The sequence below is a fragment of the Danaus plexippus genome, chromosome 19 (genome assembly GCF_018135715.1).
Source record: "Danaus plexippus chromosome 19, MEX_DaPlex, whole genome shotgun sequence".
Lineage (NCBI taxonomy): Eukaryota > Metazoa > Arthropoda > Insecta > Lepidoptera > Nymphalidae > Danaus > Danaus plexippus.
The window spans coordinates 3,717,712-3,861,890 of NC_083549.1; the positions used below are offsets into that span (position 1 = coordinate 3,717,712).

The window sequence follows — 144,179 nt, forward strand, 5'->3', positions numbered from 1 at the left end:
ATCAATTGTAATGTATATCTTTGATAAGGATCTGAAGAATAGTCTATAGATGGCATATCGATCAAGTAATGTGAGTTCAAATAAATAGAATTCTCAATATAATGTCTGTCTGTGTGCGTTACTGAGACTCTTAAAAACTCAATTGACATAGCAACTGAAATAAAATATCTACTCATAAGTAGCAGCTGTACTAAGTAGGTTCGTGCTAACGAAATTTACTTTTGTTATTTATAGAAATTTCATCAAGAAGTAATAATTATTAAATATGCTACTTACAGTTTTTAAGACCATTTCGTAATGAATCAATATAAATCGTTCCCATTTAGAGAAGACAATTCGCACTGTACCAAGTCATTTTGGTTAGTTATGCTTTAATTTGGCATCATTTAGTTTAATATTGTGAATTATTAAAAAAAAAATATATATACATAATATTAATATTTATGATAAAAATCTGTTTTAATATGTGAATTTGATAAAATATCATAAACTTAAAATGCTAGAAAGATGTGTTCCCTTGGTAGAAAATAAACTTAACAAATAATATTCCTGTGGTTATCATAAAGTTCAAAGGGAATTTAATTTCACATACTCTGCCGGTCGTACAGTAGAGGACCTAGTGCGTCTGACATGTGTCAGGTGTATATTTTACATTATTATTTACCTTTTACATTATAATTATCATTAATATATATTTTTTACCGGATTTAATTAACATTCTAATAGTGAACCGAACATAAATTAGATTTTCAATATTATGAACGGAATAAGTTTTCGGATACAAATGAAATTGGCTCCAAACAAACTAATCTTGTATTTTACTTGACTTTGCCAACAAACAGATGTAGACAGATTTATTATTATTTTTTTCTTTTTGATATTTACAACATGTTAAACTGATAATTTTATGGTAAATTATACTTAGGTGTGTTTCACAATCACCATAATTTGTTGCCACTTTCACTTTACAAGTAAATTTTCATTGCTTAAAATTAGCAATAATTATATATTTTCTCCAGCTATTATGATATTTGTTGTGTAATTCTTTTAAACAATTTTCTTTAGAAACAATATTACAAATCATGTTTAAAACATTTTTTTTAAATTTCTAATGAAATGAAATATCTTAAAATTTTCCCGATTTTTTGCATGGCACGATTATATTGCTCGGGGATTTACCAAGGTATTAGAATGAGTGGAAAAGATATGTTAGAAAAGCTTACTAAAATAAAATCCACATTATAACTGTATTTAAAGTAGTTGTATTACCTAAAAATGAATATTAATTATGTGTTTAAGGAAAGGTTGTAGTCAAGACCTGTTCAATCCATATTATGTCACTATATTCACGGTTTTTCTTTTTACTCATATAAAATATATTTAAAAGACTTTGTATTTTTGCCTACTGCCTCGATTTATATTATTAATACATAAGTAATAGGATATTATTTAATTGCTCACTCCTTATTTCCTGTTAGATTTTAAACTAAGTCTTATGAATAAAGCGTTATATACCCAATAAAATATTATTATAGTTATCTATTTAATTTAAAAGAATAATATATAATGTAATAATAACAATAAAATGAGACAAGAAACAAGTAAAGTAAACAAGTAAATCTGACAGTAAAAATACTTTTATATATAAAATGTAATTTTCTCTTGTAACAAAAAAGTAAACATGATTGCTCTTGCAATTTGAAACGATTCTTTTAAAATATCAGCCATTTTTCGAAAAATACTACTTCCTTATAGCGGAATCAAGTTAACTCAATGCTGACGTTAACGACTTTTATAAATATGTGAAACATAAAGTTTTCAATTAAATGAAATGTACTTAAGTTATGGTTAATGGGGTTGAAAATAAAACGAACCGGTTAATTATTTAATAAATATCAACTACGAAAGCAAAACAATATGCAGTAGAAAATATAATTATAAATGTTAGTTATGATAATAATACATTATAGTTACAAAAAATAATACAAATTATTATGTCATTAAGAAATTTTTTATCATTTAAAAAAAAAAATAGGAAACATACTACTTTGATGCTTTATAATAATTAAGAGAGCTCTCGAGAAAAACGTAAGAAGTCAAATATATTCAATAGTTTCAAATAATGAATGTGATAGGTAAAAAAGACCGTTACGTATATGCAAATTTTGGACTGCGTTTGAAAAAACCGTGATCTTGACAATAAGCTCAATAGTTTTTCTTAGATAGAACAATAACCATTGTATAGTCAACATAACATCAAACAGAGCTTACTTAATACATTATATTCTTAAAAGTCTTTAAGTCAGAAAGAACCACAACGACTGCGCTCTGTTTCACTTTCACTTTTGTCCTTTTCAGTTGTTACTGCAAGAGAAGTTTTTCTTTTAAGGAGTTCATGTAAAAATTTACATACACAATTACTTTGTGCACATTACTAGAATTAGTAATTAATACAGATAAAATCAATCATCAGCTTACTAATTATGTGTGCGATGTCGGTGACTTCGATTCTATGGTATATTATGATTCTATTTAGAACTCGGTATCTCGCTGGATGACCTCAAATTTACAGACCGCAATTACTGTAGGTGTCCGTGTTTCAGATTTATAGACTATGACTGGTAGGTAAAACTGATTAAAAATCGGTCTCTATGTAGCTTCACAAACTCCACTCACTTTAAAATTATTATTCTGATGCTTCCTTTTAAAAATTGTGCGGGCCAAGATAGCTCATTTAGCCAAGACCGATGTACTATTCCACATGTTGATTTGAATATTGTCGGACCTCAGGCCACATTTTTTTATCACAGCATTAGTCTTGTCAAGGTTCATCCCAGAACCCCTTTTGATAAAAAGCTCAGAGGATTAAGTATAACTTTTAACAACCGTAGACAGTGATAAATAATATATAAATCATAAAATCTGTAACAAAAAACGCAAATTTGGATTGCTGCCTTGTAGAATGTATATGCTATCAGTCCAACACGGGGAATCCAAATCAACCACCGTCTTCCACAGAGTCAAAGAAGGTTTTTTCATAGTCATAATAGGCGTCAAAAAACTATTTCACTTCTATTTTCTGGGACAAGTTGGTATTCGGCCAATATTATTGATGAATATATAACCTGTATAAGCTTCAATAACACAAATCCTTTATAACCTTCAATAACAAAAGTACCACCTGGTTTTACTACTTATGCAATGGCCTATTCTTACAATTGACACCGAAATTTGTAATTCATCATGATGCAAAGGATTTTGATTCAAGGTATAAAAAAGAGGTAAAAATGCAAGCGTAAAAATATCTTATGAATATGATAAAGGAGAAGATATTTTGTCATCAACATCGTACTCGATTTACTCAGTTTTCAATTTCCGAGCTGTCACACAAACGCTGTAGTGTAATAAAGATCACGTTTCTATAAATATAAAATTCAAGTACAATTTTTAAAATAAAATATATATAAGTATCTGAAAATATCATTACTTTAATGAAGTGTGTAATTTACAAATACGCGTATTTTCAAAGTAAGCCCTCTAAATCGATTTCATATATTTCTAATAATCGTTGATATTATTTTAAAAAGAATTAAGTTTCACATTTTATTCATAAATATTCCGTGCGCGTATTAGACTTACATTGTAATCTTATTTTCCTCCCATAGTTTAATTGTAATAAAGTAATTTATAGAAAATATAAAATTTATATTTTAGTAAAAATAACGTTATAACCTAAACAACTATGAATTTGTTTTAAGTTCTTGCCGACCAAATGTAACTTACGAATTATAATTTTTTAAGAGGATCATTAATGATATAGAACTTTGGCAAACTTATTTCGTTGAACTTAAAAATGACGTGATGGATCTTTAATTTGTTATTTTATATTCATATGCATGTTTATTGGTTGTAAGTAATTGTTTTAAAAGTACGTAATCGGACATAATTTTTTTAAACACACTAGTTTTAGTTACATAGACATTATCAGTTATTAATATGAAATCTCTTTTACCTTTTAACTCCTTTGTATGTTTAATGACAAAGTTATTAGAAATCATAGAGTAATGCAATATCATTTATATTCCTTACACCGCTATTTCAAAAGGTGCTAAGATTTGAGAAAGTGGTTACTTTTGGTTTTGGTGATACGTAACTTTGCATTTTATATTGCATTGTCCTTTAACAGCATCTACCTTTATGTTTTTTTTTATAAAGTCGCTTTGTTTGTTTGAAGAAGATATAATAAAACTATTTCAGTAATATTATCAGTAGATAGCATATTCCCAGGTAATAATAATATTACCTGGGAACATGCTACCTACTGAACGTATAAACGAGGTCTCAACTTATAATGAGTCTTTCTATGTCTCTATATTATATATCTGCGTCTGTAAAACTTTGTAAAGAAAAAAGTTGATGAATCTTTTCCTGTAATAACTTTCTACTTGTGGGTGTAACTTTATTCATTCGGGATTTGATGTTCCGGGTATGGTTTGTAAGTTATTTCACCTAATTAACGAAGTTTATGAAAGCAAACTGTTACTTTAATCAAAATATGCCACTCACGCGGTTTTTTAATTCCTTTTTAATATTTTCACACAGAAATAAGATTTCCATCATAAGCACATTTGTTATTGCTTACATCTACTCCTTACTTTCCTTCATGATAATATTTAGTAATAGTTAGATATACTGGCTTATGTTTTAAATATTATTATAATCTTTTCCCTCGTTAAAAATTATATGTTATAAATCAGTTACAACAGTTCTTTGTTTCTGAAAACTCATCAAGTTGGTGACACTTCAAAGTTTGTGTTTCTCATAATCAACATGAGATTGTCAGTCCATTGTGTTGAAGGGCAATCAATCCTATAGATATAACTTAAACAAAAAATATTTCTTGACTAGTTACTTATAACTTAGTTAATTTAAGCTTAATTTTCACATAGATGGTATCGTTTATGTTGATACATTAGAGTAATAAGGTACTAATATTTATATGTATAGCTAAAATGATTTTATTAATAGATTAATTTTATTGCATGAAAAGTATAGAAAGCGAAAAAAAAATATTTTGTCCTAAATATATTTAAATACTTATATCTAGAAGAAAATAACATTTTGGAATTTTAAAGGCACAGTAGTAAGAAAATTAAAATTTAAACAGAATTTTTAAAGCAATTCTGTTATATTAAAACTTAACATCATATTTATTTAACCCCTGAAATGCTGAGGGATCTATAATGAAAATTTCATTTACTTTTTGTAGTTACAAAGTCTGTTGCTTTCGATTAATATCCCTTTGATATATTTGTAGAATTCTTTAAAATGATACTTTTGATAACGCTCTATTTTTTTATTTGCCTCATCAAAATCCCACTTTCATCGTGTTTATAAATATCAACATACTGGAGTGTTAACGTTGACATTCATTGTGTTATAAAATGTTGTGTCCATCATAGTCGTAACATTTAACGACAGTGATCATTTAAATCATTTTTAGTAAAACAAAAAAAATGTAATGACATATTCACAAAGTATTTTTTGGTTACCAATTTACTATAAAAATATCAATTCTTATGCTGTGTGAATTATTCTAGTTTAAATAATAGTAGTTAGTGTCTTTGAACAATGTAAAAGAAATATAACATATTACGGATATAAAAATGTACGAATACATACCGATGTATATTTATATATCTTAAACATGTCTTAAGGAAATCAAAAAAAAAACATTTGAGAAAAAGTAAGTGACTTTACAAATACTATAGTAGAAATATTTTAAATAAAAGTGATGAGAATTAAAGCATTACAATTTTAACGAATTTAACGAACTACTGAAAAATCTGATTCATTGGGTCACAGTAAGCCTGCCAAATCCACTACAAATTACTGACGAATTTCAAATGAAGGCGATCCCTGTATTAATGGATTTAACTTGAACACTATATTCAATTTAAATTGAACTGGACGCGAGCCCAATGTTGTAGTGCTCACTCAAATTAAGGAATATGTTAATCAGTTATTTGATTCGGATACAATTTGGTTAGTTCATAATATTATAACACATCATAAACTTAAGTAAATCAAACTGCAGGCTACAAAACAATTCTCATGGTTTTTTTTTTGTTCTAATCAAAGTCAAGTATATATTTAGAGTTAATTATATAGAGAAATATTATATTAATTAATGACTATTGCGTTAATTTGTACTACTCTGGTGGCAATTTCATAAATCTTTGGTTTTTTTTTTATAAAATTATACCGCATGAAAATTTCTTAACTAGGTTCACTACAGTTTTTAAAATGTCTTATTAATGAAGTTTTATTTTTGATTCTCGAGCGAAATTAACCGTTATTCAGACGACGTATATATTTCATTTTCTAAACAGAATTTTCGTTACGTAAAGGAATGAAGCTAAAAAACCACATACAATATATATCCACTTACAGAACTAGAAAATAACTCTCCTTTTGGGTTTTGGTTAACTGAAACAAAAAAGTCAAGTCAAGCAAAATCGCTTGAAAAGGACTCGGCATATCAAATTCGGACAGGAGTGAGTACAGGCAACTTTATAAAAGTGCGAAAAGCTTATAATAATAACTAAAAAACCGAGGAATCAAAGCTTTATTGTTTGCTTCATGAACATTATCCAACATCCTGCTCTAACAAATATTTTGATATTTCTTTCACGATTTACAGTAACGTTCTTTCATTGTCTAATTGAAAACAATTTTTTTTTAATCGAACTGAGTGCTTCTAGGGCAGAAATAGGAAAATAAGTAAAAGCGTTGATTGCAATGTAATAACTCAATAATGAGTCAACTAACAATAAAAAAAAATTGACTAATAAAAAAAATATGAACATGTCTGACAGTGTGAATTTGTAATCAGGTCCAGGCAAACGGAAAGATATGGCCTAGTGTAAAATATTGGGATATGGTCTAAAAAACAAGTTGTATTTGTTGTGTTGCAAAACCAAAAATCAGCGCAATTGTCAATATGGATTCTGGGAAAACTAGCAAAAGATAAATAAATATAAATATGCTTAAATACGATGGCAAATAAGAAAAGTAAATCAGCAATTGAGTTATATTGACACTGATTTTGAACGATTGCTATCACACATTTGTAACCCTGACAGTTGACGTTAAAAAATAATTTGGACATAAGTAAAATATTCCACTATTTCCGTTTGAATAAAATCCTTAATATAATACAACACACTGAGAGTGAAAAATTCATATTATAGCTCCAATTTTCAGTATATTTGACATTAATAACTTCTTGCTTCAGTTAGTGACCAGGTAAACTTTCTCGACAGTCTATTATAATCTTCTTTTATAATATAATATAGCAAACATTCACAACTAAAAAAAATAAATATTATTGCTCTAATAAATTAGGAGGTAAAATGAAATGTTCTATAGGAATAGTGATATAACAAAAAAATTATTATTATATAAATTGCTGATTATGCAGTTCTCAGGTCTTACAAACCTCCAGATTTTTTTAGGTTATATATAAATCGAGACAATTTCCTTTCTTTAAATTTGGGTTTAAGTATGCATGGAATTGTTTTGGTCTCTTCTTATTTTACTTTTCTTTTTTCTTGTCCCTAAATCCAGTTTTCCTTTGAGTTGACCATAGAAAAAGTACGTAACTGTGTTTTGGCCTGTTAAGTGCAGGGGTGTGTCGGTCTGACTACGAATATGGCTGAGAACCAAGCGGACAGCAAGGGTGCGTTGTTTGGTGTACGAGAAGTAAACATACACCAGACAGTTCTTGAGTTATGAGACGTCATACCGATTTTTACGTAATATCAATAGAAGGTAAGACAAAACTCAATCACTTGTATCCATATAAATTCAGTTAAAGTTTCTATTTCACTTACGGAGTTTGCAACGTCAGAATCCTGATCATCTAAACTTGTCATTTTTGCAGTAATTGTCCTTGATTTTTATTGTGAGATAATACAATACTCTCACTTACCTGTAAAATATTCACTTAATAACTTTTTTAAGAAAATATTCATTTCGTTAAATTAATATATTTAAGTGTGTTAATTTTCCCGTTACTTCTTCTCAAACTAGTTCAACGGACTGAGGTCTGTGTTAGGGAGGAGAACACATCATTTCATGTCTGTTTCTTTTCAATACTGTCGAGATACTTTTCCTGTGACTCTACTCTTGCACCCCTGTACTCTAAAAGGTGAGGAGTGATTTACGTTGTTAATATATACAGCTCATAATTCTATCGACAGCGTCAATGAGGATGATTGGCAGTCCGTTTGGGAGTTATTATTTAAATTTGAGCATTTAAGAATGGAAATTATGGCTACATCCCTCCCAGGGATACCTCTAACAGACTGGACTCAAATAGTCTTAGGGAGGATGTCATCTTGGTATATGAAAATATCTCATCGTTTACGGCAGAACGCTGGGGCGATGTGTATGAAATGCGGCTCTTCTTAGTGGGTGTATGGTATGTATTTGAGATATTTATTTCTGTTTTATGTGCCGTTATTATAACGTCTGGGTTCTTTAGAATCTCTTTTGATTAACGGGAAATTGAGGTGGCAGGGAGTATTTGCCGCTTTAACTACGTGCGGGTTTAGATGCGATATTACGTTTTCAAGAAGATTTTTTGAGGTCTTCCCGAAACTCGCGGCTATTTGTAAGTATAGTAAACTGAAATTGTCGATATATATATATATCGACAACTTCAGTTTATATATATATATATATATATATATATATGTATATTATAATGATAGCATGTTATATATAAACTGTAAATAAAACAAATTTATTCATAAAATATTATGGTGTTTAAGTTAAATTGCAGTAAGTGCAGTAGAATAAAAGAATTGTGCAATACATCGTGAACCTTCCTTCTTTGCAATTAATTAAAGGAAGCGTCCGATAGATTTACGTTCCTAAAAGCCGGTTGTGATCTTAACTAACTGTTCAGTTCAGTTCCATAACTCACAAAGTTTACCTGCACCATTGGGCTGAATATACGGAACAACGGGATTTATTTTAAAGTATGGTATACATTGGAAATATGTCTACCAAACATTTATATTTATTATCAATGAATGTGATTAATATAAAACTTAATAAATAAATCAGAATTTACTGCTCAATGTTCAACCTTTCTGTTTATACAATGCGTGATTAATTATGCGTCGTCTAATTATTTTTCTGGAGGGATTTTAGTTTCGAATGAACTATTTTAGTTTTCATACATTGCTAATATTTTACCTTAATTTTTAAAATGCCAGTAACATGAGTGATTCTTTATTACCCGTCAGTTAAATAATGATTACGATAACAGAATGCTCACTTTGTTACTATATGTTTATTTATGAATTGTTTACGAACCGTACGCATAATATGTATACAAGTTACAAGTATACGGAAATTTTATGGATATTTAAATATTGGGAATATCCATTTTAATCTTATAAGATATCGGATTACCAAAAGTGACTTCTTTTCACATTGTGGTATGAGTAGTAATAACATTACATTGTAACTTTGTTTACAACAAGGACCGACTGACAGACATTCATATCTCGTCTGCCCGTGATCACGGTTGCTGAAAAGTAACCGAAACGTCGGGATTATGTAGTTTTAAAATAATAAATTCCGCGTAGTATATCCGAAAATATATTAGTTTCATTTAAATGAATAAAACTCGCGAAAGTCTTAGATCTCATTAACTTTGCTTATTATGTAATAATACGTGTTTGGAAAAATAATATTGACACATAAATTGGCAACAACTAGTACATACTTTAATTGGATTTTTATTTCTTCAGCAAAAAAATCGTTTCTGCCTACTAGACTTTAAAATGAACTTTGTATTAATTTTAGGAATAGGAATGTTTATATCTTCCATTAACAATGTAGCCTTGTTTTAATAATATAACATCAAGAGGAAAAATAAAAGATTAGGTTTATTAAATCTGTTTTGGTTTAACTTCCATTGGAGTTGTCTGTTTAAAAGTGGCTGTTTTACTCAATGAATATTCAAAGTGATTTCCATAACCCGGTTTTATTCAGCAAAGTTTCTTTGCATTTTAACTACTCAAAAGCCTTTGGTACACAGGCTAATTTTATATAAAATTTTTAATGAATAATGTTATACAACTGAAATCAATTTCCTTTTTTTACATTAAAATCAAAAAGTTTGTATTGTTTGCATATTTATTGACAAGTTAATTGTTTTTTATTAATTGTGAAATCGGTCATGATTATTAAATTAAATAAAGAGGAAAATTTTATACGAACTTGTTACAAAAGTATAAGTAGATTTTATTATTCTAAAAGATGAACATTTTATAGTGTTTCCATAGGCAAAAAATCTATCACTGATTTTGTAATCTTATTGCTGGCAATATAATGAGCGTTTAAGCTTATTTAAAAGAGCTATCTAAAACAGATAGAATTTTGACAAGCTGTACTTATGATATAACATAGTTAGTCATTAAGTTTTATTTAGAACTTTTTATATATTTTATCTATATAGTTCGGCTTAACTTTACGAGTGCTTTGCATGAAAGATTCTAAGTTATTTCTCTTTTCAAAGATTTAAATAAGCCTGATGTTAAGAATTACCGTCCAATAGCAAAGCCATGTCCTAAAATAGTTAAAATAAAATAATACTTGTCTAATAAGACCTTTAAATACAGTCTCTCGGCACTATTTTAATTCTAAGAAAATAAGAAAATCAATTTATACGAGGATTGATTTCATCGCTTCTGGTTGCAAGATACCAGTACGATGTAGTGCACACGGACAGAATCTATTACGAACCATACTATTTTCTGCTCACTTTAGATTCGCCAGTGTACTTGATGTCTTTTTTGCATGGTTTAAATCAACTTTGGACTATCGAGCAAGCTGTTTTTAAAATTTTTAAATCTTCCGTTAAACTTTCTCTCAAGAATTTTTTCACTGTATTTAAGAGTAGGTAATAAGGTACTGTTTATATCGATTTTTAAATTTTAATCATCTAAGTCACTGAGTGAGCGCAAGTGTTCAAATATCTTAGAAAAAAAATTAGACAATACAAAATTAAATTATTATACTAGATTTAACATGAAGAATAATATGGGACAAGTAATAGTTTTTATGTTAAATCGATCAATATTTCAGTACCACGTTGTGTTTTTTTTTGATTATCTTGTCTTGAATTTCTCTATACAACTGTACAACAATTATTATTTCACTATTATTTTTTTTTACAAACCAGATACTTTAACTACAAAAGAAAATGTGAAGTAAATATTTTTTGTAGATATTGGGCATAACTATTTCGTTTTTGTTAGAATAATTCACATTAGACTTAATTAATTTAAGTAGCGAAACAGTGATTTTTTCGATTATAATATATTTTTAATAAAATTATATCCGTAAATATATTAGTCATTTAAATTAATTATTGTTGTCAAAATCTAATTTTGAGTTATTATTTTTTTAATTCAAGTGAAATGATCAATTTTTTTATTTATGTTAGAATTGATACATTGTTATTTTTTTTTGCTATAAAAATGACTACGTGTACGACGCGACTAAAAGTTTTAAAATAAAAGTTATAGTATAAAAATAACAATGTATAAAAATATGAATAAAACTTAACGAAATGGAAAGAGTTAACAAATATCTACATTTATAAGATAAAATCATTGCTAAAATGTATAAAGACGTGGTATAAATGTAGCGGAAACATGAAACCGATTAGCCAAAAATAAAAGAGAGTTAAATGGGGTGAAATACACATGCTATAATTTGTCTCAGTTTCTACTGTTACAGGAATTAATAAGCTGAATACATGCTTTTATGAATCAACGAACAAAAGCATAAGTATGTACATAGGAGTGCAAGTATCTAGTTAACAAGAGGGGGCTGAGATCACATTGTGTGTCAGCTTTAATAAGGATATTGTTGGAGGAATCACAAGGGTTGAGGGATCTTATCAATTCTGCACTTTTCCGCTACCACGTTGCATAAATACTGATTGGCCTAAGATATCGGATTATCGATGATAAATTATTAGTTTTATTGTAATAATATGAAGTAAAATTAAATTAATCACAATGTTTTATTTCAAAAAATTAAAAAATTGTAAGAGGCGCTTAAAAAAAACAAATATAATAAAATCATTTTAATACATATTTACAGAATTAATTCCTATTTATTTTGTTGTACAAGTTTTCATCTTAAATTAAACCACAAATAAGACACTTGAAATTTAAAATGTTTATTTTTATCATGGTATATGCTTTGGAACATAATAATATTGGTTATTACATTGGAATAATAACTATTTATTTTTATATTGCTTAACTATTTATAATATATAATGTTTTACTTTCACGAATTTTAATAGAATTTATATACTCCTCTAAACAACTAGTTTTACTTAATAACAATACTGATAAATGTATTTGAAATGCATTTAATATTTTTGTTAACTTTTATATTGTTTTAAATGCTTTATATATTTTTTTTAATTAAGTGTAAATATATGTCGTCATTAATACTATCTAATTATTTAATTTTTTTTTCATCAATGTAAATAACTCCTTTAAAATCAGAACATAATAGTATTTTTTTCTCCGGCAATGATCCAATCTCTTCCTGCTATGTACCGTTTATTATACAGTAACGTGTATTTTTGTATATTCTGTAGGAATTGCAGCGAAAAACGAAATGGTATTTCCCCTAAGACCATTCCGCGCGGACAATAAATATTGTTACTTTCATTTCAGACGTGTGACACTTATCGGATTTGTTTCCGTCATAGCGATTTAGGGTCGTGAGTGCCAAGCCAAATAAATATTTATAATTTTTTTTAAACAAATTGTTTTAATTCATTATTTGCTTTCTAAATAAAAAAAAAACACAAGATCGGTGATTTTATTACAGGAGGACATGTGTTTGTATGTCATGCATGCATAACATATTGTGTTATTTTTTAATTTATGAATGTCAGAGATATGTTACAATGCAGATAGTTGATATTTGTATAGAAGCTACCACAAATTAGTTGTTTTTTTTTATGATAAAGGGGTGAAAAACGAGCAGACGGCCTACCTGATGGAGGTAGTAACGTCACCCAGCGACATCCCCAAAATATGTTTGCGGATGCGTTACCACCCTTGTTTGAGGAAGAGAGAGAGGAAAGGTTGAGAAATGGGAAAGAGTGCGAAAAAGGAAAGGACAACCGGCTCTCTGATTCATCGGACGAAGGCAGCCATTAAAGACTGCTTCACGCCGACCTTCTGTGAGAGGGTGGTACTTTCCCCGTTGAGCCAGCCCACGTCGAGCTGCAGCAATTTGACCACAGATAGGTAGAGCCCACCTCATAGTTGTATAGGTAATTTAAACTTTTAATGTTATAAGTATGATTATAGTCGTGCATAAAGGAGCAGTGGTATCCAGGATAGAATAGTTAGCTATTTAAGAGGCCGTGACCGAATAAAGTGGCAGTTGCTGTGAACTATAATTTCACCTGTGAACTCAATCCACCCGTGTCTACATAGCGATATATAAATAATACTTATAATAATGTGTTTCTTATAATGCAAATAAATTTTCTTATTATTAAATTATTAACTAGCTATTTATTGTGGTAGCTCTTTCCTTGATAAGCAATTGTATAAAGTAATATTTTTGCCTATTCTTTAGCTACTTTCTTTAAGCTACAAAATACTGTTGAAAAGCAAATTGAACTCCTGTACATTGAGTGCTGTTATTTATAAGAAAATAAAGACTTGTTTTAAAAACTGAGGGGTCTATAAAACTTTCTGAAAAAAAGTAATTGAAAAATTAAGTAATTGAAAAAAAAAACATACGTGAGTAACCAAGAACTAGAGTAAACAAAAACAGAAATGTGCTAGAAAGTCTAGGCTACCCGGAGTTACACAGGTTCTAGAGATATAATTAGTAACAGAAAGACTGGCAGTCTAAAAAGAAGAGTGATTAAATTTGTTTTGCCTTATTAAGGCAAGAATAATAAATTAAAATTTTATACTTACATACATAATTTTTTTTTATACCTTTAGAATACAAATATAATATATACATATTTATTATGTAGGAGATGGTTACAGTGCAAGCAATCAACTTAATAATTACATTCATCCCACAGTTTAGAGCTTATTACGTCCTGTCTTTACCTCTTAAATCTCAATTGTGGTTTAAGATATCGTCAATAGATTCGTTTTAAGTTTCCTAAAAGAGAAATGACTTACTAATTAAATAAATACTAATTTTATCTTGCGAATAAACCTTTTGACTTTAATTAGTCTACTAGTCAAATCGTTTTGAGCTAGGTGAACCCAGCTGCAATGAAGATTTGACTAGTCAAGAATACCAAAACTTATAAATAACCTAGAGCCCTGAGACTTACATAAACACGCAAATTCACTCTGAGTGCTCTATTTTCTATACAATAGGGAATGTCCAAAAAATTATTCGACAGACTTACATCATCTCTGTTTTACTACCGCACTTTTTTGCGCAAGGTTGGATGTGATCCACGTAAAAAAGCTCGTAAAAACATTCTTAATTCAGGTTATTTTATATAACTATATATCTCAGTTTATGTAAGTACCCAGGGTCGACATATGCCACTTAATATCAGGTGGATAGTTTACTAGTTTGCTACTTGATAAATAAAAAATCATTACTAAATAAATATGACTACTTCAGCAGAAGTATTATGTTAGCAAACTTCTTCGACCGTTAGCATTCTTAATATTTTAGTAACATGATATACTGATAAATCAGTTTTGATAAAATGTAAAAATTATACGCTTTTATTGCCCTAAGAAATGAAAGAAAGTTTTGTTTACAAACAAATGAATATTCATGATCATAGCTCTTATACCCGCTCTTTTCGTAATTTGCATAATGCTTAGTAGTTATGACTTGGTTTATTGTAAAACGTCTGTATTTTACTTTTTGTCAAGTTTTTATAAAAGGTTTGTAGGAAAAAATTTATAGTTTTAAAGAAAATGAACTTAAAAATATCACATTATTACAACAAAAATATTAATAATTGGGCCATAATAAACACCAACGTTGATATTAGACTTTGATGGAATGAATGTTATATAAAATTTTAAGAAAATTACAACAATAAAATTAATTTTTATCATATAACACATGGACAGGAACATTTCCTAAATATAATATTTTAAATAATACCTTTCAATATTCAAAGCTTTTGCCATCCTTATAAATACGTAATAAAAATCTTGACTACCTAATTACAATTTCAAAGAGCTTTTTGCTTTGCTCCCAAAAGATTTACATTTGTATTATGTCTAATAAAAAATATCTTAAATTTAATGCAACGGTAATCTTTCTGTACATTTAAGAATAGTCTACAAACATTCAATTTTCCTACGACGTAAAAGAAATTTACAAATTTAGATGAATTGTTAACCAATTGTGAAGGTTTATCTACTATATCAGATATTTAACACAATTTACCATCTAAAAGGATATACATACACAAACAAAATTATGTATTTATACTTAAACAGCCAATAGCCAGTTACTACATAATAATTTAAGTAGTAATGTCGGAGACACTAAGAGCCAATAACTACTTTTATTTTACATGGACTGTCGTAAAGTTGGAATGCTATTTATGCTAAATCTGCCTCTCAAATTATATGTTTTTTCTCTACGTATTCAAAAACTAAATCTACGTATACTAAAAATATGATAAACTTTAACAAGAAGTGTGCAATATCTCACTATGGTTAGAAATTCATAAAAAATTATATACTTAAATTATTTTGAACTTTTATTTAGTTAAAAAACACTTACGTCTGCAAAAATTATTTCTCTCAATAAATACTAGTTAAATTTCATTTTTAGCTTGGTAATAGATGAACTTATTTTTAGGCCACCTTGAGGTTTGATTTCATTAAATTTTCGAGCATCGATTGAAATTATAAAAAAAGAACAGTGTTATAAACCAATACATATTAGCTTCCTGTCCCTGTCAAAACCCAACTCTTGCCTTAAAGCTCGTCAGCCTTTCTAATTATTTATCTATAATATAGCATAATTTTTTTTTCTAATACAAGTCTACATTTGATCTTATCGGATCATTCGGAGAGCAGGATTGCTGAACTACTCTTGTGATTCAAAGGGACTTCTGAAAAATACATTTTAGTTCTTTTTCGGTTTAAAATCCAGCTATCGTGAATAGCAACATTGGAAGCCATACCTCGAATATATTTTGAATATTTTTTTATTTATTTAACGTATGTTCATAAACAAAAATGTACAAAAAATAATTCGTTATTTTTCAAAGAACAAAACAATGCGCTGTTCATTTATTCCTTGTTCATAATTCTAAAATATTCAGGTGTATTTATTTAAAATTTATTTAAGCAGTTACTTGAACCAATTCACGGTAAACATTTGTAATGTAAATTTTCTCAGAATCTCTTTTATTCTGTTTGATGATTATTTATTATTAATGAGAAAGCATTCTGGAAATGAAAGAAAACAAGTTATTCGACATCTGTATTACTAAGAATTTTCGCATAACTGTATATAATTGTAAGTATCAGAAAAAATATTCTACCTATGCAATATAAGTTTTCTATGATTTTTTTAATTATGATTTTTATATAATTTTTGATGTAATCCTAATTTTAAATTAACTAGATTTCAACTTTAATGTAGTCTAGTAATTTTTTTGTAAGTAAACAATATATTCGTTATTTTTATTTATCTACAAATAGCTATTTTGTAAGATATTTGAATATAGTACAGATCCTTCATAAAGAAGTGACAAATGACATGACAAATTCATCATCCAAAATGATATCACATTGAATGGAAGTTTCCAAAAATATATTGCTTCTCTCCACTCTATTGTGGGTCAATAAAAGCGATCATAAATCTTTTTTTTTTGTTGTAATATATTCAGTTTATTTTGAAGTTATTTTGCTCTTAATTTACACTTTTATTATAAGACTCCAGCGTTTAAAAATCTCAGTCTACAATATATCACAGTATTAATTTCATATGTATCCTAGCAAAAGGCAAACTAAGGTTTTTATATAAAGGTAGGTAGTGTTTAATGTAAAATAATTAATTATTATTTCCAAAACATTTTTCAAATACAACTCTGTTACATTTAACTACAAAACATTATTTTCGTCAACATAAATCTGCATCACACATAAACGACTTCAATAACAATTTGATATAATCTAGAATTTAAATATCACAATTTGTAAAAGTCAAATTAATTAAACAGAAAGAAACTGTCAACCTTTTTTTTTTTTTGAGTGGGAAAATGGTTTATGCATACTCTCTTGCTTGGGGAGGAAGAAAACAAGGAGAGTTATGTCGGACTCTCGTCCTGTAAAAGACGCACTACTGACCATAACCCCATGGATTTCAAACGCAACTTACTTCTGCTAAGCTACAAGGCCCGCAAGGCGATTCTGCTGTGGTCTAGAAACGGCTGCCCCACAAAAAGGCTCTCTTCAGTTGTGCTATTCATTTCTAATCAGTGGTACACTATATTTTCGCGGGGCCTCAGACCATAAGGTGGCAGACGTCCCCACATCCACCACCCGAAAGCCCCTCAAGGCGGAAGACGGCGCTCATGCGCTGTCCGCACTCGTCCCGGACGACGTCGTCTTATTGAGTCAGAGAAGGTGCCTTTCCCTGTTCTCCTCCGTCAGCCTCTTTCAGTGACATGATTCTCTCACAGAAGGAAGCCAGCGCCTCCCACGCTACCCTGTTACGAACTATCATTTGCATAATGGTCGGCAGCGAGAGGTTAGTACGAACGACATTGCGGAGCTCTCTCCACTTTGTGTGTTGCGCTGTATCGTCTTCGCAAACGCGACAATTTTTTGACGGTTTCCCCCAAATTGCAAACAGATAGTGACCACAACATCAGTGTCGGGTCAATCCCTGCTCCATTCGAAACGTCAAATTTCGATTCCGAGAACAAACCCATTCGCCTAGGATTGGTTTTATGGCTTCAACCACTCTGTGTTCAGCTGTGGGTTTTATCAGTCGTTGTTTCCTGGTGTGCATCAAGATGATACGACCACCGTTGTGGTCTCCACCGTTCCATCTACCCTTTTAATGAGTTATCGCCGCGTCGCTTAATATCAGCTACCAAGAAAACTGATTATAAAAAACGCTTTTTATTGATGTATTTTTTGTCAGGTCTTTTTTAAAGGAAAATATCGATCTTGCTCAGATGTTTATTTCAATTGATTTTTTGTACTCGAAAACATTACTAAATTCAAAATTTTCAAAGATATTTTTTTTATATGTCATTCCGTTTCCTCATTTTCCTTGGATTATAAACAGTAGTATAAAATGTAATCAATTATAAAGCATATAAACTTTTAGTCAAATGTTGTCATATTATTTAGTTTCATACATCAATTTTGTTCTTATGTATGTAGAGTGTAAGTAGGAACATAATTAGTAATATATGTTTAAGTTTTTAATTATTACAGCACGTTATAAAAAAATAAAATACTTTTATCCTACAACAACTATATGTGAGAAATTCATAAAGAAAGATAATTTAACAAACACTGCTATGATACTAAGCGCTGTGTTTTTCTGTCCCTCGACTTGTATTATGGTTTTGGCCTATTTTTATTTTCTTGCCTTGACAAAAACTACTTACTGACAAAAATTTATCTAAAGACGACATATCTATTTTATTAAATTAATGACTAAATGTAGCAAGAGCATATCAATATTTTCATCACTGAACGATGTCATCTTTTATATTCTAGTAATTATGCAACAATACCAATATATGTTCTCTATTATTACTAAGTCTAAGATTGCTAAGACTGGTGGACATGACTGCACTAAAGTAGTAAAATTTGTTCGAGGGAACATTGATAGTTTATAGTAACAAAAGAAGTCAAATACCTGTAATATTTTTAAAGATTTTGTAGTATAGAATAGTCGCAATTCATTTTCTACTAGATATTAAAATATTTGTCTTATTTTAAATTATAAAAAAAAAACAACAACCATATAAATAATATAAAAATAATAATGAACAATGCTGTATTCATTTTAAATAATTCTGGGACTTGACTCCATTTGCTAAGAAACAAAAGCATCATCAAAACCAAAAGCATTTATCTTATCTTTTTTACACTCCATTACATCTATTCAATGAGAAATAATCTTATTATGTATGTAGGCGTATATAGAAAGACATTCATTTTTTCTTTCATATGAGTACTTTATGTTATTTATAATAACAAAAACTTTTTAGAGTATTGATTAACTTTTAAATATTTTTGTAATGATTTTATGGTAAATCTTTAACAAAATATTGTTTTTAATTGGGTCTTACTCAGCGCAAATTAAGAAGAAAGTTTAAAACTAACTACAATTAGAAGAAATGAGAAAACCATTAAGCTATCGATGGTGTAGCGTCTGTTTATTGTTACGATATCACGGTTACGTTTTATATAGTATGATTTATTATATTTCATGTTATTTTTTTTTATTCTATATGTTTTTAGTCTCTTTTCAAGTAAATGTATTGAATCTGCTAACATTATAAATTAATCTGCTAACATTATATATCTCTTAAGTATTCTATTCTTATACAATACTAAGTGACTGTTTAATGTTTTTTAATGTTTTGGTTTAGTTTTCTGACAGGTCCATTTTCTATTTTATGCTTATTGAGGTAATGAGGTAACTAATATCATAATTTTTTGTACTCAATTATGATTGTTTTTCGTGAGTCAAATTTATGCAATGTTGCACACAGAAATGAGAAGACATAACAAAGAGCGCTGACTTAATCTCTTCAACATAAAGGATTGATGCAATTTATTCCTCTTTATAAGTTGAAAGCTAATTAAATACTTTCTTCTCTTAATATTACATACAAGCCTTCATGTGGTTACTGCAAGGTACAATGTAGTCAGCTACTTTCCTTTGTTGTAAGATAATTTTCGTATTCTAAATATCATATGCAATTACCGTAAGAATGTTTAACTTATATATTATATAAGATTTCCTTTTATTTTACTTTCTTGGAAATTATATTAATAAATCATTGTGTCTTCGTCATTCCATGGATTCAACGTGAAGTTGCCAGGTTAATTGCGTTGCAGAGAGAGGAGCTTCAACAGGGCCGAGGACTTGCAACCCAGGTGTGGATTTAAGGGGCTCCTATCTAACGCGCGTTAAGCGTTCACCTCCACCGTCCAAGCTCATCTCTCTACCTAACCAATTTTGAAACGAACTTATTACTAATACTACGAATCTTTGTCGGCCCTGGCTGCCTAACTATAATCTCGGATCGTATGAGGTATATCAAGATATACCATACTATATATATATATATATATATATATGCCCTCCTGCCCGTCTGCCTGTCTGTCTGTCTCTAATCTATCTAAGAAACTGTACTTTGCTTCTCGCTCTTCCTAAAATCTTTTAAGCTCTCCAACAACAGAATGTTTGTCACCTCGTCTGCCCGCGATCACGGTTGCTGCAAAGTAACCGAAACGTCGGGATTATGTAGTTTTTTAAATAATAAAATCCGCGTAGTAAATCCGAATAATACTAGTTTCATTTAGAATGTTTGTTTTCTAGGTATACAGAAGTTTAGGTATTTGGGTAAGAAAATAAAAAAGATTGTCTGAATTGGAGGAGTGAAAAACTGGACACTGTTATGTAAATTTATAATATAAATAGACATAATAATGAGAAAGTTCCCACGAAATTACTTGTGTTAAAAAATTTTTACTGCATGGAAATTGTAAATGCTAGCGGAAATTTTTTAAAGTTTCAAATGTTTGAAAAATGTGTCGGTCAATATTTGCTGGACCAATACTGATGTCATGCATTACTGATTTCTAATACGATAAGACAGCTACGATAAATCTACAGTGCAATACAGAAGTTTTGTGATCGTGATGGGCAAATTTTTTGCTATACCACCGAGATCAATTAATCGTTCCATTTAGTTTGGCATCGGTATTATGCTTGGGGTTTGATTTTTTTTACAGTAAAACAATCCGATAGGAAAGTTAAAACCAGTTGTAAATATTTTATTTATTTTAAACTCCCAAAGTACAAGAGGCCATTATATACATTAGATACATAGTGCCTAGATAAGAATGTTACATAATTTGATTTAATAAATTAATTGCAAAAACATTTATTTTTAAATATAAAAACAAAAAAACCTTTATTTCAATATTATTGATATATGTTTTAAATAATATATAAGGCTATATCACTATTTTTTTATAAAGAAATATATACGCATAATGTAAACTTTATCTATGTTCGCACATTTTTTTATATTGGAGGTTAGAAATTAAAGTATGAATATGTTTTAGTATATAAAACTAGAAATTATAAAATAATAAAAGCATTTTGTTTTAATATAACTTAAACTCTTTTAGTACTTCTATGTTATCAAAAGTAATTATTTGGAAATGCAATTTTAAGAGGATTTTGCATCTTGTTATGAACATTTTTAATTTGCCCTATTTCTCTTTTGATTTTAGATGCAACTTTATTTTTCTCTTTTTATTTTTCATTCCATTGCATTCTGTACTTTTCTTCTCACTTTATTGCATTCCAACATTGCTACATCCAGTCTTCAGGCTATTAAATACGATGAGTTTTAAAAAATAACGGAATAATTTACCGAATACAAAAAATGTACATAAGAAAAGCTCATTCGAGATTAAATGTAATTTATGTTATTAAACAAATTCTACAATTTAAAAGTGTTTGGGTCATATATTTACTTTTTCCAAATATTCTTAAGTTACTTTATTATAATTAAACAGTGCTATTGCTATTATTACTAATTTAAATGTTATAAATTACTTATATACTTAGAATCATTTACTGCATTTGCTAAAAAGTAGTTTTGTTCCAGTCAGTTCCTTCTTTTATCCATTTAACGGACAACTAATACAAAACTATTATAACTCTGAAAAGTCCAGGTATATAAATATAGCGTCAATACATTGAGTATATTACCCAATATACTCATTAGTGGAGTAAATGCCAACATCATAATTTTCACAAAATTTTATTTTTGTATTTTTTAATAAAATCCTAGGGATCGAATTTCTGTAACACTATACTATACTACTATACTTTGAAGTGAGTGAAGTGAAGTGAAGTGAATACATAAATCAATTACTTTACACTTTTGATTTCCGACTAATCAAATATTTTTATTAACATTATGCATGAAGTTATATTGTCATGTTATACTAAAAAATATATCACGTATTCAAACTCTCGTATAATTTAATATATTTAAACACATACCTTGCTTATTTAAAAAATTGAAATCAAAATAATATTTATTCAATATTTACAACAATATTAATATTTTATTTATTCTTTAATCATATAATATATTATATAAAGTAATATTTTGTTTTAAGGTAAAATATACATAATGCATACATAAGATACATCCTTATTTTTAGGGTTTATATTATTATCAGGTTATTTTTAAATGTAGAATTCTAACGGGGAACCCTTGAAAGTTACTCAACTAAAAATGTCTTATAAAGTGTTTCCGTTCAGTTCATTTCCGTACCTCGAGGCAACCGCAAAATCAAGCTTAATATCTTTCGTTTTCACCTCTATAACAAAACATTTTAAGTTCATTGAATCTCAAACCAAATCTCGACGCGAATAACTACATAAGGATTTAATAATAACAGCAATACTGTGACTCGACCCATATTTATAAACTCAAAATACATCTCTCTGCGGCAAGTACAAACTTCTAAGAACATTCTATCTCCAATTTGCCCTTATTTTCGTGTCACTAAAAGGTTTTGAATATAAACTAAACATGAAATACAAATAGGATTCTGTTAAAATTTTTCACGTTAAGAGTTAAAGTTTCATCTTATTTTTAGATTTTTAAAAATTATCTACAAGAATAATGTTTCTTAAAATCTTTTACTAAAAATTACAATCCTTTGTTTGTTTTACGTTACGTTTGTTTTATATATAACTAAATAACTATAAGCCACAAGCTTTTAAGTTTTGCTTTACTAAATAATTTGGAAAACCAAATGTTTATTTTTGTCTGACATACTGTTTGGGGTTGTTTGTATATATTTTGTTTTGATGGTAAACTCACATGTTCGAATTAATCTCAAAAACGAGTAAACTGATTCGGATACTATTTTTTGTTTGTTTAAAAACTTAGTCGTTGGCATAGTTTCTAATTAAATTTAAGCTTAAAAAGAAATCATTTAGCCTTTTTAAGCCGACAAGATCTTTTTCTGATTGATGCACGAAAATTTAATTCAGATACAAATTGATTGATAGAATTAGGTATCAAAAATCTCATAACTTACCTGATTTACAGTAACAATATATAAGCCGTCTATCAAACCTTTCAACCCTGTTTGGGTTTAGTTTTTGTTTTTGTGATATTTTGTTAATCTTATGATTCATCCAACATTACAATTTATTACAATACTATTTATTTAGAATTTAGACTCTTAAACTTCTTACACTGCAAGGAATTGTGAACGTTATCCCAGAAAGCATTTTACTTTTATTTGGTTCTTTTAACCATTTTACTTTTATTTGGTTCTTTTAACCATTTTACTTTTAATAAAAATTAAGACTCTTCTATTATTTTTGATGATCGATTTTATATCTCTAATGATAAATACAATGTTTCTTTAGTGAAAATTAAACTATTTTTATTAATTTTATGTTATTTCTTATTTTTTTTTTTTATGAATGAGTGTATTTAAGCTGAAATAATCATGGCGACATTTATATTTTTAAAGCCAAATTAATAACTTGAAAGAAATTGTTTTCAAATATAAATATAATATATATTTTTAATTTTCATATCAATCATTAGAAATACGAGTTTTAAAATGAAAATAATTTCAAATTACTTATTACAGCTGCTGTTAATTATATACAACTAAATACATAAAGTAAATTCTGTAGTCAATATGAAAGTACTAATTAAATCGACTCAAAGCCTTCACTTTGCTATACTACATTATAGCTTATGCTCTTTGCTCGCAGACAAATGGAGACTATTTTAATGGGAAGTTGTTTTACCTGTCTCCAGTTTGAAATTAAATGTCAAAATTGTAAACAAAATTAGCAATTACATTTTACAATGTAATGATATTCGAAATTAGATATTTACTTTAACCTCATAATTTTTTATCACGGAATAATGATATGAGATTTTGTGTATTAATACGTTTTAGAATAAATTTTTGTTGGTTTACGCTTCTTTTTACACTTACGTTTCAATGCGAAACTTTGATAACATATTGACATCAGTCAGCTGTTCTTCCCGGTGACGCTGTCAAAGACAATAGGGCTAACAGATACATTCAAGTCTATATATTAGTCAACTTCTACAAGTCCAACGGTGTGATTGGAATTCATTTTACCTCTTTATCCGGTAAAAGTTTACGTAAAATATAAAGTTAGGTTTTCTATTTATTATTATATCCTTCATAAGATTGTTGTTTTAAAATTTATAATTGTTTCCTATGTTCGAAATTATTTCTCTTAATTATTCTCTCTAAATTAGATCTCTTAATTATTTCTCTTTGTTAATTATTTCTCAAACATGTTATATGGGATTTTAAGATTATTAGTTAAACATTCGACTGAATACATTTTTCTCAACATACTTCCTTTGTTTTACAAGAAATTCTTAATTATAATAACCAATACCCGTATTAATACTCATTGTATTACTATGGTTATGGGTTATACACAAATTTGACAAAGTTATTTTTAAGACATTACATAGATTTGCGTAATAAATGCATTTGGAATAATTTTAAGTTTTTGGGTCACTTTCTGATATTTTACATTTGTTGTGCTCAATGTTAAATAAAAGGATCAGTTATTTTTTACATAAACAATTAAACTTCATAGGCATGTATTAAATAAATTTCCGGAATTTTGAATAACTGATGATTATAGTTATTTAATTGTTGCGTAAAAACGGCGATATGTAATATTTCCGGCATATAAGAAGTATGCGACGGTGGTTGTATTTAGTTAAATAAATTTTGACATTCGATTACTTACAGCGGAATATATGAAAAAGTAAAGAAAAATTAAATAAAATGAACTTAACACTTCAACCTTCCGAAGGATAGTATAAATATAAGGCTCCCCCCATACGAACGCAAATGGACTCATGCAACTTTATGCAGCTCAATCCCCTTTCCAAACTAACATCTGCAAATGCTTACGTATAGGACTGCGTGGGATTGTATAAAAGGTTCGTAAGAGACTTCAAACATTTTATAAGATTAATGAAGTAAGTGCTGTTGAGATTTGAATATTTTACGTAAATAATGTGGTTATGGATTTTCCAGTATAAGTATTCTAGTCTACATATAATCTCAGATAATTGTAAAAGACGATATGCAGGCTTTGTGTTTAACTTTATTATTTACAATATTTTTTTATTGATAACACATATTTTACATCATAACAGCGGTTTCAATCAGAAAACAACTATAACAATCGTACCTAAGCAAAATTTAAAAGAAATTCACATTGAAGCCAAGCCTTAAGTCAACAAGCATAACTAGTTATCTTACGTGATTAATATCAATTTCTCTCTCTCTCTCTGAAGTACCTGAGGGATTTTCTCTATGTATACATGATCCCGTAACTAAGCTATAATTACTTTGTGATTATAACTAGCAGAAACGTTTCGATTTGTTTTTTGGAGCGTAAGAAAGATGAAACACAACAGTTTGTTTTTATAAAAATTACTTTTGTTGGCCTACATAACGCTTTAACACCAGGTGACTATGCTGTGTGACCATAATTCAAAATTAGAAATATTAAGGTTTTATAAATTTAAAAAACTATTTAACATGTAGTGGATGTTCTTTTAAGTTCCACATCAAACATCTAGCAAAGTATAGAAAAATATATCGGACCTTTTGCCTTCCCATCTGTTCTTTATATTAAAAATGAAATGGAAATATTTGTTTTTTATTCCCTTAAAATATAATCATAATTTTTACTTTGATTTGAAATTTCAAAAATATTTTCCAGTTATCCATTCAGTACATTTGTACATGGTATCTGATATAAATATTCAACAGTCGTAAACAACAAATAACTAAATTTCATCATTTCAACGTCAGAATTTAATCAGAATTAATTATTTCAGATTCTGTCTGATTCGGTAAATTTTTTCGATTTATTGAGATAATCTCTCGACTGACCTCTGGGAAATAATTCTAAGAATATAAAAAAAATAAATTTAGATATTTAAAAAAATAGCGTCGCTCGAAAAATAATATTTCTTATGTTTAAGCAATGATTGTTATATAAAACACCGATTTATGCGAGTAATAAATTTTACCAAATGAAATTTAAAAGTGTCCACGAATATTACGATTAATATAAATGGTAACTAATGAGCGCTTACTCGTAATAGGTAACATGACCCCGAGATGTTTTTGTTAGCCAAACATTAATTTATTTGTATCAAAATAATTTTATCAAATCCTAATTGTATTTTTTTATATATTTTTTTTTAAAGCTAAGAAAGTACCATAGACATATAGAATCTGGTTTATAAAGCTATGTAATGTTCAAATGTTTCATTTGACCTCTACCATTCCCGTGTTAAATTACTTTTTTGGCAGCTAAAATTAAAGTTCTTAAATGACTTGCCAATGAATATTCATAGACGTCGCTCACACACCCAGCTTTTCGTCATTTGCATAAACTAAATCTTGGCTATTTCGTTCGTTTGGACTTGTAATCTCTTAAGATACGGCTAATTAATATAACATTATCTCTGTATACATACTCAAATCATTAAATCCTCAAACCTGTGCATTTTATAAATAAAAAGATTTATTAATTAAAAAGACGTAGCTTATAATTTTTCTCATTTCGTCTGAACATTAACAAAAAACAACGATTCCAATTTACATTTTAAAAGAACTTAGAATTATATTTATAATCCTGAATTATGGTTATAATTGATTTCTAATTTTCACAAATAAATAATAAATAGAGTTTAAATATTATCTACAACCTATTCTCAAGATAGTCTCAAAATGTCACAAAAATCTTTTGATTTTTTGACAAAAGTATCCAACGTACATTAAAATCGTTTCTTGGTTTTCCATCCATTAATAACCAAATTTTATGCCGACCTTAGGTTTTAACACAAAAATAAGAAAAAAAAAGACACAAAGAAATTTATAAAATAAGTGAAATTTTATTGATATCTGGATATATCCTCCGTACTCCGAAGACTTATTTGGATGACCAGAGAAACGGAAAAAAAGTTAAGTAACTAAAAAAATTGTTCTTCTGTTATTCATTGAAACATGGCTAGGTAGGGATTTTTTAACATAATTTTTTTAATTGAACATCACATTTGAGTCACAATGATAAAACATTCATCTTTACATGTTTTGATAAAATAATTAGTTTTACGGCATAGATTATTTCTGATAATTAAATCTGTGACTTTCGAGAGTTTTATTCATTTAAATGAAACAAATATTATTCGGATATACTAATCGTGTTTTATTTTTGTAAAACACTACATACTCCCGACGTTTCAGTTACTTTTCAGCAACCGTGATCACGGGCATCTCGTCTGTCGAAACGTCGGGAGTATGTAGTTTTTAACAAAAATAAAACACGCTTAGTTTACCCGCAAAATATTAGTTTCATTTAAATATATTATTTTTCTAGTACCTTATATAATACTTTTCATTATCATTCGACAAGTTGATTAAAATTAAAATTGTTGTTTGTTGTTGATTAAAATTTTAAATAACATAAAAAGGCTTATAACCATTCCCGAAAGTTATACAATTTTTGATAAGTCCTTTATATTTTAAAGAACTATTTGTATCTCGTTTCAGGTACTGGTTTAGTAGTATATAATAATATTGTTATATGGGTTTAGTACATAATAGCAATGTCATTTGTAGATAATGTATATGTCTGTAAAAAATGAAATAAAAACTTATGTGTAATTTGAAATAATCGACATTTACAAATATTTTGTCGAACTGTGACGTTTATATTTGCTTTTTTTGAATTCCTATGAATGTAAATTAATTGTTTGTTTAAATTAAAATTTCACGAAAAAAACAATAAATCTAATTAATTTTAATGTTATTTTATTACTCTAATATTAAAATAGAAGAAACCTTCCATATTATAATACCAGTTGACTTTGAATTTTATAAATATTAAAGATACAATGTGGATGGTGTAGTTAAGTCAGGGGTCAATGGTCTAAAATTAAGTTATGACAACATAACATAAGATTAAGTTACTATTTAGAAGATTTAAGAAAAATAAAAATGTGTGTGGAAGCATCTCGTCAATATTTTATTAAACAATGGACATGTGCCAAACAAATTATATTAATTGATTTCTTATATCAGTTGGTATTGTACATTAAGAAAACTAAAACAAGTAATTTAAGTTTGTTCAATATATTCACCGTCAATTACTTCCAATTTATACACGAACTCGCTAGTAACTTTTAAAATATGTAATTCGTTCGGTCGTATACATCCTTTTGAAGCTTATTTAATATAAAAGTTAATTGTAAATGCCGTTTGCCAACAATCTAACTCGTGTTATAAACTACAGAAACGTACTTACTGCCACGAGTAAGATCTCAATGGATTAAACACTACCCTAGAGTTATTTACTATATTAAAATACCGTTTTCAATTCTAAATGACGTGTACATTTTATGTAACAATAAAATATCAAACATATTACCTAGGGGAATTAAGTTTTACGTTTTATATCAAAAAAGTTCGAGATAATTTCTGTGTGTTAAAAGTTAGTTGAGAATATTAGGATTATTAGAATAATATGAATAAAAATACATTACGCTATAGACAGTGGTAACCACATTAAATCTGATAACATCAGTGATATTTCCCTTATCGATTCACAGCTAAACCATTTACGGAAATGTTTTCTGCTAGGGTAACAAATATGTAAAAATGACAACGAATTAAATATTGTTTTATAAAAATTGTATTATATATGTAATTTAATATATTTACTAATTTTAATTCAATCCATGAAATTAAAATTCGTCAGTTGAATCTAAAAACATAAAAACTGGTTTAAAATATCTAATGCATCTTTATTTTATAAATAATTTTAGTAAGCGCACCACTTCTTAAATTATTCAGCGTAAAATTCACCGTAATCGAAAATCTTCATTCAAGCGAGAGCGTTTCCGTTCAATTCGTTTCCGCGGCTCGGAGCGACCGCGATTTAAGCGACACACACAAGTTTTATTCTTTACGGGATAAGCTTTATGTATTGTGCCCTTGGGTTTAAATTTAATTGATAGCTGAGTAAAAATAACTAAATCAGTTAATAAAAATGTTGACTAAAATTTTAAATAAATTAACATTTTATTATTATTATACTCAAAATATGCAGATCAAACATATGATGATAAAATAACTCACGTCTGTTGCTTTTATTTTGTATGTCGATTGTAAAATGTATGGTTTTTACAAAAATAAATAGATATTTGTAAACCATATTTGATCTTTTATAAGTAGTCCATTCTTTTATGCAAACTTTAGTTACCATTTAATATAAGTTTTGCGTGAGTATTTGTCCAATTACATTCATTATCTATCTGAATTATTAAACAGTTGTCTTGGACCAATAAAAAAAAAATCAACAACTAATTAGTGATATTATTTTAGGTTCTATTAGATAGATTGGTAGATCAATTCAGAGGCAATAATAATATAGCATTTCTTAAATTTTTTTTAAATAACTTGTAAAAAAAAAATTCATAACAATTATCTTCACATTGCGTTTCTATTTGGATAAAGAAATAGACGTCTATACTTTTTTACTTATTCTTTTATTTATTCTATGTAGGTTCGACATCTTCGACTATTGTACGTTACAATAATATTTTCAATATGTATTATTATATAGGGTTTTCCATTAAGGGCGCTTGATCTTTGAAATGCAAAAAAAAATACATGTAGGAAAGATATTTGCGAAATTTTTTTTTTATTTGGAAGGTCTATCGACCCCATTATGTATGAAATATGACATCATTCAAATGACCGCCACGGCTTCGGTTGGTGGCGCGCACACGAAAGGTCCAATTTTCGATGACTCTGGCGCACAAATCGGGCTGTATTTGATCGATGGCGTGGCGTATGTTGACTTTGAGGGCATCGGTGGTTTGCGGCTTGTTGGCATAGACCTGCGACTTAAGAAAACCCCACAAGAAAAAGTCCAGCGGGGTCAAATCGCACGATCTCGGTGGCCAGTTCACGTCGCCTCCGCGCGAGATGACCATGTCCAGAAATTGCTCGTGCAGAACTTCCATCGTAGCGTGTGCTGTGTGGCACGTAGCGCCGTCCTGTTGAAACCACATGTTGTCCAGATCCATATTCTCGATTTCAGGCCAAAAGAAGTTGGTTATCATCGACCGGTATCGCTCACCATTGACGGTGACGGCCACACCATTATCGTTTTCGAAAAAATACGGACCAATCACGCTTCCGGCCCAAAATCCGCACCAAACAGTCACTTTCTGCGGGTGCATTGCCACTTGGTGAACCTCGTGTGGATTGATCTCGTCCCAAATACGGCAATTTTGCTTGTTGACATAGCCATTCATCCAAAAATGCGCCTCGTCGCTGAAGATGATTTTTTTGCCAAAATCGGCGTCAACTTCCAACTGCTCTAATGCCCAGTCAGCGAACACACGGCGCTGTCTATGGTCATTAACCTTGAGCTCTTGGGTCAGCTGGATCTTGTACGGGTGCAGGCTCAAGTCACAACGCAAAATTCGCCAAGTTGTCGTCTGCGAAAGGCCGAGTTCCTGTGCGCGACGCGGAATTGACTGCCGCGGGTTTTCGAGGACACTGTCGCGCACAGCGGCGATATTCTCGGCAGATCTCGCGTTACGTTGACGCACGGGAACCGGCTGATTGTTAACTGACCCGGTTGACTCGAATTTGTCCACCAATCGACGGATAGTCGACTCGGCAGGACGATCATCGCGACCGTAAAACGGGCGAAGTGCGCGGAACGTTGCTCGAACTGAAGACCCATTTTCATAAAACAATTTTATGATTTGCACGTGCTGCTCGACACTGTAACCTGCCATGGTGGTTTGGGAGGACGGAATGAATATAACACACTGCATTTGACAGCTGTCACTCAAACAACATGGCCGTAATCAGCTGTCAAAGTTTAAGCGTCCCTATTAGAAAACCCCATAGTAATGTTATTTATTTGTTACTACTTAAGAATTTTCACTGCCCATCGGATAAACTGGAAATAATCATTTGAGCGTTAAATTTATAACCAGCTATCGTTTTGATTTAACCATATTATGTGTACATAAATGTTTATAGATCATATTCCTAGAAGTAAAGCAACTGAAAGTATAATCTTATCTAAAAATCAAAAATATTAACAGTTTTAATGGGAACACTTATACGTTAACGCATAGTCTTCGGGTCGTCACCTTGTTGTGTTAAGAAAAGCTACAGCTTTTGCTGGTATATTCTGACATACCAGCGGTCGAGGGTAAGTCCAAACAAAGAACGGGACACCGCAAAGACAGTAAGAGGCGGACTTCTCTTCTATGAGAGTGTCAGAATACTAGGTCGTCACTGGCACGGTTTTACCAAAAAAACAATAAAAATAGAAACACAAGGTAGTATGTAGGGAAAACCCAGTTCTCAATTGACTAGGGAATCCTTTAGAGTTCTGGCACTGTTTTACGTATTCGGGGAGGAAGGAAGGGGGCGACAACCGATCCATAGTTTGGTCCGCCTTCGTGATCACAACAAGAAAGAAACTAAAAGGACGGTTGAAATTTCACACGAAAGGGATAAATTTTAAATGAGCTTCTTCTGTTCATGTTCATGTCATCAGACAAATTATTAAATCATTTTTATTACAATAGAAATCTGGTATAGACCTGTTAATTAATTATAAATTATCATATCGTAAACTTTTTATTCGTCTATGTTTTTTCTATGGCCTATGATTTATGTGAGTTATGATCATTTACCCTTATTTTAAGGTATTATTTTGGTTATTTCTCTTTCATATCAGTATTGCAGTGATTATTATCATATCTCATAGACATACACTTAAAAATATCCACAATATACCTCGCGGAGTAATTTGTAACTTGGCATCGTAACCTTTAGAGTAAGCTAACAATGGCTTAGTAGAAAGCATCAGATAGATTTAAGAATATACTAGAAAGTTTCTAAGAAATTATACTAGTTAAGTTTAATAAGCAAAATTTAATAGAAAACAGAGACAGCTTTGAATATAAATGAATATAACAAGATCTGCTTTGGAAGCTGTATCTCTTTTTTTATTTTAAATTATTCGGTGCCAATCGATCCTTATTTAACCTCTATTATAATTAGTAAAGTTCGATGACTTTTGAACTCAATAAGGCTTCAGTTTAGATGAAAAGAAAAAAGCAATATATTTTAAAAGATATCTTTTAGTCTGAATGTGTAAATAAGATTTCAATGAGAATAAGAACATAAATGACTGAAAGGCACCCACAATAATGTTACAACGCAGCTAAACAATTTTTTTTTTTTTATAGAGAAGATAGTAAATAGACAATCCATTATTATAAATATTTTTATATAAAAAGAACTGACTTTTATCTCACCAATGATGTTATTACAAAGTTTTTTTATGCCTCTTAGAGAAAATGGGTAGAAATAGTAATACAACGCAACAGAGTTATGCTTTCATAGCGACCATTCTTCTTTATATAGCGTAAAAATACATCTGCTAACTTAAGTTATTTTATATCTTTTTACTAGTTTCTATAAATACTTACTGGTAATGTCAATGATTAAGAAACGATAAAATAAATAGAAAAGAATTCCTAAATAACCTTTATTGCATACAAGAACATGATAGGTACATACATACATACAAATACACAGAAAAACATAAAATTGGTGTCATTATAAATTAAATTTATTAATCCTTTATAAAAGTAAATATATAAAATAAACAGGCAACTATTTAATTGATACATTTTCATAAATCTTTATTCATATGTATTTTATAAATAAAAAGAAATCAAAGAACTATACGATATCAGTATAAAAACTTTTCTTGGATCAACTGATTTTATACGGTAAAAAACCATATCGATGTCATTTCCACTTTCATTTGTTTTTATCGGAAGGAAGATTGAATATGATAAAACTTTTAATTGCGCATAAATAACAACTATTTAGGTGGTTCCTTTTACAACTTAGTTGGTAGCAACAGCAATTTTGTAATGAACGTTTCTTGAACAAAACTAAATCAAGTTATAGCAGATTTTATATTGAACTTAATATTTTTCCTATAATTTTCTAATAATTAACTTTTATTTTATTTTTTAATATTATAATTTATTGTTTTATATTATGTTTAATTGTAAATAAATAAATATTTTCATAAAAGGTAAATGTATTCATAAGTTTCAATCCTTAAGTATCTATATATCATCATCAGCCTATCGGAGCCCACTTTTGAGCAAAGGTCTCTTCTCACATGGAGAAGGTTAGAGCTTTAATCACAACGCTTGCTCAAGACGGGTTGGCGATTTCAATCTTATAATTTGGAATTATAAGACTAGGTTTCCTCACGATGTGTTCCTTCACCGTCCGTCAGTGGTGTCTAAATACTCTTAGAAAGTACATATGACTCGGAAAAAATCACATTGGTACTTGCCAGGTTTTGGAACCCACGCTCTCACGTATGAGAGGCGGGCCTTTAACCTCCAGGCCACCACGACTGTTATCTATATATATCTATATTTTATTTATTAATATAACAAATAGGAGGAACTGTCCCTAAGTTTATCCCTATTTACTAGATAAAATTTTCAGTTGAAATATAAATTTTATACATAATCTGATCAAGTAGGATTTCTAGGATTTGAAATGTAGTTTCAATTATCTTAAATTGTCTTTATCAAGGACTGTTTGATTGCGTGGTAACAGTCCCTCTTAATGACTTGCACTTTATGCCACCGCTCTTATTCCAAATGACTTATACTGTGACCCGATCGTGATATTAAAATTTCTGAAACGATGTCGGGTTTAATTATAAAAGAAATGTTAAAATAGATATCAAAAATGAAAGCAAGTAGCGACATCTATAAATGGTTTATGAATAATTAATTCACATTAATTATTATTGTATATGTATATCTTATACTATTAAAGACAATACAAAGATATTGTTTATATTCACATTGATTTTTTTGAAATAACATAGTGGTTGATTAGAATAGAAGTTGTTGTGTTTTATATTAATAAGTTAATGGGTCCAGTTTTACATTGTTGAAAAAATTCAAATATTAGGAGTGTTTTCTTGTTCTTCGGCAAGATGACCAACTACTTTACTAAAGTGCCAAAGTTCAAAGGAGAAAAGAATTTCTACGATTGGACACTCGAAATGTTAGACTTGCTGGAAGGGGCGGATAAGAATCTAAAGGAAGAGAAACACGAAATGTAGTGGTACTACTAGCAAACATGGTGGAAATCAAACTGCAATTTAAATAGTAAAAAACTAATACAAAAAGCAATAACATACCACAAATGGAAAAAACGGTTCACTTTCGTCATCAATATCCGAATTTGAAAGAGCAAACTGATTACAAAAACTAGTAATGCTTTCAGTGTTGTTTTTCTTAGTGAGACATGTGGCAAAAGTAAATTTTACATCGACTCTTTTTCAAGCATGAATACGGAACCGTCTGAAAATTGGTTGATAAATCCCACACGCTCAACCAATGTATTAAAACAATAGTCGCTAATAAGATAAAAGATCCGGTATTGCGTTTAGGAGATATGGGAATAAGAAAGAGTAGCAATAAAGGCATTACCGTGAACAATGTGTTATGTGTATTATGCCCCGCGTCTTACGACAAATCTGATGTCAGTTAGTAAGTTAGCAAAGAATGGAAACAGTGTTGTTTTAGAGTTTGATAAATGCGCAATAGGAAACAATTTGTTGAACTTTGGTTGCAGAATCAGAGCTTATGGATGGTGCTTACAATTGGAATTATAATCATGGAACTGTTTATCATCATCAATATAGTCAACGCAAATACATGGCACAGGTAACTAGGACATATAAAATATCGACGACATGAACAATTTTATTGTATATTTATTGGCTTTTTTTCACTAAAGGGCTAATTACCTTTAAAATGGGTTACGAAAATCACTAAATAAATTTTAATTATAAACAATACTTAATAACGAAAGCAGGTGTAAATTTTATTATGGTTTATTGATTCCTTTTATTTACATAACATAAGAAAAACGTATATAAAAAGTATAGAATAAAAGACAACATAGAAAATAAGAAATAAAATGTAAATTTATCTTAATGCAGTCTTTATTTTTAATAAAGGCCGAGAATATAATTTTAGTTTTCGTTATTATTTTGATGTTAATTATGTAGCATGTGGGTAACTGCCATTCAGAGGTTGAAGAATATTAAGAAAATATTCAGACTTTTATATATTACATATAATAAAAATTACATTTCTAAAACTTGAGTTTGATACTATTTCTTTTGTGCTAAACCTCTTTTTCCCACGATCGCTGTTTCGTCCGCGGCGTCAACAGAGTGGCTCACTCTATAATATTTTATCCATGCAAAGGTGTCGCACCAACGGTGTTCATTACTTTTTGTATATAGCAGGTTATTGAAAAAACATTCGGAATATATTTCGGTAGATAAATTTATTTAAGGTATGGCTTACAAATTTTGTATCTTATTAACCATTATTAAATTTATTCAGTTTTGGATAGAATGTTTTCATACGAGATCGAAGTTAAAATTTTTTTTTCAAATAAAATTTCGGGGAAATGATTTGTGAATTCCTGAAATTGGAAATGCTGAAAAAAGCTTAAAAGTAAACGTAATAGTTCGGGTATTCAAGATTTTTTTTATTGTGTTGGTAAATGTTAAACCGTACTTTCGTTTAATAAGGGAGAAACCGTACTTAACTGCTTACTAATGCCACTACAAAGACTTTAATATTATTAAACGATAAGTATACGCTGTGCCGTATGAATTCAAATTCTACTACCTAATGCAATAAAAACAAATTAAAACATCATAAAATATTTTTGCCGTGAGCGGACGTAATTAAGAACATTTGTCATCAGTTAACATAACTATTCTTGCGACCCTTTGGAACCTTTACTAGCCCAAGTAAGAAAGTGCTATAATCATAACTTTGTAACTAAGCTCCGCATTCTTGGAAAATCTTTAAACCGCTCAACATTCCTTTTGTAAAACATTTTACACAAAGCTGAAGTTTTAAGTGGATGAGTGTAAGATAAATTTTATATAAATATATGTGAAAAAGTCACAAGCAAAACAGAAACCTATAAGAAAATAGTTTAAAGCGATTCAACGTCAATTATTAACGCAAACTGGTGAGATATCCTTGAACAATTATATCACTTTAATATATAATTTTCTTACTTAATTTTCAAAAAATTCTCCAAGAATTTACTGTATATTGTGATACAGAGATTCCTAATCTACTAGTCCAAGGCTATTTAGTTCTTATTAAAACAGATACGCAATTTACAACTAAAAAAGGGGCGCTATAAAACGGACAAAACCTATCAAAAATTGTGATAAATCACTGTAAAAAGCTATAAAGCTACTACCCCAAAAAAATAAACCTGGTTTCAACCAGGCTGTCGATCCTTCTTTTGTTTAAAAGTTTTTACAAGTCTTATTAAAATATTCCCCTTCCCACCCCTAAATCAAATATTTAAACAATTCTTCAGTTATAAACGCTCAAAAGATATTCCGAGAAAGAAAGTCTAATTATTCAACTCCTTCACTTTATAACAAAAATAAGAAATTTTTCTTAAAGTTGACTGACATAGTTATCTCTTCGTATGGTCTTACATAACAATCATATAGGTACATGTATTTTATAAAAAAATATTATGAGACCAAAATTATACATATCATAAAACCAAAATATACACATATTTTATAAAAAAATATTCATTTTATTATTAAATCAAATACATACCAATGACAATTACCATTTTTAATGAAACAAATAATATATCAGTTGGATCCTGTAATTTACTACACCATTAATTTTGGAAGCAAATAAAGAGTGATTTAATATTAAATGCATTCAAAGAATATCAACCGTATTCCCAAATAAGCATATGGGAAAATATATAGATATTTTTCCACGAATAAGTATTTCACGTCTTGTATATTCAAAAGATTGAAGAATATACTATATAAAGAAGAATATACTATAATTATAGATATTAATTACACAAATAACTTCACAAACGAGATATTAACATCAAAGTTATAACACCGGATTGTTTGTAATTTCTAATTAACAGCTTTTGCAGTATAAGTATAAATAAAAAAGTAAGTAGCTAATTATTTTATAGGGAACTTTATTTATAAAATGGACATATACTGTGTATAATCTATTAGTTTCTTTAATATCAAGTGAACAAATTGGTTGCTTATTTTTTTTAAAAATCCAATAAAGAAAGCTTCAAAAGTGTATATCTAAACGTAACAAAAAAGTGCCGACCTAAACTTAAAATTTTTTTTTTTTTTTTTTGATACTTACATTTTGAGTGAATTAATCACGTTGTTTTTAAAATATTATTTCTGTTTGTATTATTAATATTGTACGTTATAACGTTATTACTTCAGTGACCTCTTTTAAATAAATTTATTGACGAGTCCTTAAGCAACCCAGCTTAAGTTGTCTAATACATAAAGGATAGTACATATTTGTTGTCGTTACGACATTTTTATTAATTTAGTTTACAGCCGCATTTTATATTAATCTGTTAAAAGAAAATGCTTATATTACTTCCGATTCATATTATCTGTGACTTTTTAAAAGATATGAAATGAAATATTAAATAAGCTCAACTTAATCCTTTAAATAATTTCATGCAATTTATTATTCACTGGTTTATTTTTAAGCAAAGAAACAAAACAAATTCAAATATAAAAGCAAAATATTAATTATTTGAAATGCGAGAAATGTTTAATTTTCGCGAATTGTTTAACTGTAATAAATAAACTGTCCACGTCCTGAAGGATGTGTGAAATTATTTTTTTATTTTAAAATCCCAGGAGATAATTTTCAGTTTCTATGAATTCCCATTTCAAAATCATTGTACATAAAATAATTATGAAAATAGAGTTTCAAAAGATAAAAGGTTCTTAATATAATATATTTCTCAGATTATTTGACAGTAGGACTTATTGCGATAGTGCTGCAGAAAATTCGACAACAGTATCAAATGTAAAAAAATGGTTTATTAACCAAAAATATCGTTTTATAAGTAAGGTTTTTTAATAAAACATATTACACGTTTCAAAAGGCACACGATTATATTCTTATGAGACTAGATTAGTTGACGAAACATTTACTAGGTTAATTCATACCGTTTTTTAGCACTTCCTTACAAGTTGCAGTACATACTTCAGTTGTGGCGGGACGAATTGAACACTCTAGGTACTTAAATGTTTAAAAAAATAAAATAGCGTATGTTCTGAAATATTTAAGTATTGTCTAGCCATATAGCGAGAACAAGTAGTTGGTTACAATTTTTGTTTCCATTTATGACTTTTGAAAAGTGACGAAAAAATGGCACCTTTAAATAAAAAGAAACAGGTAAGAACTTAAAGATGAGCCCTGATGTAAGCCACATTGAACTTAACAGTTTCGCTGGCTGCGGGCCATGTGTACGTACATGCATGGTTGTACATAGGTCTAATAAGCTGATTTTACCTCCCTGGGGGAGAGCGAGTCCGACCACCGCATGGTGCAGACGTGTTGTACAGTGTCCCGATGTGAAATAAAAGTGACAAAAGTGAAAAAAGTGATAGAAGAGGTTCGAAGATCAACGGGTCCGGCGTTGATCAGCAGACTCCGAAGAGGGTAGCACCCACCGTCGCTTAGTCGCCGTTGTTCTGCCGCTCGGTATTCAGAGTCGATAAGGAAGTACACCCCTGTTACCTGATAGCAGAGACATAGTTTACGTACTTTCTAACAGTTCATACACCTCCCTGTCAAGGCAGGGAGGACACTCCCCGTATCGTCGTCCATCATGGGCGACAGCTACAAAATCCGATTCGAGGAACTATTACAGTTCCTCGAAGATCACGCCCCCAAAATATACCATGCTTACTCCGACCTTTGCAAGCTATTGCGGGGTGCTACGTTCGACACAGACAGCCCGGCTTCACCGGGCTGCCCACAACGCCGCATTTTATCCGATATGGAATGCTCCGAATACGAGTCGTCATCGGAAACTTCTTCGTCGACCTCTGATGCCGAGAAGGATAACGACGGGTTCAGGCCCATTGTATCTAAATTGGGAAAGAGGAAGGCGGCGAAGTCGCTGAAGGCGCCCATCAAGAAAGTAGTGACGTCACCCGCGTCATTTCATTATTCCACCGCTGCGTTTCTTAACAATCATATTTTCCTTTTTTTTCCTCGTCTTAATACATACTCCGCTGAACTCGTATCAATTTCAAACATGGCCTTCGAGCACTCGTTCACACTTTTCCGTCTAAACTATTGACATCTTTCATTTTATCTACCACTCGTTTACAAAAAAAATTATCAGACTTTGTTTTTTCAATCTGTTATTTGATTTTGGGGATCAGCTTTGGTTTTGTTCTATTTGTCCTATAGGCTACATACCTTGCTTTTTACTTCTAGTGAAACATGCTGTGGCACTTTAGTTTCTTCCAAAATTATTATGCAGTCTTTAATTGAATTAATTTTATCCGTACATATCAGGAAATAATCAACCTGTATTGTGGAGCGTTGTTCACATTTGTATGTTATCAGATGTTCATAATTTGTTTCTAAATGTGTTAGCAAATGAAGTAGCAGCTTCACCCTTTAAATTATGATTCCCAAAACTTCAACCCCTATGAACCTTTTCATATCTCTCATTCATTCTTACCACATTTCCAGTACAATCACTTCCTAAATACAGTTCTTCCGTCCCCTATGTATCTATCAGAATCATATAAAATTCTTTCAGAACTTTTCTTTATTGTTTTCATCACATCCAGGATTGGGAGTGTATGCGCTCATTATATTTAACACTACATCTTCTTGCATTACCTTTTGAACCATCATTTCCTCTCTTAATACAGCCATTTGTTTATTATAGTAAAAATTGGCAAAAGCGAAAATTATTTATTTTTTCAGTTGAAAAAACGATATTCTATTTCACAAAATCTACTTTAGTCCACTGCAACGCGATTGTCCTGGCACCCACCCCGTGAATCCATTGAATGCTAAGAGGTTTCGTCTCTGTATGTTCAATAAGATTAAAAATATAAACCTACTTTACAGACATCCCCAAGGTAATGAAAGACGTCATATCGTTGTTTCTCTGGGACTGAGGTTTTCACTTTGTTTTTGCGTACTTAAATTAGCCTAAATGTTTTAATTAAGCCACCAACATGTTTTAATAGTTAATAAGTCTTATGGTTCTGACGTTCAAAAACTGACTTGAGTTGATTGGTGTGTATTAAATAAGATCAAATAGCATTTCTGATTATTACATAAAATTCTCAGTTCAGCGGATTGTATTTTGGATCACACGAAAAATTTCTATTTAATTTTTCAATATAACAAGTTTATGAAAATAGACCCCAATACAAACGTAACTTAGTTATTTATTGCAATAAAGTCACACAAACGGAATGTCATTAATATTTTACTTTTCTAATTACAATTATTATAGACAGGTTGATGTCTAATTAATAGGGTGTTCAAAAGCGTTAAAGTAAAATTGGAACTTCTAAATTCAAATCTAATTTCAAAAGGTTCGTGAGTCAACCCTTCAAAATCGGAACTCTCAGTGAAAGGACCTTAAGGGAATAACTTTACTCTATTTTTAATTATCCTTTATATAATGGTTTGACTTTTATAAAACAATGAACGAAACGAAACACAAAATATTGATTTATATATATAAAATAATGCTGTTTCAATTATTGAGTCAGATATTTTCTGTTTTTGCACCTTTTAAGATATTGAAAAAAAAACAAAGTTGTAAATAATTTTAAAAATACATTTAAAGTTGTCTACGTTTCATTAAATAAGATAAATATTTCGAATAAATTGAGATGAAGTCTAGTAAGTTACAAAGTTCTATTTCAATTGAAATAAACAGCGAGTCGTGACGTATTAGCTTTATATCCAGCGCTAAACCCGGGGCTTAAGGAAACGAATAAAACGACAATACTTTCAGAAAAGGGACTTTAGTTTTTATAAACTTTGTTACTTTCATACCGTGTGAGTTTAGTTTGAGCTTACATAGTAAATGTGGTTGATGAATCCAAAATTATTTTATTTATACAAAATGTAATATATAATCACAAAATAAAAAGTCTAAGATTACAATATGTCACAAATTATCCGGAAATTTTTCTCACTGTGATAGGAGGAAAGGGAAAAGGAAAAATAAAGGTTTTATTTGTTTATTAGAACATAATATAGAGACGAAATCTCTTAGCATTAAATGGATACACCGTGCGGGTGCCGGGTCCATCGCGTTACAGGGAGAGGAGCTTCAATAGTGCCTGGGACTTGCGACCCAGGTGTAGTTTTAAGGGGTATTAGTATTTAAGGGTATAAGTATTTAACGCACGTTAAACGCTCACCTCCATCGTCCAAAATCCTCTTTCTACCTAACTAAATTTGAAAAGAACCTACTAGGGCTCCCTTCGAAGTACGTTTCAAGAATGAATTGAAATTAGTTCCGGACAGGTCCAAGTCTTTTAGTAATTTGTAAAGAGATTTTGCCGTTATAGCTCTCGCTCCCACTTCTACCGCTTACAAATCCATGACGAACCTAGTGCTAGTGAGTTTGTTTGTGAGCTGGTAATATATATAACGAGCAGCAGTGTTTGAGAAGTTTTAATGTGTTTCTATATTAGTGACTACGTATAACTACACTTACGTAAAAATATGTGTCTATCTTAACAGATCAAGAAGAACGTTATTAAAGTCAAAAAAAAATTTAAGGTTTCTTTGCCTTATTTTATTTTTACCAGACCACAACAAAAGTCCTGATATTTATTTTTAAAAGCAGTATTTTAATTTCGATCAGTAGTTTATGTTTTCAAACATATTAACTGTGAGTACTTTTAATTAATAATACGATTTATATCAACGTTTTAATGACAGTTACCCGATTGCAGCACCATTACTTTCAGAACTCATTTTTTTTCCCAACAGAGTAGGAGTAATTTCCCGTGGGTGTAATGGAAAATCCAGTATACACCATAAAGATGGGCACCAGCATCTATCTGGAATTTATCACCAATGCTGCGCTAGCCAATCCGTCTGCCAAGCGTAGCGAGTATTGGCAACTTCCCCTTATGATGACCAAATGCACCAAACGGCCCCGAGTCTGCAGCAGCCCCAATAGCCAGGACTACGGTAGCGATTGCGGTAGACGCCCGGCTATCAATTTAATTGACCACTGGCCTTGGCAACACACAACATAAGCAATTTGAGGTATGAATTCCGTAGAGAAGGCCAGGATACGATAACCTTGAAATCTGGTAATCTGCTCTTCTACCGGGAGGGTGACCAACAACCTCAAGGTGGTGTCGGATATCTCATCCACAAATCTCTCGTAAACAACATCCTAACCATCAACAGTGTGTGGAGCAGGGTTGCATACCTAACAATCAAAGTATCTAAAAGCTATTCGTTGAAAGTCGTTCAGGTATATGAGCAGACTTTGTCACTCCCAGATGAGGAAGTAGAGCTATGTACGATGACATTCTTAGTGCTATACATACTAACAAATCTACTAATAAATCCCTTCAATGTTGTAATGGGAGGCGTTAATGCGAAGCTAAGCCATAGATGCTTTAACGAGTTGAAGGCGGAGACATCGGTTATGGGCAACGGAGTCGTAGGGGACTTTTCATGATGAATTCTTTCTTCCAGAAGCACCCTCACCGAAAATGGACATGGAGTAGCCCCAATGGTTTCATGAGAAATGAGATAGACTTTATTATGACCGACAAGAAACGAATATTCAATGATGGCTCAGTTATTCACAAGGTCGAAGTGGCAGTGATCACCGACTTTTAAGATTTACATTCAATATAATCGTTAAACTGGAACAGTCCCGTTTAATGAAGCCCACGCTCCGCCCTACTCGCGCTTAGATTGAAAATCCCAAGGACTTTAAACTCAAACTGTCAAATAGCTTTGATTGCTTGGAACATCACGGGTCGGGAGATGACTTCAACACCGGGTTCATAGAAATAGTCTATACGGATGGGTCTCAGTTTTTCAAGACTGACAATACCAGCAGAACTCGATTGCACTTAACCTTACGGCTGAATTATTGCTTAAACTGCAGTCACAAGATGATGCTAGCCAGCTTAATAGACGTATCTGAAAATTCTGGCGATATGATATTTGTAACTAATTAACTTTAATACTGATTGTATTAAAGATATAATTGAGCGAAATAAAGGCTCCAAAGTGCTCGCAAGAGATATGTCTATTGGAAAAAGCCAAATAACTAAGCTAAACCGTTGTGATGGCAGTGTAGTGTCTACAAAAGCGGAAGTCTTAAGGGAAGTTGAGAACTTCTATGGATGGCTCTACGATTCGTTCGCAAAGCCTATTTCTAGTGCGGCTATGAACCTCAGAGCCAAACTGACCCGACACTTTACCGAGGATATCACGGACATCAGCTTTTACGAGTTTGAGATGGCCCTAAAACAGCTATTAGAACAACAAAAGACACCGGGCGATGTAGGAATTACTTCTAAAGTTTTGAAGGTTGGTTGATCACCTCTACTTAAACTCCTTCAGAAGCTCTTTAATTCTTTCTTGTTCGAAATTACCCTTTGGTAATTTACGCCAACGCCTTTGCGTAGTGGTGTCGGTGATAAAGGTGATAGCACCGTCCTGGAAAACTACAGACCTATTTGAGTCTTGAGCCACGTTTACAAGCTGCTGTTTTGAGGTCATTGCAAATATTCCCTAGCGTAGGTTAGATGACTGCCAGCCCCCCGAACAAGCCAGGTTCCCGAAAGTCTATAGAACCGCAGACCACATACATATGGAAAACGCAGCTTGGGACGTCCAACAACGTGATTGACGACCAAACCAGGCATTTTTTAATTATTGATTATTATATTCATGGATATATAAAGTACTTAATAATTCTAGGGATTGTCGTGTATAGTGAGAGTTGTTATAAATATATATCACTATGGTTTTAGGTGCACTAGTGTAAACGTAGGAGACGGATGTATATTAGAAAGTTTTATTCACTGAATTGAAACAATAAAGTAATATTGAATAATGTTCCCGTTACTGTCTAAAACTTTTTACGTTTTAATTCTCATTAGTATTATTTGATATACTAATAGAAAATTTGATATGTGTTTACAGCCAAACTGTTATTGTCCCAATAAAGCCACTTACTTATTAATTGTTGATTTAATCATACTTATAACTCTCACTATTAATTTCATAACAAAAAGAAACCGGACGTATATATTATTTATATATATTCATTAGACACATATACAAACTCTCATTTAAAAGAGATTTATATTCTTCGATTTTTATAAACTTTTCCTCATAAATGTAAATACTTAAAATGAATACTGATTCTTGGAAATATCTTCCTCTAAAATCTTATACGTACCATTCGTGGAACAGTTTTTTAAAAGACAAATGATATGTCTATTCTTCCAGCAATTCTCAGTAAATAAAGAACGTTAATTTTGATTCTGGATTCTCTAAGAGAGCATTTATTATTTATGAAAATACATTACTGAAATCAGCAAACACAATTTGTTCAACGTTGAAGCTTTCTCGGAATTTCACATATAATTAGGCAAATGTACGTTACAAGAAAAATAAAAAGTCCTGCGGGTGAACAAGTAAATATAAAATTGCCATTCATAACGGACTTTGTGCCAGTAGCCTCATTTAAATTCCTATTCAATACTTAGTTCTCAGTATTTGTTATGTTATGATAGTAATTTTTTTAAGGAAGTTTTGCATTACGTATAACATGTTAAAATGATGAATAATTTATAAAGTAAATATTTGTTTGAGGATGATACTTTCAATTTTTTTATAAGGTGGAGATTATTGAATACCTTCATTATAAAATAACGCGGGGTGGACTTATGACACGGCAAGCTGTATTTTTTTTGTAGTATTTATTAACCTCATGTTTTTGCTAATTATTTGACCAAGCCTATTCAAAAATAAATGTTGTAACTGAAGTTGTAAAACCCAATATTAGTTTATTTGCCTTTCATTTTACTTCTACTCCGAGTTCGCCTGTAATGCCATATGCTAGCCATGGACAAAAATCATATGATATTTATTTTTTTCAGTTTATTAAAATAGTATCCTTTATTTCTTCACTTATTATACATACATAGACGTTTAATTTACAGCAAATGCGTCTGTGTAGTTTGTGTTTATTGTTATAAATAAGTAGTATAAACATGAAACCCTCATGGTCTGCTAAATTAATATATTTGTAGCGCACCCTTTTCACGTCTGAGAGTTGGGGATTTTTTATTTAGGACCTAGAAGCAATCATATAAAGAATTAGTGGTTGGAGGCATAATTTTTTGCTTGTCTCTTTTATATAAATACGCCTTTGACTACCCAATAGGACTTTTAGTTACTCTTGTAATAACATTTATAATGTTTTGTAAGACACTTCTTTCAGTCTTATACGTATTTCAGAACGTAAAGTGATAATATCCTCGGTTGTTTTGAAAATTTAAAAATAAATTATGACCTTTTTTAATATCCTCTAACGCTGTTAACCCACTTTTTCTATTATGTTACCCACTTTTTTCTATTATGTTAATACATCCACTTATGTTATTATTGTTAAGCTTTGTTTTTATAATAATTAACCTTTTGATTTTACACAACTTTTTAGTTGTACTTTAGAAACGTCATTGAAATATATCTATTTAGTAATCAATTCAGTTAGATATAATAATTGAACCTAGCAGGTTAGATCACGTCAATACTTAATGAGCAAAAACAAAACTTTTATAAAAAAAATGGATAAGAAATCTCAAAACAATTTATGAATTGAAAGTCGAAGTCCGCATCGAAGTTCTGCTCCATTAACAAAAAAATAATAATAATGAAAAGGTGCATTTTTAATATTCCCTATTTTTTTTAAATATTTTATAAGTTCCCCTTAAAATATTTTTACATTTGACCTTTGGTTTACTTCAGCACACGTCAAAGACAGGTTAATATATAAATCACTGTCCAGATTTTCATGCTTTTACTAAATTGTTTTTCTCAATGTACTTTTGGAAACTTATCAAATTTTTAAATATGTTAATTCACTGACACTGTGACATCAAGTTTCTATATAAAAAAATATAGTTGGAATGCGTTGGGAAACAAAAATTATTATAAGGCACTTTAATTTAATATACTTTCAGATAATTTATAGTTTTAAGCTACACTTATTAGTAAATCTAATAGTTCTGTGTAATTAGCCTGAAATAACACTGAGATTCTTAAAATTAGAGCATTAATCGTTGCAGTGGCAATTTTAAGTAATGGAGTTTCATTCGTCAATAGAACATTGAAGTTCAGTTCAAGCTTGAACCAACAAAATGATTGTAATTGATGTTAAAGCTGAGGTTTCATTCTGATTTAAGTGTTCAGCCGGAGCATGAAAAAGCACTGCTATTACTCTAACTTTCCATTGATTTTCTTTAATACATTTCTGTCTCACAATGCTAAGTATCGCTTACTTGAGATATTACCTAAAATTTACAAACTAAATAACAAAAAAAAAATACCCATGAATATGTATTTTTTTAATATAAATATAAACTGCAAACTAGCCACCATAATAACACAAATAAATTATTGAGAGACGATTCAGTTATATTTCTCAGTAATCAAAAGTAAAACTCGAAGATGCTTTTAATTTTAACAAACTGAACAGAGATTTTTTTTTATTTTTAGTTACAATAATTGCCAAAGCAATAATTATTAAATGGAGAAAATATCAAATGTGACCGTCGCTGACTAAGTATTAATAGTTGACTTTTCTTTGACTTTGAATATCTATACAAATCAATGTAAAGTAAAACTATGATATAGATATTTTACTTTGCGATTTTTATAATTTTAAATTCTACCCTCGTTTTTACAATCTTGCAGTAATAGTGATGTAATTATTTTGCTTGGTCACTGCTGTTGACTTAGACGGACGTCTAATTTTAATACATTAAATATTATGTTTTTTAACCCTTCGTCTGATGGTTGTCTTCGTTTATCTAATGTATGACAAGCCAAACCCACAATATTTTTTAACACCTACATGTTGGAAAGGTATAATTATTCTCTTGGTGTCAAGAATTTTTTAAGCTTTTACTTGGTTTATTTAACGTTTTCATTGAAACCTTTTAAAAATGTTATGTCTACTTTGTCAGCAACTTTACATATTATTATGAGGTTTTCGCTAAACAGAGGTAGGTTAATTACAATTATTTTTAGTGTCAAAGAAAAATATCTAAAAATATATTTTGAGTTCAAAATAATTGATTTATATTCTTTGGTCAATTTATTTTATACCAAATAATATTTTTAAAATATAAAATGCTAATATTTATTAAAAAAAACCTCCTCATTATTATTGCTCAACTTATTTATAGACTTTTCAATAAATCCAGGAACCAAGTAATAACAATAGTACTTAGTGTAATAGAGGCTAACAGTAGATATTTGAAGTGAATCTGATTTTAAATAGAACGTACAGTAAATGAAGACACTTAAGTGTTATTAAATATAAAAGAAATATTTAACAAAGAAACGTCAAACACGAGAGCAACATTTAAGTTCCTGGAAAACATACTACTAGTGAAAGTGCTACTTTTGGGATATAAAAATTAATATAATAAGAAAACGAGGCTGAATCGCACTATTTAAATGATAAAATAACATTATACAACATGTGATATTGCTGAGATTGGGCTAAAACCGTTTAACTGTGGGTACCAATAATGATCCCAATACTAATATAAAAATATAACTTGTGACAAAAACTATGTTGATTTCTTCCTTGGACTTTGTTCGTTGTAATATCCAGTTTTATATGTATATGGCTATAAAAAATGGCAAAAGGACGTTATTGTTATGACTAATTATTCTACCTAATCTTAAATCCTTTATTTATCAATTTTCAAAACTTCTGCAATGTGAGTTTAAAATGAGGAATATAAAAGTTTAAAGGAAAATTAGTATACAACCAAACCAGAAATCATAAGACAACCTATCCAAAAGAAGATAATGAGACTACTAAGAGTTTCGTTTGCACACATTTAAATATAAGAAGAAGATTTATAACCACAGGAGCTCCCCGTAAACATAATTTTTAATTTATGTATCCGGAACTATAAGGTTTAGAAATTAAAAGGTAATATATATATGTAATAAAATAATTTAAGTAAAAAAAAACAAGGTCTATAGACGTTTTTGTAATAATAAAATGTCAAAAAAAGTCTAATCACTACATAGAGAACAGTGTTCTTAATTTAAAATATGAGACATATTGAAGAGTCAAATTTTTGAACAACCTTTTAAATTTTGGCCTTTTTTATTGTTTTCCATTTTTAAATTACAATTGGAACTTTAAGTGCGATTTTCATGAAACTAGTAATTTAAAATACAACGATAAAAAAGGGAATAGTGTTTCAAGTTGCTAATAAATAATTTTCATGTAGTAATGTAAAACCGAAAAACTTAAGCATATATTATATGTTAATTGTGAGAAATATAGTGCGCTTAAAATTGATACATAAAATATAGTTTTATAACATCGACGTCTTACATTAATTTAATTTTAGGTGTCCAACAACTTTTCATTACAAACACATTATTAAACAGGTTATTATTATTCAAGGCGTTGAACGAACGAATTCCCGTCCTAAACTCACGATAAGATTATAAAGGTCTTAATACATCCATTACCTTACTATTAATTAATGTGACAGACATGTAAAAGTAATTACTATTTCTTACAAAATAAGAGTTTCTGCTGAACATAAAACTATTTTAAGTGCTGTTTAATTAATATTATGTTATATATTTTTTTATAATTCTTTGCATATTTCTTAGTAATAAATGTGTATATATTATAAGATAGTCTACATAACTTTTAATTGAAGTCATCCATTTTTGTAACGATTTTTCATACTTTCCTAACAGATAACAGAATTTTATCGAGTCTATTCAAATAATTATAATTTTTTTAATGAAATTTATTTACGGATTAATTCAGGACTCCCTAAAAATCATTAATCGTTTAAATAAACAAAACGTAATTATCTGTATTATTTTAGTATTAAATTTCACAAAACAATTTTAAAATCAAAGATCGCTTCATCTGTCAATAACTTAGAAGAGATTGCATACAATAAAATAAATAATTTATACTATTAAAATTTGTTTTATTAGTAACAAACATTATTTGTTTGATATTTATCAATTGCTATTTGCATAAATTAGTTTTAAAGTTATATTCCTCAACAAAATTCATTAGAACTTGTGTTATAAGGGGATATTCTCTTTGTTATATTATATCTGACACTTTAAGAAAGGAAATTGGTTTACATAACTGAATCCTAATCATTTGTAATTTAAATTACAAGATATTAACCTTAGTCTAGAAATGTATATACTTAAAATATTTAATTGTGTGGAGATTTAGAAAAATATTTAAAATTTTTAAAGTCGAATTTAACTTTGAATATCTAAGATATAGAATAATTATTGTTGGTGCAATTTCCTCATATTCTTTCATAATGCCACACAACACGTCCTGTTCCAATTGTCCAGTTTAATTGAATAGTTGTTTAGTATCATTGGAAAAATTGTTGAAAACTTAAATAAAAATTGTACATTTTAATTTTTATACATTTTCTTTATTAAGATATGCTTTTAAAAATCATAAATACATTATTAAAACAGAATGCCATTTCATTTTTATACACATATAAGATATGATAAAATTATTAATAAGGTCAACATTATTTTTATCAGTCTATTTTTTTGACACAGACCTCACCAGTGCATAATACTGAGGCTATCTTCAGCTGTTCTTCAATCTTGCCCCGCTACTTTATGTATATGGTCGTCTTAAAGAATATTTCAAATTGATCGTAGTAAAAAAGCTAAAATTTATTTGAAATTCATTCAAATAAATGCATTTCAATAATTAAAAGCACCGGTATCGTGTTTCAAAAGCAAAGTGAACTTTAACGTAAATTTAACCAAAATATCTTAGAGCAATATTATATTTATAAAAAAGAAATTTTATAATATTATATTTGAAAGGATGGAATGCATAATTATATGTGTATTTTGTTAATAAATATCAACATGTTATGTAAAAAAGACTATTTGAAAAAATAGAAGGTCTACATATTCTATCGAAACTTCTCTTTCCTAAAGCGCTTCCGCTCAGTTCGTTTCCGCTACCCGAGGCTACCACGATATTAAGCGCACCCAGGTATTGTTTTATGAATCAAATGATTTTTGAAATTGTCTTTTTTATAAAATTGAACATAATTGCATTCATAGTATATAAACATATCATAAAACATTATGAATTGTGAGACCCCCAGTACATTTTTAATTAATATGTAAGTTACATGTTATAATCGCATTATAAGTTGTTTATACTTATAAATAATTATCCACTCGTTTTCAACTGTGTAACATTTTTCTTATCATGTATATATAACCATAAAAATAAAAAAATAAAACAAAAAAAACTTCGAAATACATATTTTACTAAAAGATAGTTGACAATCATGATGAATATATTAAAAAATATGTGCCACTCACTGACAAAAAAAATATATAAATAAATAAAATTTTTGAAATTTGTATGTCGTAAAATCTGTTTCACTAATTCTTACTCTTTGACTCTCATATTGATAGCTAAGCCCTTCTTGTGAGCTAAGTGTGTACTGGCAAGTTACCGACAGGACAGGTCTTGGAGCTCCTTCTGAAAAACATGAGTTCATATTCCAATGTTTGACTGTTGAATAAAATTGAAAGCAATATTTTCATTGCAATTTCTTTTCTGGTTTCTATGGCTATAAATAGATGGGAGTGATGCGAATCTTCACTTCTCTATATATTATTACTATATTTTGTAATACAATTGTAATGTGTAGATTAACAATTCCTTTTAATTGCAAACAATTCGATGTACGAAATCGTAAATAATCGCTCAGCTTTTAACGTATGACCTTAGATCCTCTTAAGCGAAATGTGACATGTATGCTCTCTGCATACTTGTTCGGTTTGGACAAATATTTAACAATGTATATACATGTCCTACTTGTTAATGTTTATATCGATATTGGCAAATTTTTTTTATTATTTTTTTTTTTTTTATTCGTTTGTATTTGTTTTTTTGTCTGAGCTAAACATTAAAATGACTTATTTTCGTATTGTACTAAATCTTTTTTTAAATATTTGTAAAGAATTTAAAATATTATAAAAATACTCCTAAAAAGTTTGACATTTATGATAGTGAGTGACACTATCCTTATCACTATAGGTATTTTTCGGAAGCATACTTTTCTAAATATATATACGTACTTATTTTTGCGCTTCATTTAATTCAATCGAAGCAGAATAAAAGGAAATTGCTCTTTATAAAACATACATATATACAATATGTACTTATCCTAATTTATATGATGTTGCTTATTTTTATTATCGAAAATATGAAGAAATCGCTGTCTTAATGATAAAGCATTCTCTATCAGTTAACCTTAAAAGAAATAAAAGTTGTACAAAACAATTAGACAAAATAAGAGAACTTCTTTAAATTATTAACCCAATTAAATATGACTTAATTATATTAACTTTATACAGATATCCTTTATAAAATAAAACATACATTACTAATGTAAATTTAAAAGAGAAAATACAAATCCCTTAATAAAACGAGAAAATAAATAATATATAATAGTACCCTTAAGAAGTTTAGGATTGTTCCAACAAATATACTGTTAAACATCTCTTGAAGATCCATTTGTTGTAAGAACGCCTGATGTGTTCTGGTTAACCATTCCAGAGTTGGACTACGTAAATCGTGAAAAAATTCAAGAGATAAGCAGTACGATGGGAAGGGGTGAAAAGCGTGCCTTGCTGAAGTAAGATTTTGTTTTCAAGTACTGAGAAGAAAGTGAATCATTTACGATAGATAACAATAAACACAAATATATATACTTAATGAATGAAGAGATTTGTGGTTGTAATATATTTTTTTGAGGATCAAATCCGTAAAAAAATGCAAGTGTCGGTATAAAAGACAAAGCAACACCGTGACCTTGTTGCACACCCCTTCAGTATGAACCTCTCAGATCGTACTTATCCCGTATCATTGTCAATATAGAATCAGCAAACGATGCGAAAGTCACCACGCTAATATTACCAGATTCTTCACTAAAGCGGCAGAAAACTCGACGGGTGATACCACGGCATCTCAAAGGGATCATCGAGAGCTCCAATCCAAAATAAGAGAATTAATGTTAAAAAAAATAACACCAATAAAACTCACAATGCAACACCGAACGATTTAAACCGCAGAGCTCTACGTGGTCTCCAAATAAAAGCGAGAGCAGCTTTCTTTGCCTTCAAAATAGGGTAGAAAGCTTTCATCTCTCTCTCCAAAGCTACTGTCATTCTAGATGTTGCAGAGAGTAATGAAGAACGTAACTTAGTGTTGGAAAGACGGAACCGACCATCCGCTTTTAATGACAGAGAGAATTCGAAATGCATAGTGGATGTTCTGGATAGCTAATGCGGTCGAAACTTTGTACTCGAAGACTCGAAGACTTTCACAAAAATTAGTGCACACCGTTGTTAAATTAAAGTTACAAAGGGATGTGATAGGTATAATCCTTGAATTGAACGCCTGGAAAGCACAGACCAGACGCATATTTCAAGAGTAGGCCCTAATGGACTATCTAACCTCCTCGGTGTCACTGTCAACGCTAATAGAGCTAACAGCTACAATCAAGTCGAAAGTTAAAAATCTCTAACTTATTTTCTCCTGATTGTGAAGTTTTTAATATGATTAAGAATGATCATTTGCAACTTATTATATTTGTAAAATTTGTTCCAAGTAAAGGCACATTATTGTTTCATAAAAAATACCAATTTTACCGAAATTGGCCTAGATACCAATTATTATCTGAATGCAGTGACCCGTAAAGAAAACAATAAAGGAATAATCAAAAACTTTTGCAATGCAGAATGTGTAAGGTGCAAAGATATTTTGGAATTTATATATAAGTAAAATAGAAGAAATAACTTGATATATTGTTACAATGGACATCTTTTTTGTGGAGGAATATGACAAAAAGTCGTACCTATGTTAAATATGCATGAGCGTGTATACGTAAATACATATATTATTTTTAACATGTTTACTAAACTATATTTCCAACATTTTGAACGAAAAGATTTTATCATTACTTAACCATTACTAAATGATTATTTTGAAATCGATTTCTAATACATTTCATTAATATCAGATGAAGGTATATGAAATACAATCATTCGTTTAGCATTTCCGTATAAGACGTGAAACGTTTACAATACGTAAGTTATAACAATCAAATTAGAATTTCTTTTCAAATCTTAAAAGATAAGAAATACTTTAAATATTAATCTTTTTCATATTTCATATATATACATTATCTATGTATGACGTGAAGAATGATTTCTTTTTCCAATAATGCATTTATTAAATTTTTCCTTTATAGGAATATTCGTTTATTAGAAACTCATTCCCTCTTGTTTCCAAACTTTTTATATTAAAAACACGTACTCATTTGTATTGTATTACTCTTCCTTGTGCTCTTCATTAAGCAGTTAAATAATTCGAAACCACGATTTAATGCTAATTGAATCGGTCTCTATTATAATATTTCATTCTTAATGATCTGTATTTGATCAATAAATTATAATTATCTCGATTTGGCTCTTTGCCTATCACATGCCGTATACTGTAATAAAATAATTAAATTACAATTAACATGTGTTACAAAATTCGCTCTAATTAAATTAAATACTATTGTTTACATAATGTTTAGTATATTATATAATATTGCACTCGATTATTATTATTACTGAGACAATAAAAAATAAAATTCTTAAGAATTCTTAAGTTATTCCATAGATCATTTAATGATAAGATAAGATAAGAACGTATAATGTAAATATGCATGAATTAATTTCAAAAATATAATTATATTATTCTGAAAAGGAACAAAACTTTGTTTAATTTTTCAAATACAATCCATTTAAACGTTTTACAGACCTTCACTTGAATCTTGGTGATGAGGCAAGATGACACGTCCACGTTGAAGTGTCTTCTTTAATTAGGGTACGGCGATAGCAATCAGAAAAGTAGCGAGAAAATCCGATGGCTTAAGATGTTGAAAAACCATTTTATTTTTGTAATTACTTGCAACAAACTAATTAATAACTATTGAATAAAACGAATTAAATAGTAGAAAATATGTATATAAATGTCTTTTGCAACGGCATGCCTTCAACTCACGGAAAATTTTTAATTAATTGAAAACATACAAAGATAAAATATACCCAATACTAATAATGTAAGCTTTATGCATACTTACATACACATTACAACATTAAGTTTGGTATTAAAAATTTACTTTACAAGTTAGCTTTGAATATTTATAACTCAACCGGTTAGTTAAAAAAAAAAAAATTAAATAACGTACGATGATGATGAACGTACTGGTTTTTGGTTGGTTTAAATTCTAGAAAATCTATTTCACAATAGTTGTTATTATTATTGATTTCATATTATAAAAAAATATTAATGAATTATGGAGACTGAAATGGACTCATCCAATTAATCTTTATTTGTTAATATTTTATCCATATATCAAATATCATTTAAATCCGCTAAGTTAAGAGTTCTTTATCCTTTACAATATTCAATTCTTTACAAATTTACTTATGCTAACACTAGTTTTAATGAAGCTATTGAAATTGAGTGTGACAAGAATTTTCACAAAATCCAAATATATTTACACTCGTAGTTATGTATAAAATATTAATTTTATTTTGAGCTAATACAGTATTTTAAATTAAATTTAAATAGAAAATAAAGAATAAAAATTCATCCACATGACAGGGCTTATCTATGAATTTCTATTAGAAATTTATTTAAAACATTTATTTTTTGTTCTGTATATTTTATTGGACTTCTAATAAAAATACTTCCTGATTGAATATATTATTATTTACAGCAACCTAATAATTTCTCAAAAGGAAGCTTTTTTAAGTCACTTCAGAGTTCTTACTTAAAACTTTGGTAACACAAGAGATAATGCAGATGTCAATTTAAATATTGTAACCAATTATTTTCTTAGATGGGCACATCTTGAATAGTTCAGTGGTATATCTCTAGAACTTTAAAAATTCGTGTAAGTTATAGTTCTTATTTCAAATGTGTCATATACAAAAAGGAAATAAAATGAAAGGCGTCCAGAAAGAGTTTTCATGAAATTCATTTGCCTTGGATCCAGGCTATGGTCAATGAACTTTTCTGCTAGATACTGTAAATAAAACTTAAAAATATCCATTCTTTAGAGAAGTTTATTGTATTTCTTTTATTTAACTTATAATGTATTAATTTTTGTCTGGGTTAAATAATTTTAGGTCCAACATAGAGCATATCCAAGTTGACGGATTAGTTATTGTTTCCTATAAAATGGGCATCACATTAAAGGGCTTGTTAAAAATAACTCTAAAAATACATTACCGTCAGTCTAAATGCCATATGGCGAATTTCTAATCGTTAAAACACAATTTTGAAGAAATTAATCTTAAATTGTATAATTGTGTAACTCGTTTAAAGAGTGGTTACTTTGTGATGGCATTCATATTTAACATTGCTGTACACCCAACATTTTGAACTAGTTATGTTTCATATACTCTTACAATGTATGCATCGAAGAAAAGGAATCGCATAGGATAAATAATAAATACAGTCATGTCACCCAAAATTCAGTATGGTGAACTAAGTAATTTTTGAACTAAGTAAATTTAGAAAATAGTCATCAAAAGAAAGGATTTACTAAAGTTACAAATACTCATATTATGAGTTAAGAAGTTGTATGCTTAGTTTACAGAAAAGACAAATTTAAGGACAATTTCTCCTCATTCATCCCAATAGTGTGCAATTTGCAAAATATAGTCACGTTATTGGAAAACGAAAAAGGCTGTCAATTATATTAGGTTGGGCTTGCACAGTACCCAAATCGAGGTAGGGTTTTGGAGGTTTTTGGTTTAATCTTATTTTAATGAGTTAATCTTGCTTTAGTTAACTTATATTTGCTTTTTATTCAATTTTACATTCCGTATCTCATTTCATTGATCTATAGTCATGTAATTCAAATATATTTTCATAGACTTAGTATCTCTAGGTAATTAAATTAATTATTTTCCTAATGAAACATTGAAATTGATTCGAAATCGTCGAAAGACAAGTATTTTTAATATGTATATTTACATGAAAATTTAAAAACATATGTAGTTGAACATATTCTCTTGGTTATTCACATAGGCTTAATCCTTCATCTGAATTATGTCCTTTCAAGCAATATGTGGACTTTTCTTTATATCAAAGGTGACAAAGGAGCTGACAGCCTACTTGATGAAAGGTAGGCGACGCTCATGAACATCTGCAACATAAGAGATGTTGCGGATGCTTTGCTGACCTTAATTATGGAAGAGAGAGTAAAGATAGTGGGAAAAGAGAAAGAGCAAACATCTCTCTCACTCATCAGACGAAAAACAGCCATTAAAGTTTCCTTTTCTCCTATCTTCTATGAGAGAGCGGTACTTCCCCGATCGAGCTTATTCATGTCCGAGCTTTAATAATTTGACCACAGTTAGGCTTTTCTACCACCTTTTACCACCACTAATACTTTTACATTTGAAATAGACGACATACATTAATCTAGAATGTAACGAGTCTCGTTTAAAGAAATACAAAAAAAAAAATAGGCAAACTATTCGGGTCAACAATTATAAAGCGTGTAGATTTTAGCCTACAATTTTCAAAGGTTTTCTCGTAGTTTCTTTAATTATAAAAACTAAATATCACTGGAATTATATTACAATTTAGTAAGAGGAAAAGTTTAATAACCACATACCAGAGTAAAAACGCAATGAAAAGATAGCGTTTAAATGCTTTTTTTCAACTTAATTATGTTACGTTAAAACCGTTCATTTAAACATTTTACCTCTTTTACTACATGATTCTGGTGGCTGCATTTAACTTTAATGAATGTAAAAATTATGTTTTATTTATTGAAGTAGTTGTAAATTCATTTACTTTAATTGTATTTGACATTATCATTAATATTAATTTCATTCCATATTGTAGAAGTTAATTTTTATATAGATTTTTATTTAATATAAATTTAAAGCACTTTGTAACAAAGACTTTTTAAAGCAATAAAACCTCCAGCGCCTAATAATAATTACAATTTCGTCGCTTCAGCCTCGTGACTACTTGTAATATATAACAATGAAAAAGGCCCCCTTTCGTGCCCTGCAATTGAGTGATCGCGTGCATTATTCACTAGCCCTTTGACCTTAGTCCGATATCAGATACGCTTGACTGATTGCCTTACGTAGGCTATGAAGACACTTTTATGGCCCATTAGTGCGATGCAATCTTAAATTATAAGATTGTCTCTATTAATACATAGTAATAACAATATTTTAATAAATATCTTTATTTATTTTTATTTTTATTTTTTGGGTTATCTTGTTTTTAGTTTAATATATCAAAAAAATTGCCTTAAGAGTTACCCTTGAAGTAACTTTAACTGTGTATTAAAAGTAACATATTTATGAAAGCACTGAGTTACTATTGCAAATTACACGTGGTATTGCAATAGCGCTGCAGCAATTGTACTTTGTATTTATGACGGCTTTAAAGCCACAAATTGAATTGTCGGGACGCAATATGTCATGTCGGCGACAGCACTCGTTGCCTAATTTGTTACAACTTATGTCAGATATTTAATACAGTTTTAAGGCGTTTTTTTTTATGTTAGAGTCATTTAATAGTTAACAAGTTGTCAGATAACGTTTATCCTAATTTTTTTAATATTAGAATCGATGTTTTATATGAATTAGGTCATTCAGTAAATTTTATGTGTCAAGAATGTTCAAAATTATTGGGCAAAAATTGTAATATTCAGAGAATCAGCACTATTTTGTTGAATAATTCGAAGGAGAACAAATAAAAGCAAGTGCATTTTCTTCTTTTATTTATCAGCCAACGTAAATTAGAACATGCTTAAAAACCTAAAGATCGTCACTTACTCTAAATATTTTTAAAGGGGGCCAACCGCTCGTTTAAACATAAAAATATTAAATTTAAGAGAAACTTTCTTAAATTAAAGGAGGTAGAAAATATATTTTTAAAGTCAAAAAGTTGAAATGAACAAACACGAGCTATTTTGCCGTGAAAAACAAATATGTATTATTTAATACATATTTGTTATTTATTATTTCATACATTTCTTACAATATTTACACATTATTTAGAATACTCAACAATAAATGGAACTACAATAATAAATAGAAGCTATATAGTTGAAACTAAATTCTATTGATACTAAATAGTTTCAGAAAAACAACACGTAACAATATCTTTGAAGTTTAATTGTGTGGCTCTATCTAGTGTCATATACCCATGTGTATTTTATGGAGAAATGTATGACAAGATTGTAAGTTAAAGAATTTTTAATTCTAAATATGACTTTTCGAAACATTTATACTAAAAAAACAAAATCTCAAGAAAAATAAATGATAAATCAGATTTTTTTTTCCAGCTATCAGTACTTGAATTTCATTGAAAAAGCTTTAAAGTTAATACTTAAAGTCTCTAATCAAATCTCGTAAGTAAATAATATTGTCAAGGGAAGATATTATTTTAAAACATAAGAATTCCATTCGTTATCAATATAATCACGTTCCTGAAGGTTGATTAGTTTTTCATAAGAAATTGTTAATATGGATAAAAGTGCATTTTATTAATATATATTAAAAATAACTTTAAATGCATTTTAAGATATTAATAGATTACTTCAGCTGCCTGTTCTTGAGTTTTAAACAGCCAGAGACAAGTGCCAAACTTTTGCTCATTAATTTTACTTACATCTTTCGCAGCGAAGACGACGTTCAGATAATTTGTAACGATTAACACACTTAGCAAATCTCTTTTATAAAAAATGTGCTAGGATATGGTTTTTATTTAAAATTTCAATAAATTTTAATATTGACAAATATAAAAAACTTGTATTTTGTAATTAAAATATTCAAAGTATTTGTGTGTCTTACGTGTATTTACGCCGAAAACAAACCTAGTTACACAGTTGCAAGATATTTTGGCTAGTAACGGTAAAGTAGTAAAAACGATATTGGTAACTCAGGATGAAAAAATCTTCTGCGCGAAGGGTCAGAAAATATTTTTAATATTTAGTCTCACATCCAGTCAGGATCTGCTTCACTAACACCCCTGATAAGACTTTGATAGACAAAAACATACTGACCTCTAAGATTTTTCGAGTATACAGTTAAAAAAACTAGGTTAAAGTAAACTCTCTGTATTCTATAGACATATAGAAGACAGAGAGTATTCTTCTGTATCCTTTAACTTTCTTTCTACAATCTTAAACTAATATATATATATATATATATATGAAAATGACCATAATATCCTCGTTTAATAAATTTAGATGTTAAATATCATTAACGAACTGATACGAATCCTTAAAACATTATTTTATATATCCCCAGAGTAATAAAGTATGGTAGAAATCAGGTTGGTCAGTTTTATAGGTTATTGAATCCATCTGGTCAAGCAACTTGTTATTTATCGTTAATTTAAGTAACCCATACAAACTTTGTGGATTAGCAGACGATGTAATGAGTACTAAAATTAATGCAAACTATATTTATTAATGAAGATTTTTGTTCTTATAGCTACTTTACTTGTCAGGTCTTGTTAACTCTTTTATAAGGGGAACTATCATCTAAACTTTCTATTATTTTGATATAATAATCACTATTATTTAGTATTAGGATCGCGTTCCCGTTATTTACACGGAGTAGAGTAAGGCCTTCATTGTAGCGAAGTTTTTTAAGGACATTCAATTCCTTACAAGATATGTTTTTATAACACAGTTTGGTCCGGTACAGAACATAATATTATATAATTTTTCATACTGCCGGATTGCTTCAGCTTATTATTTGGTTATAGTTATTATAAAGACTTTCCTAAATATTCCAGAAAAATGGTAATAGTGTAAATGATACAAGTAGATAAAACAAAATCATTCTAACTAGCAGACACATTTATATCATTTACCTTTGATCACGGTTCTTACAAAGTAGTTGAAAAGTCGAGTACAACGTAGTGTAAAAAATCCCTGACCCACCTTTTTATTTCAAAAATATGCTATTGATAATATTTTATATATATATTTTTTCGATAATAAAACCGTTTTTTTGATTGATAACGCATTTGATAGTGAGTCCCTTATTCGATTCGACAGACAGTGGATTTTTCCTACGAAGTCAGGGATATGGAAGCGAAGCAAGAGGGTTAAATAAATATTATAACAGAAATCAACTTCAACCCCAATACTCAATAGAACAATAGACATCGTAAGATACTCATTTATTTTAAGGAAGTGGTACCTTACGATGCTTAGCGTTAGATATAATGTAAGAGAAATACATACATTCTATCCAATAAGTGTATTGAATAAGGACGGACGATGATTTTCTTAGAGAGTTACGCAAAAAAGCAAAAATATTACTAACCTCACGTTCCTAACCACCCTTTCTATGAATATTATTGAAATACGTCGACAAGTCATAAATGACTTAGACTAGTAGAGCATTATTTAAGAAGGGAATTAAGGAAAAAATCCATCTGGATTATGAAAATCTTCATAAGAAATGCAGATATCAATGCTGATTATCATTATCGAATTAATATAATCATTCAATAAAATAATGAAGTGAGTCAAAATCCTTATCTGACATCCTATTGAAGATCAGTGGAACTTTTTTCCCGACACTTAATTTTCCTTCCTGATCTAATACAAATCCACCACTAACTAATTAGTATGCAACTTTAAGTAGGTCAGAAGATCGAAAAGAGCTGGCAATTGTGCTCATTTTTGTCGGGAAAGTTTTCTGTACGAAATCATAAAGGAACATCTATTTTGGTACTACCAGCTGCGAATTCAAAATTATTTAATTAATTTTTTTATTTGTTTTAGGTTTTCTCTGAAAATTATTTTGTACATTTTAAATCAAAATTTAAGCAACTGTGTTTTGGATTTATACGAGTAACATATTTTTAATTCGAATTAAAACCTAAACAGATAATTGAACCAAAGACATGACGAGGTTGTTCTTCGGATGGTAAATAAACTTCTTAGTATGAAATATAAAATACTATAAAACTCAGTCACAATTATTTCAGGAGCATTTTTAAGTTCATAAAAAGTATTCTTGACTGTAATATGGACATGATTGTGGTTTAATATACACTTTTAAAGATCACGTTTTGCAGAAATTTGAATATTCATTAAGCTATAAAGTTTTACAAAATTATTTTGTGCTTTGAAAATCTAAAGAAGTTTCAGAGATGCATGTATTCATTGCAGTACTCATGTAATGTCAATCAGATACACAAAAGCCGAATTTATGTAGCCTAAAGAATACAAGTTTTCATAACATTGACGAGTAATATTTATTTTATTGTTGTAATTGCAGACATTACGAAAAAGATTGTGTGTATTCTGGCATATAATTTTCCTGTTTGTATGAGAAAATGTCAAGAGTCGGAGGTCAGATAATAGTAATTTTTATCGTGTCCACCGTAATAAGTTGATGAAAACGACGTAAACAGTTGATATCTATGGGTTAATAACCATGTTTGCATTAATGTATTTCTTTTTGCGTTTTTAATAAGTGGTATACCTAAGAAATTTTTAAAAGTGATTATTATTTTTTTCTATAAGTCCTCCTAGCGGTAAGTGATAATTATTGTTTGTGGATATTTAAAACAAAAGAGTATTGCAAGTACTTGGCTGACCTTAAAAATTATCAGCTTTAACAAAGATGATTTATAATTATTTCAGAATTAACAAAAACTTATTAAATTTACTTTCGAACACGTTTGTTTTGCGAAACGTGGGATCATCGAAAGAACAAGAGAGATAAAACTACCTGGGCATTTTGCCAAAATAATTTTAACCTTACACCTCTTTTTGTAAAAGGCTCTTCAAACGAAAAAGTCACTTTTCCTGTTCTAGCACCGTTATTTCGATAATCGATAATGTACAAAGAAACTAAGTTAACTGCTTAAACTAATTTCGAAACATTTTATAAAAGGATAATGACCTTGAAAGGAGTAGAAAATAAGACACCTATTTTAAATTCAACCTTGAACAAGTGATTACATATTAATTAAATTGTTGTTTGTCAACATTACAACTTAATTTCATGAAAAACTCTTTCTCCTTTTTTGAATGAGAAGACTCTTATGAAAATATATTCGCTTTTATATTAACATTAACCAAGTACTATGTAGGATTACAAGTCTCAGAATAAAATTGAATAATATAGTAAATTTCGCGACAGAACGTCACAAGCGGTGATGTGATATATCAAATTATAAGAGGTTGTTTGCGCACGCGCGCTACGGTTTGTAAGCCGCAGCGGCCAGTCTGCTAGACGCTTGTGTTCTCAACGAACAAGCCTGCGGGATTTTAACGATGTTTCGGATTCCGAAACTCGCCCTTTCGGATAAATAGCGACAGTTATTTCATTCCAAGGCGTTAATTTGTGTGTATGTGAGACTACTAAATACAAACATTGAACAGATAAATCGAGAACAATTCTAGTGTTTACTTTAAAGTTTAAAAGTTTTACAAACTGTTTGTGCGGACTTTCTTCTGAAGAAAGTGAAAAGTGTGCTGTGACGGTATCAAAACAAATAAAAATAAAGATTATATATTTTCACTATTTTAAAAAGTACTATTTCAACATTTTATAGAAAGACTTAGTTAAAAATTAAAATACAACTAGACTGTTTCATGTTCTTTTAAATTATTGTAGTTGTAAAAAAAAGAAACAGATAAATAGTATAGAAAGGTTAATATTCAGCGTTAGTCTCAATTAATATTCTGTGAAGGTTCTTGAATTAATGGCTTCTATGCTATAATAGTTTCATATAGGATTAAATGAAACTACAATGATGGCTTGTAAATAAAATATTTCACTTAAATTTCTTTAATCGCTTATAAATTATAGAACATTCAGGTAGCTGTCCAATATGATCCTAAACCATCAATATCATTATTTAGATTCAGTTGGTGTAACAAAAGTGTTTGCTTATGAATTATAAAATTTAAACAATGCATACTTCACATAATCTCTATTCTGATTGGGTTTTTAACAGGGACTAATTAAAAAAACCCAAGTTGACAAATCTACACATTAAAATTCTGTTTATAATTAAATCATTAGAAGCTTTCTGGTAAGTTATGTAAATAAAATGTTAATTTTACCGTTGTAAAGACCGTATAAAATATTTGTATAATCATGTATATAAATGTTCTAATTCAGATTTTAAGCAGTATTTCATTATTTTTAACTGATTGCGTTATTAGTCCTTGCAAAGGAAACTAAAAGGCATTTCTCGGAAAAATGTATTAATTTGTAACGCAAACACTTTTAATGTTATGTTATTGATTACGAAATCAAACTTTAATCTCTAATTATTCAATAAGATTTGGATCAACTTCAAAAGAATAAATGTATCATTATTTGAAATTGAGTGACAAAATTAATTTTCTGACAAGGGTCTAATACATAATTAAATAAATCATAATCAAATAATTCCGCTTTCTATTATTTGCGAGAATATGTTAGAATTCGAGATACACATTTAAAAATTCCACTTCTACTTATAAGAAATGTAAATTTATGGCAATTATCTATGATGTAAGAAGTCTAATATCTAAATAAAAACGCAATTGGTTCTCTGGTTTGATTTCCGGTTTGCAAATATGCGTTGATGAATTCTAAAAATTTAAAAGTCATCGCAAAGAGAACGACATTCTTTCGAGACATCCAGTTTTCATCCATAAATCTACATTGTAAAATAAAATTGTTAAATAAAACACTAAAACCATAACTGAGTTTCACGCTTGTGCCCCGTTTTGGGATTTTATATAACTGGAAGAAGCCAGTATAGTATCTAGCTAATAAAATGAATTTTTAAAGATTAAAATTTATGAAAAAACATTTCTATACAAACGCAATAAATAAAACAAAACAAAATCTCTACATATCTCGTAATTGAAAAATGAACCGTTTCAGTTTCTTTAATTACGTTGTACGGTCGGTGTAATTACCCATCGCCTAGCTGGGATAGGAGTTTCTATTGTTAAATAATATCTTTTACTTCGTATGTAGTTTTATTTCAAAGCGTTGTTAAAATGTAATGAGTAGCTTATTTCTTCCTCATAATCTATAATTTATAGCACAAAAATTTTATATGCCGTGACCGTTAATAGCTTAATAAAATACACAATACATATATGTTCTTTGTTAGTTTTCCATGTTGAGGAATGAGAAAAAAAAATGAAGGACATAGTACTTGAAAGTAGTACAGTATATATGATATCTTTTTCCTATACTTATAAAAAGTATTTATGTACAAAGAAAACTAACAATATTTCAATATTGTGTTTTTTCTAAATAAAAAGCTTTGTGCGCAGCCTTGCATGTTTTAATGTTGGTCATCACGAAATAAAACTACATATCTTGAAGGACCTAACTAAGTACATACCAAATAAGTGAAGATATTTTTCCTATTAATAGAATTGGTAAAAATTTATTTCACTAGTTCGTTGTTTATCTACGTTTGAAAATGTAATGCACTTTAAAAACAATATTTTTATAATTTCTCATTTTTATATCATAAAATATTATGAAAGTCAATATAAGCAAATGGATCTTAGCAATACTGATTACGTAGGACCCAAGTTTAAATAGACCGTTGAATATTTGAAGCATTGGAAAACTTTAAAAATCGATAATAGGATTTGGGGGTGAAATGTTTTCGCTCTGCCTTCATTACTTAGGTACTGCTGAGCTCAGATTTCCACAAGCTAGTCTGATTGCACAAACGTTTCACAAATTTCAAATTTTTACGGCTATACCATTTAAAGTGAACAAAATGAAAATTGTAAAATAAATTAAAAATCTCAAGTAGCATTTACATTAGTAGACTGTAACAAAAAAATAAATTTTATGGTATCACATTAATCTTATAATGTATAATATATTATAAATAAGCTGCATACTATATATATTATTTTATTTATCGAATATAAATATTTCATTGACTCATTTATTTATTCACATATTTACCATTTCTATAAAAATAATATATAGATTTTATTTATTTATTACGAAATAAAATTGAATTTCATATTGCATCATCGATCGTATTTTGAAATTCGACTACTTTAAAATAGGAATAATTAATTTTAGGTAAAAATAATAACCGACCAAAATAGTTCAAGAATATTGTGTAATATATAATGTTTTGAAAATTCTCTTTGATATTCGTATCTCAAGTGGGTAAATTGACTAAATCCCTTGTCCGTCAACTAGGATCTTAAAGATTAATGATGTTTTTGAGGTGTAAAAGTAAGATTGTAAGAACATTTCTGTACATAAATTGGCACTTTAATTAATTATCCTATTAGGATAATGTCATTCTTCTTAAATTCTAATTAAATACTTATTTGGAAACACATTCCAAACCCTTATTTATAACTTTTTTTAAGAAATCAGTGACATAAAAACTTCGATTTAGGAGTTATTTTTTATTCAATTTTTTTCTTTCTTAAAAGCTTTTGACTATTTTAGATATAATAATCAAAGAGATAAATTATTAACAAAGTTAGATAATTATGCGGATATTGAATTTTCATTACTTTCGCTATATTGAACAAATTAGAAATTTTAATAAGTTTCAATTACTTTTAATTTAAATAAACATTACATGACATTTGTCAATCAAAATAGGATGTAGAATTCTGATGACACCGGAATTAACAAGTCAATAAAGATTGTGTCATTACATGCTCACTAGACAATTCAATACTGACGTTTAAATTGTTTCATTCTAATGTCATATTTTTCTTGTCTTTCTAAAGCATTCTTTTTTGAATGGTTACCACACAATATCAAGACTCATTTACTATAATAATAACAATCACTCCCCTTCCAATAAACGTTATATTCTCAATCCCTTGTGACCAGACTTCACAAGTGTACAAATTCTGTTAAGTATACGAAATGTGTGTACATGTTTTGCCCTTCGAGATGTTGACAATCTAAGTGAATTCTTTTTTTTCTGACCTAGATTCTGTAATGTTTTAGGAAAATTTAGACTGTCATGAGTTTCCTTAGAAAGACTTAAAATACTTATTATGTGGCTCACTGTGCGATAAAAACAGATTACGTACATTCTCTAGGTAAAAAAATAAACAAATAAGCTTCAATTTTAAATAGAAAATTATCTGGAGTAACGGCTGCTTAAAATAGTATTTATTTTAAATTTCACAACATGAAATTTTCCATTATCAAATCAGCAATAGGTTCGAAGCGGTTTATTTCATGAAACGAATTGAGAACCTGCGTGAATATTTATTGCTTAAGCCGGGGTCCATGGCACTATTGAAGGTTCTTATTGGCTCTTCACAAATCGTCTTGGAGAAATAAGTTCTTAGTAAAACCTTTGCAAATTGTATAATAGCAATTGACTTTTTCAAAGCCGTACTACGTGGGTTAATGCATACCATTAATTTAGTTTATATATTTTTACTCCTGGTTATTATCCGCCTTTAATTTAAAAATGTATAATATATTGATACAGATAAATTACATTCAAAGTCCTACTTATAAACAATACGTAACTGATTTAAACCATAATTATAATTGACACAATAGTTCAGCTTGATTGAATTAACTGAACACATAATAAATCTAAAGTGTTTTCTGTCCAATGATTGATGGTTTGCCATTCGAGACTGAAGTCCAACAAATGTATTTATATGTTAATGTAATTAAATTTGTTTCATTCCTTTTATATCCGCTTTTTACACACAGGCATTTTCTTAAATGATTCAATAACTTTAAGGTAATTAGGAATTGTTTTATACCATAAATTCTTCACTCGTGTCTATTTTGATTCTTAGCTATCTCATAAATTTCAAGAAATACTTCCAATTTTAAGTAAGTCTTTTATAAAAAAAAGTTTTTTTTAGTAAAATTCAATAAACGTAGCCTAGCCCTGTCCATCTTTTTTTTTAAAGACTAATAAATCTTTGATTAAAACATCAAATAAAATCTTTGTATTTCTATCCTATAGATTTGCCCTGTCGACTTTAATTAATTTTTTTTATATTAACTTATTTACCTTATAAACGTCTAACCCGAGATTACTACTAATTATCCGTGCAACATACTAGGAAACTAGTTATTTTTTCCATCAATTAAAAATAGATATTTATGTATTATTAGTATATGCAGCGGTCTAATAATATTTTTTCTTCAAATTAATTTTTATTTTAATATCAAAATATTGGAAACCTTTCTCTGAATATTAAATAACACTTTTATATGGATTTCATTCTTTATTAATATTTAATTATTATTTTTTAGGCAATTATTTACACAATAAGGAAGAACTAAAATCATGAAATTGTGTATATTTTTGCTAAGACAAATGTTTTTGTATACGGTTTAACATTTAATTTCTTTACTTTTTATAACAGATTTTGAAAGGTGAAATAAGTATTATGAAATTTCCATACATATGAAATTGGATCCAATGTATGTTATATTTGTCAGATTATATCCGTTTGTAACATTCATAAAATGACGAGTGAAACTTTTTCAATCGCGAATGTGTTTTTAACTTTTAGCATAGGCTTCCTTACTTTTAAGATCAGTAAAATTCCCTTTTCATAAGCTTTAAGAAATTGCTCAAAGGGATATAAGAATATTTATCGCCTCTAAGAGCCAAACTCAGTAGTATTCAGGAATTTTATTTGCTTTCTTGGAAACACCCTCGCGAAATAAGTTCACATTTAAATCTCTCAGCAAAATTTATATTGGTTGGCCCTTTGCGTATTTTTACACAGTTAGAATATAAGATTACAAAATAAATTTTGTAATTTTGTTTTCTATAATAAATTTATTTACATGAATTTTTACTTATTATAACACGATTTAGAAAAAAAATCATAATGTTAGAAAAAGATAACATTCAGTTTTATTTTGAAAATATTATTAATGTGTTAAATTAAATCAATATTTTCAAATAAGGAGACAATAATAATTTAATAATTCCTTAGGAAAAGATATTCAATTATACTAAGTTTCAAAGAACTAGTGATGTATAGATATGGTTCACAGGAATTAAATTTTTTTTGACATTTTTAGAGTTACATATCCAAAGGGTTAAACGGCCCTATGTTAGTAAATTTCCGTCTATCCACCTGTATGTCTGTAGGTTGGCAGGACTGTCTGTGTGTCCGACTGATCATCTAACACCAGACAGTATCTTATAAACCGTGATAGTAAGACAATAGGGATTTGAAATAACTTACAATGTAAACTGGGAAATGTGATAGGTATAATACTCATCAAATAAGAAAATAAATTAGTCTCACATAGTCTCAGCAGAAAACTATGCTTGATTTTGAATTAAAATATATCAAAAGATAAATAATAAAAACTTTAAATAAATATTTCTTAAATCAAAACAAAATTGTGTTATGAATTATAAAAGATAAAGGAAAGTCATACAAAATATTCGTTGTTTTGTACTACTATTGTTGTCACTTGAAACAGTATAAATACAAATATATCTTTTGTCATTCCGACTCTTTTATTTTCGTGTTTATGTTACGGACGAAGACAGTTTTCTCAGCATATAAAATTCGCTAAAATTGCCTCTTTCACAGCGACTAAGCAATTGTCTCTTGAAAAACGGGGGTTGAAAAGACCTTCATAAAAATATTCACACAAAGTGCGTTTACACTGTATAAAGAGTCGTAAAGTGCAAGAAAAACTATTATTGGAAATTTTATTCTTTTAATAGTAGGAATCTTCGTAATCATTCATTTTATTTGAAATGGTATAAAATCATCACACTGAATAAATTAATGTACTGGGATCAACGCTAAGCGTTTTATCTCTTGACTTTTTCATCAATTGTTCGTATATAAAAACTGGGACTAAAACATTGTGTTGTTTTTGGATAAATCATTTTCGCTTTTATAAATAAATTGAGTACAATAGCAATATAAATTTTATATAGTTCAGCTTTGTTAGGGTGAAATAAAAATATCGCGGGAACAATAGCTTTTCGGAGGCAACCGTGAATAGGTTATTTTCTAGGCACTCTCCACCTTACATGAGAAAGTAGGATGTCTTATTTTAGGGAATGTGATGTTAAGATAAGTGTATTATTTATTATATTTAATGAATATTCCATAACGATAGGATTAATTTTTTTGTACACAGAAAAATAAATAAATATATATTTTTTTTATTTGCACACATTTTTAGCAACGAACTATTGTGTAAAATCTTTTGTTACATCAATACGTAAGTGAAGAAATGTAAAAGAAAAACTTTAAATAGTTTTTATTTTAAAGTTGTTATAATAAAATTGTGACGAAATAATCGAGTGCTAACTAATTATGTGAAAAAATAGCAGTTATGTGGTTTCCGGTGCTCTTGTATCTGCTAAGTAAATCAGGTATGTATTTAATTTTTATTAATTTCCAATAGTAGTAAGTACTAGTTGTTTATTAATAATATAATAATTGGATAGTCTACTTGCATGCAATAAGTTCGGATGCAGTCTTAACCGATTTTCTTGTATATAGGTATTTAAATTGATTTTTTTTTTTATAACTTGAGAAAATCGTAAATCTTGAAATAAACCTATCAAAGTATAAGATTTTTGATGATCAAGCAATTTGTAGTGTCACTGATGTACTCACAGTGTTTATGTTACTATTTCAGATATTCTATCTATTCAATATATAATGTCACAAGAAAATGTTAATTGTGTATATAATAAAAATCTTAACATACGAATGAGAAAGCATTTCTCATGTGTTGTTTCTGATTCTTTATAATTATATACAAGCGCTTTAAATTACCAAAGTAAAAATCATAAAATTTCCATTTTATTATTTTTTTCTTTTAATATAATTAGATGATACAACAGGGACTACAATTTTATTGAAATAAAAAAAAATATTATTTTATTAAAGTTAATTTCAATAAAATTGGTTACTTGTATTATTATATTTTGTCTTAAAAAATAAAAATTATAAATTTGGGCTAAGTTTTCTTTTCGTATGAAATATGAAAAAAAAAATATTTTCAGAATAAAGTTTTAAAAAATATATTGTTAAAATCTTTTATCATTCCTATAATTTGACACTCCATTAATATCGCAAAGTCCTTTATAGGTATTTCCACACACCATCGTCATTACAATAAAGAATTTTGGTATACAGTACTATTAATTCAATTAAAAAATTATTCATTAATGTATTTATGTATTTATTACCTCATAATTTTATATTATTGTTCTAGTATTATAATTTAATGATATCTAAGTCTTTGGAGTATTCATTTAAATTAAACTAATATTTTTGGATGTACTATCGCGTTTTTAAAATATTTTAACGAGACTAATCCGCGAGGCTACTGAAATTGAACACATTTCAATTTCAATAGACAAGATGGCTGGTAGCTATCTAACACCAGGGATTTCCTCATAAAAAAAATCCCATGTCCGTAACCACACTGCAGGACCTCGAGATCCAGTAAGCGTATTCTGCAGGCATCCAGAGCGGTACGGTAGGAAATTAAGATATTGGCGGTAGGTGATAAATAACAAGACCAACTGACAGATATTTTCATCTAGTCTGCCCATGATTACGGTTGCTGCAAAGTGCAAAGTAAACGAAATGTCGGGAGTATTTAGTTTAAAATAATAAAAAACGCAATAGTACATCCGAAAATATTACGAGTAGTTTTATTTAGTATAAACTAGATTATCAATTTATAAAGAGATGATAGGTCTAAAAGGTTATCTTTTTATTCATATGTTTATTATTATTAGAGAAAAATCATTCAGATTACATGGAATTTATTTGACGTTAATAAAAACTTAACATGCAATATATATGAAATTTAATAAAAAAAATATTATTAAAATTAATTAAGTTCATAAAAAATAAAATATATATTAAAAACCGTTTTAATTATCAGAAAAATATATGATGGTCAGTGATTCATTGCTAGTTTCTAAAATTCATACAGACATATCATTTCGTGGGCTTATTAAAAATTGCAAGAAATGAGAAATTTTAAGCTTATTTAGACTGTGCTTAAGGCTGTTTTCCATAAATCTCGACTTAGCATAACGAGCTTACGCCTTCACTTCATTAAAATCATGTTCTTAAAGCAAAACCACTTAAGCTTACCGCTAAGTATGCGACTGACTTAAGACTGATTATTTTAAATATATTTATGAAATTATATTATTTTATATGTATATAGAAAATATAAACATATAAATAGTACTTCATGAAATTTTACTTATTTTTTAGGAAACTTTACAAAAATAAGAGATTTTCTAGAAACTCGAATATAGAAATATATAAAAAAAAAATAGGTTGTTCCTTTTAAAATATAACAATTTGAATTTCATTTCAGAATATATTGGCTAGTTCTTTTAGGTACAATCATCCCCAAGCTCCCTTAGCCTGGGTAACCCGGCAAATGTAGCCCTTATAAAAAGAAAATCATTCCGGTTTTAGATATAAACACAAGCTTGTTTTATATTTGAAAGAAAGAAAAAAAAGTAAGAAAAATAAAAGAAAATAATATGAGAAAATGGGAATCCCAGTCCGAGAACTCAAGTCGCTTACTAATGTATATTTACCCACTAATGATACAAAAGAAATCACAAAAATTTATATATACCTTTTTTCTATCGTATAATAAACATTACAAAGAGATACAGGTCATATTTATTTAATAATTTCCTAGAAAGGAAAGTAATGAAATACTTGAAATTGATAAAAGTCATAAAATCTTCACAAAAATTTCTTTGTATTATTTATTTTATATAACGGTTTTTGAAGATACCACTGAAAAGCTAAAATAAAAAAGCGTTTTAACATTTAAACGTTATAAATAAGTATTATTTTATTCGAATCAACTCCCATTGTTCAAAATCTAATATTGTCTACTAAAATATTTTGACAAAGAGGAAAAATAGACATAGATTTTCCTAACTTTCCACATATTTTTCTCGATAAATATATTCATTATTCATCCGAAATATATAAGTGATGTCGTGGTTCAAAACTTTCGGTGAAGAAAAATTTAAGGTCGCAACCCGCATACGGATTCAGGAGCTCAACTTATCTCTTTACGCAGCGATTGATCCTTAACTTTCGTAGTTTCATCATTCATCATATTTTGCTGGATTTGTTATGTTTTATTATTTTCTCGTTCAAAAAGCATAATATGTACAACTAACACATAAATTAATCGACCGTATTTCCACAATTTTTGCAAATATAATAAAATGTTGTTAAAAGTTTGTTTTCTTTTTAATTATACAAAACCATTTAAAACACAATAGTGTTCGTAGTTCAAAGATATAGTGGTAGGATATGGCATTTCATAGTAACAATAGCAAAAGCAACTTGGTTTTTCTGCTAAAAAGGATTAAGAACCACCAATATCACTCCCACATATAAATCCAGAAATAAAAAATCATTCTAGTTTCAACCTTTTGCTATTGGTCCTAAGATTTAGTTTTCTTTAGTTCGACACCAAGATGTGCTTTTCTGATATGAGGTTTGGAAATGTTCGAGATAGTTGGCCATGATAGGGTTGGGTCTCCTTGCTTTGAACCGCTCTTATGTATTTTGACAATATCACTTAATGTAATCACCAGACCTTATACTGTTAAACTGACAGAAATTTCATATAAATTTATGTATATTGATAGTTATTACTAGTGACTTATAGAAGGTGATTAAGTTAGATAATAAAATTATTTATAAATCAACGCTGTACAAAATGCCTATCGATTTTTCATTTGTATTCTGCTTATGATACTGATGATTTCAAAATCAAATAGCCAGTCTGGTGATTCCTTAACTAATAGATTCCAACGAAAATAAAAGGCAAAAAAAAAACAATAACAAAACAAAAAACACGACGTATGACATTAGATTGTAAAATTATTCAATATATTTCTAAAGTTCCACAAGTGAGACAAACAATTTACTAGAAAAAAAAAATACGTTCTTAACATAACACATTAAAAAAAACTAAACAACTTTGATTTCGGATATTCACTATATTTTTCTAGTACAAAACATTAAAAAGCATCTTAAATGACTTTTTAATAATTTGTAATGAATTATTAATTAATGCACTTTTCATTTAAACATTTAAATTCTACAATTATGTTTTATTTAAATATACTGTAAAGACTAGACATTCAAAGGTAATAGCCCTAGTTCTTTGAAGCGAAAGACTCATTTACACGACTTAATGGACTCTACAGACTGCTGTTTTGCTAATATTTACCCTGCTTCGTTCTTACCGTTTCTTTTAGAGCCAACTTTTTTAATTTTATCCTTGACTATAAAGTAATTACAGAAATCTAATTTTTAACTCATAAATATATATAGCCTTATAAGAATAAAAATAATGGTTGGATTAAAAATAAAAAAAACACATTTTTAATGTAAAATTACCGAACAAATTGCTATACGTAATTCAAAACGTAATAAATAAATAAATAAAAGCCAAGCTTTATTTATCAAGCCTTTAAATCCGAGAGGGTATTAACGCGGCAGTAAATATGAATTTATTCCCTTGAGCTACAAATGGGGTTAAAGTTGAGAAAAACTTATAGCAATACTTTTTTCACAGAATTTTTTTTTTGTTATTATTGTAAGTTTTAAAATGAATTCAAGGAATATACGGGACAACAATATTTTTAAGAGACGGTAACGTTTTTAGAATATTGATATCCAGGAAATGGTTTTAACAAATTAAGGTAATTTTTATTTAAAATGCTTTATAATAGGTTACTTTGTCGTAACAAAAATATATTAAACTTATCAAAAACTAGTTGCTGAACATTTAAAATGCAATTTCTAATTCAGTTTACTTCTAAAGGGTATACGTTATGAAATTTTTGAATAAACAAAAGACTGAAAATACTTATTGATTTAATTTAAAATTCCTATTTGGTTAGATAAAATATTTTAAGAATAAATAATGAAGAAAATATATTTAAATATCGTTATTTTCATGTAAGCACAAATAAGACTGCAATAAAATAGGCGAACCATTTCTATCACAATAAAATAATTTAAAATATAGCTAAAATAATAAAAAAACAGAAACGACCCATTGCATAGTCATTAATATAAGGATAAAACCACACAAAATAATCTAAATAACATATTTGAACGAAACGCAACACAAGAACTAAAACACATATACTTATTATTAATATTACATTCAGCATTTCATTTGGTTTCCGATTAATATAAAGCATATTATTGAACTACATGTCAAGTATTTTATCTACCTAGATATAATTTAGAACACAAAAAGCTAACATTATTACTATTCGAAATTTAATTAATTATTATTCACAATAAAATAAAATATGAATACTTTATAATTGAAATGTATAAAAAAATTTTCAATAATAAAAACTAACTACTAGATTTAGTTAAATAAGTATAAGTCTATCACCAGGAAATCGCGCTGCAGACAATAAAACGTTGACGCTTCTCACTTTACAGTAAGACAACTTTCCACAACGTACGTTTTAAGTAAATACAACTATACATATGAAGTGTCCAGCCTCAACCTTATTTTACACAATACTTTCATATTAAAGTAAACAAAATTAATTGAGCATGACGTATAAATTTCAGTTTATCAATAGAATGTAACCATTTTGGGATATCGCATCATGATTGCACTAGGAAAACTCAAGAATTCATTCACTATTAGAAACCAGAATTTACATAGAAGTTTTTGTTTTGGAAAAGTTTAACGTGAAAATATTATAAAAATTTAATATGTTTTACGTATCGTACCTACTTTTATTATATTCATTTAGGAGTGGTCAAACTTAGGCATTATATGAATAAAGCTTAGTTTATTTATTAGTACCTATACAGAGAAGAGACGAAAATTCTTAACATTCAATGGATTCACCGTGCGGGTGCCGGGTCCATTGCGTTGCAGGGAGAGGAGTTTCAACAGTGCCTGGGACTTGCGACCCAGATGAATGTTTAAGGGGCCCCTGTCTAACGCACGTTAAACGCTCAACTTCACTGTCCAAGCTCCTCTCCCTACCTAACCAAATTTGAAAAGAACCTACTAGGACTTCTTTCGAAGTACATTCCAAGAATGAATTGATGTGAGTTCTCGACAGGCTCAAGTCTTTTAGTAGGTTGTAGAGAGATACAGCCGTTATACCTCTTGCTCCCACTTCTACCGCGAATAATTTTACGGCTAACCTATTTTGAGAGAGTTAGTTAGTGAGCTAGTAATATTAGTTGACTTTGATGGTCTTTGTGGATGTTGGTTTCACAAGGAACCGTAAGCTTTATCATCACAACACGCTTTAAAAATCGCGAATACATAAATATATCTGGTCTGGACGCCGACGCACAAATATCCTCGGGGATTTTGTATCGTTTTTCATACGTATTCATCATTATAGTCCAATCCGAAGCCGTTTTAAGGATGGAGTAAGGCTTGACGTTTGATTTTACAGCCCAAATGCACTCCCTCACAAAACTTATTGATTGCTCGTTTGTGGTTATTTCAAGTCTTTTCGGTACCTTTACCCCATCTTTCTAAATTACTCTAGTCTGGAAGAGTCATTTGGAACGCCATGAGTCATTGAGATAGAATTTTAACAGTGCTGGCGACCAATCGTGGATTAAGGTGCGCCATTTTAGTGCTAATGGGATGCAATAATCTCCTAAGTCTAACCACTCGTTCTGCATTTCTAAACTCATGGTTTGCTTATATTTATCATTCTCGTCTTGCCGAATAAAAGACTTCAATATATCCGTATCTTTGGCCTTCCTGCTTGATCCTTACCCTACCCTATTGCTTTGTGCCTCTATCATAAAGTGCTTGTGGAATTAAAGCCTTGACTCTAGCTCTGGGGCATCTTTGTCATTTGGGAGTGATGTAACGACGTCATCGTGGGATTTCCCCAGCATAGATCTCTTGGAAACTCTCAGGTGTTTATAGAGCTCCGATGGCCTTTTTAGGCTCATCCCAAAACTATTTCGATCCGATGAATTAGCCGTTAGTGCGAGCCCGAGCCACAACTTCAACATCTTTATGACGCCTGCATCTAACTTTGACAAAAGGGTTATATTAAAATCATAGACGAGAAAAGGCCAATTTAAACGTGAAGTTAGGTAATCATCGTAGATCCAAGCTTTTTTAACGTTAATCATCTGTTGGCTATCTACCTTGTTGAGATCGTTTAAAAAGCTATCTACTATTCCTTCTAAAGATGGAGTACGACCTATATTATCAATCTTACGACCGAGAAATTTAAATGGTGCATTTTCCGTAACCGTAGGAATGCATTGATTGCCTAACGATAATATCGGATGAGGTGTATCTTGTATTCGGCCTACCGAGACACAGACAGTGACATTTACTTGATTTTGTCCTCAATCCATCGGTCCACTCCTCTATTACTTGACAGTGTTTGGGGTCACGTGTCAGTATTGCGAAATCGTCAGCGAAGGCTAAAATGGATTCCATGTATTTGTTATTAAACTTGAACCGATACCGGCATTTTTTTCTCGTTACTGATTACTTTATCTACTAAGATGTTAATTACATTAAATACAATTCGAGAAAAACAACAACCTTGAAATAGTCCTACATTGTAACTAAAAGTTTTTGAATGGCTTCTTTAGTTATTATAGAAAACTTTAATTTTGAGTAATACGACGCGATCATATCACTAACTAGGGGTGGAAAAATATACCATGTTAGCGCGAATATTATCCATTCGTGTTGTATCGACCATAACGTGTTCTCTTAATACAAGAAAAGAAAATCGTATACAAACGAATTTAGTTTATCGGCGCTGAATATATTATCATTCATTAAAATCGAAATATTATGCTGACACATACATACATGTAAGTACTGCATTAGCAGTATACATCAATACAACAATACATCAGCGTCTCACTTTGTTAATTTCTGATTTGAAAAGATTTTTTCCAATTCACTCAAATTGGCTTGTTGTATTATCTATGAAAAATACTTCACTTACCTTTTTATAATATTTACGAATAAGTTCGCGTATAGGAAGCTGTAACGATCTATTCTCAAACCAATAATAGAAGATACATTTTTCAGGAGGATGGATGCTTAAAAGGATACCGAGAAGATGTAATAAGCATAAGAAATTTTAAACATCTTTTTATAAACATAAAATAATGAACCCGAGACTAAGAAGTAAGTCGTGAAAGTTGTTATTTAAATCTTATTTAAACTAATAGGCAAAATTCACTTGCAGAAGTGATTTTATATAATAAATTTGATTTATGAATAATAGTAATAATATAAATTATAATATTTGTTACTAACACACGAAAATTACCTCATTTATAATGTTTGATAATCATTTTAATTAAGCCAAATTTTTAAATTTAAATTAATCTTTTGAATTATTTATCCAACAGCATAAATTATAACACAACAACCCAAATACATGTAGGCTCTGTAACCAAAGTAACAAAAATAATCTTTATAATCGCTTAGTACTTTATGATTTTTCATGACATCAAAAAATTAATTTCCTCACCTTTCCTGAAACGGTAATTGCAGTAAAAATTGCGTGCCAAGCTATTTTTAATAAGTACACGAGTTTCATTCTTTATTACTCGTTTGTAGTAAATCATGCCATGTTTACCGAAATTTCGCCATAAACGTCACAAAAAATAGAGTAACGGCTATAGCAGTCATAACGTACTGCCCTTTTTCATTATATTATTTTGTTGCTTGAATAGAAAGTCTCTGGGTACAGTAACATAAATTATATAGCTCCTAAAATGTTATTTTACTTGCCAGGTGTTTTTTCGCTCGTTAAAATATAGTGATGTTGATTCACCATTACCTCGTAGCCTAGTTTAGACGCAAGACAAAGAATTTCCAGTGCTTTGTAGTGTGCAACTTAGCAATTAAATTAAGAAATGACTGCTTTACTTTTTTATACTTTTACAACTAAAATATAATAAAGACTTTAATATTTCGAATTATTGACTACTTCTATATTTTGAAATACTTTAAGAATGATAATGGGATGAGGTTCGATTTTTTTTTAAATGATGCCAATGGCAATGTTTTATCATCAAAGTACTCATCATCGGCAGGCAGTCCATCCTTACACCTTGGATACTTGTATCTGATGGTCACTAACAGTGCGATTGCAGACGCATGTCCAATAAAAAACGTCTAATGGATAAACTCCGTGTTGAGGTTTTCCCAAAGGATTATAACTGCGGCACTGCTATGACCAAAATTACTGTAATAGCTCAACACCTGCAGGCAGGTGCAGTTTGCTGCTGGTGTCGTATAAAATAAAAAGTCTTTTATTTTAATTATATTTGTTTTCGTATGATTTGGATTTTTCATTTATCAAAACAATGGTTGTTTTTATTCAAGTTTCACGGGTGAGTACTAGTATAGATAGTATTCAAACTCAAACATACGGTTGTTCAAATAACAAACGTTTTGAATTTGATATCACATATTGTATAACAGCTTTTCTATTCAACCCAGAGTTAAACAATTAACTGAATGATTTTTGATAACATTTTCTTTGAATAGAAGTTATATTTTAATCATTATAGAAATCAGTTTAGTTTATAATCTTTTAAATGTTGTTTAAAAATTATTCGTTAGGAAGTATAAATGGATTGTTACAAAAAAAAAGTAATCCGTGTATTTTGTTAATAATAAAATTCTGTCACATTTGTAAGTGACTTAATAGTATACTGTCCCTTATTTTTTTGACTTTGAAGAAAATAATACAAATTTGATATAAAAATAGAACACAAAACGATTTTATTCATGTTATAAACAGCCATATTTATAAATATTATATTAATAACCTTAGTGGAATGTATTGAAGCAACGTTTTAGATGTAATTTTTAAGTCTATGTTCATTTATTTAAAAAAAAATTATATCTCAAAGCGTTACTTAAATAGAGTCAAGTGAGATATCTTTCCAGTCTCCCCTATTATTTCAAAAATAAAAAGGAAAACGTACCTAACTTCGGTGATATGTACTATTTTAGTTTTATAAGTCGAAAAGAAACAAGGACGTCTCATTATTTATTTTGCATTTTATAAATTTATATAAGATTTAGGAGTGCTCAGGTATGATATAAGGAAAATCTGATGTTGCAACCAAAATAAATAAACATTAAAGGTACATGAGATACATTTGTGCTGGCTTTATCAATGTTCCTTATATTTATCGGTTTTAAAATTTTTCAAAAGAAAATTTAAAAATCCCAAACGGATGCAAATATTATAAGCTACAGACAAAGAATAACATTGTTTCTTTGAATATCATTATTGGCGTTTACTAAAATATGTATTATTTTTTTTTCAAAATGTAAATAATGAATACATTTTTTATAGTTATCAAATTTAATAATAACAAAAAATAATAATATTCAACAATTTGGTGTTTATCCTACCGTTTTTGGTATTTAAATATGCTGATGCAAAATTAAGTTGTACCATTGTAAAATATAATAATTATTTATAACGCACCAAAAAGCCTCGAATTTGATATTTAAAAACCCTCGAAACTGTTAAACAAACACTAACAAAAAGGTCGCATTCGTCGACATGCCATGCCAATCATAACACAGGGAAATAGTTTTGTAAAAGTTACATAAAAGCACTTTACACAAATAAAAGTATTTTTTTAATGACACGTTAGGTTACGGTTGCAAAAACTATAAAGTAACATTTTTTTTATTTTTTTTTAAGATTTTTAATTGTTATTTTTTGTTTAATTACTAGTACTTTATGAGAATAATTCACTATTTCATTTCCATAACGGACAACTAGGTATAGACATATTTGAAGTTTTCAAATCAAAACAAAAATGGAATTATACATAATAACCAAGTAGACAATATTTAATGTATATAATGTATAGTATTTTGAATACGACGAATAAATCAAAATTTGTAAGAGAGATTTTACCTTCTCTTTCTTTATATAATGAAGATAATGTCTGTTCTAAACACTCTTAATTAATATTTAGATCAGCTTCGCTCTGTTCTAGATTTTTAGCAGGCAACTGAATTAAATCGAGATCTTTTACTTTTATTATTTCTTCTATATCTAGGGAAAAAGTCCTAGAATTAAGTGTTCATATAGAAACTTCTATTGCTTTTATTGCTTGTAAACTCAATACGGCCACATTCGTTTAAGACCATTCTCATAACACATTCACCCTACATGTTAAAAAGGAAACAATAAATCTGTCAAATACTTTTTGTGTTTTCAATTGTGCTCACACTAGAGGATCGATTTTTGCCTTAGATTTCTCGTACATAAAGTGTTAGGATCAGTGATGTCAATGTCTCTAAATCTCTCTTTGTCAGACTTTATCTTATAAAAAGTTATATTCAAATCCTGAATCTAGTATAGTGGAAATAATTACTCGAAGATAAGATTCCATGCTACCATTTGGTTACTAATACCTTGGAATTTCAACTATCTTACCTGCTTAGTAAATAAATGGTACTTGTTATCCCAGTGAGAATATTTTATTTATAGTAATTTCAAGACTTTGAAATATGATGATCAGTCAAATTTGGAGTTTTCAGATATTATTTGTTGAAACAGATTAATTTTTTACAACTGCGACAAGTTGAAAAAACCTTATAAATTGTTTTGGGCATTACGTTCTTTCGTGGATAATTTATCTATTTTCATACAGCTTTTCTCATTTCAAATCTTTTAAGTTCTAAGAATGATTTTGGCAATAAAAAAACAACTATGTTCAAACTAATTATTTGTCTATAATAAAAACGAATCATCCCTATTCGCCCATATTTAAGTTCTAAATTATTTTATATATAATTTTTTATAAATTATATTACTTTATACTATAATCACATTTGAACTATAATTCTCATACTAATACATAGTTCGTTTTCAAAAGAGGTATCTCTAAATGTAAACCTTTATTTTTTATAATTAAGTGAATTGTTATACAATTTTAAGTACATTAAAAGAAAATCCTTAATATTTTAAACCTTTAGGAATGGGATTTTCGATCATACCTGCAAAGTTAATATTTGATGACAACGCTACATTGATGGCAGCACAATCACAATACATGATTGAAAATGATTCTTGAAGCTGGTATAATTGAAAATAATTGCCGTATTTAATTTTGTCAAATACATCCAAACCGTATTTCCCATCATCTCTTTTCATCTAACCACAATGTCGATAATAGAACGCAAAATGCTCTGCTGCGAGTTGGATAGCAGTGCAGTTGGATGACGTTGGCTATTAGATTGTTATTATCCTCCACCCGCGAACCTCATTCAATTTAAAGAAATAAAAGTTTTGTAGCAGACAAAAATATTTAAGAAATTATAATTAAAACAATTTGTCATAATAATCATAATTTTTCTTTAACGCTGATTTCAAAACCAATGTTTCTGACAGTGTCATCTGACTCGTAGCTTTCAAAAGAATCAGGTCATTGGGAAACAAAGACAACTTTTCTGTCTATCTTACTTCTTTCTTAGTTCTTTTCCTCTTAATATTTTTTGATGACCTTATTGACCTTATCAGATTTCAATTATTTTATTTTTGCAACTGTTAAATTTTTTTATGAATGTACTTAATTAGTTCTTACTTGTCAGAAAATGATGTTAGTAAAATAAATATTTCTATATCTGTTTGTAAAACTATATTGTGTAAAATGTAACCAGTTATTAGTTTTATATATTTAATTTTGCTTAAAGTCATCCTTTAATGGTAGTAGCTAATATTAGGCTTGATGATTCGTCTGTATTGTCTAGGTCAGGAGTCCTTTATGCCTTGGTAATTCCTGCCACGACCTTATTACTTTTAATTTATTGATTATTTTAATTGGTTAAATTTTAAATAAACCTATAATAAACAAAATAAAGTTTTATGAAGTAATTGTTCTTCTTCCTAGTTTTTCCTCTTTATTAATTTCCTAATTCCTTACTTACGTTTTCTAAACATCATAATTACAAAACATAATTTCAGTAATATTTCTTCGTTAATGAAACACGTCATCATTTTTGAAACCATAATATTTCGGAAATGAAGTAAACATTACGTTTTCACATGTACATTTTCACATTTAATGTAAATATTGTGGGAATATATATACTTACATTAAATATTTTCCAAATAGATAAAAGCCTTACAGCTCAAATAAGTTATTGGGTAAATGCCAATAATATAGTAGTCCAATTAAAAAGTTTATTGAACAGAAATCCAACACTGAGATCCTCTTGCAATACTTAATGAAGATTTGTTCCAAAGAAACAATTAAGCAGACTTAGATGGAAATATCACCACTTTGAGTTTTTTGAATTATGCTAAGGCTTCTAAATTCAGCTAACGACAGCTACCCTAGTGGCCGTAAGCCCTAATTTACCTTTGTTCCATGCGGGACATATTTTTATAGGCCTGTATGATATAAACATTTACGTTGTAGTAAAAAATCGGGGGAAAGTGTAAACTTAAATCTCTTTTTTACATGTAAAACTACTTCTTTAAATATTCAGTCTTTGTAATTAGAGAAGTAATTTGTTAAATTATTTATAACGTCTTTCGTTTATACTAATTATTTTTTACCACATTCAATAAATACAATAATTGAAAACGGTGAATATTTTTATTAATAAATAGAAAGATTTCAAAAATATTTCAACATGTATACTTTTGATTATATGATTGAGGGCAGGAAATTTAAAGCTTCGAATTATATTTTATTAATTTCAAAACCTAATTTTTTTACTTTTGAATATTTTGTAGAAAGTAAAATCTATTATTATATAGCACATTTTTTTATTATAATAAATATTAAAGGGTAGGCTAGACTATTAAAAAGACTAATAGACTATTTTTAATATATCCGCTAACTAAATTATCGGTAGATTTCTTATGTATTATCCTCCTTAAATTTAGTTTAGATTACCGGGTCCAAAGGGCATTGTAAATATATTATTCAAATAAAAAATAATTATTATTTATTACAATGAGCTGACATTTTTAATAAAAGCTGCGCTTAAGGAAATAAGTCTCTTATAATAAAAACAATTTTAAGTATGTAGTAAGCATCTCCATAGCTTAAATTTAACTAATACTCTTAAAAGTAATTAATAAAAAATTTAAATTTATATACACCTATTATCAACTGATAATTATATAATATTTTTAAAAGGTATATTAGAAGCAAAGATTGTGTGATCCAAAAAAAAATCCAGTCACTAAAAGAAATATAATAAATAACTAATAAGGGAGAAAGTTCAAAGGAAATGTTTGATATAGTGCCATCGTCACTATTCCACCATCGCACTACTCGCCGTAGGGTTGGGTTTCATCCACATCACCGAGATGCATTCAGTTGCAACACTGTACCTCGCGGTAATTTTTTTCACGCACTAGCAGGCAATGGAATGATCTTCCACCGGAGGTTTTCCCAGACACCTATAACATGGGGTCTTTCAAACATCGAGTGTTCAGGTGGCTCCTCCACAAACAAGGTCGGTAATGCATCTGTCTGCTATTTCCCTTGTCTTGAAGATGTCCATGGACGACGGTGATTCCTTTCAATCAGGTAGAATTTCTTTCTACCCCAGCCCTATTGTCCCCTTTGGATCATATAAAAAAAAATCTTAATATTTTACAATTATTTCGTTGTCTCATTCTTTTTATATGCTTTTTTTATTTCGTTAATTTATTAAAGTTTTTGGGTTATGGTACAAGGTTATTTAATAAAATGTAAATTCAATTGTATCAATTTCATCTATGTTTAGTAGTCGAACTCATTATTCATAACAATCGATAAACTTTTACGACAAACCTGATTTTCGACAAAAAGTGTATTATGGATGTCTTTTATTAGGCAGTAAATATCCAAGCAAGCGAATAATGGAACGGAAAACGAAAGTGAGTGCTGACAAAGCTCTTTTGTCATCTGATCTCAATATCATCGTAATACTTTTGATTTGTGTATATTATTCGAATGTAATCTGCTTTAAGTATTTGATCAATATTAATAATATTTTCGAAACAGCTTGTGACGTATAACGATCATAAAATTTAGGTATTCGTCTTGTTAAGCTCCACTTTCTACATTTCTACAATATCGCCGATATTTTTTCGTATTTCACTTGACCTTACGAAAAAAATATAATAAGTGAATAGATGAAACACAAATGCTTCTTTGTAATAAAAATTTCATTCAAACCTATAAAAATATAAGAACAAAAGCCTTTTAAAGACTATGTTTTTATGATAAACAAATTTTCGGTAACCAATCTTATAAAAATAGTTTTCGTCCATAAACTGTCAATTCGATTTACTGCATTTGGAATTGGCGATGATGAATTATGAACTTAGATTGTCGAGCTGACTTAGTTATAAACGGATTAAATTATAACATATGATCAATCTGGAAACAGTATTATAAGTTTATCATTTACTTACATTATTGTTTTAAAAACTATTAAATGATTAATCTATAAATTTTGAAAAAAAATATATTGCCGATGTATATGATATAAATTACGGCAATGTATACGTATATATTATACCCTCTTTCTAATAATTTAATTAGTTTATTAAACATAACACTAATTGAAACACCCAGGGCATAAATCCTGTGAGAAATTTATCCTAAATTAAATTGGATTCTTATCATAATTCTTCAATTTCTTACGTGAGAAAGTTACTGTTTTTGGCAGACGTCAAGATGACGTACGACGTGATGTCTAGATTGGCAACTTCACCCTTGGGCAATCGAAATCATATTTGGACAGGTCAATGACGGGAATTCGTAAGGCCTTTTGATACGAGAAATTCCTTTATTCCAGTTAAACCAATTGCCTTTCAATGTTTGACATGTCAATCCTTTAAATACGAAAGTATGTGTAGTTACTTAAGTAAATAGTGGACTCTGCGCGATGCAAATATCAGTGCCGAGACTGTATTGCTTAAATAGCGGTTTCTGTTGTTTATTTACATGGACGATTTTTGTAACGATTTAAAAAAACATATTATCCAATATTGGTATGAAATAATATATATTTTTAAATGTTTTATTAAATGTTAATACTACAATTGTTTTTTAATTTCTTTTAGAGATACGTCTCTAATAATATCTGATAAAAGGTCTGACAAAAGAATAAGGTATGAATAAAATTGCTTCTTTAATTTGTACTTAATAAATTTCAATATTTACAACAGCATTTTCTTTGTTTGTTTATTTGTTATGCTGATCTATAATGTTATTTAATAAAACAAGATAACTCCTTTAAACAATTGTCACTTTTTTTTACTACTTGACTAAATATTATGAATATATAATAAAATTAATAAAACTCAGAGAAAAATATACAAAAGAAGTCATAAAAAGAAATTATTCCCAAAAGATTTAAACAATATAAAAACAATAAAATAGTAACAAAATAACCAAAAAAACACTAGAATTATTATCTATTCCTTGAAATCAAAAATGACAAAAACTTTAGAGAATAAATTTAATGTAATTTAATAATATACATATTTTGTAATTTAAAATGTATAGTGAAATTTTGTTCACTTTATAGAATTATTGTATAATATACATTACATTAAATATACAGTTGTGATTTGTAGAAATGTTTATGTCTAAAACGCTTGTTTGCTTTTTTTCTCCAAATAGAATCCCCAAAACGTATCTATTGAAGTAATAGAATTAAAATCGTGGAAATTCTATTACTTTAATAGATTTGAAAAACTGATCGCTACTTCATATAAGTACGATACGTCTTTAACCCGATTTCACAACAAAGCTAAATTCTGAGTCTACAAACGAAAACCAGTATAAAGAAGCTTCTTTTCTGTGTAGCGAATAGCAGGCGTGATGAAAATCTATTGTTGCTCTCCAAGGCCGCAATTTTACTGAAATATATAAGATGTTTTTAATAATATATGTATGTTTGTTTTGCAATCTTTGCATAGTTATAGTTATGCACAGTAAAAGTTTTATTTAATTTACACAAAAAAAAATATATATTTTGGTCTTATAAGTTTATTTATTTTAATGTAATCTAAACATCACTGGCAATTATAAACATGAATGAAATATTACAAAATATAAAAAATAGTTGGCAATACTTAAACATATTGTATAGCATAGTTTAATTTACCTTAATTTTATTAGTGTTTTGTAGGTGTTCTTAAATTTTTTATTAAAATATTTTGACAGAACTGTCGGCGGGGGGCAGCGACACTACTGACCCCGATGCCATCTTCGCGGTTAACAACGGCACTGCTGCCACCGACACCATGGTACAGCCACAATTTGATAATGCGACGAAAAGAGAATATACCGCAGCCGTCGGCCAGCCTGCATATTTGCATTGCCGAGTCAAAAACCTTAGCGATCGATCGGTAGGTGCAAAACAACACTATGATTTAGAATTCACCTTAAATTTTTAATTAGTATTCAACTAAATTTTTCATTTAATTCAATGTTACATAACTCTTGACATAACTTTTTCTTGTGTCTGAATGAAATCAGACAGAAATATTTGTGGATGGTATATCAATTCATTAATATTTACTTTTGTATATAGCCATCTTGCATCTTATTTCAAATATATAAAATGTTTCCATACTGAAAATATCTGTAATAAGTTATGTGTGTATTAGACGTGTTACTCAAACTTATCCTGTATTTCTTTATGAAACCTTTGAAAAAAAACTTATTTTCAATATTCAAGTTTTTGCAAATATTTCAAACCTATTCTTTTCTCCGATCAGATTGAATCTTTGCTAACTCTGAAAATATGTCACAGTACAGAAAGCTGGTGATAGATTACATTTCAGTTCACACTAGAAAATTGATTTCTGACAAAGTTCAGATTCAGACAGACAACAATTTATAACATGTGAGAATTTGAAGAAGTAATTCGATTTCAGATTTAATATAAGTTTATGTTTTATCTATACAGTTTTTAGACAAAACCTTATTAAATTTTTTATTTAGTTGTACATACATTTGTAATCTTAAAATCAGTATAGCTTGTAATGTTTATTTAAAATGTATTTACCAATATTTCAAGAGCACCGTAAAAGCAAAATCCCGAAGTAAAAAATACAGTAAAAGTTATGAATAAGTTAGTATTAATTTTCATAACGATTTATATTTCTTTCACTATAGAGGAATATTCCTGATTTTTTCAATATTATTTTCTCTAGGTTGCTGCTTGCTTTCAAAGATTTAATAACTATTTACTTGTAAAAGTCTTTACATCTAGAGTTATATTGAAACGTCTATATCAAAAGGCTCGAAAAAACTTTAATAACTTTAAATACTTTAAATATGACATAATATACACATCCTGATACATATTGACTTTTTAAATTTTTGTATTACGAGTATGATTGTAACATAATTATTAATACAAAACGGGTATTTATGAATACTTTTTCTATTTTTATTATTTTTTTGTATCTCGGTGTTATGCACAATTTTTTCGCTTATGCTTTCTTAAAAATGAATAGATTACGGTTATAAAATTTACAACAACAAACCTGAATATAATTAGCTGTGGATCATGCATCATTACGGTTTTGAAATGACTTTTAAATTTAAAAGCAACATCGTGCAGACGAGATAACTATTACTGCAAAGTAACTAAAACGTCGGGGGTATGTAGTTTTTAAAAATAATGAAGTAGGCGTAGTTATCCGTAAAATATTAGTTTCATTTAAATGAATACTCGCGAAAGTCTGAGCCCTCAATATAAGAAAATTCTTCTTCATTATGCATCCCTTTTTATGAATATTTAATTTTATTCATATAAAAAAACATTAATTTTAATGCTATTATTTAAAATATAATACAATTACAGTTGAAAACTTTTTTCTTTTCGCTTTAAAAAGTCAGAACTTTTATATGATAAAAGTGTAAGCATCTTTTGTTTCAAGAAAAATGAATTGGAATTAAGATTAAAGAATTCTAAGTAAAACCATTGGCATCAAAGAAAAGTTCGCAAAGCAAAAGATATAAAATAAAATATTTTTTAATTCACATTCTTTTCCATTTGACATTCTAGATGACGTTATTTTTTTTCAGAATAATAAAAAGGTACATTACTTTTGTGTTATTAGCAGTTCAAAACTACTGATCTTAAGTTCGCAAAAACCCGATTCACTAGTTTCTTTTTTAAATTACTTTTCAAACTGATCTTAAACTTCCATTAATAATCGTTGTTGAAGTAAATATCTATCTATTCTTGTATTCTTTTTTATAGGAACGATATTTTTATTGTGTAGCAATTTTTTATTTTTTGTTAGCATTTTTTTATTTATCATTATCCAATTATTTGATCGTTCTTGAGTTAATTGTTTGCCTACCTTACATAATGAAAGAATGTTTTTTTCAATCCAATTGACAGCAGAAGCAATTCATATACTTTGCTATATACAAACTATGGTTTACTATCCGTAAATCCAATGATTAACACTGAAGAAATATTTTGGTTGGAATTAATTTTGGATGTCTGTAAGATACATCTGTATTTCTGTGTGAGCGAGCATGTAAAATTTAATAAATTTGTGAGTAGTTTACCTGGAGCTTAATGGTAACAAATGTTATAAGTACATAAAGATGAAAGTAGACATTTTCTTCTTTATGTACAGTAATTATGATACAAAAAAATATATTTTTTTAACCACGTAAGAACAAGTCCAGTTATATTTTTAGTAGCATTTCATTATTATTTACCTTATTTAACCAACGTCTACTATACATATTTTTTGAGGTGTTACATCCTAGTTGTGTTCAAGTTATTACAGCTCGAACATGGGCCAGCTCGACCGGGGAAGTACCATCCTCTCACAGAAGATCGGTGTGAAGTAGTCTTTAGTGGCTGCGTTTAGTCCGATGAGTGAAGGAACCGGTTGCCGTTTCCCTGTTCCGAACCTTTCCTACTATTTCCTTATTTCCACCCCTCCGTTTTCCTCAACAATCAAGGTTGGCAACGCATCCGCAACATCTATGTGGCGGATGTCCATGGACGAAAGTCACTACCGCCCATCAATTAGGCCGTCTGTTCGTTTGCCGCCTTTCACATAAAAAACAAGTACAATTGTTTTTCTATGTATAAGCTATAGCAAAACTACCATGGATCTCTTCCGTATCCAATTAAAATATGTTTTTCGTTTCTGGAATAGGAAGTTTAAGTAAAACAAAATATTATCATTATATTAATTCTATCACGTATTGTACGCTAAAATAAAATTTATTAATTTTGCACGTTGCAGCAGTAGGCATGCAAACGGTATTTATGGAAGGAAATATGCCTAGAAATTTAATATATTGTTTATGGTATGTGTATTGAATATTATTAAAAAAAACATTGCAACATATTCTCAGTTAACAACTATATAGGACCTAATTACAGTCTTATTTTTTTTAAATAAACAGGAATTTATAAGACGTTAACTTGGGATAAATAAAAGAATAGCAATCGGGCAAAAAAAAAATACTTGAAATTTAAAGTCATGCAATTAATAATTTAAACATGGTAAACAAAAAACGACATATGAGGTGTCATTATCTTGGCGTACACGAAATATTGAGGACAAATAGATATCCAGACACCTAACCTAGTTAATTAATGAAATAGAAAAGTTATTACACTTGTCTGTGTTTATTTTCCTTCTTAAATAATTAATATAAAGTATATTCCTTAAGTCACTGTCTTCAGAAATTAAGTTAGTCATCTAGTCAGCTTGAAATTTTAGAAAGAAACTATGCACCTGTTCTGTAACTCACCTTCAGGAGATGTCGAACATTGGGGCGAGGTTCCTACATTTTTTTGTCGAAAGTGTATTGATAAACGGCTCAATATAACGAGGTTTTCTTAAATTACTTACTAAAAAATTTTAAAATTATAAAACATCTAAGTGATTGTGTATCGTTATTAAAGTTTTTATTTGTACATTGAAAACAGTAATGTGACGTATCGTTTATACATCAGCAGTGAGGTACATAAATCGCACACATCGAAAGAAAGAGCTGACACTACGTTATCATTTCAGTTTTATTATTACATTATCAGTGAAATTGCCACGAAACGAATTTTTAAATATATAATATATCCTATTTGACATATTTTGATTAAAACTGCATTTACTATTAAAAAATACATCCATCAACAATGTTATTGCAGTGAAGCAAAAATGCTCTGATCAACAAAAAGGAGGCTTCAACGCTGAATGTGCAGGAAATAACAACAAAGACACAAAACACAATTCTGGTAAAAGTTGGCCGCAAACACAGTAATAACTTTGACACACAGTTACCATAAAAATGAGGCGCAAGCGACAAAATGTCCATTTACTGGTAACACTAAACATTTGTCAGAATTGTAAGTGTAAAAATTACATCCAAGTACATTTTTAAAGTTTTTCATTTACATAAGTGCAACTTTATAGTAATTACCTTATACCTACTATTACTACTAATTTAACATTCAATTACACTATTAACAAATAGTAAAGATAAAAGTATAGTTTACAATCGGTGACAAAATAAATATAAGGAAAATTTTAACCTCCTTTGGTATAATTTAGTAGAAACTTAAGAGAAAGCCAGAGCTTTTTTTATAATTTTTATCAAATAATACAAAACTTTTGCAAACAAACTTTTTAAATTATCGCGAAAATTATTATTGTCACAAATTTTCGGATCCATTTCATCTGAGGCGCTGCCAGTATTCCCCTAACTTTTTAATATCTTCAGAAAGTCTCTTAAAAAACTTCCAAGTGTATTTTTTTAATAAATTGCAATGCAAATTATCATTTGATGATATTGAGAAAAAGATCACGACTTAAAAAAATGTGAATTGAAAAATAGTTCAAATTCATTCAAATCTTTGAACTTAATGTAAGAATATAGGGAACGTGCCTTTTTAGATGTTACTGTCTACGTGTGATATTTGATTTCTAGTAAGTGCTATGAGAAAAGTCGCGTGAGCGTTCACCAGAAGTTCTCGAGGATAAAGTATAGAATTGGGTCGAGGCTTGCGGAATAGCACATTTGGAACAAAGCCAGCCAAAACTGTGGCGATTTGTTTATTTTTATTTCATGAAAATATGGCAAGACTATTTTCCAAATCAATGTGTTGTCCCATTTGCGAATCGACAGTTATCAGTACATAGACTTTATTCATTCTTGAGATGTTTCTTTTAGTACAGATGGAAACAAAGCCATATAAACTTAATTTATTTCAATTGTAAGAATATTTACTCCCCTCTTATATTTTCACTTTTTTTGCCATTGTATTTTAATTGCCTGGCTTGTATTTTGAAAGGGGTGCAGGACTCATTTTATTTAGAAACGAATAATTGATTTTTTAAAATAGTTCATAGAAAAATATATTTATTGTAAATAGCCTGTATAACGGCAATATGTAAGCAGGCGTGGATGAATTTCCCAGGAGAAGAATTACGTTATAGTGTTTACTTCTCTTTTCCCTGGAGATTGCAAAAAACTATCTTAATTTTAACACGGTGTAACACGAGACCCTTTTTTGATTTATATTGCGTAATACGTTCATAGTAAAGACATTTTTATTTTTGAAGTTCCTTCGATGGCCGGATACTTTTTATCATTTAGTAAGACAATGTAGAAATATTTTTATAACATTTAACTTGCTCCAAATTTATCTTTTATATTTAAACTACACGTTTCTCTTCATATCTACCTACAATATCTAACTATAGTCAAATAGGCGATTCTTCCCTTACGTTCATAAGAAAAGAACCTCCTATTTGACTTGTTTGTAGTCTTATAAAGAAGGCAAAGATACTATTTATAATTGTTGTAATTAAATAACGTAAATTAATGTCTAATTTTATCATTTCAAATTAATCGGATGAAGCCGTGAATATCAACGTATAGAATAATAAAAGTTTAATGGAAATATACCTTTAAAAATATATATTTTCATAAAAAAATTCATAGATCGACATCAATTGGATTTATTAAATCATAAAACAAAATTTAGCTGAACACTCATACCAAAACTTGTTATTACTTATTTTTTTAGTCAAAAAAACATTTAGTAGGTACATCAGTTTCAGAATCCCCTTGGTGTCTATACCATAAACACAGATTAGTTTCGTTGATAGCTGTTATGGTACCCACACATTTTACAAGAATTTCTCAACTTAACCAGATTCAAAGTGGCTGAACTCAGTCGATTTAATACGGTTCTTTGAGTTCATTTATATTACAGACAAACAAAGTTGCTCTTTTAAACATTCGTACTTGTTTATGTATGAAAAATATTTTTCTGAGTTTTACTTTCAAAAGATCTAAAGTTTATCTCTCAACTCTCGGTAACTAACAACTTTTTCTGGATAACAGAAAAATAACAACAGTACTTTTTGTACGAATAAGAGCTCGTATTATAAATTTGTTTTAACTAAAATTAATGTTCTTCATTATTTCATTATTTTAGTTAATTTTAAGAGGTAAATTATTGAAGTAGATAACTGGAAACTTTATTTTGTTTCCTAATGTAAACTATGTAATATTTATTGTCATAAGTTTTTGAGGTTTTTGTGTTGATATATGTACTAAATTTATAATAAATTATTATGTACATAAAATTACTTGTAGTAAATTGATATCAGTCCAAAAAAAACATGAAATGAATCATTTGATACTCGTTTCTATAAAAAAGCCCTAGCTTAATCCTTTTAACTCTTCTAATTTTTTATAATAATTTACATGTAAACCTTTTTTGCTTTTATCATTATTTATATCGTTATTTATATTCTATCATTAATTTATCAAATACATTTCCATTAAGGATAGCTTATAATAGTTTGAACATTGTACTTGAAATTCTACTCTGTAAATTAAAGCTAACTTCACAATTTCCGCAAATGAAAGGTGGCGATAAATCAATGTCATATTTATAATTAAGAACCAAACACACACATTTTCATGATTTGCAATTATTTTATTATTCCGAAAACAGCTTAGGCGTGTCATTAACACGAAATGGCGTGGCAATTACGCCAATCGTTAAACTGAACGTATGTGCACGGAATTGCTTTAAAGTAACACTTGAATGTGAATTAAATAGCTTTACGTACTTCGATTTAACATTCGGAAACAATTAACTTTGTTTGAGATTACTTGGTTTTATTATAGCACAATAGTAGTTCAACATTGAATTCGTTATTACGTGGTTAGGTCAACAAATTGACCGAGACACATTTTTATTTACAGCGCAGTCAATAAAGGCTTATATTTAAAACTTGTGTTTAAATGTACTAGTAAGAAAGCAGATTTTCCTCTACCGTATAACCTCATCTTGAAATTTGTTGTAATAAATAAGGTAAATTAAAAGGTTTTTCTATAAAAAAAACTTCTACAAGAATATATACGGCTTTTAGTCTCACACTCATAATAAGTTGAACTTCTCACAATTTTTAAAACAAAATAACACTCCTTACTACATAAACGTAAATATTTAGCAACAAATAAAAATTACTGCTTATTATGCGATAATCAGCCTATGCCTGCAATACTTTCATTCACTCTAGTTTCCATATTTTATTATAACTATTAATATTGATGTTTATTTTTTTTGGTTAGTTTTCCAAAACGAAGCATTATATATAAATTTTTATTAACCTTTCACTTCTTTTTACAGTTTCTTTTACGACACAATAAATCTCATTGCTATTCAAAAGTGCTGTTATCAGAATATATCAATCTTTTCACAAAAACAAACTACATTTTATACTTAATTGTGAGAAAACTCAATAGGATCTTTTAATGACCTGTAATAAAAAGTTTCCTGAAAATGGATATTATTTTATACTATGCTCCAGATAAAGTAATAGCGCACACATTCCGGTCAAGTTATTTATGAACAGGGGAACGGGAAACGATTGCGCTGTCTAGTAAATAATAGGTGCACGCACAATTTAGATACCGCCCGCAATATTTGTAGAGTTGTTTGTTTGAATCATAATACTACACTATCATATCATTCTTTAAGTTTTATAGTGTGAAAAATATTATTAGGGTCAGTAATATTTTTACATTTTGTTTACCTTATGTTGACCTTATATGTCCTAATGATGTATGATTGACTAAGAATATACAATAGAGAGAATATATAAGTTTAGCTGTATGAGGTGGTATATAAAAAATTATATGCATTATTGTCGCGCACACGTAAAAGGGTTTTGGCTCTGACATCCCACTCATTACTGAAAATTTGATTGAAATAATTACAAATCATATTTTTATTCTATTTCGTATTTTTTTTTTGTATTCACATGTTTTCTTGTGATTTAGGATTTTAATCTTTAATTTAATATAAAATGTGTCACTACTGTCACTTAAGATTCAGCTAAATCAGCAAATGTATACATTTTAATTACAAAGTTCTGAGATTACAAAATACATAATGAGAGGCAAACAATAGAAGCAGTTATGTAACTTAAGATTGCTTATACAACATCAATGTAATAGTCGGTAAACTCCTTCCTTATTTGTTTATGACATGCCACTATGAAATAGGTTACGGCGATTTCAAAACTCGAGAAACGTTTGATTATAAATTTTCGTCTTTAAACAAAGATTTTTATTAATCAAATTAAGTGACATACCTAATGATTACATGTGTAAATTCAGGACTATAGTCTAAATAGACATAATACAAAAAAAACATTACATTGATTATACAAAAAACCCTCACAGCTCATAGTAAGCAATTAATTTAATTAATCAGCAAGTATGAACTCTTTTTCTAATTCAAAACCTTATACATTTTTTTAATATCCACTGAGTTTTGCAGTCTGGCTAGACTTGCATTTAATTGAAAGCACCATATTGTTTCGCCCTGACGCCTGCTTGCCGACCTTAGCGTTAAAGGAAACTGCTACAACGAGAAAATTTCTCCCTTTCCGGAGGGTTGTATTTTATTTGGAAATTACATTTCTGCTCGCTAGACTACAATGCTGTAGAACCCTTATATTTTATGAATATTTATACACAGTCTTAATTACAGTGTTCGGGTATAAGAAGCTATAAGAACTGTTACTAAGGTAAAGGTTAACAGCCTGTCTGATCAAATGTATTACACTCTATTTGTTATGCCCAAATCACAACTTCTCATATTTCCGCTTGTCATAAATCTCAGCCTAAAGTGACTCCGACAGAAACTTGTTATCGAACGCCACCATACATACATAAATAAACAAACTGTTCAGTGTACAGTCATGCCATAAATTTAAGTCCCTTCATGTACAAGTGACGTAACTTTATACCGTATTTCCTATTCTGTCTCGGGTTAAATCTCTTAGCTTAACTGATCTCCGCTAAATCATATGCCTACGTTGTCTTAAAAATCTTTTTTCATTATTATAATTGTAAAGTTTACTATCGAGTAGAGAATATAGATGATATACATATTTATATATTTGATATCAGTTGAATAACTATACATGTAAAATAAATTTATCGAAAAGCAAACTTGTTAGCCTTATAATTATATACATATATTGTGGAAGTAAAACGATTTCTCTCATTTCTTTTCTTTCATCATAAATAATTACTCATAAACTACATGGGATAACTAAATAAGCAAAGAACAAACAACCAACAAATGTCCGTTGTAATTCGATAAACATTATTATGTTGGAATGCGATTCAAGCAATGGACAAAACACGCTTAATCCAAATAGAACAGGATTTATTTTTATGATCCTTTAACAAATTCCCTTTGATTGTTTTGTTTCGTTGCCTTTGAATAGGTACTTTATCTTTCGATGTCCTTGTCCCAATGTTTTCAGGAAAATGAAACAATAACTTATTGTGAAAATTGTTTATATTATGTCATTGTTCTTTTATAAATTATGGATAATAAATATTTTGTATTATAAAATTGAATTCTTATAATTAAAGACAGATTATAGAAATAACCAAGGTAAAGCGGTGAGTAAATTTATATTAAATCCTATATAATATTACTTTTACATTAAAAATATTTGCGGTTATGAATATAACTATCCCACATTGATGACTTTGCTTTTATATATGTAATAAATTTGCAACACATTTTTCTCATGTGAATTTTTTTAATCCACAACTATTTTATCTTCCTCTACCACGCAATCACAAACTAACGTAGATGTTAATACTGTACACATTTTAAAAACTGAAATCGTGGTAAAGCTAAATAATCTCGATATTAGAAATATAAAAATAAAAGTATTTTTTTAGCAAATCAAGCAATATATTATTTTAATCACTTACTTCCTGTTGGTAAACCTATTGTTAGTGTTTTCACACTTTTTTGAATCTTTATTTAGTACTAAGCTCTCATGGTACATGAAGTCGATAATGATTTATGATAGAATATCAACACGGCTCTATTAACAATAGGTCTACAAAGTCCAATTTAGCAATTATTATTGACGACGTATCAAAGGCACGGACACATTGGAGAGAAAACATTTATACGTTCCAGCAAAGGTATTTGTTGCAGTATAACTGTAGTTTTCTCAAAAAAGTTTGCAACTGAGGTTTTGAGAGTTTTCTTATGAGGTGGTATGTATCATGTTTAGTAGGCCATACAGTGAAAGTTGTTATCGGAGGTTATTATTTGATATATTTATCGCAACTAAGGCATACCGTGAAATTCTATTCTTGAACCTACATTACTTGGAGTTTAAATTTTAACGACCTTCCTGTATTTCAAACACTGTCTTTTTCATTAAAAATGTTTATGGTGGTTAAATATGTAAATTTTTTTGAATAAGTTTTCAATATTTCAATATTAATATGCCTCTGTATGACGTTCAGCAGAAATAATAGTGACTTCATCTTTTATGTAATCCTCACGGTATTCGTTTATGTTGTTGGGATTTTATTATAAGACCTTCAAAATAATTTAAGAACTAAACAACCTATATTGCGCTTTACAACTCCTCAACACAAAACAAACTTAAATATCAGTATTCAAATTGAATGCACATTAGTTAAAAATAGAATTGTGAGGTTACCTAACAGTTTCTACGTGATTTGGCCTACAATAATAGTCTTAAATTGTACTATGCTATCATTATACTGTAAGAGACGTGAAGACTTTTCTTTACCATATTCTTTACACTGAATAATCGTAAAAAAATTATTTGATTTATATCTCCTTCTCAGTATTCTTAATGAAAATGTTTATCGTCTAAATTTGTTAAGCAGGTTTGAATTGACGTTACCGAAATACAATTCAAAGAACTATTATAAAACAAAAACCCTTTTATCAAAACATTTGCAAGGAGTAACATTTTGAAGCGCCTCAATCATAAGAATGATACTAATAACAATATATTTATAAAATCTTAAAGTTATGTAATTTTATATTTAGGGATATTTTTAAAATTGGAACAAAAAAATTGTATAAAATCTCTTTTAAATAGCGCAGAATATCTTTTATATCCTTAAAATTACGGCCGAATAATTTAAATACCGGTATAAGTATTTCACGGCATAGATTAAAACAATAGTATTACCTAAGTTCCTAAGTTAAGCACGGATAAACAATCGATTTTATGGACGAATAAGCTGGATGCCCTGTTTTTAGCTACGTTTAAGGGTGTATGTGTTTATGTACGATAGAATTTGGCACTGAACCAAAAATATCATCTAATCCATTAAGTCATTTTCTCATAATCGAGTAACAAACACGTACGAAACAAGCTTCCCCTAACTTTCCTAATTACAAATTTACTGTTATGGCAATCTTCTTTGAAATAAAAATTATTGGAATCGACTCAGTTTACCTGTAGTTAAGTGCATATAACTTCTATTCAAAATACAAACAAAGGTAATAAAGATTTAAGACAACAAAGGAATAGTATTATTATTGAATAGCTGATTTAAGATCACAAAAAGTTCCTATTCACATCATTTCTTGAGATAATTTTACACCTTTACATGTTTACATTATTGAGAACGTTAAATTGAACAAAATTATATTCTTTTGAGATAGTAAAGTGTCCACTATCGAAAGGTATATTTTAATTTATTGCCAATTAAATTTAAATATGTCTAAATGTCGACCAAACTGCTTAAAATGTTTTCAGATATTTATTGAGTACTGACAGATAAATCGGTTTAATATTTCAAATTCAACGGAGCTAATTCGTTGTAAATACTCGTCATTGGATAATAAATAAGTCAGGGGTGAAGATAGCTAACTATACACTGAAGTTGTAAAGTGATTGCTAGAAATATTAAACAATTTTATAACATTATCTGTTTTGTTATGTTATATTATACCAATTTTAATAACAACGATGTAGATAGGCAATTTAAATTCCAAAGACTTAATTTCAAATCGTTTTTCCACTGCAAAGTATTTAAAGTCTAAAGAGTAAAAAAAATTGATTCAAATAAATATATTTGAAATATATATTACGTTACCAGGTTAAACATTTTTAAATATTTGATTTTAAAACATCTAATTTAACACAGTAGAGTATTCGTATTCATATATATATATATAATATAAAATAAACTTTACAAAAACTTCATGATAGTGTTTATCAAACGTCGCTTACATTTCAGATTAATTATGTTTGTCGCAGGTATCATGGATCCGGAAACGAGACCTCCACATATTGACGGTCGGAGTTCACACATACAGCAGCGATGCACGCTTCGCCGCCTTACACACCGACGGCTCAGATGAGTGGACGCTGCGGGTGGCACACGCACAACCACGGGACTCCGGTGCTTATGAGTGCCAAGTATCCACTGAACCGAAGATCAGTTTATCATTTTGGCTCAGCGTTGTTGGTGAGTGTATAAAACTTCATGTCGATAACGACATGCGATTGTTTATAGGTTAATCTATAAACTTTTTTATTTTATAAATATTTTGTGTATACGTCATCACAGAATCACATTTCAGGATACGGTTAATAATTTCACACATCACTGAACTTTTGCAATAACTGTAGTAATAAAAAATAAAATCTAACTTTGAAATATCGATGATTACTCGTATAGACATATGTATAAATGGCAAAATGGGACTTAGATATTATTTTGGATTATCCTGTCATAACATCATATATTAAGATTGCAACATTATATGCCACGAAAATCTAGTAAAAGTATATAGCTATATAAAGCCTAGTATGTGAACACGTTGCCTTTATTACCCCTAAACCAAACGAACATAGCCTCCAAAATATATAAGGTTGGCTAAGGCACATTTAGTCTTATATATACTGTCACAGGCTAGTGCAACGATGCGTTTTATGTGACGTTAGTACATAAGGTTGGAACTTTGAACATAAAATCTGAAGCCTCATACCAGGTAGTTTAAATATCTTATAATATGATTTTAATGTACTGATTCCACGATTCAAGTTATGAAATTATTGCAGTATTTTTATAGTTATTTGAATGAAAATATTTTTAGTGATATTACCATTCAATAAAAGAATAAAATAGGCTTTAAAAATGTATGATTTGAATTATGTTTCTCGTTTAATTAAATGAATTATTGAAACGAATTTAAACGGAATATTTTAAATTCTTTTCTCGTTTCTAATAAATTTTCATTTGGTGTTTAAAAATATTTAGCTTATTGGTTAAGGATCAAATTTGTAAATAATACAATTTGATTACATACCAATATTGAAATTAAAGCAATATTTACTTAATAAAGACCTAAATAAAATCATAATTTTTATTTTGTTCTGTAATAAAAAACCCTTCAATCCCAGAGATATTTGTAGTTTGTGAAAGATTATCTAAAAATTTTAGAACATCAAGTTAATAAAGGGAGCCTTTGTGAACAGTTAATCTCATCAACATGACATGCAACGTGGACATCACGGCTTAGGACTTATGTGCGGTTTCTAGTTTTTGCCTGAAACTTTTTGTCACGAGGAACTAAATATAAATAAAATATTATTCGAAATGAAATTATATTTATATAATTAAACTTACATTGACTTAGATATTTTATTGAATATGATGGTATATGTAGGTATGCTAGTTATTTTTTATTTATTCAATGAATTTCTTAACAAATTGCTTATATAAATTTACAATAACAGCAATTGAAAAAAAATATTAAATATTTTTGAGATAACTTTTAAGACGCGACACTGTTTGAATACATACTGTCTAAATGTTCAAACTGTTTGCCGTATTATTATAAGAAGCAGTGTATTTATTATTTTTCTTTTCAATCCAACTTTGCTTTATAAAAATGAATTTATCTGTTTTAGTATCAAAAGCCGAAATTCTATCTGGACCCGAGTTGTTCGTTCGTGCTGGATCGGATATAAACCTCACTTGTATAGCCAGACATGCTCCCGATCCTCCTAGGTAACTTAGAAATCTTTTATAAGTTATTATAATAGTTTAAGTCGACGTCTTCAATAAAGCAACATTAGTTTTTAATCATAGTAAATATGTTTACAAAATCATACGACACTTACAATACATTCATGAATTGTTTTAATTTTTAATTTCCAGCACTTTATCAAAGTGGTACCCAGATGGGTGCATTTTTGATGAAAGCATGCAACATATTAATACGTGAAGCTATATGTACCCGAGGGCGGCTTGTTATTCAGAGTACAAGCATTCATACAGCTATTACAGCGCACATTTCATCAGCGCTTTCCTAAAGCATTTCATTTTGCTGTACTTTCGAGATATTACTCATGCGTTTTATTTAACATTATATTCGAAACCATTACTTTAAACCTATTTTAAATTCAAAAGTTTATGTGTGTGTTTAATGCTACGTTACCGCATTAAAAACCCTAGTACTTGTGTTTTCTGCACATCTTTTGTAACGCATCTGTGTCATATTTTTAAAGAATTAAGAGTATATTTTAATATTTATTCTCTTATTAGTTTTATCTATTGGTATCGGGGTGCGAACGTGGTGAACTACGCACAGCGTGGTGGAATCAGCGTAGAAACGGAGCAACGAACTCGCACTAGTCGCTTGCTCATAGCGCGAGCTTCTCCCAGGGATTCAGGCAATTATACCTGTGCTCCAAGCAGTTCTGGTAAATAGTAATAGTAATTACAAAATTGATTTTTTTTTTTTATATCTATTGAAAAGGGCTTACCATAGTTATAATATTAAAATAATAACAATTATTGCCTAATTTTAATTAACGTTGTCTTAAATTATCTCTTAAAGCTTAAATTATCGTTTCACAATTTATAATATGTATATAAATTGTCATTAGCCTGAAACAAAGTAATATAAAAATAATATATTATTTCACTTTTTACTCGTGTGAAGTCCAGATCAATAAGTCATGTCGTAATGTTAAAAAATAAAATATAATAAGCCATATCGAAAGCATAGTTTCCAGAATTTTTATATTAAAATTGAATTTGTATCTCCTTATCAGATTCAGCGTCGGTGGTCGTCCACGTAGTTAGTGGCGAGCGACCAGCAGCAATGCAAAGCAGCTCCCAGAGAATTATTCCAGCTCATGTTACTTTAATTCTATTTTCTTATATATTTAACAAACAATTTGTCTTCGATGTCACACAGAACATTTTAATTTCAGTATATCTTATTGACTGTCTAGCTTCAAAAATAATACATATTCTTGAGTCTAGATGACCTAAATAATCACATTTAGTATACGCATGAAATGCATCATAATAAATTATAAGAAATAAAGAAACGAATTATTAATAATACATGCGTCTATTCCACCGTCTATCATTAAAATATAAAAATATGCTACCATACAATAGTAGGTAATATTTAATTAACATTTCACTGTATACTTGTTGCTCATACCAATATATCGAATATAAATTTTGATGAATGGAAGTAAATAGTTTGAATTGAATTTTGTATATGTGGTTGGTATTTAGTAACATAAACTCAAGTAAATAAATATGATGATATAATATAAACAAGTTTCATCGTAAGCATTAAATATTCTATGTATTTACATTACAAGCAAAATAACATTAACATATTGAATAATTGATGATGCTTGTAAAAAAATATGGTCATGTTTGCGAAGAAAGAAATTAGAACCGAATAAATATTAATAGAATATGTTAAGTATTTAAATTGACCCCATACATTTTATAATACGATTTTTCTTAAAATTTTTAAATATTTCATAAATTTTTAATTTTTATAACGGAAATAGCTTATTTTTCGAAATTCAAATGAATTTCTTGTTTAGATGTTTAGTTTAAAATCATAACTCAAAGTAAATAGTACGTTAATTACTTAAGATACAAATTAAAAATAAATATCAATTGAAAACACCACTCATGGCGAAATAAAATTCATATGTTGTGAACATTAAGATGGAGCAAATGTAAATATGTGTTTTAAATTTATTAAATACTAAAAAATTATATGTACTATAAGAAATACTATTAATAGGACTGGGTTAAGTAAAATACAACAACGTTGCTTGGTTATATCAATATTCATGAAAAATTAAGTAATGTTCATTATTGATGGAATATAATTTAATTTTATGTTAGTCTAAAAATGACACTAAATTTCAATTTTTATTTATATGATTAAAAAAGTGGGTCTTGATGCAAATTTTCCGGTCAATGAACTCCTTGTAGGAAATTTGTTTTCAGAATAAGCATATATGTTGGATTCTTTTTAAGACAATACGTAAGTTATTAACATTTACTGTAAATTTCTCTTTTGTAATTAATGAAATAGTGCATAGATAGAGTACGATCTAATATTTTAAGACCTATAACACAACTGCATAAATTACTATACCAATTATCGTAACCGTAAGTTATACTAATTATCTTTAAACCTGTGAAAAAATTTGTAAATAAAGGATATGGTTTATGTGTTATTATGAGTGTTTTATTTTTTAAACATTTTTGAAAATATATAGTTGCTCCTTACATTAAATCAATTACGTAACTTTTAAGTTACGCAAAAGAAAAAATCTTTTTTTCATTTATTTTAAAGTTTACAAGATTATTTTTAAGACTTGGGCTTTTTTTTTTAAGACTCGGGCGATACTGTCGCCCATGAGAGACGACGGTATGGGGGTGTCCTCCCCGCTTTGACAGGGAGGTGTGTGATGATGTTAGAGAACACTAAGTCTAAATCCCTGCGTTTAGGTAACAGGGGTGTACCTAACTTACCCTATCGACTGTGAAATACCTGGTTGCAGAACAACGGCGAATAGGCGACGGTGGCCGCTACCATCTTCGGAAGTTTGCTGATCAACGCCTCTATTTAACACTTTTTGACGATAAACTCATCGGAACACTGGACCACACGACTGCACCGTGCGGCGGTTGGACTCGCTCCCCACAATTGGCATTGGTATTAACTCAATTAATAATAAGTAAAGAGTTATGCTATTCATATGTGGATAGGTAGCCAAGTTTCCTTTCAATTTCAACATATTCGTTTGTATTATAATTTCTTGTATTTATAATTGAACTAACATTTATAATCATGGAGAAAACAAATATCACCGAAAAACTGTTAAATAGTTATTTTAATATCCGGGCAGTCGTGTAGAATTAGGCATTATGTACATTAGAAAGGTTATAATATTACTAAACGGTTTTTTAGGTTTTTTCGGAACCTTCGGCCGACCATAAAATGCATCCCATATACCTTCAGAATAACAAAAAATACATTAATAAATATTTTTAAACATAAAATAAAACTATTCTGAATATGACACCTATATACATTTTATTAGAAAAAATATACATTTTTTTAATAAAAAGTCTAAAGAAGTGGACTGTATTTCGATATTTTGTTCAAATCGTGCTATTTATTTGCTAATACCAGGGACTGTTTCGCTTGAACGAACCAGAATAATACCAATGCCGAGTCAGAAATAGACTGTCACAATTCTCAAAAATATTACTATTCTTTAATACTTTGCTTTAGTACTTACTCATTTAGTTACAAAATATAGTTTTATTTAATATATTTTAGTATTTACTATTTTCAAATTGCATACGTAAGTTGGTATCGACGTATACGACGTGACTAGATAGACCAAAATCAAACGTAGCTGTACCAATTTACGTTAATTACTGATGTCCAGTTAGGAATCAACACTAATGCACATTCAGCAAACTGTACTAAACACACTCACCAATTTAGTTATGAGTAAGACTATAGGTTACATTGTGAATGTTAACAGCCTTTATGTTTGTGTTCGTAATTTGTAATTTATAAGATGATTTTGATAATTATTGATAATTTTAGTTGTTCTTACATTAGATTCTTACTTTTTTTTTAAGTCAAATTATACATATATGTATATATATATGCCTTGGAAAATTTATTCGACAATTTAACAATAATCATTCACAAGTTAAAGTATCATTTAGTAAAAACAAAAATATCTCCTGTAAAAATTTAGGTAACTTTCTTGATTTAATAATAAATTAAACAATATTTCTATTTCAATCATGGTATCATAGGCTGTTAGATGCAAAACTTTCATCACTTTCGCCCCCATACGACGTAGTCAAGATATTTAACTTATCTTTTCTTGGTCAAAATATAAAATCGTTATGAATTTCTTTGATGTCTAACGATTTAATAAGTTTGACTTTGAAAACAAGCTACGTTTTTGTTTTACGTTATGATAACCAAAACCAACTATTTGTATTAACAATTAGAAGAGTGTATCGGTCATTTGCAGCTATCTCTCATTATACTTTATTCTATGTCTACTTTCTAATAATTACAATGTCTATCTAAGCTATCTACGTTTTATATTGCAAAATTGGATGGCAAAAGTATTCTATATATATATCAAATCAAAACATATTATAAAACAAAGTCCCTCGCAGCGTCTGTCTGTCTGTCTGTTTGTTCGCAATTAATGGAAAAATACTACACTGATTATCAAACAGTTATCACCACTCGATAGCTTGATTCTCGAAGATAGTTTTAGTATAAATTTGTTATTTTTTTTATTTACTTGTGTGTACATTAAAGATATTTGTTGAAGATGTCGGGAAAACATGAGCAGTCGAAGAGTCTTTAACGAAAAAGCTGCTTAAAGTCTTTGAGATATAACAAAATAATATAAGGTGGAATTGTGAATCTTATATAGATCTACAGTAAAGCCTGCGGTGGCATATGTCCATACCCTAAGGATCACATACTATATCCATTTTACAACTTTTAAAAATTGTCATTCGTAAAGCGTTTATTGGAAAGCTATTTACATAACTACAGTATTAAGTCTAATCAAAATAAATTACTTCATTTTCGAGACTACATCAGTATCTGTAAATTACTTATTAAATAATTTAAATCAGGCGTACCATTTGAAAGTTATCATAATATAAATTAATTAATTCTCAAAGCTAAATAGGCTATTTTATATTTTTTGTAAAGAGCCCATGTGAAGCCGGGGCTTGTACCTAGTATATATTTATATATTAATAGCTTTCAATACATCCACTGACTGTTATGATTTCATAACGTCTTACAGATATTGACATCAGAAAGTACTTTATTTTTATATTGGAAAAATGATTTATTTGAACATTATAGAGGTAAATTGAAGGGTTACCAGTTTGTTGAAAAAGTAACTAAAGATAAAAATTTATACGTCATCCCGGAAGAATAAAATATAATAATATTTTTTTTCAATTTTAGTTTAATCACACCCTTAATAATCATCCAATTTTACAAAACATTATTATAAAGAATAGCCAACACTTCGTCAGAAAATTTAGATGAACTTATTTCGCCTTAAAATGTAACACGTCAATGTTACATCAAAATGGGATAATTATGAGGGAAATATAATAAGACTTGGTTGTATTGTTAAAAAAAAAACAAACCTAAATAAAAATAATAATGGTTATAACTTTATTTGCTTCAGTAAGTATCTTAGAAGTTTGTGTCGATATAACCTTGTTTTTCTGAGTAGAGGAGAAAGAATATTTAAGTTGATAGCTGCGGCCGGGAGATAGCGGTTTAAAAATAATTTAAAATTTCTCTTTAAGGGCTATTCATAGTAGATTACTACCAAAGCATGGAACAATTTTAAATTTGTAATGTAAATTTTAAATAACATAATATTTAAATTTAAATATTTTATAGGCTAAAATTACATGTACAAACCTTTGGGAGGAAAACAATGTCGATTTGGACAAAAGTAATACTTTAAAACCAAATTGCTATGATTAATAGAGCGTGTGCTAAGTGATTTGCATTAATAATTTTCTGTATTAAAAAAAAAACTACAATTATTAAAAAAATATATAATAATTACGTTATATTTATATGTGATACTAATTATAACATGTTTATTTAAATAAATATAAAATATTATAATTATTATTATATTAGAAATAATTTATTATTATACCAAACAACTTAAACAAAAAAAAAATCAGGAAAATTTAACAATGAATAACGTTGTGATAGTTATTTTGTATAAATCAGTGAACAAAATCAACTCGGACGCCCTTATAATAACATTTTATATTCATCGAAAACATCTCTCTACACTTTTATATCATCGTATGCGCCTTGTCAGTCAAATATTTATAAAGCAATAATAAATAAGTGTCAGTTTAAGTTGACAAACAATGAAATGCGAAATGCAATATCTATTCTTCTTTCTATTTCCATGAATAAACCTTGATTTATAGTTAAAAAGAATAGGTTCTTTGTGTAAAAAATGTCTTTTGACTATAGGTTAAGTTATACATACGTTATGACGACAAAGAACCTACATCTAAATATTGATATCATTTTTATTTTACCTGGTATCTGCAAGTAACTAAAACATAAATCATAGGACGTGGAATCCTTTTACAAAATGGGACGGTCGACCCTCCTATTTGTCACCTTGCTTTTATCATCTCTTTAGAATTGCACGTAATACTTTACTCTCACCCACTCAACGAGATTATACACTGACAATATTCAATGTTAAATTTGTCTTTTGCATTCAATATGAATTGCTAATTGTATTAAATTATAATATAAAATATTGTAAAATATTAAAAATTTTACAAGATAATAATTCACTAGACGTAATAAATTTTCGGAATTCATGAATATTACTCAACCTTTTGTTTGTATTCTTGAATTTAACCTTTTGTACACCACAATACATTTTTATTTATATCCATACGTTGCTCAGGAAAGTAGGTTTTTGTTTTGTAATATTCTATGTCAAGCAGCTATGAGCATTTTTTCCGGATGAAGGGGTCGAAAGTTTGACGTTGTTCACACTATTCTGACAAAGCTGGCACGAAGGATATTAATAGAAAAGGAATAAAGGAAAGCATTTCTAAAGAAATATTTTGAAAACCTTCTCAACCTATATTACGTATTACTGTTACTTATGTCTGTTTAATTTAATAAATGTAATAATAGTTTAGGCATACATATCATGGATCTATCTACAGAACGTTACCTTATATAAGCGTTTAGGACAAAGTAAGGTTAACTATAAAGACAAAGGCTCTATTTTCCTGGAATGCCATAAATGCGGCAAGGTTAAATGTTGATAATACTTTGAAAGGTGTAAGCGGTCCTAAGTAACATGTGTGAAACATTTCTGTAATCCTGTTACGGGGGAATAATTTGTGTTAAACTAGAGTAGCATTTAATACGTACAATATACAACGGGTTCTATTCTATAAAAATAACATAGTAACCTATTTTAAAAATATCTGACTTAACAAATAAACAAAGAGATTTAATTCTGACATATTTCCAACTGTACCAAGAAAGATGCTTATAAAAAAATATATCATACATATGTATGCTAGGTGATTGGTAAAACTTTTTGTCTACATATCATTAAGCATTTTCAGACTGCTATTTATAGTTTAAAATGTGAAATAAAGAATGCGATTTGCAATCATTTGCTTACATTACCTTCAATCTCTAAATCAAAAATAATGGTTCAGTCGTCTTATAGAAGAAGTTAATTAAATTGCGGCTCAAATCTCTAACGATAATAAATATCCTCAACACACAAAGAAATCCAGAACACAGGATTACTACGCTGTTTTACTTAAAATTTTATAAAATCGTAAGTAAAGAAAAGGCCCTAGTGATAATTTAATAAATTCCTCTCGACCCAGCATTTTTAATTCCAAGAGTTTTGTTCAAGCAACTGTTTAACCTAAATTCCAATTTCCATTCCAAAGTACAATTCCTCCGTTCTGTTGTTTACAAGCGATAAACTTGAGCACTTATTCATAAATGAAACCTTTTAATCTTAATCATAAGAAATTTGTGGAATAAATTACCTTGTTTCATATCTGTGCTTCTTGTTTTGTACTGTTATGGACCTTTTTTCGTTTTTTTTTTTATTCTTCTTAAAGTGATTTATTCTTAATCAACATGAAGTTAATGTTAATTATTTCATATAGATGAAGTTCAAATCACTTTTTAGCTAATAAAATATTGGTAGTTTTCAATGTGAAAAAAAAACATACAGGGTAAAAATTATAAAAAAATATTATTCACTTGTTAAATATTAAATTGATTTTAAGTATTGATATGTGTATCACAAGAAAAAAGTTATTTTTCACAGTCCCAAAATGAAATGCATAAATATGCACATGTTTTATTTTAACGCTTTAATTTAACTTGCAGTATTAAACGTATATCTAACTTGTAAATACGAAATTTTACAATTCGATTTTGAGGACAATATCTTCATATAGACAATCGATCGAGCTGATATTTTTTATAGAAGTTCAATTTGGATGATAATGAATGCTTAAATTTGTGACGACGATCTGGTTATTTTTAATGCACTTCTACATGGCATTTAGAAAAAAGTTTCCAAAGAATAACTAAAAAACATCATAATGAAAACGTCTTCAGGAAAATTAAGAAAACGTCATTACAAACAAAAACATCAACATGAATTAAAAATAAATAATATATTTTGTTTATAATAGTCTAGAATGAAATTATTTAAAATTTTAAACCTTATACCTCTTATTTAAAATGATTATACACAATGTTTATAAAAGATTTATGTGAGACTTACTTATGCTCATTTTAATAATTTGTTATTATAGATTTTAACCATTAAAATTTGTATACTAATTTTATACCAGTACTTTAATCTCGAGGCAAGCTTTTATATTACATCAAAAAGGTAATGTCTTTTTAAGTAGGCGGAAAAATATATAAAATTAAAAAAAAAATTGTTTTAGCACATTCAGATAAAAGTTTGTTATTTAAAAGGCTTTTGTTCTTTTTAGTTATTACTTATTTTCGTAGTTTTAGTCGTCTCGATTATTAGGTCCCCGTTATATAGCGAAATTGAAAATATTAGTGTAGATATGTAAGTCATTGAAAGTAAAGGTACACGATCAACATTAACATACTTCAAGAGTTCTGGCCACAGACTGTTTGTTCGTGTTTTTGAAAGTTTGGACAAAACCTCTAGAATATTAAGTTGTGACGTTCAACCGGATTTATACGTCACTTTAAGCAAATAATGTGGCGTATAGGTAAGTCAACAAATTATTACATATCGAAAGTTTCTTTTTAAATTTTGCCAAATCATGAACGTCAACGAGAACATGATTTCGACATTTTACACTAGTGAACTATATAAAATAAAGAATCGAAGTTAACTTAAAACATCAATGAAAAATGAATAATAACAAATATATTTTAAGAAAATTTTAATATTGTTTATCAATATGTACGACTATATTTAAGTCAAAATAAATAATTAACTTAGAGATAATTCATTCAAATGAAACTAATATTTTTTGGATATGTGATTACGGTTGCTAAACAGTAACCAAAACGTCGGTATCTTAATGGTTAAGGGAATAAATAAAAATTTTGAATAATAAAATTCTGTACCAGATGTACGGATAGAAAACGAAGTCATTGTTAAAATTCAGAAATATTCAATTATAACCATCTGAAATCTCGTCGTTAGTAAAGTTATTAAAGATTGAATTTAGGATTACTTCAACTCAGTATGGCAAACAAACCCATTGTGCAATGTACAGTGAGACTCGTCCTTTGAAAACTATTTTTATCACGATTGACAGACGACATACAAAGATGTTCTTTATTTTTATCGCGATCTCACAATGTCACTTAAAAATAATGAGACCGTCAAAATGGACCAAGCCGTATCATATGAAGGGCCGTTTCGAGGTTTTTTATAATTTTAATAATTTGGTCAAACATAAAAAGATGTAACTTGCTTTATTCCATATAAACTAACATTTATAAAATAATCAATGTAGTATAATTCCACAGGCAACATTTTGTTTAATGTTTTAATTACATTATTTTTATACAATAACCTTAATCACACTTTATGTCTATAATTTATTTAAATATTTATATATTTATTTATAGACCGTAAATCTTAAGAACTTAAATTAAAATCAAGTATTTAAAAACAAACTGATAACGTACCTTACGTTTTATATAACCATAATTATACAGTTACAATAGGCATATACAGTTAAAAATCAGCCTACTGTTTTTGTTTAATAGGATAATATTCGATTTTATTCAATAGAAAATAGAAATTCATGAATATTTTAAGGTAGACGTATACTCATATTCTTTTTATATTTATTAACTAATATTAGTTTTAATGACTGACTCAAAAATTCCGTAGAAGGAACTTTAAAAAGTTTGATAAATTAATACTTTAACTTACTTTTTTTCAGTTTTTCTTGTGGGTTATTGTGTGTGGGTCTCATTATTTGTTTGAATATAATGATTGGAAGCTCCGCCGAAAAAGGTATATCTTCTTTAAACAAACTTGAGCAGCATATTTTAGCAGACAGGTTTTATTTCATCAACTATATATATAGATAACAAGAATAGAAGCTCACTACTATTCAATTAATATATTGACAGTCTAATGTGAATTAGTGATAAAGGCCTTTAGATAACTAAAGTACTGACAAGCAACTTAAGTACTAGGCTAGTTTAAAAAAAAATTGCGCTTAGGTAAATGAAATAATATGTTGCAACTTGGTTCTATGTTAGTAACAGGTTCATTATATATACATTAACTATTTGTTTTCATAGAACAGAGATATTATGCACTATCATATTAGCTATTTCATTTCGAGGAATATGTCCAGAACAATTAAAAGTAAAGTTATGCTAAAGAAAAATTTGTTTTGTTAATAACGTTAATGTGACTAACAAAATTAAAAATAGTATTTATTGACCTAGAACTTTCCAACTATAGTCACTCATGTAAGTAGTGAATCTAAATGAAGTGCGAAAATATCTTTAACATTATTCTGACGGGGGAAATTTTAATCATGCTTCAATTATTCTAGTGGTTATTAGTAAATGTTCACAATAATTAAAAAATATATATAGATCGCTTATAATTACTCTATATTTATTATCATTTATTTTATTTCAAAAATGCTATTATTTATCGTTTTTAAAAATTACCTGGGAATATGAGGTGTAAAAAAAATTTTTATATAGTGAGATAGATATTTTTATATAAAATAAATTAAATTAAAAGTTTAATTTTAATAGTGCTGCGGCTACATTATTTTTAACGTTTCTTACTATTATTTCATTGGGAACCATGCATTTAAATAATTTAAATATGTTGCTTTGCTATTTATCACTGTTCCTGGAAATTCAGAAAGCTTTAAGTTTTAATTTTATTTGTTATAATATAATTTAAATCTTCATCGTCATCTATATATTATTTTGCTTTAATACCTAAGTAAAAACTGTGAATAATATTTTTACATTTCATTGTTCTTACACGAAGTACAAGGAACATATATTCATAGTTTTCTCCATTATAAACAATATGTCTATGAGAATACCTTTCTAAATGTGTTCTTTTATAAAAGAAAAGAACTAAAAACATTTGATATTAAAATGTTAAAGTCGCCCTCTCAAAACATACTACCTTTTCTACGAATATTTAGTTTTCCTGACAATCTACCACTAGCTTACAAACTATATTGTAAAACATGACTCTTATCTTATGTCTGTGTAATGGAGTGTCTATATAATCATAAACACAAACATATTTGTCAAAGAAAAAAAAATTAATCTTTTAAATTGCAGTTCGTCATATTAATTCTGTTGTTGTTAAGAAGATAGAACCTTTTACTTAAGTCTTCTTAATTTATATATTTTTCTTATCTAATACAAAAAGAAAATTCAATAATGTCTGAAAGTAGCACTTTCTATTTCTATATTGTACATTTATATTGGTAAAACTGAACTTCTAATCAAAGATACAAATTATCTTTGTTTTACAATTGTGAAAATAAAAGCAAGAGTGAAAATATTTTTGTTTTCTGGTACACCTGTGTTTTTTCGGATTATTCATTTATTATCTACAAATTTTATCTTTTGAGTAGTAACTCATTTTAATTCGTCTCGGTAAATCCTAAAATAATATTGTCCAGATGTAAAAGGTTATCTTTTTTTCGTTGCTACAGTTGTCAGGGATAGAGTAAAACCGAATGAGATTGATAGGATGGGTATGTGTTAATCCATCATTGAATATTTTCTTTTAGCATCATAGATACATTTGTATTCCTGTCTACATTGAAAGGTTTTTTATAGACATAATAATATAAAAAAAAACAAGTAATTGTAACTAACTTTAAGAGTAATATTCATTCACCTAATAATAATTGAATATATGTAGTTGAGAATTATTTTATCGGCTGCATGCTTAAAAATTATTCACAAAAAGTGTGAAACAAAAAGTGAAGAATCATTTAAAAGCCATTAAATCATTAATCATAAAAATATATTCCAAAAGTTAAACCTTCCTTTTCTAAGGATTTTAGTAGTTAATTAGAAATTATAATGACCCATTAAGCAAGACTACATAAGTTCTTTTCAGTTTATGTAAATGATATATTAGAATATAAATATGTGAAAAACAGGATATTTAAATGTATTTGTCTAAATTATACCTAAATCGTAAGGCATTTATGTAAATTAGGTACTCAGCATAATTTATAAGTACGATAGGAATCTGGTATCGCAACATTTTTTTTATATCCTACTCTTGTCGTCAGATGGTAATTTTTCTCTATAGCAATTATAATATACTTAATTACTTTTACATCGATATTTATATGGAATCGTTTCGAATTAGCTGATTCTTATCAGACATTGATTAATGGAAGTCTCGAATTAAGAGTTTCAAGATACTTCTAGATATATTTGTTTCGTTATATATTAATGTATTAGTAATAGTTATTTAACTAAAATATTACAACTATAATTACATATGTGTAAGTTTTTCCCTAAGAGTGTATTCAATAAAAAAACATCTAAGTAGAGAACAAATAACGAAATAAATACATTATTTGTATTTTATGTTGTCTCAGACGAAATAAAAGAAGTAAGCTATTCAGATCTTAACTGAGATCGATTGCTAAGCGTCTAATATGTAATGAATAAAAAATGAGACGGACTACGTTTTCTACAGCGAAATTTTATCTAACATGACGCCACCGATTACAACAACTTGGCAAAAAGCTGTTTATTTGTAGAAAATAAGACATCAAATTCATATATATATATATTTGTGGAACATATGTATATTCACTCATTTATAATCTTATAATCAAAATAAAAAAAAATGTATACAAAAATAAATAAGAAGCATTGACGTTTATTGTTATTATTAAATAAAAATAACCCTTATAAATTTTTAAACGCCCACAAAAAATAAACTTGTTATAAATTTCAAGTCGATGTCTCTCTGTGTATGTGTGGCATCATAGCTCTCATGTAGATCTTCCGTTGTCCAGTTTCTTTGCGATGGTCGTTAGGTTTGCTCAATAACGGTCCAATAATGTAAGAGTATCAACTATTTTCTATAATTATAAAATTCATTGGATTTAGTCGATTAGGTGCTTCATACGTGTCTCTAAAATTGTTAAATAATAATTTATGCTTTGGGCATTAATTAATTTTAATATAATTTAGTTATTATTAAAGTTTAATTAAAACAGCCTCCATCCATAGCCTAAGTGCATAATCTTATTCTCATTCAAAGAATAATGAGTGTGTATCGTGTGTATCGGGGATCACTGTTCATGAAATGATATCATGAGCCGCAACTATTGAGCTCTTACCGGGTTATGTGGTAAGAGCAGGTCAAACATACTTTCCGGTTATATAAGGTCATTAATATGCGCAAAAGTGGAGTGTCAGAGAACACAGACTTTTCAAATACCCCTGTGTCGACTTTCCTCGGCTGAGGTGAACAAACATTAAAGAGACGAAACCTCTTAACATTCAATGGATTCACCGTGCGGGTGCCGGTCCATCGCGTTGCAGAGAGAAGAGCTTTAACGGTGCCTCGGATTTGCAACCCAGGTGTAGGTGTAAGCCCCCTATACAACGCGCATTAAACTCACACCTCCACCATACGAGCTCCTCTCTCTACCTAACCAAGGTTGAAGAGAACCTATTAGTGCAGCCTTCGAAGTACGTTCCAAGAATTAATTGATATTAGTTCTGGAAAGTCTTTAAGTAGGTTGTGGAGAGATTTTTCCGTTATACCTCTCGCTCCTACTTCTACCGCGTACAAATCCACGATGAACCTATGTCGAGTGAGTTCGTTAGTGACCTCGTAATATTTATTGACCTTGATGGCATGCTCTTTGGAGATGTTGGTTTCCCAAGGAACCGTAAGCTCTATTATCATAAGGCGCTTTAAAATTCGTGAACACGTATATATGTCTGGTCTGGAGGTCAACACACAAATATCCTCTCGGATTTTGTATTGTTTCTCATACGTATCCATCATTATAGTCCAAGCCGAAGCCGCTTTAAGGATAAAGTAAGGCTTGACGTTTGATTTTATGGCCCTAATGCCTTCTCTCATAAACCTACTGATCGCTCGTTTGTGATTATTTGCCTTTGCGCTCTGTTCACCGAAAGACTGACTTCAAGTATGATTTCCAGAACCCTATCGCGACGACGGGAGTACTGACCGCTATCCGGGATACCTTACATTCCACCAGCAAATGCTTAACAGTTCTAACTACCTTCCCACAGATATAACAAGTTTTTTCGGTACCTCTACCCCATCTTACTAAATTATTGTGACCTGGAGGAGTCATTTGAAACGCATTGAGATAAAATTTTAGCAATGCTCGTGGCCAATCATGAATTAAGGTGCGCCATTTAGCACTAGCTAATTTGATGCAAAAATCTCCTATATCTAATCACTCGTTCTGCACATCTAAGACCATTTCATATATAGATCTTATATTTAGTATTCCCATCTTGCCTTTAAAAGTCTCCAATATATACGTATCTTGGGCTTTCTTACTTGATCCTAACACTACTCTATTACTTTGTGCTCCTATCATAAACTGCTTATAGAATTGAAGTCTTGATTCTAGCTCTGGGACATTTTTGTCTTTTAGGAGCGATGTAACGACGTCATCATGAGATTTTCCCAGTATATAACTCTTGGAAACTCTTAGGTGTTTATAGAGCTCCGATGACTTTTTAGACTCATCCCAAAACTATTGTGATCCCTAAATAAAGCTGATGGATCAGCCGACAGCGCGAGCCCGAACCACAACTTCAACATCTTTATGACGTCTAAATCTAATTTTGACAGAAGGGTTTTATTAAAATCATAGACGCAGTTTTCGAGAAAGTCAGTAGTTTAGGTAATCAAACCAGGGGATATGCCATAGGCAAATCGTTGCTTTTGGTTTATGTTCATTGATTCCGGGAGTTCTAAAATATTTTACTAAAATTGATCATAATGTTAATATCGCGTTACACTTATCTTAAAAATAATATATTATAAAATAAATGTTTCTTAGTTACCTCTAAAATCTAAATATTTAGTCAAACTTAAATATTTAGATTTATGTGAATAAGTATATAAATCAGATGAACAAATTTTTGCATACTTTATACTTTTTCAAAACTCAACACGTAATAAAGGAAAATTTTTGAATAAAAATATCGCACTTGAGAAAAAATACAACCGTACTAAATATGCAGTTTGTCTTAAAATAAGGACTTTGCACTTTCAATTAAATTTTTCTTACCATTAACCATGACCTTAAAATTTCCAGCATAGGTTTAAAGTCGGTAGAATAATAATTGTTTTTGGACTGGCTAAATCAACAAATGTCATTTCAATGACTAAATGTTATGTTAAGTGACTAAACCGTCAGATTATTTTTTTTTCATACATACTTTATCTTCATCTTAAACGAACTATTTGGCAATTAATTATATTTTTCTCAATTATTCTTAAAATAGAACATATAATAATTTCGCCGTTTTAAAGGGGCCTATCATTTATAATTATAACAATAGCTTAAATAACATTAAACGTGGAGAAACTTATGAAACTTAACATAAATCAAATCTATTAGTGTGAGTATATATGTATGTACATATATTTATAAAAACTGCACTAGATATTTTAGATATGCTATTATATAAAAATTTGAACTTGAAAAGTCAGAAAGCCATAAATCCAGAAGTAGCAATAGTACATTAGCTTACGAAATACATAGATACGTAAGTGATAACAAAAACACCTCACAGGAGCTGAATATTAAATAACGTTCTTAGTTAAAAACACTCACAACAACAACAAGTGATTAGGAATGGATTATTAACAATCGAAAATTAATATTTACATTACTAAAAGTAAGGAATTACATTGTTAACCTAAAAACCATTAGTTAAAAAGTTTTCTTTATAAAAAGATGTGATAAACAATAAATAAAATTATGAAGTATAAAATAATAACAAGTTTTTATTAATTCAGCAGGGAAGTTGGTGACCTGTAAAAATACTGTTGACATCTCCAAATATGACCTTTTAGCTTTGATCAGTGTTGGGGGAAATTTTAAATCTATTCTTTTTTTCTAATGGTTTCTCACTATCATTGAGAAATGTGAAACTATTACTGTGAAATAAATCACTGTGGCAGGTGAATCTATCTAGAACGTTCTTGGTTACGACTGTCAGTAAAGAGAGTACTAAATAATATAAACTAAGCGAATAAAATTACGTATAAAAGTGGTATTATATTTAATACATAAAAAATATATCATAAACAACGTATGTTTTGTTTTTATATTAATATCTTGTTAGCTACGAAAATTATTGTTCCTTTAATAATATTTTTAAATCCTTCATAATCTCTTTGTCAAATGAATGGATAAATGTATTGTAATAATATGGTTATTGCTCTTGTAATCTTCGATGGTATTTCAAATTTAATTATGTACTTACATATATACAACCTCATTATCTTTAATCATGATTGATAAGAGGATTACGATGAGCGCTATTTCAATATTTAACATAAGATTACACACAATTTACATTAAGTCATTACTTGGGTATTACTCCGGATAAAAATTATATATTTTTCTTATTTTATTGTATTATTACGTTTTTTTTTTCTTTTACCGACAGTATTAGGAGTGCCTATGAGAGTCTTGTAAGAAAATTCCTAGAACATGCAAAAGAGTGACAAACAGATAGAAAGAGTGTAGGTACTGTATATTTTAGAAATATCAATAATGTCTTTTATAAATTTTTAAACAAGAAATAATAGAAAAATTTTATGATTATGAAAATTTTTTTTTCCATTATGTTATTATCTCAACTGCTTTAAAAGACACATTTCATCAAAAAACTTCTTTGTCGACCTTCCGCTTCTTATATATCCAATTTTTTCTAAAATTATTCCTCTTCAATACATGCCCATACAATACGCATTGAAGTAAAAGTAATCAAAAATCAATCAAATAAAAGTTTAATTTTTAGTTAATTTTACATATATATTTCAAAATTTGTGTATGCTTTTAACTTTACATTTTTTGTTAGTCTTATATATAAGATATATCAACGGAGTGCTGTAGTCTAGACTTTAGTGTTCTACTTCAAAACACGTACGTACTTGAGATGACGATAATATAACGCTTTCATTAATAATCTTGTTTTTTCGTTTTAGATGGAGATTTTTTCGAGATAAGATTAAATTCTTATAAATTTATGTTTGAAATAGTATACATTGAAAAATACTACCCGTTATTTAAGAAGAGTATTTCACAAGCTGGCGTTGTCCCTCTTGTATACTGCCTTGCAAGACCTTATGACATAATGTAATAAGCATCTGTGTTCAGAGCAGTATGCGAGAAATTAAAAAACCTTTGGTGGAAGATGTCACAGAACGAAACTGGCTGATAATAATCATAACTGTATAACAATTTGAGGTGAAGGTGAATGTACAGTAAAAAAAATAATTTATAACCAAAAAACAAAGCCATAACTTTTAAATACAAGGATTTTTAACAATATTTAACATGTGTATTCACAGAGCTGACCGTTGATATACTATTTCATATTAATTTATAAATTTTTTAATTGTAACATTTTATTTTATTTTTTGTAATTTTTTTTATCCTTTATGGGTAAGGCATTAAAGTAGCAATAAATCTTAGTGTAATGTAACATAACATATATATTTTTTAATAAAAATAAAATAAATTAAATGTTTTTTTTTATTTCGCCTTCAGAGTGGTTGCTGTCATTTATTCCTTTTGTAGGTGGAAATGAAGTTATACATAGCGAACGCCCTATCTTAGTAACAATCTTTTCATCCTTTTTTTGAAGGTGTCCAAATTATAATTTGAAGTAAAATGGTCCAAATGCGAGGAATATCAAAAATTTTTTGTATATTATTTTATATAATAATTATAGGTACTGGAACAAATTTTAAAACAAGAGTTTTTTTTACCAGTAAGTGAATCAAAAAACTTCATTTACTCGCAATTGTAAGAGAAAAGACTGAGGATAATTCTAGCCAAATTTACTTAAAAGTGTTAAAAATCTACCCATTAATGAAAAATATCTTTAAATCACATAAATCATCATCAATTATTTGCCTTATATAAAACAAATACTGATTTTCAACGTAATAATTGAAAACTCTTCAAATTTTATAGAAATAAAATGAAAATGTTTAATTAAAGTTCTGTTGTTTATTTTTGAAAACAGCGAAATTATTCATTGGATTCGCTATCATAAATTGATAAAACTGAATTTTCGTTGCTGTGTTGAAAATCAGAATGTTGTTTGAAACAAAGGAACTAAATTCTCTTGTACATAACTCTTTGGTTTGCAAGGAAATTTCAAATGCTTACATGAATATAACCAAAGTTTAAAACAATAAATTTATCCAGATATTATACTTTTAAAATACTATATAAAAGTAATAGTCCATCTTATAATGATTATATAGAAATTAGACACACAAATAAAAAATATGGACGTACACACGTTTCGTGATCATCTCACAAAGATCAGATCTGAATTCAGATCATGTTTATAAAAAGGTAGAGCCATTATATTTAACATTTTCCACGCGTGTAAAGCCAGGATCAAATTTACATCACAGAATACAAGTATTACAGGTAGCGAGACGTGTACGAGACGGTAGCAATTCTCTTGAATTATGAGATGTAATTTTCCCCCAAGGATTCATGTAAAATGTGTAAGACAGATTGTTTTAAATGTTTTTTTTTAACGATTTAAGTGAACTTGATCTATATTTTCGTAAATAGTATTGTATATAATTAACATATTTCAGATAAGAAGAAATAAAAAAACTTATATTATTTTAAAAAACATTTAATAAAACGAAAAAGTTTAAAAAATTATATTTACGTGTAACACAACGTATAACTATCTATGTAAAAATTTTTCACACAAACAGTTCGTTAGATATAAATAAATAGATTAATAAATAATAAATAAAGAAATTAATAAATATATAATTATAAATCCATTATACTTTATAAAAATTATTAAATATATTTGCTTAATTTTGGTTCTAAATTTAATAACAAGATAAGCATTGGGCAAAAAGGTAAAGATAGCAAAGCAAAATCTGAAAGCTTATAAAAGTAAAACACGCAAGGAGGATATTAAAATAATTAAAAAAGGAATTCATAAGGATTACTTATAAAAATGTTTATACTATTGTGTTATTCTATAAAGATAAAATATGAAAGGAATTTTTCGTTGTGTTATGTCACCTTATAATTGTCAAGTAAAATATAATATAAATGTTACAGAAAGGATATATTTATCTTTTGTGTAAATTTTTTGAATGTGACAGCTTAAAAAAAATAACGAAAATATGTAATTATTTTTTATAACCAACCATAATTATGGTGAAAAACATCAAGATATTGTAGTAATATCTTTAAATCCATTACTTTTACAAAATAATTTTGTTTCTCACACCATTACTTTGGAACGGAACTAACAATTACATACGGAAGTTCGGTCCTGATTCACTCCGTATTATTCGTACACTTCTTGGCATCGTATATGCATATTTATGACAATTTATACATATCATTCTACTTTTAAACTATACAGCATTTTTGTTTTTAGACTCGGAAAATTTTGCTGTAGCTACTTAATATTTGCGCCAGTTTTATTGCCAGTGATTGTAGGGGCCGCCATTAAATATTGACATGGTCATAAAAATTTCAAATTCTATTTGGGCAATGTTCATGGACGTATTAGTGTAAAATAAATTTCAAAGATTAATAGAATGTCTATTAAAAAGTGCAGCAATAACGTAGGTTTTAATCTTTATATTTCATAATATAATTATTATTAGAATAAATAGACTAGACTTATTTTCCCTTATTTTATTATGAATTGTCAGCATATTGTAATTATTATAATACGTTCAATAGTTCAAAGTTCAAAGTTGCCATAACTTATGAATAATAAACTTATGAGTTTCTTTCAAATAAGTTATGGCAACGTATTTGATCAATATCACAACACCTGAGCGTGAAATGCAAAAGACGCTAACGTATGAAACACTCTTATCTATAAGCGACTGAAAACAAATTTGGTTAAGATATTTACTTAGTTTTAAAATGTCATCAAAGAACATAATTGGCAATATGTATATTTGAAAACAAAGAAATTCTGGGAAATTGTACTGAAATGGAATATAATGGAATTATATAAATTTGTGACATCAAAAAATCAATTTTGAAAAGATAAGAGTTGTCTGCAAAAAAATATATTCTCAAAGACAAAACTGTGAGAGCTATAGAGCCCGTTAGAAATTTTAAAGAGTAAATTTGGTAAGATTTTTTTGACTATCTTAATTTTTTAAAGTACCCTCGTCAAATCTTTAAATACCAGGATTACAGAGAATTCAACACCAATCATAATAATATAGTTAGCCTAAAGCCAGTGAAAAATGCAATTTATGAGAAAATATCGATACGTAATTCACTTTATAAAGTCTTGAAAGGGTATCGAATCGGCTTATGTGGGATGACTTTAACCTACTTCTTGAAGATAAACGCAGTTGTCCGAGAAATTTGCATTATTCATGATGCGCTCCTTTTGTTAGGATCTTGAAGTTGGTCGTTATTCAATGCTGACCTGTATTTTGAATAAGATCAATTTATATATTTTTATGCCTTTATATCCATTAAATATTTTATAGGTAAGAATTGTTGATATTAAGTAACAAAGTGGAAATTTCTCTCCTTGCTGGTTTGCTATTGCAATAAATTCTTATTAAAGTACAGGTAAAAGAAATATTATGTCACAATTTTGTAGGCTCTCCCCATTTACGTCGTGACTCGTTTGCTTCGGAGCGTTGCGCTAATATTACACGCCCATAAATTGTCACGCTGTGTCTTCGTTTATTATTCCTATAAGCTTCCTTGAAATATTAGTTTCTTGATTTTTCGTCATTAAGGAAGTATATGAAACCAGTCAATGTAACATTTCGGAGTTTGTGTTAATTATATATTTTTTTTTTATTCTAGCTTTAACTACTAACCTGTACAACAATAAAGGGAAATGATACTCAAACTTACATCTACTAGCTATTGTGTTATATATCAACAGAATAACATGTTGTTAAGTTCTTTATGTACCACAGTAATAATTTTTGCATATGATTTGCTAAACAATGTTTTAAGTAAGTAATCATAGCATAACTGATTTAATAAACATAAATTTATTAGTATACAATTTTGGTATGAAAATAAGTGTAGGTTAATTTAGGCGTAGGTAACTTTTAGGTCATTCTAATTTAGAATACTATTATTATATATTACTGTTTAGTTACTTAACCTGTAGAAGGCACCGACTTCAAAAGTTGATTAGATATAAAAAAATATCTATATCTTGGCAGGTATTAATTTAGGTTATTGCAAAATAAATAAAAAGAGCGTTCGCTTGTCCAAACGAGGTGCTTAGTCAATTTCTGTGCAGATACTTATTTTTTTTTAAGATAGGTTAGGTAACGAAATAGTATTGAAGTGATTAATTATTTCTTGCTTTTTAGTCCCTATGTTCTGATATTGTTTTTGTGAAGTCGTTTTTTTTTACCTAAAAATATTTTGCCCTATATTTTCGCTATAGAAATTTTTCTAGTCTTATAACATTTTAACGTAGATACTATTGGTACCGCTCAGTTTAGAGAAAAAAAATTACAGCTGGCTTTAACTTAATATTCATCACGATAAAATTTAAGCAAGGATTACAGAACAAAGCACAGTAGAAAACAGTTTTGAAAATAAAATCAGATACATAAGATTGATTGTAAAAAACCTAAAGGTGACAGAAGGTTTATTTTAAGGAAGGCTTATTTTTCGTTATTGATTTTAACACTTGTCTTTTATCATTGTGGGATATATGAGATTACGTAATTTTGAAAACACCGGTTCCCTACTTTCTACCTATATTGGATCTAAAAAACTTTAAACCGATTCAAAACACGCTACATGGAATTCAAAATGAATTATGAAGATAAACGAGATTATTAAACATATTGTAAAACTAAGTATATATGAAAAGTACACATCGATATGAAAAAATAACAGCATCGCCGCAGTACAATTAGAATACTATCGTGCGATAATGATATCTTAAACCTTCGAGAGTACAATTAAAGAGACTTTCATATCGTTTGCCGTGATCATTATTATTGCAGAGTAGTAGAAACATCGGGTAAAATATAGCATAGTAAAATACTAAATACAAACTCTCAATGCAGTTGAAATTATGGACATCGTTTATGTGACGTCATTGATGGCCTGAAAACACTGTGAGGGCATCACTTGATATCCTTACGACATACGGTATACAGCCCAAAGACCAAAATTTTCTCTTCTACCTAAGTTATGCCCCTTTTCATAACAACATACACAACAAATAACACTTTTGGAACAATTACGGTAATAAACAAAAATACTTAACATTAATTATTTTAGAAATATCCGATAAATCACTATTTAATATTTTCTAGCTATGAATTTGGATATAAGGCTGAAAAGACCTAGTTAATCAAAAAAGTAACAGGTGTGTATAGAAATGTTGAGATAGTACGAAGTTACGTGAGTAGTGCCACCTGGCAGATGATATGTGAAACGATTAATTCGTTTAGTTGTCAACATGCGTTCGCCTGAATATCATTGTAATATCTTTGTCTTATTAAAATATAATAATATTCGCATAAATATCGCCTCATTATACATCATCCTACAAGAAATAATTACCCAACTTAACAGAGTAAATGAAAGTCAAAGACTATTTACAATTTCTCTAGTATAAAATAAATTGTAAACTATCCACGAAATAGCGTATAGTTACTCTAATATCTATATTTTTCAAAGTTAAATGTGAAATGAAAAATTCCGTTAGGAAAATAAAAAAAAAGTCACAATTCATTTATCAGAGGAAATATGTTATACGTATGCAAGTTTTTGGTAAATTTATATTATGTCAATTGATTGTTAGCGCCATTGTGGTCTATAGAAATTATTATTTCAAACATGAAAAACATAGTAGTAAATCAATTAATTTAGATTTCAAATGACAGCACAGAACCATTCGATTCAAGTGTTTATCCTTCAAATAGATTTTGTACAAATATTGAAATAGACATTAATACCTGCAAGATTTTCCAGCTATTATTAATAAAATCTAAACATTGTATATTTTATCAAAATAAAATATCATTTTGTACTAAATTTAATAACGGCAGCCTGTAACAGTTATTGTATTATTTTTTTATTTTATTTACCTTATCTAAGGATTTCTCAAGCCGGCTGTTAAGAAATATACATAAAATATTTATTATTAATTATCTTGTCGCTTAGTTGAGAAAAAAATCTATTGTGTTAAAATTCATTCTTATGAACATTTTTGTCTAACAATAAGTAACAAAATACGAACAATATATAGCTGCTACAATTTAAACAGTCATTAATGTAAATATGTATATCTTTATGATTGGAACACATTTGTATCAATTTGTCATTTAATTGAGAATTTCTTCACCTCCATATCATTCCATTTTATTACAAGTGAAAACTCGTCGTTTGGTTTTAGTTAATGGATGGTACCTGCAAAAAAATCTATTCATAGTTATGACAATAACAGTCTTAATATAATTTGTTTTCAAAACTGTAGTTTCTATAGACGAGGATATTCATTTGAAACAAAACGGAAAATGCAATAAATATAAAGGGAAAATTAAATTATACGAGAAATGCGAGCTGAATATTATATGGAATAAAAGCTTTACATTCGCGTGTTAGAAATTCCATTGTATAAAATTCTAGATATCTGCGGATATTATTTTTAAGTTTCATAAGCGTTTCTTCTTAGTGTAACTTGAAAAAAAATTTTCGAGTTTAACCACCTGCATTTTATAGATTGTTTATTTAACCTCATTTAGGTTTTTATTTGTCATGAAATAACCACTTTTGTCTAAGCTGTCGGACATCGAATGAAAATCGATAATTTTCTCTTTGTTGACAATATCAGAAAGTTGATACTTTATCTATATTACGTTTTTACGGATTTCAAAATTTGCCATGAGTAAGGTAATTAGAATATTATTGGTCGGTACAATATATTTGTCATCTCAACTCCAATTAATCGTCCGTATTCTCTGCACACACTCCTCTTTTACGAGTTCTTGTTTTACACAATTCACCCACGTCTACCTTGCGTGACCACTTTCATAGACCTTCGCAGTCCTTTTTGTAACATGACTTTTATGTTATCGTATACCACGACCTCACCAGACAAGTCTTCTATTTTTCAATATCTCCTAGACAAGTGCCACTTGCAAACTTCTTCTTATGTATTCATTTTTCATCCTATCTATTCTTGCAACATTCGCATCTCTGCCGCATACGTTCTTATTTCGTCCACCATTTTTTGAGACAACATCCTATCTACTACTTTTACAAAAAGACACACTATATTAATAAAATATATATAATTTTGAAATATATCAAATATTTCAAAATTATTAGTAAGAAATATCTCAAAAAAACAACATAGAAGCAATGTGCGAAAGAAACCCCGACTCACTTTTCGGTGATCAGTCGTTAAGGTGACATTGCTTAAGGATTTTAAGTGTTAACACTAGCAATTAGTTTTAAGGGTATTTTAAGGATAATATATACAGGATACAAGTTTATTTTGTTGTACTGACGTTTTGCAGTTTATTAATTTGTTCCTTAATTTCCCTTTTATATTTGTTTATTTTAATTAAACAATGATCGTCAAATGTCATATTATTATTTTCTTTTTAAAATTCGAACGTAATTCCTAAATAAATATATTTTTCGGGTTACATATATATTATTTATATATAATATTACTGAATAGACCTGGTCCAAATTCCTTTGAACTAGTTTAGAAGATAAGTGAAGTTTGCATTAGTTCCGAACTTAGCTTTATATAACTTTGTACTGTTCCAAGCCTGATCCGTTTGTAAACTTTTAAGTTGTCCTAAAGAATCTATTTACACATTAAATCAAAATTTATGAGATAATATTTATTATATGGTCCATTTTACCCTTTATTAACTTTGGTTTATATAGTCAATGAAAGTTTTCCTTGGCAGGAGAAACTTTGAAATGAACTTCAATATTAACCTACTTCCATAGTTATCAGATTTTTTTAGACCAAAAAACCCCAATAAAAATGAACATAAATGCGATAATACTGCTGTTTTGTATCCGTTGATTTATATTTCAACTGCTTAATTGCAGACTTTGATAATATGACGTAAAAATCTATCTCAACAGTTTTTATGTTATAATCTACCAAACCATTTAACTAAACCTTGGTGAAAAGTTACTAGGGTCATAGTTGAAGTTCTGTAGATTTAATCCATATTTGCTTTCACAGAAGAAGTCTACTGTTTAGTCCAGATGCGTGAAAGATAAATTATGCAAGCTCGCTGATTGTCCACTGAAATGCTAGGATATACGAATTTAAAACTGCCATTCTTGTAACACTCTCCAAAGTGTTTCCTACAAAAATACAGACGAATTGATAACTTCCTTCTTTTTGAAGTCAGTTGAGAATACCGTGAGGCTTATTTATTTGCTCTTGTGCTCGTTGCCAAATCCAATCTAGTCCGGTTTCAACCAACTTATGGACACTAATAAGCCTTTTTACAATTTTTTCCAAGAAGTCCTTAGTAATTATGAATTTGATAGTATCTGCCAAAATATACAAGAAGTATTCCACAACTAATCGGACTTGTATGCCGTAGAGACAAAGGCTAGTCTGAGGTGAATTACTTCCGTCGTTTTAAAGACTCAAGAACAACAAGTGAGGATACCGAGCTTCCTAATATGCTGTCTTAGAAGAAGCTTTAAGAAAGAAGTAAAAATACGATAAAACTAATAAACATACATACAAACAAAGAAAAATAGAATCAAACATATGCTACTGGTTTGACATATTGCTCAACAATGAGTCTTGGAATTAATTTTTATGTTTACATATCAAAAATATGGACATATACGCTTAATTGACTATTCATGCATTTCGAACTGATTTTTTTTATATTGTTATAGTAATAAAAATTGTTATAACATTCCCTGCTTCTCTAGTTTGGTCTGGCAATGAACGTTATATTAACAAATAACACTTCTATGTTGTTATAAAGCACCTGAGTCAACACCAACTAACTGAACCATTGTGTTTAGAATAATTAAGTTAAATTTGATACAAGCAACATTATGTTCTATTTTATAATTACAAGGAAAAATATGTAACTCAATAGTTGTTTTTACTTAGCATAGTTAAATTGAGATAAGGTAGGTATCATTGCATTTAAAATTATATTTATTTTAATACTACACCTATAAGTTAAGCCAATCGCTCATTCAATAAGTATCATAAATGCAAAAGTAAGCAATAATAAAATAGAGGCATAAAATTATAAAACAACACATAAAGAGGTATCATATGAGTTCCAGTGACAACAGATTCGAAAGGGCAAATATTTACTTAGCCTTTTAATCACCTTGCAATAAAAGAGTGGATGTAGATTTATAACTAGTAAATACCTTCAAGAAATTCATATTATCTAACAGCACTAATTTCAAAACACTATTGACTCAAATATAATTTTATTCAATCAAGCTTCCGTCATTCTCATATAACAGTGGAACCATTTTAAAGAGTTATGTTCAATAACGCCTCAGTACATGTAAAGTATGCACAAAACTCAGTCGTCCACATATATCATTGCTCTAGAAATTGAAAACACTCTAGCATAAAAATTTGTTGCTTTTGTTGAGAGCGATTCTACTTGGAAATTTATAAATTGTTCTTGTAACAGGAATATTGTGTCAACCTTATCACTATAAGTAATAAATTGTACTCCTCCATCCACTCTTACTCACCTTAGTCAAGTAATAAATGATAATCGTAGAGTAGATACCCTTAAAATTATGTACTACATGCATGTTTTTAATACTTTTATACCAGCTATACCTTAATTGATTACTATATTTATAAATAATTATAAATAATCCTTTTTATAATTTAATTAATTTAATGTTTTTTCAATTTTAGACTAGGAATGTGGTTACTTGATTTATAAACATGAATCGTTAATTTATATATATCTACTTACTCATAGATTCACATTTTTTCGAAATGATTATATTAAATTGAATTTTGAAATCGTTTATTTTTTGTATTTTCAAATCATTTTAAGGGGATTTTGATTTCTAAATTCAGTAACTGTTTTTAAACCTCGCCTTACAAATTTCTTCGCTAATACGGACTAATCCTATTTAAATCTGTTTAATCGTTGCAAAAGATGCGGAGTACACAAGAACGATTAGACCAGCGGATAAATAGTAAAAATAAACAGACCTTATTAGCGATTAGCATAAATATCAACTTCATAATTTACGTAGAGAAATAGCTCAGATTTAATTAACAATGGTATTGATTTTAAATAGATACTTTAAACATTTGACGTTCCTTAAAATAGTTAAGACTATAAGTAAAAATACACATGAATATTTATTACTTGTTTAACTGTATGTGAAGTTATAAAACATAGCTGACATAAATTATTTTTCTGTATATATATAATATATGTTTAAACAACACGAATACAACAAAAATAGTTAGTAACAAGATTTGGTATGAGTGAAATATCCACATAATTTCTCATTGGACACTTTTTTTAAAATTAGTCTTCTGAAAATAGCTTTTAACATTTGTAATAACTTCTTATTTGTATTTTTTTAAAATTTTGATAGCAACACAACTGTTTGATATCAAAAATAACAACGATTTTTACATTTTCACTTATATGCGAAAGATTTAACAGAAACATAGAACAGAAGTGAAACGTATTTAATCGCTCATTCTGTTTTGTAATAGTACTAGAATAAATGTGTGATGAATTTTTACAGACAAATTTTAAAGTACATCAAAATTATCATTATTAATTATAAAATACGTTTACAATTAGAAATATAAGTGAAATATCACGTATATATAATATTAAAACAGGAAGAAGTAAATGAAAAAAGCAAATCGATTTAGTAAAAGAATGAGAACATTTTAAGAATTTACACTCAAAACAAGCTCCAATGTGCTACAGTGAGATAAATCTCATCGCTTGAAAAAGTAACGTTCACTACAGCTAAAAGGTAAAATGGAAGAAATAATTTTAAACGTTCAATTATAACTAAACATCAAAAGTATTTCTCCTAGTATAAATTTAAAACTTAAGTTATTTTTTACAATAAGTATTAAATAAAATGTTGTCTACATCATAATTTTTTAAAACGCCCTTTTTGATCTTGTTCTTTTTACTATTGAAATGGGTTTCACCTTGAACTGTGCCCAATAAGAGAGAAGGTAGGGAAGCTATAAATACATAATAAAAGGATAAGAGTTGTAGTGATTGACACGTGTAATTCATAATTTATAGAAGCTACTATATGAAGTCCATGTCGCATCAGCTTTAGGTCTTCGTCAACTGGTGTCTTTATCGTATTCTCGGTATTTACTGGCCCGAGAAAAACTCCAACGTTAATCTGTGGGAACGGTGCGGTGAGATACCGATTGAACTGCAAATCAAACGTCGCAAGTGGAGTGGATCGGCCACACTCTCCGAAGGAACTCGGAACACATACCGAGGCAAGCCCTACACCTGACCCCTGAAGAAAAGCGAAATCTTCGCCGCCCTAAGCTGACCTGGCCGCGGATGATCATTGCAGAGGACCAAAACATCGGCAAGACTTGGAGAGACATGAAAGGCGAAGCTCAAGATCGAATGGGATGGCGGCGTACTGTGGACGCCCTCCTCCCCATCTATGGGACATAGGACCAAGAAGAAGACTATATGAAGTTGCGTCCGTGACAAAGAAACTTATGGCTCTCCTACCGAATTGTGCGGAGTATGTGTCTTTGATTTTCGTTTTTTTATAGTTTGTGTGAAAGTTTTGGAAACTTGTGCTTGATCATTAATTCCAGTACAATTGAAGCGTGAAAAGTAAATATATTAAATATGCAAATCACTAATTGAATTATCATAATGTTTCAATCACAAATAATTAAAACCAGCTCTGCGAATATGAATGAAGTGTAAATGAATATTCAAAGAAATATACAGGATTTAAAAAATCAATAAACATAAATTCTAGGTCACAACATTTCATGGGCATTTGTTTTATGAAACAGAAACAAGATGATACGTGTATCTTATAGAACCAAATATTTTATCGAGTTTTGATATAACACAACGTTTTCAAAAGTCGATCTGTTGGTTGATGCATGTAATTAAGCTTCACAAACTTTGTAAGCGATGATAAGAAGTTTGGATATTCTGTGTCAGCTAATGAGACAGCTAAGAAGTTCTTCCTTGCTGCGATTTGCTTTAAATAATACGAGTATATTAAGATATACTAGGTGCATTTTGGAATTATGTATTTTATAATGAAATTTTTAAATTCAAGGTTATATAATAATTTTTTAAAAGTGACAAAAAGTTTAAGAAACTTGGTTAAATATAGTTTGATGAAAATACTTACTTTATTATAAGAAATTGATTTATTGACGTAAACAAATAGTTCAAAAGTTTAGATTATTACAGTGACAAAATTTGGTTTTTGGTAAGCACTTGATGAGTGCTCTTATTATGCAGCCAGATTACATACTGTTAGTCAAATCGTAGACTCATACACACAGTCATTAAAAACTTTGCCAATTATCAAAGCAAATCATTAGTGTTGGTGCCGTATTTTTAAACTTTATTAAAATAATAATTAATTTGGACTTATAAATATTGGTATAAAAAGAAATTTAAAATAGTTAAATTGGAGAATATATTCTGATTATATAAGCAATGACTCTTGTTTAAATACAAATTTTAACAAAGTTGGTATCAATTATGCCTCTAAACTTTCCTGAAGTAGTCAAACTAAGACTCAACAAAGTTATTGGTTTCGAGGGCTTCTTTGATCACGTCCAACATTATTTAATAATACATCCAATAGTTTGGAGTTTGTAGCTCCAAATTTTATTATAAAAGTAAATAACAAGTCTTTATTTATATTTGAAGCAACAGTAAATTATGTCACTATTCACGTCAATGAATACTAACTAAATAAATAATTATCAAAAAAAAAAACAAAGATGTTACATCAATCAGTCAAAAGAGGAAATATATATTTAAAATGCTTTTATGACATCGTGAAGCACATACAGAAAAAAATCATTTATTTGTTTTAGTTTATACTACGGTTGTTCAAAGCCTGATTTGATAGATATCTTGGGTACATTGACCAAAATTATTTTTAATTATTTCATATCTACGCGATCCCGACTTTTAACATAAACTTAGTAAATTTAAATGTCATTTTAATCTTAGATATCATTATTCTAACAATTTTATTTCTTTTCAAAAGTATTGAAGAATGACTAATTCATGGTTATAAGATAAAAAAATTAAGGGATTACAAAGCAGAATATTCTTGTCTTTTTCGACCAAAGTATTTGAGTTGAAAGGCATTTATTATGACGATTATATCTATTTGTTATTCTTTTAAGTGAAGCTTTCTATATAATTAAACTTCATTTATGTTAAGAAACATTTTAATGCTACGTGATTATAAAGGAGATTACATCGTCTGATGACCATTAAATGATAAATAATAAAAAAAAAATTACAAGTATTTCGCCCACTTAGGGTTTTGTATATACTTGTAGATTTTACTTTCCGTGTACTAAAAAGGTTATGTTATCCAAAATTTTAAGACTCTAGATCAATCGGGACCATTGTTTAGCTTTTTATTCCTTTGCAATTATTTGCAATCTCTAAAAACGGGCGGCTAAAGTTACTGTTTGATTTAATGAAGTCATAATTTTTTTTGTGTATTCTTATTTTTCTTTGTCTTCGATATAGGATTAAAATTTTACTATTGTAAGTTCACGGCTGGAACCCTGTAAGTTTTTGTTGCCGCGCAAGTGTCGAAAATTTGCAATATAAATGCCTTTATTTTAAACTTTGATATTTTAATATATCTAAGGAACAGTAGACTATAGTACGTGATATAAATTTCAACTTAATCTCTTCACGTTTTTCCTGGGAAAAAGAATATGGACAGACAGAGAAATGGACAAAAAATCTATATATTTTCTCCTCAGACGAAAGGAACCCTAAAATTGCACGTCGGAGACGAAATCTTAATAAAAAATTTAAAATGCACAATTTCACAAGACAATATGGAAACTAGAACACGCATATATTCAATTAAAATAAGTTGATATGTTACAACTTTAAAACAAATAAATTTAAATAAAAGAGAAAACATCATAAATCACCGAGTCCTATTTGTGATGTAAAAGTTCACTGATGTAGATATTACACTAGTAAAGAAGGGAAATTAGTTTTAAAAATACTATTAGCCCATTTCTTAAGCTGACAATTACCAAAACCTGAAATAGTAGAATCGGCAATATTTAAAACTACACTTTTAAAACGTTAGTATTATTTTTCAAATGGAAAAAAATATTTTCATGAATATATTGTATGAATAGTTAAAATTCATTCTAATTGTTCGGACTTGCAATTTATTTCACTTCAACTATCAATCGCTACGAACAATTTTTGATAAGAATAATAGTGGGCTTTCGATCAGAATAATTGAATTACTAGACGTCTAGCCGAATAATGATTACGGATAATGTTATCCAACATACTAAATTACGTTATCGTTCTATTTTTCTGTCCATTAGAATATCATTGCTTCTCCACAGTTCTGTTTTAGTGTCAGATAGCTTGCTAAGAAAAATAATAAGTTTCTGTCAGAGTTTCTATTTTCTTTGTGTTTTAATAATCTCCAGAATTATTCATTATTATTCATCTCCAGAATTATTCATTATATTGTTTGTATGCATATTTTATTATACAATTACATTTTATTTTAACTTAAAGTGCCAGATTCAAGTTAATTAATTATGACACGAAACCTCTTAGCATTCAATCGATTGACCGTGAGGGTGCTGGGTCTATCGCGTTGCAGGGAGAGGAGCTTCAACAGTGCCTGGGACTTACGACCCAGGTGTACGTTTAAGAAGCCCCTTTCTATCGCGCGTTAAACGCTCACCTCCACTGTCCAAGCTCCTCTCCCTACTTAGCCAAATTTGAAACGAACCTGCCTTCGAAGCACGTTCCAAGAATGATGTCTCTTGACAGGCCCAAGTCTTTTAACTGATTGTAGAGAGATTTGGCTGTTATACCTCTCGCTGGTACTTCTACCGCGTACAAATTTACAACGAACCTATTCTTAGTGAGTTCGTTATTGAGCTCGTAATACTTGTTGACTTTGATGACATGATCTTTGGAAATGTTATAGTCCCAAGAAACCGTGAGCTCTATTATGACAACGCGCTTTAAAATTCGCGAATATAAAAATATTTCCGGTCTGGACGCCGTCGCACATATATCCTCTGGAATTTTATATTGCTTCTCATACGTATCTATCATTATAGTCTAATCCGAAGCCGTTTTAAGAACAGAGTAAGGCTTGACGTTTGATTTTGTAGCCCTAGTGCCTTCTCTCACCTATTGATCGCTGGTATTTGGTTATTTCTTTTTGCGCTCTTGCTACCAAAGGACTAACCGCTTCACTTTTGTTTTTAAAACCCTATCGTGATGACGCCAGTATCGACTGATATCCAGAAGTATCTTACATCCCACCAGCAAGTGCTTAGCAGTTCCAACTGCCTCCCCGCAGATGTAGCAAGTTTTTTCGTTACCTTCACCCCATCTTACTTAATTACTCAGATCTGGGAGAGTCATCTAGAACGCATTGAGATAAAATTTTAGCAGAGCTGGCGAGAAATCATGAATTAAAGTGCGCCTTTTAGTGCTAATAGGATGCAATAATTTCCTACGTGTAACCACTCATTCTGCATTTCTAAACTCATTGCATAGATCTTATATTTATCATTATCGTCTTGCCGAAAAAAGGTCTTTAATATATCCGTATCTTTGGCCTTCATACTTGAACCTAACCCTACTCTGTTACTTTGTGCCCCTATCATAAACTGTTTATGGAATGGAAGTCTTGACTCTAGCTCTGGGAGATCTTTGTCTTTTGGGACATCTTTGTCTTTAACGACGTCATCATGGGATTTCCCCAGGATATGTCTCTTGGAATCTCTTAGTTTTTTGTAGAGCTATTTTTTATTATATATTTTTATTAATGCTTTTGTATAGATCACCAACATAATTAAGAAACTCACTTATAAAATTTCATGTAGCAGCTCCTTTGAAAATTTAGTGTACAACGAAGTTGCGAAAGGAAAATTAATGCTTATAACTTCCGCGGCAACGTCTATGAGAACTATTTAACTTGTTATTATAAGCTCTGCATAAACTTAAAAAATTAAATTTATATATTCAAATATATATACATTATACTAGTATGTATGACAGGTTCCACATATAATATCTCAAACTGATGTATGACAAAAATTTTAACAAAAAAAATAAACTCTTACGGTACGTTTATTTTGATAATTATTTATAAAAAATCAGTAAAACATTTTGCATCTATTGTTTTCGGCGGGAGAAAGAACTTTGGGTGAACAAACACAATATGAACTACCGTTTTTTTTTTTGTTTTGTTGACAGAATTAATAAGAGAAACATGCAAAATTCATATAGTATATTTATAAAGCAAAATGGAATGTTATATACAAAATAATAACCGTAATGTACAAAATCCCAGAGGATATTTGTGCGTCGGCCTCTAGACCAGATATATTTATGTTTTCGCGAATTTTAAAGCGCTTTGTGATAGTAGAGCTTACGGTTCCTTGGGAAACCAACATCCCCAAAGACCATGCCATTTAGATAAATAAATATTACGATCTCACAAACGAACTCACTCGAAATAGGTTCGACGTGGATTTGTATGCGATAAAAGTGGGAGCGAGAGGTATCACTGCAAAATCTCTCTACAACCTACTAAAAGACTTGGACCTATCCAGAACTAATATCAATTCATTTTTGGAACGTACTTCAAAGGCAGCCCTATTAGGTTATTTTCAATTTAAATGAAACCAATATTTTTCGGATAAACTACACGTGTTTTATTTTTGTAAAAAACTAGATACTCCCGACGTTTCGGTTACTTTTCAGCACAGGCAGACGAGATGTTCTTTTCAAATTTGGTTAGGTAGAGCGAGGAGTTTGGACGGTGGAGGTGAGCGTTTAACGCGCATTAGATAGGGGCCCCCTAAATCTACACCTGAGTCGCAAGTCCCAGGCACTGTTGAAGCTCCTCTCATCACGGTGAATCCAATGAATGCTTAGAGGTTTCGTCTCTCTAACTTTAACTTTTTTGATTACTCTACCAAATATTATTACTTTGTTATTCAGCTTGACAGACTTACTTAATTTAATTCTTAAAATTATTAAATGGATTAAATAAATTTTACACAGAAACTATTCATCAACTTCCTATATTATTTTTTTGTAACAATTATAAAATTCGAAGCACTTTAGTTCATTTTCATGACAACAAAGTTCCTTCTCTTACAATTTCAGAGTACCTATTAAGAAAATATTTAGATTCAGATGTAAAATTAATCTTATTTTTTTTATAGCAGACTACATAGTTTTTTTTACCATTATACCACTTAATACTAAGTATCCTAGTAAAAACCTATTCACTCTTACCTTAAAGATATGCAAATTGCATGTGAAAAGAAAAGCAAATGCTGGAAAATAATAAGCTATACAATTGCTTGCAAAGAAAAGAAAAATAGCCTACCAGTAAAACTTTTACCATGTCTATGGACTCACAACATTTGAAGTGACATTTGGCACCAACTTTACAAAACTGTCAACAGTACTCACCACACATATGAACTTGTGTTTTGTAAAAACAAAAGTTTGGGTGTAAGCTTTTACAAAGATACCAAGTTTCTGTATAGCTGCCTGAGCTTAGTACTCAATGAATCGCTCAAAGTTAGGGTTGGAGGATATCTACAAATTTAAGGCGGTTGATGTGTTCTTAAAAGACATTCAGAAAATTGTAGTTAATTTTTTCTATAGCATTAATGACTCAGCAAAAACTTAAAATATATTATTTCATATTAGTCTCGTGAATCAAATTAATCAGTTATCCAAGAACAATGTAAATGACTATTTTAATTTGGCATTCAGTATTTAATTGTTTACGTATATCAGACATGTTTTTCGTTTATATTAAACGTGTGATGACATGACCGTGTTTGAAAAAATGTTGTTTTTCAAATATGAGGAAATAAGTACTTAATTAAATTCGAGTAAATTATCCAAAGTGATGTAATGAGATCTGAGATCCATATCCAAAGTGGCTGAAGTTGTAAATTTCAGCATTATATTCCGATGGCCAGCTTTCGAGAACCTTAAAGATATCTTCTTGTCATGTTAGCAGTTCCTTAAGATAAATCTGCAAGCGATCTGATGTTATATTCATAAGCCGCGGTCTGTAGCTATTGGTCTTATTGGAAAACTCAGGGTCTCTCAGAAGGCAAAGGAAACGGCTGTACTCAGAACTCAAATGCGTGGTCGAATGAGATATTAGGACAGCCGAAAAAGAACCAAAGTAACCGATAGTACCTTGTGCATCGCTTAGCTCTAGTGACAGTGGTATGGTTACATAGTTGAGAGGACATAAGGCTGATGGCGCTGTCTGGTTCATTAATGTTGACCACATCTACCAACACAATATTGACGTCTGTAATATTTAATGAAATAAAAATTCCAAATATTCGAATAAGAACATTATGTTTAAGAAAAAACTCTTCACAGCTAATCTGTTAAAGATTTAAGATCCTAAGGAACCGTATCGATAATCATTTTAACGAGATTCTTACTTGTTTATTTTTTATTTAAGGAAACTCTTTTTAGTTAAATATAGAATTACTGCGATTCCCTGTTTTGAACATTCTGTTTAAGATTTATAATTCTGTCATATCCATTAATATCTTCCTTAAAATCTGTCTCTTTAAAATGCAATCGATGTTTTAAGATTTTTTTTTATAAAAATGTCAATTTAAATTAATTGCATTTAATATTCTCAATTCATTACGCCATTCCAAATGTTATAAAAATCTTTTATTAACTTAAATTTATTTTATCCCTATTGGACAGTCGTCACGAGGTAATGAAGATTGATAAAGACCAAAAGTTTATTTGCTTTTCTGGTAGTCGCAAAATAAATTTAAAAAATTATCTAGTGTATTTTTCATTTTAAAATGAAACGTTGATAATATACAACATATTTAAAGTACTTAATAAAAACCTATATACTGTTGCACACCAGATTTTAATACTGCATTTGTCAGTTTATTATAAAAATAAAATGTTTAGGCCTACAATTGTGACAGAATTTTCCGAAGCATAAAAAAGGAAGATACATTAATGTTTTTTAATTAACCCAAAACAGTGAATAATTTTAAGCACATACATTTTTCTGTTGATAATTGAAAATATTTTAACGATGATTAAAAAAACTTGTAATAATCTATTTAATGTTTTTTTTTTTCATGCTAAAGGGGGCAACCGAGCAGATGGTCTACCTAATAGAAGTAGTACCGTCACCCATGGACATCGGAAATATAGTTTTGCGGATGTGTTGCCACCCTTGATTACGTAAGAGCGGGAGGAAAAGGTGGGAAAGGGAGGGAAAAGAGAAAGAGCAACCGGCTCTCTGACTCATCGGACGAAACGCAGCCATTAAAGGTTACTTCTCGCTGATCTTCTGTGAGAGGGTGGTCCCCGGTCCAGCCAGCCCATGTTCGAGCTATAGTATCTTGACCACAGATAGGCTCTACCACCTTATAGATATTTTTTCAAAATACACAAAAATTGTAAGTTTTACCCAATTTGATTGCAGCATAGACTTAAATTTGAATTTTTAAAAATGTTAACCTTTGTTAAGAAGAAGCAAACAGGTTTTTTGATTTATTAATTCATTCCCACTAGCTACCAAAATTTATTTTATTACTTTGACACTTTAGTTTAGCGCTAACAAAGGCGCAAATTCAGATTGATATAGAGTGAAGTGGGTGGAGGCATTCTTATAAACTGATCTATAAAAAAAATATATAGTTCAAAATAAAAAATCTCCATATAGTAATAATTTAAGAGCTAAGATTAATCTAGGGAAAGACAAGATGATGTTTATAATAATAATAAGTCAATGAATATGAAAATCTGAGGAATCAAAGCTCTATATAAGCTAGAAATAATTTTTGATATTTACTTTGGAATACCAAAACCTTATATTAACAATATATTACATACAAGAGATACACAACAATAGAGACTTTAATAACATAAAGCTTGAGAGCCAGCTTGAAACTCTTGGTTATCTTTATAAGACTACAATAATCTGTTCCTTTATAAATTTATTAAAACTAAAGTGTATTTAAAAAAAATGAAGTGAAAAAACATAATTTTTTTGTATTAAAATTATATTTTGCATTATTCAAAGCATATACACTTCTAACGACCTAAATAATAGTGATTTTAAATTTTGTCATGCAACTATATTCCAAATGACGAGAAGTAAGCCACAGAGCTACAAATATTTCGAAATGAATTTCATTTGTTACTCATCTCTTGAACGACTGTTAGAACATAATTAATATGAAATAAAACCAAGCCAATTATTAAATGTTCTATATTTGTGACTGAGGTATTTCATTTTGTTACCTTATAATATTCTATAATAAATAAAACTAATTGGTTGTTTTTTTATAAAAATTTGTGATAAAACAATTTCTATATTTGAATATTTTTCACATAATATAGGTGAGATGAAATAAAAATTACCGCTGAAAAATATTTAAAAAGGGTTTAAGATAACATGGTTGTTTTTACCTTTTTTTCTTGTGGATCTTTGTTATGTAAAATTGAGTCGAAACGATTAATAGCTAGTTTTTGAAATGAATATCAATCCATTGTTCAATATTAAACATTGTCACAAGATGCAGTAAATTTATTTTTCCATTATACAGAGACCCGAGACTTTAGTACGATGACTTTGTGTTTCATGCTTGGTTCTAAATTCCTCATTAATTTTATATTAGATCAGTGCTGCATGGGGACTGGCTGTAATGCGTTTGGCTTGTTCCAATTCTCCTGATAGAAACGGCTCGTCGAAGGGACACATTTAGTGGTTTAGTTGGAAGGCTCAGTAATCTGCTGGGAATTCTACACACGTCTTTCATAAACCACCTGTGTGAATATAGTCCATATGATGTAAACCAATATATAATTTTTTTATTAATAAAGTTCATGTTTGGTTTTCTTTGCTTTTCAAATCATTTCCTTAATATTAAAATAATAAGGACATTTGAGACACAACTTAATAGTTATTTGATATCAGACTCTTTTATGATTTTATTTACAATTTTTAAAGTCTGGTTTGCATTAAGAGTCATAAACACTTTTTTATATACTCAATAGACTATAGAAAAGTTTCATTAACGTAACATAAGAATTCTTGAACTATTTGCATGTCAAGATAAAATTAAGTCATATAAAAATGTTATACAATTGTTACAAAAGTTAAATGTTTCCAGAAAATTTAGTATTCATTAAAAGTTGTTTGAGATAAAATACATATTTCACTAGGCAAGCGTTCAAGTATTTTTTAACTCATGTTATTAAAGTCTCTATTGAAGTCTATTTGTTATATGCAATATATTGTTAGTATAAATATGGTTTTGTTCTTATAAAGTAAAGATCAAAAGTTTTTGCTAGTCAATATAGAGCCTTGATTTTTACATATCTTGATACTCGTTGCTTTAATATAATTTTAAACACCAACAGCTTTTCCTAGGTTTTTCTTAATTCTTACAACTTTCTGTCACTAGTTTATTCATTAGGATATTCAGATAGCTTCCTTAACAATAAAAGTCCAGTAACAAAAATATTATGTATATCCGCTTTAACCTGTATAAATGTTAGACAGCTCCCCAGTTAGCAATACACTTGTATATGGTATGTATTACTTCATAAGGTTTCTATTTATATTCTGAAAATATTTAAAATCCTTCAGTTTTTATGTAAACCACAACTCAAATTTTAAACAACAATGTTAATTTTTATTAATCACCTTTTTGTTGTTATACTTTCATATAAGTAAGAGTATTTTTAAATCATATAACAAGTCACGAATGCTATTTTCAAATCTCTGGGTTAGGTAATTGTTATTTTGAGCATTTTATAAGAACCAGTATCTAAAACACAAAAGTATATAATTATATTCAAAGCAATATTATTAAATATAATAGAAAACCTTTTTATCATCTCTTTTTGAATTATTTTCTTGACCTTTTAGCAATTAAAGATTAAACGACAATATTACTCGCAAAAAGAGAGAACAAAAACATTTTATTAGCTAAAATAACAGTTAGAGACTAACTTTTATATTTCAAAAGTATAACGTTAGTATAATATTCATACTTCCGAATAAAATTCTGCTAACATAGCGTTTATAATTTAATTTTGTGACCTGTTTTATTATTAATACTGATATTTGTATGGTTTCTATAATTATATATAGTTAGAGTGAAATAAAATTAAAGATAATATATTAAAATTATTAGCTTACAAATTCTATGATATTAGAATTAAGCTTTGTTAAGTATTCTATATTACTCCTGGGAAATTCTAAGGTTCATTGTTAAGATATCCTTTATAATATAGCAAGAGGAAACTAAACCATTATTGTAGATTTAGTTTCATTAAGGTCATTTATGTACGTATAAATTCATGTTAACAAAGTTTTTCTTACTATAGATGGCACATCTTCATTAAATAAATATTATAATGTATATTTTACTTTAACATGGTCACAAAACACACAAATAGTCACAAAATTCTTTGAATTTTTAATTGAATAAAAATTCAAGTGTAATTATTACCTCAAGAAGAATTAAATTAAAGAATTCTTTGAAATAAAAAAACTAAAAGCCTAATTGGAAATCGCCCTTATAACTAGAACTTAAGAAATCACATAGACGTGGAGCTAGAGGTACTAGAACTGTAATTATTTTAGTATAATGATATCGAAACTACATTTTATTTACAGTTTTCCGTGATGACTTCTATTATTTCAATCACAAAAAAAAAAAAACAAAAAGTATTTCAGAATGCTGATGTAGTAAAACAATACTGCATAGAGAACAAATATTAAAACCATATTCTTTTACCGAAGTGCTAATGGTATTGGCAATATTAAACTACAAAATAACCAATAGATTAAAGATTTATGAGGTTAGCCTCAAACTTCTGAAACTGCTGTAGTTGAAACTAATATCGTGTTTATATTCAATATATAATATATATATATATTATTTTACCAAATATAAAAACATTGTATCTACATGAATTTACATTTCTGTAATAGTAAGTTACAATACAGAAAACAGAAAAATGTTATACTTAGAGAAATGTTATTTTCATTTTTTAAACATTTTTGTAAACTGCAAAAACCTTTAAACCAGTCCCTTAACAAATAATATGTAAAAAATTATAATTAGAATGATATTATTCATGGCTCCGCCTATTTACAAGTATTTTATAGTTTTTACAGTTACTAACTACATATTATCATAACATCATTGCAATAAAAATACAGTTTGTTTTTTTTTGTGTAATAGAAAGGATCATCAACATATTCATTCATTAGTTGACTTTGTCATTTATGACTTTAGCTGACCGCTTTATAAATATAAATATATCTGTGTTTATCCCAATGAAAATATATTGTTTAATAATCTGTACGCAAATGTTTCGCAGGGCGCAATTATTTATGACATCAAAATATAATCTCCTTCCTCCTGGATATCTGAGATGATATGAGGCATACAAATTTAGCCTCGTATTTAATTTACAGGTAGTTTTATGATCACTAAAACCTAAACCGTCTTCCTAAACCGTCGAAAGGAATGTGACTGCTTGAGCATAACATGTCTTGATACCCATGATTTCTTACGGCTTTAATATATGCCTTAATACAGTTTCGTTAAAATTTTTCGATATTGTACAAAATTCTGTGAAAGTATTCCCAATCGTAAGAGGTAAGATTCTATTGGCTAAACCCACTGAAACTATTTAGCACAAATGTTTAAATCAATTCGATATGGCAATAAACATGTATCATAAGTATCTATTTAAACGCAAATTAATTTATATGAGTAACTTTGAAACCCTGATTATGATAGAATCTTTTATCAAGTATATTTCTTTAAACTAAAACGACAGAAAGTACATGCGAGGATGGGTGCAAAGACGAACAAACACACAAATTATTTTTATCTTTTTTTAACCATGTACTAATTTAATTACTAAAGAGATTACATCAAGTATATATTAAATTTTCTTTATATGAATAGTGTCGGAAACGGTCGTGTGTCTTTTAATTTGTTTAAAATATTGAGTGTATGGACGATTACAATTTCTGGTTTTTAGATTTTATCCATCCCTATTGGAAAAATACATCAAATTCTATGGGAAGAAGAAGTTGACGGTCTAAAATAAATATTATTTTTATTAACATTATAACTGCCTAGTTGTTGCTTTATACGCATATTAGAATACGCGTTATCATTGTTATTAGGTTTCATTCGATTTCGCAAGGATGATCCTCACTTGATGAGAATGAGACTACAACAGGTCAATGACATAACAGGATTCAAAAAATATTTTTGAAAATAAGTAATAGAATTATAATTATATATTTGAATTCAGAACATTCCCCTTTTTGAAGTTTCTCCGTGTGACGTTAGGTATCGTCGTGACTTAATTTCAAACAAGGGTAGGTAACCTGTATTTTAATTTACAGGCAAATTTGGTCCAGCCTTTTAAGAAATTAGCCTCATTAAAGTGGGACAGAAGAATATAATTTTTTTTTGCATTTTTCATAAATATTATTTTAAATACTTTTAGCGATAACCTATGAAACTTGAAATTACAAACAGATTTTGATACATGTAGACGTAGGCGTCAAGCCAGGGATTTTTTGTTCAGAGTCTTGATTGATCTTCTCGGAGTATAATTTTATTGTGTAAATTCACTATAAACAGCAGCTTTATCTATACTCTTAACAGTAAGTAATTATCATTGGTTAAGACAATGAATCATGAAATTGTAATGTAAAATATACAGATATATGTCTTAATATTATCAACAAACTTAACATTACAAATTATACTTAACATACAAATTATTTTATAACAAAGAAATCTATTTATTATCAAAATAAACGTTCTTACATAGTTTATTAGTGGCGCTGCACGACGGTTTCCCGTTACTAAATAATATTAAATTGTTTTATAACGAAGTAAAGTTAAAGCTCTAAGCATATTAATTTGGATTGAGAGTTATAATGTTTTTTCTTAAACACATCAATCAATCTGAATATAT

The 144,179-nt window shown here is 28.9% G+C and overlaps 1 protein-coding gene across 1 annotated transcript; it reads left to right on the forward strand.

The window, feature by feature from the left end:
• The first annotated feature begins 63,063 nt into the window (after nucleotides 1–63,063).
• On the forward strand, nucleotides 63,064–103,694 carry LOC116768107 (hemicentin-2-like). The gene is made up of 7 exons (XM_032658745.2): nucleotides 63,064–63,311; nucleotides 69,986–70,178; nucleotides 87,040–87,224; nucleotides 99,462–99,672; nucleotides 101,121–101,220; nucleotides 101,758–101,915; nucleotides 102,270–103,694. Exons 2-7 carry the CDS (start codon nucleotides 70,139–70,141, stop codon nucleotides 102,485–102,487), a joined length of 912 nt encoding a protein of 303 aa, XP_032514636.1. The 5' UTR covers nucleotides 63,064–63,311; nucleotides 69,986–70,138; the 3' UTR covers nucleotides 102,488–103,694.
• Nucleotides 103,695–144,179: the final 40,485 nt, after the last annotated feature.

Excerpts from the sequence above, each read along its gene's own strand:
- LOC116768107 (XM_032658745.2), top strand. The coding sequence starts at position 70,139 with ATGTGGTTTCCGGTGCTCTTGTATCTGCTAAGTAAATCAG. Across the intron at positions 87,225-99,461 it reads AAAACCTTAGCGATCGATCG|GTATCATGGATCCGGAAACG; the intron begins GTAGGTGCAAAA and ends TGTTTGTCGCAG. Across the intron at positions 99,673-101,120 it reads ATTTTGGCTCAGCGTTGTTG|TATCAAAAGCCGAAATTCTA; the intron begins GTGAGTGTATAA and ends TATCTGTTTTAG.